Genomic DNA, 144179 nt, shown 5'->3' with positions numbered 1-144179 from the left:
TATTAAACTGGGGCAATGTGATTAAATTGCTTGCCGCACATGCAGAACTTTCATATTTGAACACCAAACATATAGTATCAATTGAATGTCATTACCTACCACATTAGTTCCCTGCGTTACAACAAACAATTGATGGACGGAATGCTGACAATGCAGACATTCTCCCCCAGTCAAGAGATCTGGGTTAAATCCATCGTTCTTTTGCCCACTACACCACTCCAGTTTAGACATGGCCATATGCAAATCAGTCTTGACCCTGTGCCTCATGGGAACAGTCCAGCCCGAACTGCCAAGCCATGTCTTCCCTGGACCGGAATCAAGCATCCTAGGACCGGTTTCTGGCTATCAGCCGTCATCAGCCAGGATAGCTTGACTCCAGTGGCGTAGTGAGCACGGGTCCAACGTCTGGGAATACCCATCCCACTTAGGGCGAAAAGCGTTACAACAAACAATTGATGGACGGAATGCTGACAATGCAGACATTCTCCCCCAGTCAAGAGATCTGGGTTAAATCCATCGTTCTTTTGCCCACTACACCACTCCAGTTTAGACATGGCCATATGCAAATCAGTCTTGACCCTGTGCCTCATGGGAACAGTCCAGCCCGAACTGCCAAGCCATGTCTTCCCTGGACCGGAATCAAGCATCCTAGGACCGGTTTCTGGCTATCAGTCGTCATCAGCCAGGATAGCTTGACTCCAGTGGCGTAGTGAGCACGGGTCCCACGTCTGGGAATACCCATCCCACTTAGGGCGAAAAGCGTTACAACAAACAATTGATGGACGGAATGCTGACAATGCAGACATTCTCCCCCAGTCAAGAGATCTGGGTTAAATCCATCGTTCTTTTGCCCACTACACCACTCCAGTTTAGACATGGCCATATGCAAATCAGTCTTGACCCTGTGCCTCATGGGAACAGTCCAGCCCGAACTGCCAAGCCATGTCTTCCCTGGACCGGAATCAAGCATCCTAGGACCGGTTTCTGGCTATCAGCCGTCATCAGCCAGGATAGCTTGACTCCAGTGGCGTAGTGAGCACGGGTCCCACGTCTGGGAATACCCATCCCACTTAGGGCGAAAAGCGTTACAACAAACAATTGATGGACGGAATGCTGACAATGCAGACATTCTCCCCCAGTCAAGAGATCTGGGTTAAATCCATCGTTCTTTTGCCCACTACACCACTCCAGTATTGGCAGTTCGGGCTGGACTGTTCCCATGAGGCACAGGGTCAAGACTGATTTGCATATGGCCATGTCTGAACTGGGGTGGCGTAGTGGGCAAAAGAACGATGGATTTAACCCAGATCTCTTGACTGGGGGAGAATGTCTGCATTGTCAGCATTCCGTCCATCATTTGTTTGTTGTAACGCTTTTCGCCCTAAGTGGGATGGGTATTCCCAGACGTGGGACCCGTGCTCACTACGCCACTGGAGTCAAGCTATCCTGGCTGATGACGGCTGATAGCCAGAAACCGGTCCTAGGATGCTTGATTCCGGTCCAGGGAAGACATGGCTTGGCAGTTCGGGCTGGACTGTTCCCATGAGGCACAGGGTCAAGACTGATTTGCATATGGCCATGTCTGAACTGGGGTGGCGTAGTGGGCAAAAGAACGATGGATTTAACCCAGATCTCTTGACTGGGGGAGAATGTCTGCATTGTCAGCATTCCGTCCATCATTTGTTTGTTGTAACGCTTTTCGCCCTAAGTGGGATGGGTATTCCCAGACGTGGGACCCGTGCTCACTACGCCACTGGAGTCAAGCTATCCTGGCTGATGACGGCTGATAGCCAGAAACCGGTCCTAGGATGCTTGATTCCGGTCCAGGGAAGACATGGCTTGGCAGTTCGGGCTGGACTGTTCCCATGAGGCACAGGGTCAAGACTGATTTGCATATGGCCATGTCTGAACTGGGGTGGCGTAGTGGGCAAAAGAACGATGGATTTAACCCAGATCTCTTGACTGGGGGAGAATGTCTGCATTGTCAGCATTCCGTCCATCATTTGTTTGTTGTAACGCTTTTCGCCCTAAGTGGGATGGGTATTCCCAGACGTGGGACCCGTGCTCACTACGCCACTGGAGTCAAGCTATCCTGGCTGATGACGGCTGATAGCCAGAAACCGGTCCTAGGATGCTTGATTCCGGTCCAGGGAAGACATGGCTTGGCAGTTCGGGCTGGACTGTTCCCATGAGGCACAGGGTCAAGACTGATTTGCATATGGCCATGTCTGAACTGGGGTGGCGTAGTGGGCAAAAGAACGATGGATTTAACCCAGATCTCTTGACTGGGGGAGAATGTCTGCATTGTCAGCATTCCGTCCATCATTTGTTTGTTGTAACACATTAGTTCCCTGGACATCAACTGGAATTACTAATTATGTGATCCTGAGGAAGGATATACTTAGGGTTGGGGGATTACAATATCAGGTGACCTTTACATTTATAATCCGATTTCCTCATTCCTGTTCGTGATTCAATGATTCCTCAAAGGAGGCTTTCTAAAGCTGATTTTGTTGACTCTTTAGTAACATTGGTATCTCAAACTCCATCTTCAAGATCAGATAATGGCATGCAAAACATCATACCACATCTCATGGTTCGGTGTGACCTTAAAACGTATCAAAAACAAAATGGACATTGAAATAAAGCAGTAGATAGCCCTTGGTGCTACCCGGAAAACACATGCAGGATTATAACTAGGACATCTCAGAGCGCTCAATCAGGTAAGTATGGTGAAGAGTAACTATGTGTCACTATGGCAAAACGCCTGGAATCACAAATGACATGTAAAACTGTAATTTTCTCATGAATACATTGCAACAATGAGGCATGGTGAAAGACAGCGAAAACAATCAAAGTCAGAGATAATGGACCCATTGTAATACGGGCGCTCGAGGGGGCTTTGAGGCTGATGCTTTGTCAGGGATGCTGCTAGGAATCTGATGACAAGTGTTGCTGTAGCAAGAAGTTTTGAGTTCACATGAATGCCCTCCGGTTGCAGCTGTAATTGACTCATCGTTTGATCTTAGGCGTTCAGACTTTTGTTTGTTTAAAAAGCTACCCTATATTTCCATTTGACGGGAGTTGGGGAGCACATGAAAAGAAAGCATTTTCTTGTATTTTATAATTCCCTCTTCCCTATTACACGCAGATATTGCCCTGAAGAAGCCGATAAAGTCCGCGAAACACGTGTTGGCAATTTCAATACTTGTATAACCTTGAGGTCCTTGGCAACTTCTTTTTCTGGTCCTTGGAATTACTTCTGTCGATTTCCACATCTTGGTTGTCTAATTATCATGATATGTAGTTGTGCTGCGCTACATTCAATGCTACATTCAATGCTACATTCAATGCTGTATCTAACTATCTGACTCCTAGACAGGGTGTTGAAAGGAGTGTATGATCGAGAACCAGAGAATAGTGGATAAGGTGGTGAACTGGAGAGTTTTGTAGGCCTGGGTGAGGAGATAGGGCTATGAAGTGTCCGAATAGCCGAGACTCAATACTATTCTAAAATGGAATGGGAAGAGTTCCAACGGGAGGTCAGGGAGTAAAATAATTTTGCCTGAAAATGTGTCTCCAGAGATTAAACGTGATGGTAGGTGCAAGTTATAAGCTTAACTAAAAAGATGGTATTTTGGAATTTTTCTTAATTTGAAGAAGTCACTTCCCAGCCTTTAGGGAGATGGGAAGGAGTTCCACAGAGATGAGCTGAGGGAGTAAAGTGTTCAGCTTCCAAAGTTCTTTAGCTGGAATGGGCGGACTGAGAGTAGGTTCTAGTACAGGCTGGTGTGGGGGCGAAGTGGCAGAGCGGGGGGGCCGGGACGACGACGACGGGGAGGTGGGGGAGGGTAAAACAAACAGTGCACAGTAAAAATAACAAAATACAAAGAACTTACCTGCCGCCCAACGCTCTTTTCTGTGTCCTGACTCGCACTGCATGCAGTCTCCATCCTCCCGGCACTCTCCTCGGCTGACTTGGGCGGAAAGGGAAGGACTTCCACCCTAGTAGGACATGAAACCAACCAATCCTGGCTGGAGCAGGCTAACCCAGTGCTCATTATGAGGCTGGGGGCCTGTGGCTGCAATTACTCACCTGTTTCTCAGCCTTGCGATTGCAGGCTCTGAAGTGCGTAGGTCAGAATGGTCGGCAGTAGGCAGCCGGCCAATCTGACCAGCGCACTGGCAGGGGGCTGCATTACTAGTTTAATCGCACTGATCAGCCAACCCCCTGCCATCGCACTATAACAGCGCGAGCCTGGGACACATTAATAAAATGGTCTTTATTACCATTTTATTAATGTGTGTGCCTTCTGCACTCGCAGCAAGCGGGCGACCCTCCTCTGCCATAATGGAGGAGCCGCCGCTGCTGGGTTCTGGTTCATGGATCTTAAATGTCTGCTGGGCTGGTATGTGACAAACGTGTTGATCAAATGGACAGGTGCCCTTTGATGTCATCAAAAACAAAAAGGAGCTTCAGAAGGATCTAGAACAGGTCGCCCTCCACTCAAATTATACAATCACAAAAAATGACCTGCTCTAATATGGGACAATCTTCGTGAGCATCCCCAAAGCCATATCTTGGCTCTAGTATTTTAGTACCAGCTTGTATATTGCTGTCCAATCTAGGTGCTCCTATCCCTAGTTTAAAAATTGTTTAGTGTCATTCCCCAGTATACGACCAAACATATATATTTCACAACAAAAGTCAATGTGCATATCACAACAAAGAAAAAATGTGTGAGAGTTTTGAAGGTACCTCACGGAAACACCACCATGGGAGCTGCTGGTAGGTTCTGACCAGTGTGCTCCAGTTCTCATCATTGGCAACCTCCAAAACCAAAAAGAAATAGTGTGAAAAAAGTGCACAAATAATTTGAAAGTGTGAAAAAGGTAAAACACGCACTTGAAAAGACTTCCGTGTGCAACCCAATTCTGATCCCCTAGTATCGAAGCAAAAATTCCACAGTTTTTTGCTTTTACAAACTAAAACGAGCTAAACGGCCACTGGCAAAACCATCAATATTTAATCACTACCGTGCGTCTGCTCAATTTAAAACCAAGACCTACTGTCGTACTCCATCAGTTGTTATGGAAAGCCAACATGTTTCATTGCCTTTTTAACATTTCCGGCAATTTCTTCAGGGCTAGGGGTCAGTCCTCGCCACACTGTCAGTTCAGTAATATACCTGGGGAAAATTGACACAGACAACACGTAAGACAGAGTTAGGGACAGCACACGATTTAAAACCACTACACGCAACGCGTGTTTGTGTTTGAATTTAATGCTCACACATATGGAATATTTACCAGGTGGTTGCCCCCACCATGCATACCGGCAACCCCCTTTCCTGGCGATGTGTATACATCCACACCACCCACACGTATTACTACGGTTGCTATCTGTCAACCTGTTGAGTGAATAACCTTCGTTATTGGTGGAGTGTTGCTAAAGTTTTCCCACCTTCATTTCCATCAAAGCGATATGGGATTTACTCCCCAGCCCGCCTTCACATATGTCCCATGCTGACATCTCAAACAAGACTGTAAAGATCAACTATATGTATATGCCTGCTTCATCTAAACAGATCATTTTCCAATAGCGCCATGAGCATGTCTGAAAGCCATAGCATTCGTCCCCCCTCCCCTCAGCCGAACCCTGCCCTAACTTTCACCAACTGCCATGAACATAATCTGTTTCCGCCTTAGCGATACTTTTCTGGCGTCTGGCATCAAACTTCACTCACACCAGTTCTTTTTCCTGTGCGTCTATTTAAACGTATTGTATCAGGCGCGAACCTGAGTACATGCCTACCCTTTTCCGGTATCTCTCGGTCACATGACCCTTTCTGTAGGTGCCATCTTTGAATGGGAAGCATATCGATGTGTGTATATAAACCAAACTACTAATCAAGGGGTGAGTATGTGTATATATCTTCCTTAGCGGTCGGATGTCAGTGAACCTGAACTATTATAAGGACAGCTTGGGATCGATTCTATCAGTGACTTCCCAACTAGTTTACAATCTGTATGTACTTATTATTTTCCCATTTCTCCATCCTAGAAGGCACCCTCTTCGTTTTCACAGGGTGTTTTCTATTTCAAGTGTGCTATTCTTCACAGTGTCGACAACGACACTCCAAGGTTGACTCTACTATTGTTCCACACAGAAAGGAAGAGAGTAATAACCCAGTTGGTGCATGTATCATGCTTTTTTAACAATGCTGACTAGTGCAGTTACTCAAAACAAGGGGCATAGTATACCCTAGGTGTATGTCCCCACCTTGTTCCATTCAATAACACCATTCAGACCCCGTTGGTCCACCCCCCCTGATAAATCCAGCGTGCCTCCTTAGTGGTGAGTCTGCTCTCAATATTGTACGTGTCCCCCACCACTCTTTCCAGTACAACCCATGTGATGTCTTTATAATTGTGTTTCTGCTCCTGGAAATGACCCACTAAATGTGTGGTCATCTTTCCTGCCTTCAACGTGCTCAGATGTTCTTGGATTCTAATTTTGATTTTACATGATGTCAATCCAATATAATGCAGCCCAGATGGGCATGTCAATCTGTAGACAACGTTTGGCGTATCGCAATTGGTAAGTTTATTCAGATAACAGGTTCTACCATTTGCCAGTTGCACGCTTTTAGTCACTTCCGTGAGTTCACAAACAGAACAACCCCCACACGGGTAATGTCCAGATGGAAGACACGAGGTTTTGATCTCTTGGGTCGGGCGGGTTTTTACCAATTGGTCACGCAGATTTCTCGATCTTTTAAACGCAAATCTCGGTAGGGGCATTTTAAAGCAACTTGTACTCAACAAAGGCCAATGCTTCCTGATTATCTGCTGTATCCTAGTTGATAAAGGTTCAAACGTAGTGACTACCGGTAGGCAGTCCCCTTTCTCCTTTACATTCCTCTCCAATAGAGCCGCTCTAGGTGTATTCAGCGCCCTTTTTCTGGCTCTTTTGATCGCCTTTTCGGGATAGGCCCGGTTCTCTAGTTTTACTGCTACCTCAGCTGAATGTTCAGCAAATTTCTGAGTGGTGGTGCAATTTCTGCGTAACGCAGGAACTGGCCCACGGGTAGATTATCCCGAAGGGCTCGTGGGTGAAATGATCTATAATGTAGGAGAGAATTCTTATCTGTGGGTTTTTGATGGACATTGGTCCGGAGCTGATTTTCTACTGAACAAATGTCCAAGTCCAAATAGGTAGCTGTACTCCTACTGATGTCCCATGTGAATTTAAGGCATTCCTCTAGCCCGTTAAGCCAATCCAAAAACTCCTTAAGGCTCACTTCTGTCCCTGTCCAGATGCAAAGCACATCATCTATAAATCTCTTCCAGAGACAGATGTTATTCTGGCAGGGATTAGATGAGTTATTGATGTAGTTAGCTTCAAATTGGCCCATATAACTGCAGGCCAGACTGGGGGCAAAATTTACCCCAATCAAAGTACCAGACACTTGGAGGTACCACTGATCTTTATAGGCAAAAAGGTTTCTAGCAAGGGCTATCTCCACGCATTGTAGGACAAACGATTGTGGAGTGCCATCAAACCACTCACATTCCCCCAGTGCCCGTCTCGCTGCCACCAGCGTGGCGTCCTGGGGTACGCTTGTGCACAATGACTCAATATCAATTGTGCCCAAAAATTGTTGATCAGGGTCATACTCCAGTGTAACCAGGATATTCAAGACATCCGTAATGTCTTGAATATCTGAGGGTTGGGTGACAACACATTCCCTCAGAAAGAAATCTTCAAATTGCGACAGCGGCTCCAACACGGAGCGTATGCCCAAAACAATCAGGTGTCCCGGTGGAGGCCACTGCGCCTTGTGTATTTTAAGCAGAATATAAAATGCCGGTGTTCTGGGTTTTAGATTTATTAAAAACTCTGCCTCTTTGAAGGTTATCCATTTCCTTTCTTTGGCATCCGTTACTAGTTTGCTGATCAATTCCTGGAGTTCCCTGGTAGGGTCTCATGTTAGAGGTTTATAGTTTTGACGTATTCCAAGTAACCTCAATATTTCTGCCTCATAATCACTGGTGTTCATTACCTTTATCAGCCGGTTTGATGGTTTTGCCAGTAGTCATTTAGCTCGTTTTTAGTTTGTAGAAGCAAAAAACTGTGGAATTTTTGCTTTGATAGTAGAGGGTCAGAATTGGGTTGCACGCGGAAGTCTTTGCAAGTGCTTGTTTTACCTTTTTCACACTTTCAAATTATTTATGCACTTTTTTCACACTATTCCTTTATGGTTTTGGAGGTTGCCAATGATGAGAACCGGAGCACACTGGTGAGAACCTACCAGCAGCTCCCCTGGTGGTGTTTCCGTGAGCCAAGATATGGCTTTGGGTATGCTCATGAAGATTGTCCTATATTAGAGCGGGTCATTTTTTGTGATTGCCCTTTGATGTAAGGCAGTAGAACATAATTATATAAATTGACATGTATCACTATTATTACTACATAGAAAACAAGCATCAAGTATTTCAAGCTTAAAAAAGGGATTGAAATAGTGTACTAATAAACTTTCTGGGTCTGTTTTTACTAATATTCACACATTTTTCAGTGCCTGTTTTTACACGTTTTCACTGTTTTTTGGGATGGTTTTCTCTTTAATCCTTGAGTACCTTTCTGCTCTTCTCACTCGTTTTTGTGCCTCTTTAACCCGGTTTCAGGCATTCTGTCCCTTCGGTCTTTCTCCCCACAGCCCCCAACTCTCTACCACGCATTTCTCATCTCCTGCATCTCCTTACCTGCTCTTCCTATTGCTTTTATTTCCTGCCTCTTTTTTCCTATGTCTCTGCCTTTCTGCTTACCACCCCGTGCTCCTCCCCTGTCATAGGACCTTCTTAATGGCGGCTGCTGAATGATCCCTTTGAGCAGGTGCATAGGCCCGGTCCTCACTTACCTGTGACCAGTCCTCTGACCAGTCATGGCCCTTGCAGACCCGGCTACCTCTTCTCAAGAATCCTGCCTCTCTCCTTCTGCTCTCTCTTCTGTTCTCTTCCTTTCTCCCGGATTACACCTGTTTTTGTGTCTGTTTTCTCCTTCACCCCTTAGTGCCTTTCTGCTGTGTCTGTTTTAGGTCTTCTGCCCCCTCCATTGTGCTCTCTGTAGCCCCCTCATGCTTCTCTCATGCCTCTTCCCACCTCCAGCCTACCCCCGCTCAATAGCTGCTCTTTCTGCCCTGTCTCCTTCCCACCTCTTCTTTCTGTGTCTCTGCATCCCACACACCGCACTCATACTTCACCCGCCTCCCCGAACGTACTTAATGGTGGCTGCTGCATGTCTGCTCCAAGCCACTGATGTGACTAAAGCAAATCCGTCTGCCACTGACTGTGCCATGAACCCTGGTCCAGCCGCCCCTTGTGATACCCAGCAGCGTTCCTTCGATCGCTCGACCTGGGATGTCTCTTCTCCCACTGATGTCATGTAACACAACACAGTAGGAGCCACCCACTAACAATTCACCTGCAGCAGCCTACCCACAGATCCCACACAAACACTAGCAACACCATCAACTCCCCCACCTAAAACCACACGCTACAGGAAACCAGCACCTAACACACATTTGGATGTATGCTACTCAACACATGATGCTATTCAACACATGCAACCAAAATCTGGGACCTGCTGAGCAGCAACACACTGGACCTCATCTTGCACATGGAAATCTGGCTCAGCTTCAAATCAGCACTCAACATCACTGCAGAAATCTCAGCGGACTACATGATTGCATGACAGGACCACCCTCACAAGTCAGGGTGAGGACTCATAGTCATCTACAAAGACTCCATCAAATGCTCAATGTCCTCGGTGAGCACCACCCCATTCATTGAGCACCTGCACTTCAAGTTGCAAGTCTCCAACAACTTCACCCTAAATAAAACTCTAGTCTATCGTCCATCCGAACGGCAAACTACCTTCACCAACCTCATCACTGATTTCATCACCCTTCTCACCATCGACTCCAGAGCCTTCATACTCCTCAGCGGCTTCAACTCCCACCTAGAAGACAAAATCGACCATTGGTCCACAGCACTCCTCGAAAGCCTGAGCAACATTGAACTAACCGACCACGTCATAGGACCAACACACATTGCAGAACTCACACTGGACCCCATCTTCACCACCAACAACAGCATCAAATACAACTCCACTTCACCACTCAATCATCCACATCCAAATCAACACACCGCATGCCAATGCATCCACCAGCATCAGCCTACCCAGCCACAACTGGGGCAAAATCACAGAAGCAGGCTGGCTCAATGCCTTCAGCACAGACCAACCGAACCCCACGGATAACCTCAGTGAGGACATTGTCAACTTCAACAACCGGATCAAGAACTGTGCAGACTCCCTTACACACATCAAGCATCCAACAAGCAAAGAAAAACCAGAAAGCAGGCCAGCTGGTACACAGAGGATCTTTACGATTCCAAACTACACTGCAAAGAGCCAGAAACTAAATGTAACCAGCCACAAAACCATTGATTGAACCACCTACAAGACTGCACTCAGACTCTACAACCAGCAACGAGTGACACCAAGAAAAAGAATGCTAGCTGAATGCATTGAAGGCAGCTTCAACAGCTGCAGGAAGATTAGGAATTCACCACATCCTCGGCCTTTGTCAGCAACATCACCCCCTCCCAAGAACTCTGCGGCAACCTATCAAACTTCTTCCAGGTCAAAATCACAAACATCTATAGGAACTTCACACACCATCCAGACCCTAGTAATCTCATCTCCAACCCGCCGATCATTAACCAAGGCGGCCATCTGGCTGAATAAAAAACTTTCACCCAAAAAGTCTCAGTGAAGAACATGAGGAATATCCACTCACGGGCCCCAGCAGACTTATGCCCCCACCACGTCTACAACCTTGGAGCATCTCCAATCAGCACAAACCTCACACACATCATCCACGCCTCCATCACATCCGCCACAATTCCAGAAGACTGGATGCATGCAGGGTCAACACACTCCTAATGAAGCCCTCAGTTGACTAGAGCTAACTGAGAAACATTTGTTCATTCTCCCTGCTCCCCTACACCACCAATGTGATAGAGAAGGTCATCAACAAGCAACTCACAAGCCACCTCGAACTACACCACATACTGGATAACACTCAATCAGGATTCAGAAAAAACACAGCACCTAAACAGCACTCACAGCAGCCACCAGCATCATCTGGACCATCCTAGACTGAGGAGAAACAGCAATACTCATCCTCCTTGTCCTCTCCACGGCATTCAACACAATCTCCTACAACGCACTCAGCAGAAGACTCCATTAGAGCAGAATCCAAGGACGTGCACTCAACTGGATCTGCTTCTTCCTCATGGGAAGGAAACAAAAGGTCAGCCTGACACCCTTCACAATGGCGACCAAGAACCGGATCTGTGCAGTCCCCCAGAGATTGTCTGTCAGACTTACTCTGTTCAACGTCTACATAACACAGCTTGCCAACATCATCCAATCCCAAGGCATCACCATCATGTGCTACGCCGATGACTCCTAACTCGTCTTCTCCCTGACAGACAAGACATGCATGACCATAGTAGCAGAGTTGATGAAAGCCACCTGCTTGAAACTGAACTCCGACAAGATAGAAGTACTGGTCTTCAGAAACAGGACCTGGATGACAAGCTTGCTATTACGGCATAAGATAATGCAGTGAGAGCGGCCTGCTTCCATATCTTTTGTATGCAACAAAAAGATTTTCAAATTGTGGCCACACCACACCAAACGAGCTGTCACGCAGACAATTATCACAAGCAGGCTTAACTACGGCAACATAATCTATGCTGTAGTGTCCAATATCCAAGCACCTACACAGGCTTTGGACCATGCAGAACACCAGCGCAAGACTCATACTCAACCTCCCATTCAGCACCCACACCTCACCCCACCTCAGACAACTCCACTGGCTCCCCATCGACAAACGTAGTCCATTCAAACACCTCACACATACATAAAAAGCTCTGCACAACACTCGGTCACCATTCCTGAACAGCTGCATACACTTTCACCAGCTTGCCAGACACCTATGTTCAGCCTCATGCTCAATCACACCCCCCCACATTCACAAAATAGTGCAGGAGGTCACTACTTATCATGTACCTTACCCTAAGCATGGAACAACCTGCCACAACACAACAAAGCCTCCTCCTAACTTCTTGATTTCACAAGAGGCTAAAGACTTGGCACTTTGAATAACGCTGCGGGGCCGCGCACCTACACTCCTGCTCAAGTTGCTGGATAATCTCACTGGTGAGTAATGTGTTATGCAAATTGACATAATGTAGTTTGGAGCTGAATATCAGTGTACAACTAGATATAGTGTGTCATATATAATTAGGCATATAAAATGAAACTAAATTAAGCTTATAAGAACAATTTAAGGTGGCATAGGAACATCAAAAGCTATACATGTAAGGGAGTTTCTTTCACAAACATTGTTGGAAAAATTAGTAAATGGTGACCCCCAAAATGATTCTTGATTATAAGTTGAATTTGGGAAGTATGGACACTATCAATTCTGTGGTTACCATATACTCGTCTATAGTCTACAAAGACTAGAAAGTTAGTTTGAGGTCACTTTTAACAACTCTAACAAAGAGAATCACTTACTAACAGCCCCCAGTAACAGAGACCAGTGTCTTAAACAAAGACACACAGACTTTCATAGCTCTAATTGCCTGAGAGTCGCTCACCAAGGTGAGAAACTAACTCATTCATGTTGATCAATTCAACTGTGGAGGCAGTAAAATGACTAAAGAATAAACCCTATGTTGATTTGAAGAAGTCACCCGATCTAGCCACATCTGCAGCATTCCTCATTAAAAGCAATCCAATCCTTCCAACCAACTTGCATCCTGCAGCCTCATCGAATGGGGTCTACATAGTTCAGTGGTGGAAATCTGTGATTACGGCTGGCAAATTCCTCCAGGTAGGAGGGATTGGGACTACTAAACATTGCTAAAGTGCTTGTGATCTTTTCCTAAAACATGGTACAATTGGCTAACACCCAGTTGGCACATTTTGTTTACTTATATGTCTGCAGTAAAGTGGTACTACACGTATCAAGAGCCTGTAAATTGAATGCAACCGGTGGGCCTGTAGCCAATATTGTGGCACCCACTTAAGTAGCCTATTTAAACTTGACCCAGGCCTGCCATTGCAGCCTGTGTGCAGCTGTAAATTGCCATTTCTAACTGGCAAAAGAAACCTTTTGCCCGGCCCAAACCTTCCTTCTTTTATACACATAATTCATTCCTAGGGTAGGCCCTAAACAGCCCATAGGGCTGTCTGCAGTATATTTTAAAAGTTGAACATTTACTTTTAAGTTTACCTGCCCTGGGAATGAAAAACTCTTAAATTCATTTTCACTATTGCAAGGCCTACCTCTCCCATGGGATAACATTGGGTTACCTTATTACATTCAATAAGTAATAACGTTTGATTAGGAGCGGGAAGTGGTCTCAAGTTTGGTTTTAAATTAATTGTAATGGAAATGTTAATGGTAATGTTAGAATGTAAGTCACAATTCTGAAAATGCCACTTTTAGAAATTTGGCATTTTCTTGTCTTAACTATTTGTTGCCTGCAGCCTGTATCCTGGGTCACAAGACTTGGTGTAGCTGGCAGTTGGCCTTTTTGTATTCCTCGCAGACAACATCACAAAGGGGGGACTGGGTATTGGCAGGATTGGCCATCCTGATCTAATGGGAAAGGTGGAGCTGTCATCTACCACACTTGCACTTCAAAGGGGCCTCAGCACACTCATAAAGGAGTTCATGCTAGTCTATTGACAACCCAAACACCTCGGAGCATCCAGAACAGAGGAATGAAGGAAATTCCAGACTCAGACATGGGTGGAAGTCTAGAAGTTTCTCACATTTCAAAGCTGGCACCAGTTATAAATATTGGACCCTAAGACCAACTCTTCATATTACTTCTAGACATGTAGAAGACTCAGAAGAAGGACTGCTTTGCAGCCCTGCTGCTAGAAGGACTGTCCTGCAGCAAGAAGGACTGCATTTTGCCGATCCTCATTGGCGGCCCCATCGGAACCGGTGCAACTCAACGCAGTGCAGCGCAGGACCTCGAAACTCTGTCCTAGTGCAACCAGGTAAATTACCCCACAGGCCAAAGTCTGCACTGTATCCAGCATGCACTCATTCTCAATTTGCTATTTTTGATTCAACTTTTTCCTAAGATCTGAAATTGCATATCTATTCTACTAATTCGAATTTTGTTGTTCTGGGGTCATTTTATTTATTACAATTTACTCTATTTTTCTAGATTGTAAGGGATTTTTCTTTTGTTGTGTTTTGACTTTGTTACTGATTGAGTTCTGCATAAATACTGCACACAATGACTCTAAGTTAATCCTGACTACTTTTTTGCCAAGTTACCACCGGGTTAAGCATAGGTTAATTTTGTTACTTTTTCTGCTTCACCCTGACAATGATTGTGGTTGTTGCTTGAGTAAGGTTGTACCCCCCTCAAACAATCACCTTATTCCTCACACTAGACAATATTCAACTGAAAACTGTTTTATGCATGAAGAAATTGCATTTAGGATTTACTGAAAAAATGAGTAGCATTCATCACTTAATAAAGTAGAGAAAAAAAACTTGATTATGAAACCCTTTTATTCTGAAGTCATAATATTGTTGACACAGATCATTAATATGCATGTTCCAGCCAAGCAAGTCTCTACTTGCAAGTCATTAGTTCAGTACTATGAATGATGTCATATATTGTGTTTAAAATGGCTTGGAATCATCATTCTTCATCCATCTAATTAGATCCATTAGATTAGTGTCATAATTCACTGAGCTCTCCCTTCCATGTCCATTATAATGCAGGATGCCACCTGCACTGAATAGAATGATTGGCCACATCCCAGAATTGGCCTGCAGAAGCTTGCTGTTGTGCACCACCCAACCTGTCACTTCCTCACACTCATTAGATTCCATTTCTCAAGGATAGGAACATTCCCATGATATTCCACTTACATCATTGGATTGTATAGTCAACTCAATTACACTTAGTACATTGACAACGCTTTACCACCAATAAATAGTAAGTTCATTGCGTGAAATACTTGTTAACTTGGAAGAGAGACAGAAATAGAAAAATGGCAAAAAAAAGTGAAATGAAAAAAGAACTTCGTATACCCTAGCAAAATACTACAGAAGTGGTTTCATTTATTGGATGGTCGTGCGTTTAAAGAGAACCATTTACTGTAATTTCCAAAGTCTATTTATATATTTGTTGTGCTGCACAAGTATACGTCAAAAAGTTTAGCACAATTTGATATTAGGATTTTGAGCAAATCTGATTTTGAAAACTTTAGCACAAATTGTGCAATAAAAACCAGCAAAACGTATCTTTATTTGGAAAGCTCTCACCCCCCCAAAATTAGCTGTAAAAATGTCCCTCATACGTGTAAGACATTTGACAGGTTCTAGTCTCACAAAGTAGTTTATTACAACATAAACCACATTACTTACTCAAACGTGTGTATACGATTGAAGTGCGGTGACCCACTGCAAGAACTCACTTCCAAAATCAGGTGAAACAATAGTGAAAAATTACAAAGTGGTGTTTTTAAAGTACAAACAACTATAACAAGCATTGGCAAAGCCATTAGATCTCGCCTATAGAAGAGCTATTGGATTTGGCAATGTATTTTTGCCATGCTGTACACCAATGTGGCTGCTGTTCAGCATGGCTAAAAGTTAGTGGCGTGCAATCCCCTGGCTTGGATTAGAGTAGCGTGGTTTGGAGTGAGGTGAACTAGAGTGAAGTGGCAAGGGGTGGATTGGACTGGAATGGAGGGGTGGATTGGATTGGAGTGGGATGGATTGAAATAGAGTGGGGTGGACTGGATTCCAGAGGGGTGGGCTGGATGGATTGGGTGGACTGAACTGGGGTGGGGTCAATTGAATTGAGGTAGAGTAGGGTGGATTGGATGGATTGGACTGGAGAGGGTGGAGTGGAGTGGGGTAGAGTGCAGATGGGTGGGTTGGAGTGGGGTAGATTGGATTGGACTGGAGTAGATGGACTGGAGTGGGGTGGAATGGAGTGGGGTGGTTTGGAGTGGGATGGATTAGATTGGCATGGGGTGGGGTGGATTAGAGTGGAGTAGATTGGATTGCAGTGGGGTAGATTGGATTGGAGTGAGGTGGATTGGATTGAGCGCGGCGGATTGGAGAGGGTATATTGGATTGAGATGGATTGGGTTGGGGTGGGTTGTAATGGATTGGGATGGGGTGGATTGGATTGGGTGGGGTGAATTGCAGTGGAGTAGATTGGATTTGGATGGATTGGGGTGGATTTGACTAGTTGGGGTGATTGGATTGGAGTGAGGTGGATCGGAGTAGGGCGGATTGGAGTGGAGCAGATTGTTTTGGATTGGAGTGGGGTAGATTGTTTTGGATAGGAATGGGTCACATTGGAGTGGGGCAGATTGTTTTGGATGGGAGTGTGGCAGATTGGAGTGGGGCAGATTGTTTTGGATAGGAATGGGTCATATTGGAGTGGGGCAGATTGTCTTGGATTGGAGTGGGGCAGATTGGAGTTAGGTGGGTTGGGAGTATTGAGTGTAGTGGCGGCTGCTTCCAATGTGACCTGCTAGGGTGGCAGCATGGGGGGATTACAAAGTGCAAATACAAACACAAAAAGAAAACATTAAAAAATAAATTTTCACTTACCTGATGCTGGGTCTGCCGTCTTGCTCCTCTACCAATCCTCAACTGGTGCACACTACGCAGGCTCCTAGATGCCAATCCCAATGCTACTGTCATGCTGGGAATGCTATTACCCAGCATGAGAGAAGTGCTGGGATTAGTATGAGTGGCCTGGTTTGCCACTCAGACAGGGCATGGGAGCTTATATGTTCTCCACCGAGCTGTGCAACACAGCTTGGGTTGGAAAAATGCTAACCCCGCATGTCGGTTTGGCCGTCCTAAGACAGCCGACCAAACTGACATGTGCTCTTAGCAGTGCCCAGCACTCCTCCCCGACGGAACACTGGCCCCGCCCTGTGACTGTTGGGCTACCAAGCAGAGGCAACAGTGAAAAATAGAATAATTATAAAAATTGTTATTATTATTTTATTTTTCACTGTTGCCTCTTCTGGGTAGCAGCTGTGGGGCAATGCTCCTGATGGATTGGAGTGAGTGGTTTGAATTGGATGGGACTGTGGTGGATTGGATTGAGTGGGGCGGATTGGTGTGGGGTGAGGTGGGGTGGAATGGTGTGGACTGAAATGGGGCAGATTGGAGTGGGGTGATTGGGGTGTACTGCACAATTATGTGTTAAAGCATCATTTCAGAAATTACATATATGAAACAATGTCGCTTTGCAATAAGATAATATTTATCTATTGAGAACAGCACCCACGAGCACAAAGAAACGAAAACATGACTGAAAAGTGAGAAAAGAAGACTTGGCAAAATAAAAGAAAGCTGACCATAGAAAAAAAAACTTTTCAATTTTGTTTGTCCTGCTGGGTGCGTTTTCGCCAGTCACATGCCATCTGTTTGCAGGGCAGTGGAAGTTAAAAAGAACAAAATGGCACCTCAATTACGGAGCAGCGGACGAGCACTGATTAAGTTGAATCAATCAGTGCTTGGTCCCTGCTCCACAGAGAGGAACAGAAATGATGCTAGGCCTGCAGTGACAAATTACTAGGCTTTAAAGAAGAGTGGCATGCAAGCCAACAAATGGGTAAGAAACGGACAGGCTCCAAGCCCTTTTTGGATACAAGAGTGTCTCGCAAGCAAGGCGCATGAGCTAGCACATGCTCTCACAGGCTCAACCCTAAAAAGAGAGTGTGAGAGAAAAATAAAAGACAGAGTGAAAAAGGATCAAGTATGAAAATCTATGAGAAAGTAAGAGCCAGTCAGTGCCGGTCGCTCCACCCGCCGTGTGGCCCACCTGCGTGTGCCTAGTCCCCGTTTACCGCTGCTACTGCCGCCACTGCCAGTAACTGTTTCTTGGATTGTTATTGTATTTTATTTTATTGTGCCAGTACTCTGTTTCTCCCGCTGTTGTGCCCCTGACTGTTTGCCTGCTATCGCCGTTTTCCTCCCCCTGTTTGTCACTGTCGTGCCCCTGATTGCATTTCTGTTCTCTCCGTTCTCCCGCTGATCCACCCTGCTCCCCGCTCCCTGCCGCTGCTCCCCCGCGGCCCCACCCCCGTTCCTTCAGCCTCACCTCGCATCGCTCCCCTCCCCACTTGCCACCCCGCTCCCGCCTCCCAGCTGCTCCTCCCTCGCTCCGCCCCCTCCACTCTGCATTTATGGCAGAGTCCGCACGTACGTGCAGCGTTCACGCGCAGCGGGTGCGCCAATGGTGCGCCGAAGGCGTGCCAAAGGCAAGCCCGTCTGCGCCCGTCCGCACCTGGACCGTGCCCAGCGCCAGACCCCCTGACCCCCGCAGATGCCATCCCACCCGCCAGACGTACGACGCTGCCACCCTCAGCGCACTCAACACCGGACGCCTCCCCGGCTGCCACCAAGCCACCCCAGGACGCACTAACGGACCCTTCACCTGCCAATCCTGCAAGTTCCCCTGCATCCAGACCTGCAACCGACCCGCACCCGCCAAGCCAAGCACCAACAGCAACCACCTGAAGTGTATCCTGCTCAACACCCGCTCCGTCCACAGACACGCCGGGGAACTATGGAACCTGCTCGACACCACATCTCCGGACGTCGCCTTCCTCACGGAGACCTGGATGAACGCCTCCTCAGCACCCGACATCGCCATAGCCATCCCGGACGGATACAAGATCACCCGGAGGGACCGCATCAACCAGACAGGAGGAGGCATCGCCATCGTCCACAAGAACACCATCCGCATCACGACCAACTGCGAAGACACCCTCACAGCCGCCGAACATCTTCACTTCCAGATACACACCGACCCCAAGACCACACTCAGAGGCACCCTCATCTACAGACCCCCAGGACCCCGCACACAATTCAGCGAAGACACCGCAGACTTCATCAGCCCACACGCCCTCCCCTCCGCTGACTACATCCTCCTAGGGGACCTCAACTTCCACCTGGAGAACAACAACGACAACAACACCACCACCCTACTGGACAACCTCGCCAACCTCGGACTCAAGCAACTGGTGAACACCCCCACCCACTACGCCGGACACACGCTCGACCTAATCTTCTCCTCCAGCAAGTACATCTCCTTCAGCCACTCCACCGGACTCCACTGGACAGACCACAGCTGCGTCCACTTCAGCTTCAGAAAGACCACCACTCACCACCTGCCGCAACAGGTCCCCCGCAGAAACTGGAACAAGATCACCACCGACCAGCTCACCACACCTCTGAACCACAACCCTCCCGCCAGATCAACGGACCCCAACCAAGCAGCCCACAACCTCGCGCAGTGGATCACCAACTGCGCCGACGACCTCGCACCCCTGAAAACCCATCCCAGCAGGCCCAGAAGCAAGAAAGCCCCGTGGTTCAACGGTGACCTCAAGAACTCCAAGAAGAACTGCCGCACCCTCGAGAAAGCCTGGCGAAAGAACCCGACCACAGACAACATGACCGCCCTCAAGCACGCCACCCGCAAACACCACCAGCTGATCCACACCACCAAGAAGACAGCATTCAAGGAACGACTAGACAACAACGCACACAACAGCAAGGAGCTCTTCAGTATCGTCAAAGAGCTCTCCAACCCCAGCGCCGGAAACAACGACATCACTCCCTCACAAGACCTCTGCGACTCACTCGCCACGTTCTTCCACAGCAAGATCGCAGACATACACAACAGCTTCGGCGAACAGACCATGCACCCCACCACTGAACCAACACCCCCCACCACCACCCTCCGCGACTGGACCCCAGTCAACACCGAAGACACCATCCGCACAATGAACACCATCCACTCCGGATCGCCAACTGACCCATGCCCTCACCACGTCTTCAACAAGGCCAACTCCGTCATCGCGCCCCATCTCCGGGACATCATCAACTGCTCCTTCAACGCCGCCACCTTCCCGGAGAGCTGGAAACACGCCGAACTCAGCGCCCTCCTGAAGAAACCATCAGCAGACCCCACCGACCTCAAGAACTATCGCCCCATCTCGCTCCTCCCGTTTCCTGCCAAAGTCATCGAGAAGACCGTCAACAGACAGCTGGCCGCCTTCCTCGAGACGAACGGATCCCTCGACCACTCACAGTCCGGCTTCCGAGCCAATCACAGCACCGAGACCGCCCTCATCGCAGCCACCGACGATATCCGAACCCTGCTCGACAACGGAGAAACAGGCGGCCCTCATCCTCCTGGACCTCTCCGCAGCGTTTGATACTGTCTGCCACCGCACCCTAGTACAACGCCTCAGCAATGTCGGAATCAAAGAGAAGGCACTGGAGTGGATCATCTCGTTCCTCGCCGGAAGAACCCAGAGAGACCGCCTCCCCCATTCAGATCTGAGGCCACCGAAGTCATCTGCGGCGTACCACAAGGATCATCACTCAGCACCACCCTCTTCAACGTGTACATGAGCCCCCTCGCAGCCATCGCACGCCAACACAGCCTCAACATCATCTCCTACGCCGACGACACCCAGCTGATCCTCTCCCTCACCAACGACCCCGCCACCGCCAGAACCAACCTACACGAAGGGATGAGAAAAGTAGCCGAGTGGATGAAGAACAGCCGCCTGAAACTGAACTCAGACAAGACGGAAGTCCTCATCCTCGGATCATCACCATCTGCGTGGGACGACTCCTGGTGGCCCCCGACCCTAGGCAGCGCACCCAAACCAACGGACCACGCACACAACCTGGGCTTCATCCTGGACTCCTCCCTGTCAATGACCAGACAAGTCAACGCCGTCTCGTCTTCATGTTTCAACATCCTTCGCATGCTCCAAAAGATCTTCCGATGGATCCCCACCGAAACCAGGAAGACGGTCACACAGGCACTTGTCACCAGCCGACTGGACTACGGAAACACCCTCTACACCGGAACCACAGCCAAACTGCAAAAAAGACTCCAACGCATCCAGAACGCCTCCGCACGACTCATCCTGGACATCCCCCGCCACAGCCACATCTCCGGACACCTGAAAGACCTGCACTGGCTCCCCGTCAGCAAAAGAATCACGTTCCACCTCCTCACCTGCGCACACAAAGCCCTCCACGACCTGGGCCCCAGGTACCTCAACAACCGCCTGACCTTCTACACTCCCACCCGCCAACTACGATCGACCAGCCACGTCCTCGCCGCCGTCCCACGCATCCGAAGAGCCACCATGGGAGGAAGATCCGTCTCCTACCTGGCAGCCAAGACCTGGAATTCCCTCCCCATCCACCTCCGGATCACCCAAGACCACCTCGCCTTCAGGAAACAACTCAAGACCTGGCTGTTCGAGCAGTAGCGGACCCCCCCCCCTCCAAGCGCCTTGAGACCCCCGGGTGAGTAGCGCGCTATACAAATTTCTTGATTGATTGATTGATTGAGTAAAGCAAGAGAGGTGCATAACTGTTGAAACGTTGTTGTCATGATACAAACAAACTGATTGCCTTCCTTGGAACTACATGCACACAAGCAATTGTGGGTCTGTGGTGTGGTGATGAACTGAAAGACGTTTTGTAGGTGTTTGTACTTTGAAAACATCACTTTGTACTTTTGCCTCAAACTTTGGCAGTGGATTCTTGCACAGAGTCACCGCACTTCACTGCTATACACACTTATGAATCTTTATGGTGGTTTATGTTGTAATAAACTACTTTGTGAGACTAGAACCTCTGAGATGTCTTATACAATACAAACCATTTACAGCAACTTTGCTGTCTGTTCTATATACTTAACTTTTCTTTTGAACGAGTTCTGTGTGAACACTGTTCTCTACATATTAAATATCAATCAATCAATCAAGAAACTTGTAAAGCGCACTACATACCCGTGAGGGTCTAAAGGCGCTGAGGGGGGGCGCTGCTACTGATTGAAGAGCCAGGTCTTGAGGAGTCTTCTGAAGACCAGTAGGTCTTGGGTCTGCCGTAGGTTGGTGGGGAGGGTGTTCCAGGTCTTGGCGGCAAGGTGGGAGAAGCATCTGCCGCCGGCAGTCGTTCTTCGGATGCGGGGGACTGTGGCGAGTGTGAGGCCGGTGGAACGGAGCTGGCGGGTGGGGGTGTAGAAGCTGAGTCGTCTGTTGAGGTATGCTGGGCCGGAGTTGTGGAGAGCTTTGTGTGCGTGGATGAGGAGCTTGAAGGTTATCCTCTTTTTGATGGGAAGCCAGTGCAGGTCTCTCAGGTGGGGTGAGATGTGGCTGTGGGGGGGGATGTCGAGGATCAGATGTGCCAAGGCGTTCTGGATGCGTTGCAGGTGTCTCAGGAGCTTGGCCGACGTTCCTGCATAGTGGGCGTTTTCGTAGTCCAGCCTGCTGGTGACGAGGGCCTGGGTGACCGTTCTTCTCATTTCGGTGGGGATCCACTTGAAGATCCTGCGGAGCATTTGGAGGGTGTTGAAGCAGGATGAGGAGACAGCGTTGACCTGCTTACTCATGGAGAGGGTGGAGTTGAGAATGACCCCTAGGTTGCGTGTGTGGTCGGTGGGTGTTGGGGCTGTTCCTAGTGCTGTCGGCCACCAGGAGTCATCCCAGGCTGAAGGGGTGGGGCCGAGGATGAGGACCTCCGTCTTGTCCGAGTTCAGCTTCAGTTGGCTGGTCCAGGAGAGCAGGCGGTTGGTGCAGGTGGTGGTCGTGGGGATGGTGGTTGTCGGGGTGGTCGTGGCGTTGAGGCTGTCGTGGATGTCGGCGATTTTGCGGTGGAAGAAGGTGGCCAGCAGGTTGCACAGGTCTTGCGAGGTCGGGATGTTGTTGGTGTTAGAGCTGGGGTTGGAGAGTTCCTTCACGATGTTGAAGAGCTCTTTGCTGCTGTGTGCGTTGTTATCTAGGTGGTCTTTGAATGAGGTCCTCTTGGCGGCTCTGATGAGTTGATGGTACTGCGGGTGGCGTTCTTGTGGGCTGCGTAGGTGTCCGGTGTTCGTTCGCGGAGCCAGTTCTCCTCCAGTTTTCGGCATGTTCGTTTGGTCGTTCGTCGATCCATTGTCTGAGGTTGCGGGCGGCAGTGTCATGGTCGGTGGAGTCGGTGGGAGGGTTCTGGGCGAGGGTGGTGGTTAGCTGGTCTTCGGTGACTCTGCTCCAGCAGCGTCGAGGCATCTGTTGGGTGCGGTGGTGCGTGGTGGGCTTCCTGAAGGTGAAGTGGATGCAGTGGTGGTCGGTCCAGTGGGGTTCGGTGGTGTGGTTGACGTGGGGGCTTGCGGTGAAAATGGGGTCGAGCGTGTGGCCTGTGGCATGGGTGGGTGTTGTCACGAGCTGTCTGAGTCCGAGGTTGGCGAGGTTGTCGATCAGGGTGGTGTAGTTGGTGTTGTTGTTGTTCTCGAGGTGGAAGTTCAGGTCCCCGAGGAGGATATAGTCCATGAAGGTGAGGGCGTGTGTGCTGATGAAGTCGGCGATGGAGTCGCTGAACTGTGGTCAGGGTCCAGGGGTCTGTAGACGAGGATTCCTCTGAGGGTGGTGTTGGGGTCGGTGTGGATCTGGAAGTGAATGTGTTCGGCGGTGCTGAGGGTGTCGTCGGTGTTGGTCGAGACTCTGAGGGTGTTCCTGTGGACAATGGTGATTCCTCCTCCTACATCGTTGGTACGGTCCCTGCGGGTACCATAATGAACATGAGTCAGAGAAGAACATAGCCAGCCATGGTCTCTGGAAGCTCAGAGTTGGACACTATGAGGCATATTTACGAGTTCAGTAGCGCAGCAAATCACCCTGCTGCACTTCTCTGCGTCACAGGGAAAGGGCAGGAATGCCCCTTATTTATCCAGTACGGCACATTCCTGTCCTTTACCCTTGTGCTGGTGTCATTTTGGAAGCCTAGCGCCAGCACTGGCACTCTTGCAACATGGTGCAAGTGTACCTCAGTTGTATGCAGGATTGTTTTTGTGCAGGAAAGGTCCCCTCTTTCTATATGTGCTGCAAAAGGCAACACATGTAGAAAGAGGAAAAAACAAGAAGAAATAAAGATATTTCTCCTTGTTACGCCACACCTGGGGAGGCATGCGATTTTAGTGCATTCCCAGATTTGCAGGTCCTTGTACATCTGTGAGTGCGTGCAAAAGCATGGGAGTTGCGTGGGTACACCCACTGCAACGTTTATGGAACGGCTTCCTTGCGCAGAGTAAGGCAACGCAGCGCTATGTTCTGTGTTGGCTGCACATCCCGCACCCGGACCCGGTGGCAAGAGGCTCTAGGTTCCGAACGGGTGCCGAGCAGCGAGGGCGGTGTGCCATATTGCTCCCAACACTTCCCCCCGGGATCCCAGAGGCCTCAATCGGATATGCCTCTTAAATAAACTCGTTTCTCTCCACCACTATACTACTTGGCGGATTTTTCACTGTAAATACAGATTTTTCACACAATAGTCCACGGGAGGGTGAACCTTAGCGCGTTCATACCACCGGGACTTTTGCACCCCCACTCTGGTCCTGATTAAAGCCTGTTGAACATTCACTTTAGGCAGAAACATGTTGACCGCCATGGAGTGAAACAGGTCTTCTATTTTTTGACCCTCACTCCTTTTTAACATTTCCAATTAGCAAAATTATTAAATTCACTTTTTTGACTCTATTGGAAATGTTAAATTCACTGTCACTTCACATGAACCCCGCTCCGCAGTAACCTGGCGTTACAGCACACTGGGATGGCATTCGGCCATACCCAGTGGAGCCCGATGATGAAGCATGTCACCAACCAGGTTGGTGAGTGAGGGCTTTATACATATCGTGTATTATCTTCATAAGTCTGCGTTCCTCACAACAACATACTGGTTTGTTCCGAGCTTGTAGACCCATGCCCTTTTGATGTAAAGTGCCTTGTTTACATTACACTGACTTCGTTGTTTCATACTGTGTTGGCTGCCTCCAGATTTTTTAAACCATTCAAAGCCGCGCAGAGTGGCTTTGCATGGCTTTATAAACCTGACTTAGAGGCTTGCGTGGTGCAAACTTGACGCAAGCCTCCCATATATATGCCCCCAGATTTTGATCCGAATCCCATCTCTGAATAGAAAGGAGGAAATAGACATAACATGAAATAACCCCGGGTTGCCCTGTTCCACAACTGCCTCAACTCTTTCCTCATCAGCACCCTCTTCTCCCTGAGTGCTTTAACTGCATTTCATGACTTTGGATTTTTAGATCTGTTGAAGCTTCTTCACTCCATCCCTCGTAGGCATTTGTCTTCCACAAATCAGAACATTTGGCGTTTGAGAATTTTAGTCTTCCAGCAAAACAGAAAACTAAAGTGCAAAGATATTACATTTGCCCAGAGAGCCTGCCTCCTAATTGTCCATAAAGCTGGCTCCCCCAGGGCCACTTACTCACCATTGCACAAGTCCTTGGAGTTGGCTGTCGAGATAGACGCAATACGTGGCGAAGAGCAAAGGCCTCTTACTGTATCTGAAACTTGGCTGGCTCTCTGAGAGCTCTTGAATTAATTATCTGCCATTTGTGAACAAACATCTGCTGCTAAATAATCAAATAAAGAACAAAGCCAGCTGTGTTTTTGTTCCTCGGGCTGCCTTAAAGATGCAGTGCCCCCTCCTAATAAAGTAAACACTATTGCTTCAGCCAAAATTAAATTCTCAATTATATCCTTTCAAAAAAGTTTCATCCTATTCTATAGGATTAGATAATTCACATTTGAATTTATGGAAATTTGAGTTTTTAAAATGAAGCAGAGTTGAATTACTTTCTGCTTTCCCTGCATTCGATATCATACCTTTTAACTTGCTGTTTTTCATATGAGTTAGGATAAAATTAATCTGTGTTTTTTAGAACTCGCCTGCTAAGCGTATGCACTGTTGCTGCAAGACGTATTGTTTACTGAAAGGGGCCTGGAACCCCCCCCATTGCTTACCATTGGTTGGATTCATTGTCACTCCTATATGCTGCCACATAATTGGTCAGTGTTTGCCAAAGTCACTTCCTGTTCTTACCTGTGGAGCATGGACCAAGTACTGATTGATTTAGGTTGATTAGTGTCCTTTCGCTGCCTCGTTGTTCGAGTGCATATGTGGGTTATGTACCTGCATGCATTTATGTGTCCACACAGAGGTTACTTTAAGTGTCAATGTGCGTTTACGTGTGTACATGTGCATTGCCTTCACATGTCTAACGGAAGGAAAGGTGCCCCACTTGGGGTGTACTTTTACAAGATCCAGAGGAAGACCATAGTGGTTAGTTTGAATTCCCCGGCCTAACTGATGTGTTGCACTCCCTCAACAAGGCTAGCTCTTGTGTATGTCTTCAATGAACCCTCTGTCTGCTCCCTTCCTTGCCCCTGTATCACACGGTTTGGGCATCTGGCCGCTCATCCTCCCACACTTATATGGAGAGGTCAGCCTCCACATTCTCATACACACAGCACAATAATTCAAGTCGCTTGTCATCATCCAACTCACTTGGAATGTTTGCAGCATCATAACTCTTTCTTGTACCGTTCCCTCATAAACTCCCATTGTCCATGTTGGATGGTCCTACCCTCTCTCCCCATTCCTGTGTTTCTCAACCACCATAAGAAAAAGTGCTAGGACAGAGCATTTTTTTAACCTTTAGTTCTTGCCATGCTGCACAGCCATGCTGCTCTATAACATGGCTAAAACACATTGGCAAAGACAATAGCTTTCGCAGTGGCAAGATCTATTGCCTTTGCCAAAGCTTGTTTTATTTATTTAGTACTTCACACTTTTTCTGTGTCATAGAGAGGAGGCCTAGCAACATGTTTGGTTAGTGCAGATGGCATTCTTTCCTCAGGCACTGTGGATAGTCCACCCTCCAAGATCTCACCAACACTTTTTATGAGATACTGAAGCTTGGGTGAGTGGCGACGAACACAAATTAGCAGATCCTAAAGAATATAGAATGGCTCTGCACCTGACCCCAATCCCCAAAACACTCAGGCCCAGATTTGCTAATAATTTGCTTTGTGGTTGCACCAATGTTTTGCAGCACCACAACACAAAGTGTTAGTTTGCATTCACTAAACAATGGAAGGTCCGACTTGCGTTGGCTTGCTTGACTTGGTAAAGATAATGTTACACAACGCAGCCCCTTGTGCTGCACTGTGTTACACTGCATCTGGAAGGCATTACATGGGTGGAGCATGGGTGTTCTCACGAATCCACCCATGGATTTTGGCGCATTCCCAGAGTCATTAAAGCTAGAATAATTCAAAACGTTAGGCCTTCCCCTGGGAGGTGTAATGAGGAGAAATATCTTCATTTCGTCATTGTTACTTCCTCCTTTTTTCTATGCGTGCTGCATTCTGCACCACACATAGAAAGAGGAAATTGCCTCACAAGATTCTTTCTGTTCTTTATTCCTTTCTGCACAAAAACAACCCTGCCCATAACACAGGTAGCTTTGCAGGATGGCACAAGGGGGCTTCAAACGGCACTAGACAGCCGTAAATGCGCTATCACTAGGAGGGAGCTGATCATATCTTAGTACATATGGAGTTTTTCAGCTCTCTCCCGTTCATGCAATGCAGAACAGCATCTGTGCTTGCTGCCCTGCGTTGTGTGAACTTTTGACAAACATGCCTCTCAGTCTGGGTGCCAGATGTGATAGACAGCTGAGAGTTTGAGCCAAAGATATTGAGGGCCTTGAACTATTGACCAAACTCGTTTCATTCAAGTCACTGTCATTGTTTTGAGGATGGCAACAAAAGAACAAGAGGAGACATCTTTTCTGGCACCAGTCACCACTGGAAGGAGATAATAGTGAACAAAACTATTGAAAGAAAGCTTGGTACTGCCCGCTCTCCTCTCCCAGATACCAGACAATTATCTGCTTCATTTGCACATCCCATGGAAAACTTGCTGTTTTTCCACATTGTGTATATTTTGAGGTAAAAATATCAGCATAATCTATGGCATAATGGGACAGTACCCATTTTCTTACATAATTATACATTGAGGTGTGTCCCAGAATTCCCGAGCGACTAGAAAGGATGACAAAGAGGACAAGAAATACGTCATTTCTGTGTGACTCATCTGAATCTCCACTTACAGAGTCCTTTGACTAACCCTGGGCGTAGTTTGCGTAGTAGCGCTACACATAGCTACGTGAAGTGCACTTCTCACTACGCACGCTATGCCCACTGATTGCACAGTGCCGAATGCTTGTCCGCACTGTGCAATCATTGCAAACGGCATCTTGCACAGTGCAAGCGGTCTTTTTCTGCCGCTCGAGTAGATTTGTACTCGAGCGGCAGCTTTCTCAACACGGACTGGTAGTTTCTCATCGCGAGCGGTCGCGAGCATACGCGACCACTTGCAATGAGAAACCTGACCTCCCCGCATTGAGAATCTCGCCGGAAGGTTTACTTACCACGCTCGCGATTGGCAACTTGATTTTGCTGATCGCGAACGAGGTAAAAGTCTCGCCGGGATGTTGATTTTGCTCGCTCGCGGTCGCCACCTTGAAATTGAGGACCGCGAGCAAGTAAAAAATGCCCGCTATGCATTTTTGCACTGTGCTATGTGTAATTTGCGTAGTGCGTAGTAGCGCAAACTACGCACGCTCCGCGAGCGTAGCATAGTACTACGCCCAGGGTTACCTTTCACTCAATAGAAACATAAATTCGGCAGAAAAACACCAAAACCATTTTTGTGCTGAGTTCTCCTAGTATGTGTGCACCTGGTTCACAGGTGGAGGGAAATTATGGAAAACAATACGTACAGGTGGGATTTTCAATTTACCTACAGATTAAGTGCATGTGCTAAAACAAGAGCCTGTGCAATTTGTGGGCAACTCCTGGTTGTAGCTAATGCTAAACTGAGCATATACCGCCCGTGCCGCTGTTTTAATAACAGTGCATGGGCCCAACAGTCCTTTTTGTGTTGCCCTTTTTTAGAACACTACATCTTGTATATAACATTTCTTTGCAACTACTGCCTAAGAAAACAAATCTAATGAGATGTTTTTATTTTCCCTTTGCAGACCTGGTCATAAATTATGCGTTTTCCTTCCTATATTTAAACATTCTGCTTAGTCGGTTGATAAAACAAACAACCTGTTTGATATTTCAAAAGACTGCCCTTGTATACTAAGTGCTGGCAAAGTCCTGGGGAAACTTTCTTTGAAGTTATTTTGCAGAGAAAAGAGAACAGAGATGTTAAGTCTACAGTTCTCTTACATTAGAACCAGTGCTGACTTTGAGCAGCAATAAAATAGTTGAACTTCTATATTGTGATATTTTGATCCGTGTCAGAAATGGTGTACCGGTTGAAGTGGAGTGAATCCCTACTCAAGCACGAACCACAATCCTTGTCAGGATGAAGTCACAAGCAATCTCTAAATTAACTTGTGCTCAACCCTCGGGTTGCTTGGCCTGGAGAAGTCAGGCTTGACTCAGAGGCAATGTGTAAAGTAGTTGTGCAACACCTCAAACAGTAATAAAGTGAAAACACACCACGAACGGGATCCCACACCAGGTTAGAACAATGGGGTAACTTTTAATAAATAGAACAGGACAAAAACGACAATTTTAATCAGTGGAACCAGAGATATGCAATTTTTAAAGATTTAAGTAAAAATAGCTCCAAAAAGTATAAAGCTCTGACTGTGGGTATCTGGTCATGCCAGACTGGGACAAAGTCACAAGTTCATGCCAATGGAGCCCGGTGGAGTGCGGGCTGGCTACAGGGAGCCAGTTAGGCCAGCTGAACAAAGTACCTTCATCCTTGTTTTGGAGCGTTGTGCGGTCCGTGTCTAGGATGCGTCACACAGACGAAGCGATGCATCGGTTCTTAGGAGCAGCAATGCGGCAATGTAAGGTCCTGCATCATCATCAAGCAAGCTGTTAATGAAGGAATGTTGTGATATGAAGTGATAGTTGACAGCGCGCCTGCTCGGCAAGGTCACCACTGTTCTTTTTAGCCCTTAACTACTATTGTGCTGCTACGTGCTTTTAACTGTGTTTATAAACTTGCAAAGTATTTTCTTTTACTCTTTTAAATTTAAACTTACTGCATATTTGTACTTCTTCCCCCGCCGGTCCCCGGTCCACCGCAGCTTGTGCTGTCTTGAGTGGAGGGACGTGGCTCCGCCCTTACTACCTCACTTCCGCTGCCGGGGGTTTATTTAAACAGCATGACAGCCCGGCCGCGTGCAGCAGGGCGCGCGAAAGGCAAGCCCATCTGCGCCCGGCCGCGGCCGGATCGCGGCCAGCGCCAGCCATGCTGCCCGTTTGCAGAAAAACAAGGTAACCCAATGGTCTAGAGCGTATCTCTTGGCCCTTAATGTTACTACCTGTCCCAAGCCTCACGGCTGTGACCTGATGACAGACACACCTCTCAGCTTGTGTACCGATTGCAACTGGGCGCTAGGAGTCCCAGGCTTAAGGGATGGTAAAAGGGAGCAGAGTGAGTCGATTGATCAGATTAGGGTATGCCTAATAAATTATAGATCCTTATCAAAGCATGCAGAGGACCTGTGGCTGTTATTGGCAGGAAATGAGTTGGAGGTCATGTTTTTAACTGAAACGTGGCTGAAGGATGATACCCTGGCAGAAGTGGCATTAGCTATGCCTTCTGGGTTTAAAATATGTTGTGCTAATAGGGCGGGAGACAAAAGAGGAGGGGGGTAGCGATCATGTTCAAGGACTCCTGGGACATAGCCTCCTCAGCATTAGTGAATATGGGCATGGTCGAGGGCCTACATTTTTGCATCAAGACTGTCCCCACAACCTCTTTCTCAGGCCTTTTGTTATATAGGCCTCCTGACTGTCTACCCAACATACACCTGGAATCATGCAATTTATATTGCACAAAAACCCCTCTTATCCTTCACTGCATTAGGGGATTTTAATCTGCATGTAAACGATCCCACTTGTGTTCAGGCAATGTAGATGGTCTCCTTGCTGGAAGGCGTGCATTTGCCCCAACTTGTGAAATTCCCTACCCATAAAGCAGGGCACACCCATGACCTGATATTTTCTAATATCTCGTCCATGAGAACCGAAGTGCCAAACCAGGTGGTTTGGTCAGACCATTTTTTCATTCCTTTCTCTTTCAACCTTGCAAAACCCAACTTGCCTGAGAGTGCCAGATACTTTCTAAAGAGAAACTGGAAGAAGCTGACAGCCGAATGCTTAAGCCCAATTTTGTTAGCGAGCCATCCGTCTCTATCTCTAGACCCTAATGTAGACACTCTGGCCCTACACAATTGGATTGCCGCCGCAGTAAAATCTACGGCACCAGCAAGAGTTACAAAATCTATGAGGAAATGTCCCTCAGCCCCATGGTTCTCCGAGTCGCTTAGGGCTATAAAAAGCAAGTGCAAGCGCTTGGAACGACAATGGAGGGTGGATTATGATGCTTCTGCCAAAATGACATACAAGAAATCCTTGAAGGTAATGCATAAACTCATGAAGGAGGCAAGGAGAGAATACATTGCCATGTGTATTGATAACTCCGATAGACCGGGTAAGGCTATTCTCAAGGTGGTCAACTCCTTCCTGAAACTCCGCGAGCTGGTTATCGACACCCAGCCGTCTCTGGCACTGTGTGAGAGAATCTCAATTTTTTTCTATGATAAAATCAGCAAGGTCTACAATTCTTTTACTGCCACAACTACTACGGTTAAATCCGACGTGATAGCTAGGAAAACACCCATGCCTCTTCTCTCTGAATTTACCCCTACCTCTCAGACGGAAGCATTGACTGTGATCCAGGGCTGCAAGTCTGGCTTGCCGTAAGATCCGTGCCCCCCCAAACTGTGGAAAGAGTTGGCGAATTCCACGAGTGATGTGTTGTCCAAAATCTGGAACACTTCCCTTTCCTCTGGCACTTTCCCTGATCTATGGAAGCATGCCACTCTACTTACCCTTAAAAAGAAACCCAATATGGATTCAGGGGAACTAAACAATTACAGGCCAATTTCCCTGCTGCCAGCTCCAGTAAAAATGCTGGAAAAGGTAGTGCAGCGGCAATTGGCCAATTTTATTGAAAGCCACAATATCCTGCACGAAACCCTATCTGGTTTCCGAGCTGGGCTCAGCACAGAGACAGCGCTATTAGAGGTAGCAGGTTCAATTAGAATGGCATTGGATTCAGGGGCATCTGCCATGCTGGTGCTCCTGGATCTCTCTGCAGCATTCGATACTGTGGACCACTCTATATTGACGCAATGTCTTCCTGACAGCGGGGTTAACGGCACAGCCCTGGCCTGGCTGAAATCTTTCCTCCACTTGCACACTCAAAGGGTGGCCCTACAACCGCATCAGTCCACCCGCAAGCATTTATGGTGCGGAGTTCCACAGGGGTCGGCCCTAAGTCCGCTGCTGTTCAGCATATATCTGGCCCCTCTATTTACTCTGATAGCCAACTGGGGAGTGAAGGCGATTTCCTACGCCGACGACACCCAGCTGGTCTTCCCGTTCAAGGATCAGACCGAAGACTCTTTTAAGTGCTTTAAAGTCTGCTTAAAATATATTGCAGGCTGGATGAACAACAACAAACTTAAATTGAATGCCGATAAAACTGAAGTGGTGATCTTTGGCAATACCCAGCCTCCGGCCGCATACCTGTGGTGGCCTGAGGAAATGGGCTCGCCACCTGTACCAGTGGGCTCTGCCAAAAATCTGGGAGTAAAATGGCAGGCAGGTTTATCCTTCTCTGCCCACATTTAGCAGGTCACAGCTGCCTGCTTCAGTAGCTTGAGAAACCTGCGCAAATGTATACACCTGCTGCCTGAGAGCTATCGCCGGACAGTAGTCCATGCCACAGTAACTGCTCGCCTGGACTACGCGAACGGCCTTTATATTGGCTTACCGGCCTACCTTGTTAAGAAACTCCAAATGGTCCAAATTGCGGTTGCGAGATTAATCAAACTTGTCCCTTTTCAGCAACACATTTCCCCACATATTAGAGAAATACATTGGCTTCCGGTAGCTAAGAGAATCAAATTTAAGGCCTTGACCCTTGCCTTTTGGGCATTTCACGGATCGTGCCCATCGTATCTGAAACAGAGGTTGGGTGTCTACACGCAGTCGTGTGCTCTGAGATCCAGCTCCCAGAAACTACTTTGCACTCCTCGAGTGCATAAAACCCGGCTAGGTGGCAGATCTTTTATGTTAGGGGCGTCCAAACTATGGAATTCCCTTCCGAATTCCTTGAATCAGATCTCGTATGAAACACAATTTAGGAAGGAAGTTAAAACATGGCTTTTAAACTTGGCTTAATTTGATGTGTCTTGATCATTGCCTGTCTCCCGTGTGTCACTTATCGCTCTAGCGCCGGGACACCTCCTTGAAGGTAGCTGTTCGCGCTCAATAAATGGCTGTATTATTCTTATTATTATTAAGTGAGGTGTCACGCCCGGCTGGTTCTGAAGAGACTGCAGCACTTGCAATGCGAAGTCTTGCGTCATCTAGGAGACTGCGGTTGATGAGAGGCTTGTGATGTGAGGGCGTGTGTTGCAGATGCACCACAGAGAGGAAGTTCTGATGTGGTTGCAGGGTGCAAGGTTGATGCAGAGTCCTTGCTCCAAAAGAACCCTCGCACCTGAGACAATGTGATGGTTCTGCTCGGGCTTACTCAGCACAGCGGAGTCGATGCTTTGGTTCTACTGGATCCACAGATGAGCTAGCAGAGCACCTTCAGGCCCACCTCCAAAGGTCCAGGACTGGGGTGGCACCACTTGGCAAGAAAGGGCTCACAGTTGCAGAATCCAGGCATTGATTACAAGAGACAAGATCTTGGAGTGACTTGGTGGTCCTGGTTTCACACTACAGGTCCAGTCTGTCCCATCCAGGCAAGAGGGCAGTAGGTTAGCACAGCAGGCAGCTGTCTTTCAGGACAGCAGTCCATCAGAGTGGCAGTCCTTTCAGCAGCACAGCAGACCCTCTTCCTGACAGTCTTCTACAGGTACAGAAGTGTACTAAAGAGTTGGTGTTTGTCAGGAATCCCCTCCCGCACATGGATTCCCTCCCACGATGCCACTGCCGTGAACCTGGTGCGCTGGGAGGAGAGCGAACTACAACTCCCAGAATGCCCTCCGGCAACAGTGCCTTATGCAACTCAAGAGTTCTGGTTACATAACACCAAGGGTAACGCCTAGTTTTCGTGTTATGCAACTCAAGAGTCATGGTTATACAACGCCGAGAGTACTACTTAAGGAGAAGAGCACTGGGACTCGGCGTCGGATATTCTGATCTTTACCGGAGTACCTGGTTGAGGTACACGGACCCGTTGGAGAGTTGAGCGGCGGAAGGAACATTCTAAGGAGCGGAGGAGAGGTGCTGCGTGTGCTTCCTGCCCGTGTCCTGTCCCGTTTTGAGAGCCGTATTCAACGTCATTGGGCACAGGTACCGTTGGTAGAGCCGAAGCTCCCAACGGCCTGACAATTGGAGAAAACGAGGTGGGTGCGAGCCGAAGCTCCCCACCCTCGTTACTTGGGTAAACACACGCCTAGAGCTAAGACGCTATCCAGGAGGTGTTTCCGCGTCTTAGCCATCGACACTCGTAGGAGAACTGGGATAGGTAGAGCGGCTACTCCCATCCATTCTCTGCACCACCTTGGGTATCATCACTTATACCCGGATACAAGAGACACACACTAGGAAGTGTTCCCAGCGTCTTTGTGTTGTGGCAGTACTCTGGGGGATACTGGTAGAGCGGCTGTTCCCAGGTGGTAGAGAGCCCGGCCGGGTGACTCCCACGTGCCCCCCCCCCCGAAGATTCCACAACCTAGGAACTACCCTTCACAGCGGTCGAGTGGCATTGTCGGCCACTGCTTAGCACTGTGCCCTCCGTTGGAGCATATCGGGTCCGGTGTGCATGCGGAGGACGGTTAGAAGAGCTGCGAATGGGTACTTTAACTGGTGATTCCAGTACCGGTATTCTTTGTTGTCTGTAGTTGTTTATCTGTTTATTAAATCATCCTTAAACTCCATTTCTCTGGTCCGTCGTCTGTTGGTCCCAACCCCGAGAAAGCCAGGACGTTACATAATATCCGACCTCTTCCATAACAGTCTCCTGGTTGGGCGCACGACATGGCCACGATTGAGGATGTGTTGGCCGTCTTAGCCGCGATGCAAATCGAGCTCACCGCTTCCAGACAGGAAACAGCAGACGTTAAGGCTAGACTGGACGCACTGCAGAACGATCCGCTACAGGCGGGTGCCTCTCACACGGCCACGGCCCCTGCGGTTGTGGTAGAGATGCCCGTAGCCGGTCCTTTGGCGACACCAGAGAGGTACAGCGGAGACCCCAACACAGTGCAGGTATTCCTCACTCAAGTAGCACTGCATCTGTCCTGCAAACCAAAGGCCTTTCCTACCAGCCAAGCCAGAGTGGCCTTTCTGATCTCGTATCTTGCTGGGAACGCGGCGCAATGGGCAGTCCCACTGGTGAGCAGGGACGACTCTATCCTATGTGATTGGGGAGCCTTCCGCGAGGAATTCTTGAAGGTGTTTGATCGACGGGCGGACTCGTATACTGCCGATCGAGAGATGTTGGAGCTGAGGCAAGGCAACAATGATCTGGTGCAGTACCTTAATGCTTTTCGAAGGTTAGTGGCCGAAACCAAGTGGCCCATATCCAAACAAACCGCGCTGTTTCACCAGGGCTTGAGCGAAGAGCTCAAAGATGTGGTAGCACAAATCCACCCCCAACCCAAGACATGTGAGGGCTTGATCAACCTGGTGCTACGACTGGACCATAGATTGAATGAAAGAAAGGGCGATCACAAGAGGAAAGGGAAAGCGCTGCCATCGTATCTGTTTTGATGGGTGGCCCTGAGACCAATTCCTCCACCAGGACGGAACCCATGGACATAGGAGCTATAAGGGCGAGCCTTACAGCCACTGAAAAAGAATCACACCGCAAGCAAGGCCTTTGCCTTTACTGCGGAAAAAGGGGGCACTATGTACGCGAGTGTCCAGCCAAGCCAAAAACCTCACGATACCGAGCGAACAAAACGGTGACAGCAGTGGTGGACGCACCGGCGGAAAACTGAGGGACTCCGGGTCTAGGGAAGGGGCATCTTGGAGTCACACCCACATCCCTTCCATGTTGAGCCCGAATCAAGGAGGGCGAAGACATTTGTTTATTACCTTACACGTAGGAGTGCAGGACCAGTGGATACCTGTGGTAGCCATGATTGATTCAGGAGCCACGGGCATGTTCATGGACTACAATGAAGCACGGAGACTGGGTCTCACTCTCCTTCCCAAACAGATACCAGAGGAGGTGTATGCCGTGGATGGGAGAAGTCTGGTGACCGGACCTATCGGACAGCACACAGGAGAAGTACTGGTGAGGTTCGGAAAACAGCATAACAAACGTATCGATTTTAGCATAATCAGAGCCCCGCAGTACGGGGTCATATTGGGCCTACCCTGGCTCCAAAAACATAACCCAACGGTGGATTGGCCTACGCATCACATTGAGATGACTTCCCCGTTTTGTGAACAATGGTGCGGCATGCGGCAGGACCCCCACGAAGGTGAGGTAGGCGAAGGTCACACGGTCGCCACGGCAGCAGAAAAGGCCGTAAAGCTGCCCAGAGTGTATCACGGTTTCGGGGACGTCTTCGATGAATTCCGAGCGGAGGTGCTCCCTCCACATAGACCGTTCGACTGCCAAATCGACCTGGTTCCGGGGGCTAGCGTTCCCAGCGGCAGACTGTATGTGCTCACAGAACCCGAAAACGTACATCTACGGGGATATTTGGATAAGTTACTAGGGCTGGGGTTCATCAGGCCGTCGAAATCCCCTGCCGCATCGCCTCTCTTTTTCATCCCGAAAGCGAATGGCGAATTGAGGGCCTGCGTGGACTTTAGGGCTTTGAACGCGATAACCATAAAAAACCGGTACCCCCTGCCTCTCATAAGCGTCCTTGTGGAACAGGTAAAAAAGGCCCAAATATACACAAAGCTTGATCTCAAGGGGGGCATACCATCTTGTGCGCATGAGGGACGGCGACGTATGGAAAACCGCCTTTAAGACCAGGTTCGGGCTCTTTGAGTACCTCGTCATGCCGTTCGGACTATGCAATGCCCCTGCCGCCTTCCAATACTTCCTCAATGAGGTGTTCCGGGAGGTATTAGATATTTACGTGGTCGTTTACATAAACGACATACTCATCTACTCCAACTCAGAGGAAGAACACGTACTGCACGTATCCGCGGTTCTCAACAAACTGAGGGAAAACATGCTATACTGCAAACTCAGCAAATGTGACTTCCACGTCACATCAGTGGAATTCCTTGGGGTGATGCTGAGCCCCAACGGACAGGAGATGGCGGAACGCAAGATCAGAGCGGTGGAGGAATGGCCGGTGCCCCGAGGAGTAAAGGAAGTCCAGAGCTTCATAGGCTTCGCCAACTTTTATAGGCGTTTTATTGAGGGTTTTTCTGGCGTGGTTGCCCTGATCACGAAACTACTAAGGAAGTCTCAGGAGTTCGTGTGGGGACCGGAAGCACAAAAAGCATTTGTGGCTCTCAAGAAGGCCTTCAGAACCGCCCCGGTGCTAGCTCACTCGAATCCGGAATTACCCTATGTGGTAGAAGCGGACGCCTCTGATGTGGCGATGGGTGCCATTCTATCTCAGAGGAATGAGGTGTCGGGGTTGCTCCATCCTGTGGCGTACATGTCTCGTAAATTGAACGACGCGGAACGCAATTACCATATTGCGGAGAAGGAACTACTCGCGATAAAGGACGCATTTGCTGAGTGGAGGCATTTGTTAATGGGGGCCAGACACGTGGTTACAGTATATACGGACCACAGAAACCTCCAGTTTCTGATGGCGGCGCGGCACTTGTCTCCCCGTCAAATGAGGTGGATGCTCTTTTTCTCCGGTTTCAATTTCCACATCACATACCGACCCGGTATGGAGAACAGGAAAGTGGACACGCTTTCGAGGCAATCGAATGCCAGGGATCTGCAGCCGGTTGCCGAACATTCCATCATCCCTCCAGGAGTTGTGATAGGGGCGATTCAACCACAGACATTCCTCAGGGGGGTTCAGAAGGGGACCTATACCTTCATGTGGCGGAGGTGGCTTCACAGTCACAAGGAGTGGCAGATGAAGGATGGGATTCCGGTGAAAGGACGATGTATGTTGTTACCCACGCCTAGGCTTCGAAAACAGGCCTTCACCTGGTGCCACGTGTCTCCCTGTGCCGGCCATCTGGGTGTCGAAAAGACGGGAGCAAGCCTAGGACGGCAGTTCTGGTGGCCTGCCATGAGAACAGATGTCCGGAATTGGTGTTCATCATGTACCGTTTGCGCATCCATGAAATCGGACCACAGAAGATCGCAAGGACTCCTCCAACCCCTTCCTACACCAACAAAACCCTGGGAAAACATATCCTTAGACTTCATTGTCGGGCTACCAAAGGATCAAGGAAAGACGGCCATACTGGTGGTGGTGGACTATCTCACGAAGATGGGGCACTTCCTCGCTTGCAATCAGGTACCTTCGGCAGGAGAGCTGGCGTCGTTGTTATTGAGGAATGTAGTGAGACTACATGGCCTACCCAACGTGATCGTGTCGGACAGGGGATCTCAGTTCACGTCGCACTTCTGGAAAACTTGGTGTTCGGCGTTACACGTCAAGTCTGCCATGTCCACGAGTTATCACCCGCAGACGGACGGCCAGACGGAGCGCCTGAACCAGTCGCTCAAACAATATCTACGTTGTTTTGTAGAGCAAGGGAAGGATGAGTGGGTGGACCTCCTTTGGATCGCGGAAATCGCGTACAACAACGCCACACATTGTTCCACCAAGGCCTCCCCTTTCTATTGTAACTACGGCCATCACCCCCGGTTCTTTCCGTTTCTGCACCCGGTCAGGGAAGACAGATTGCCGACAACAGCCAAGCGGGTGGCCCGCATCAAGGAGGCCTTGCTGAGTTCTCGAGTTGCCCTGGAGGGGGCTAAAGCCTCGTATAAAGCCTTTTCTGATAGGAGGAGAAGGCCTGGACCGGTCTACAAACCTGGGGAATACGTCTGGGTCTCTACACGGCACATGTGATTCAAGAAAAGTAGCGTGTTCCATCCCCGCTTCATGGGCCCATATAGGATCCTTCGATGCATCAGCCCGGTGAACGTGAAATTGTGCCTGCCCCAGTCCCTGCGGATCCATCCCGTGTTCCACGTTTCCCTCTTGAAACCCGCGAACGCGGTGAGGCCTCGTGCGCCGGTGTCGGTGAATGTGGATTCGGAGGTGGAGTACGAGGTGGCTGGTATCTTGGATTCCACGTGGCGCAGGGGCAAACTATGGTGTCTGGTGTCATGGAAGGGGTACGGACCCGAGGAGCAGTCATGGGAACCTGCGGCGGGGGTTCACGCTCCTCGTCTGGTGTCGTCGTTCCATCGTCGATTTCCTTCCTGTGCTGGTCCTGATGGGGGGCGCTGATGGGAGGGGGATGTACTGTCAGGAATCCCCTCCCGCACATGGATTCCCTCCCACGATGCCACTGCCGTGAACCCGGTGCGCTGGGAGGAGAGCGGACTACAACTCCCAGAATGCCCTCCGGCAACAGTGCCTTATGCAACTCAAGAGTTCTGGTTACATAACACCAAGGGTAACGCCTAGTTTTCGTGTTATGCAACTCAAGAGTCATGGTTATACAACGCCGAGAGTACTACTTAAGGAGAAGAGCACTGGGACTCGGCGTCGGATATTCTGATCTTTACCGGAGTACCTGGTTGAGGTACACGGACCCGTTGGAGAGTTGAGCGGCGGAAGGAACATTCTAAGGAGCGGAGGAGAGGTGCTGCGTGTGCTTCCTGCCCGTGTCCTGTCCCGTTTTGAGAGCCGTATTCAACGTCATTGGGCACAGGTACCGTTGGTAGAGCCGAAGCTCCCAACGGCCTGACAATTGGAGAAAACGAGGTGGGTGCGAGCCGAAGCTCCCCACCCTCGTTACTTGGGTAAACACACGCCTAGAGCTAAGACGCTATCCAGGAGGTGTTTCCGCGTCTTAGCCATCGACACTCGTAGGAGAACTGGGATAGGTAGAGCGGCTGCTCCCATCCATTCTCTGCACCACCTTGGGTATCATCACTTAAACCCGGATACAAGAGACACACACTAGGAAGTGTTCCCAGCGTCTTTGTGTTGTGGCAGTACTCTGGGGGATACTGGTAGAGCGGCTGTTCCCAGGTGGTAGAGAGCCCGGCCGGGTGACTCCCACGTGCCCCCCCCCCCGAAGATTCGACAACCTTGGAACTACCCTTCACAGCGGTCGAGTGGCATTGTCGGCCACTGCTTAGCACTGTGCCCTCCGTTGGAGCATATCGGGTCCGGTGTGCATGCGGAGGACGGTTAGAAGAGCTGTGAATGGGTATCGTACTTTAACTGGTGATTCCAGTACCGGTATTCTTTGTTGTCTGTAGTTGTTTATCTGTTTATTAAATCATCCTTAAACTCCATTTCTCTGGTCCGTCGTCTGTTGGTCCCAACCCCGAGAAAGCCAGGACGTTACAGTGTTTGAGGTCCAATATTTATTATTCAGGTGTTAGTAAGGCTGTGACAATCTCGGGCCTCCCTTCCTGCCAGTGTTGTCCATTCAGGGACACCTAAGCTCCCCATTGTGTGTGGCTGTCTAGGAGGAATACACAAAGCCCAACTGTCAGCTACAACCAGTTATGTGACCCTGAGACAGGCTTCATGCACTAAATGGTTAAGGCAGGAACTGGCAACTTTCTAATAGTGGCAATTTCAAAATTGTATTTAAAAATTCAACTACACCATAAAGGAGGATTTTTCATTACAATTCCAAAGACACCAAACATGAACTGGTTACCTGTTCCCATTTTGAAGTTACAGTTTAATAATGTAATACGGTAACTCCAGAGTTATCCTATAGGAGAGGTAGGTCTTTCAATAGTGACAAACAAATGTAAGAGTTTTTCACTATCAGGACATGTAAAACATAAAAGTACTTGTCCTACTTTGTAAATACATTCCACTCTGCCCTCTAGGCTGTTCAGGGCCTATCCTAGTGGTGACTTACATGTATTAAAAAGGAAGGTCTGGGCATGGCATCAGGTTTATTTTGCCAGGTCAGAATGGCAGTTTAAAACTGCACACACAGACTGCAGTGCAGGCATGAGACATGTTTAAAGGGCTACTTTAGTGGGTGGCTAAATCAGTGCTGCAGGCCAACGTTCTAACTGTCCCACTAAGAGTTTGGATTGTGTAGTTCTCCTGAATACCATCTGTTTTGCTTGTGCTCATGTCAGTTTTATGAGTAGGGAGTAGATTAACTACAGAAAATGCTCATAAAGCTGTTTTAAGTTGGAGCGAATGGTGAGAGTTAATGGGCTCTGTACACTCAGATGTTTGAATAACTTGAATAACTTGAATATCATTGAACACTTAGCATATAAAGCGGGTGTGCTGTGTTTTAATTAAAAGGATTCCAGCTTCCCTCGTTTAGAGGATTGTTAATACTTGTAGATGTCATTGTTTTATGTGTATTCCAATGAAAATCGTATGCTTAAGTGATCTGACTAGGTAAGTGCATGGATGTGAGAAAGCTAACAGAGGTAGAGGTTGGGTCTAATAAATGGCTAGCTTGGAACTTTTGGGTTCATTGCTGACTAAGTGGGGATTGAAGTGTCCAAGTTAATTTTTAGATCTTTAGTTAGCCAAGAACTTTTTATTTTAATAAAAGTATATGTATTACATTATTACTTTTTGGGGCATCCTGCCAGCCGTCTTCATCCATTAGTATGTTATTGTGTCACTAACATTTCTCTTCTGTCAACAACAATATAGAGAATGGGGTATTGTGTCAGCCCTCTTCAGCAATTGGCTGACTTCATTGTGAGTGACAGCATGCTGCCCTTTCACAAGAGCACATCCACACACAAAGAAGTTCCCTTCTGTGCCAGGGCCTACTATGGCAATGCATGCTTTTTGAGACAAAAAACTACTATCGCTTTTAGCCACTTTTTTTTTTTTTAATTGACGAGGGCCAGAAGATTACTCATCCATAAAAGTTTGATAAAAACAAAACAAAGAAAGCACTGCCTAAGCCAAAAGGCTGATAGCCAACGCCAAATATATTGGCTTTCCCAATGCTTCTTGAAAACTTGGCCAGTGCTAAAGAGGCTTCTAGCCAAAGATTGAAATCATTTTTCTTTCTCAGGAGTAACGTAGCCTGTCTGTTCTAATTTTGTCAGTTTGGAATTTGGTGCATGCAGATGGCGTTATATTAGCAAAAATCCTTTTGGTGTTTCAAACTTATGTTTGAAAGGTAATACCTCCTGCCCTCCTTTTTGTTTGCTGCCACCCCCGTCCTCCCCCTGTGGCCCGGTAGATTGTACTTTGCTTGGACTGGACAGGACACGTTCCTCCTCGCTTCTCCCCCTCCCCCATGGGTTGTATAGCTGGATTGGGCCACAAAGGATAACTTGCTAGGGGGTGATTGCACCCTATGGCGACAGGGTGATGGCATGGTTCCCCTTCTCTGTTGTGCGAAATACCCATCACAGAGAAGTGGCTGGGGGTACCTATACCTGTGCAGAGACTCGGTGGCCCCCAGTGCGGGAGTTTTGAGATTCCAGGGATTAAGGGAGTACTGGGCACTATTGCTCCGGACGTACAATCCATCCCCTGCCGGCATGTGCAGCTGCGACATCTGATAGTATGGTGAAAGATTTACATATTTTTTTCACAAAGCAAGATTGATAGATATACCGAGGCAGTTGAATCTCCCTCGGATGACTCTGCTGCCCCCTCATTGCCTGATAATGCAGCTCTTTTAGTGGTGATTCAAACCTCTAGGACGGCCCTGGAAACCAGGATTGGCGAAGTTCAGTCTGGTGTATCCCATTTGAGGTAAGATCTTAGCAATGCTGCGGATCATGTGACAGCCGCGGAGGATAGAGTGTCTGAACTTGAAGATACTGGTACAAAAAGGGGTGGTGATGGACGGAGCATCAGAACCAATCAAACACTCACACCCAGTCAACAGATCTGGGTTTGATCCATCACCGTTCTTTAGCCCACTCTGCCACCCCAGTACAGACATGGCCATATGCAAATCAGTCTGACCCTGTGCCTCATGGGAACAGTCCAGCCCGAACTGCCAAGCCATGCCTTCCCTGGACCGGAAACAAGCTTCCTAGGACCGGTTTCTGGCATTTCAGCCGTCTTCAGCCAGGCTTGCTTGAATCCAGTGGCAAAGTGAGCAAGGGACTCATGTCTGAGCATACCCTGCCAACTTATTGCGAACAAAGTGGTACAAAACTTGAAGATACGACACATTTCTTTGGAAAAGACCTGGCAGAGGTGAAGGCAAACCCCAAGGACCTGGTTTGGAAGGTGGAACACTCTGAAAACTGGGCGCAGCACAATCATTTGAGACTGGTGGGATTCCCGGAGGGGGTCGAGGTGACCAATATGAATGACTTTCTAGGGCAGTGGATCTGTTCCACCTTCATGGCTGATAACTTCTCCACCTGCTTTGTAGTCGAACGGGTGCATGGAATGCTCTCTGGTTGGCTGCCCCCATGCACCCACGTGTCTCATAATTGCACGCTTCTTGAACTTTCAGAATCGGGCTGTGATTAGGGGTGGGCGGAATTTGCATAGTCTCGCTACGCAAAGCTCAGCGAAACTGTAAAAAATCTCCGCGAGCATGCAGAAATTCCGCGAACACGTGGAATTGCTTGTTCGCGTTGCTTTTTTCCTGTTCGCAAATGCTTTTTGCATGCTCGGGGGGAAATATCTTGCGAACACGTATTTTGAGAACGAGAACAAGCAAAAAATTCCGCAAAGGCGCAGAACGCAGAATTTTGGGCATTTCCGCGTTCACCGCGGAACGCGAAAATACCCAAATTCCGCAAATTCCGCCAGCGGAACGGAATTTACTGCCCAGGCCTAGCTGTGATCCTTAGAAATGCAAGACAGAAAGGGGTCATCAGGTATGATACAGCCACCATTATTTTGTTCCCAGATTATTCTAGGAAGGTGCAGAAGAGAGGAAGGCGTTTGACACAGTGCAGACCACGTTGAGGTCCATGCAGTTGCAGTACATGTTGCTTTTCTTTGCCAAACTGAAAGTCATGTTTAAGGACAAGGCCCATTTATTTCTAACTCCTCAGAAAGCTTAGGACTGGCTCGAGGAGATGGCCCAGCATTGGCCTTCACTGGACAGCCACGTGAGACTCCTGGCCGCGGAGGGGTCGGGCATTGCCAGAATGTTGGTCCTCAATACAGAGAAGGAGAGCCAGGTTTAGGAAAGGTGGGGGTTGAGTCACACAAGCTAATGTTTGTGGCTGAGTTGGGGGTGGGAGGTCAATGGACTCAGAGGGAGAGGTTCTTCTTCGGGGGAGCTAACCTTCTTTGCTATGGGTAGATGATCCGTCGGCCCGGCAAACAACTGAGGACAATCTGGGTCGTGGCTCTGATGGTGCAGCATCTAACCCTGAACTTATGCGCAGAGAAACCATTGATTCTGTGGACTCTTGATTTTGTGAGGATCTGGCAGGGTCCCTGGGGGCGCAATGTTGTGGGCTAATGGAAACATGTTTGGTCTATGGTTGCAGTTTGCTGAGAGGATTCCTCCCCCGTCCCCGTTTGAAGTGTTTGAGATGTGTGGTGAGAGCTGGGAGTGCTTGGAATGTGATTGTGGAATATAAGTAAAATCTGTAGTGTTTGATGGTGGGAGGGTGTGCAGGCAAAAGACCATTTTGTATTTGTCTGCAAGTAGTTATGTTTGGTTTACAGGGGGTAGATGCTCACGATGATTAGTGGGAGGTTGGGAAGAGGGGGTTATGTGTTTGCTGCATTGTTTGTTGGGAGCAACAGTAATAGTAGTGTAGCGTGTGGTCAGAGAACGTGACATCCATCAGGTTGCAGATATCATGACCTTCACAATGCAGGATAGGCCCTTGGGTGACACACACTGTTCTGTATTGTCCTGGAATGTCATTGGTCTGGGCAGCAGGGTGAAGTGGGGATTAGTGACATAGTGCGTACGTAGACTTAGACCGGATGTGGTCCTGCTCCAAGAAAGACATCTGAGAGGGACTCACTGCCCATTCCTTAGTAGGGGTCATACACCATATTGGCACATACAGGATTTACTTCTGGGTCCTGGGGGTGGCTGCATTGATACGGAAGTCCCCACATTTCAGGTTACCCAGACATGGATTGATCCGAATGTCGGTGTTTAAGGGCTGTGGGGAAGGACAGACATCACTCTAGTTATTGTTTATGTGCCCCCCAAACTGCAAGCCCCCACAATGGACAAGGTGGCTAACATACTTATGGAGGCCTCCTCCTCTGTGCATAATGTAGGATGGGACTTTAGTGACGTTATAGCACCAACTTGGAATATGCCCTCGGCTTGCTTTGTGGCTGTGTTGGTGCTCTCTGATCTTTGGCGAAGTTGCCACCCGGGCGTGAGAGGTTATTCATACTTTTCTGGGGTACATGTGGTCTTTTCTCAGCTATATTATGTTTTTGCCCTGGCAGGGGAAGTACAGGTGGTACCCAGAGCAGAATATTTAGCAGGAAGACTTTCGGACCATTCCCAGCTCTGGGTTTCAGTGGGAAAGAAGAAGCAAGTTGGATCCGTGGGATGGAAGTTGAACACCTGGGATCTGAAAGATACAGACATGGCTAGAGAGATACAAATTGACATGGAGCTGTACTTTGCTGAAAGCTAGGGCTCTGTGGAGTCTGCCCTGGCACGAGGCACGAGGTGGAACAGATTGAAGGGCTTGAGCTCCAGCTCCAGCTCCAGCTGCAAACCCTGGAAGCGACTCACAGAGGTCATCCTACTCCGAAGACTCTTCAACAACTTGAGTTGCTGTGAATGGAATACCGCGATTTGTCCCAGGAAGAGGGAAGGTGGAGTCAGCTGGCAACCCATCACTTTCTCTGCGATACTGGTGATAAGGTGGACAAACTGCCGGAGTGACTCAGCAAGAAAGAGGTGGAGGCACACTGGACCATCACAGCTTCCACAGGGAAGTCCTGGACGACTGACACCCAAATAGTACGGGAATTTGCCCAATAGTATATGGAGTTCTACAGGGCACATTAGCTCCCAGGACCTGACCAAATCCAGGATTTTCTCAAAACTGTGACAACCCTGGTTTACTCTGTGAAGGACCATATAGATCTTGAGGGATACATAGACCTCTTCGAGGTACAGGCAGCCATTGTGAGGCTTAAACCTGGGAAGACTCCGGGGCCTAATGGTCTCCCAGCTGAATTTTTCAATAGGTATGCATGAACACTGGGTACTCATCTCCTGAACCTGTTTCACGAAGCAAGAACCCAGGGCCCGCTGCCACTAGCCCTACAGTATGTCACCATAACCGCTATACACAAAGAGGCCAATCCTAGGACCAGCTGTGACTCATTTTTTTTAACCATATTTTATTGGCATTTATACATTGACAGTGCATACAATAGTACATATCCTGGTTCAGTCTACCAGCTGTGACACATATCGCCCAATTTCACTTCAAAATGTAGAGGTTAAGGTGTTGGCCATGATCATGGTGACTAGGCTGTTAAAAGTCATAAGCCCACTGATACACGGAGACAAATCAGGCTTCCTGCCAGGCTGATCCTCTCGTCGTACTTTAGGATGATTGTACAACTGGCTGGTGGACGCACCCTGTCTTTGTTTCACTGGATGCAGAGAAAGCATTAGATGTTATTTATTGGCCCTATCTACAGCAAACACTGGTAAAATGTGGTTTTGGTACTAAATATAGGCAGTGAGTGGTATCACTATACCATGCCCTGATGGCCATGATGCAAGTGAATGGGGTCCTGTTAGAGAAATTCACAATTGCACGGGGCACACAGCAGAGATGCCCGCTATACCCTCTTGTTTTTGCTCTCATGTTGGAACCACGGGCATGCATGATCCACGCTCACCCTGCTGAGCGGGGATTCCGGTCCTTGAAATCCAGCCCGCTGGAAGAGAAAATCTCACTCTACGTGGACGATGTACATCTTTATATTACAGAGCCTCATTCTACGATCCCAGTAGGCTTCTAAACCATAGAATTGTTTGGTGGCTACTCGGGATACAAAATTAACTGGGGGAAAATTGTGCTGTTCCACCCTTATGGCACCTTTGATTCCGCCACCATGACAGGCCGACTGGGTGTTGAAAGAGCACGTTTTAAATACCTGGGTATTCATGTAATGCCTGATAGGGACCTATGTCCAGCTGCCGGCCTTGGGAAGGTATATACTACCTTTCAAGGACATGCAGCACATTGTCGTGGACTACCCCTAACCATCCTGGGGAGACCTGCCTTCTTCAAGATGATTACACTCCCCAAACTGCTATATAGCTTCCAAACTATCATCCTAACCTGGAGGAGATGTTCAACAAAATTGATAGAGAGGTGAGGATTTTACTGTGGAGTGGGAATCACCCCAGGGTGGCATTACAGAAGCTCCTGTGGAACTCCTATAATGGGGGTATATCCCTTCCCGACATATTGGCCTATTATTGGGCTCCACACCTGATACCTATTAATGATTGGATGTTTGCACCACAGGATCACCCAGCTTACATGTTGGAGAGGGCACGGATACAGTTGCACTCCCCTTTACATTACATATATGATGGGGTTGGTTCGGGCAGGTTGCTACCGGCGATGCAGGTGACGTTTGGTGTGTGGCAGCGAGCCTTCAAGACTATGGGCTGGGCATCTAAGGTCACCAGGAAAACACCACTGTGGGAAGGGGGTATGATGAGGAAACTGAGGAAATGGCGTGGGTTTGAGCCCTGGGACTTGATAGGCATTTCCAAAGTAGATGATGTCCTGGAAGACGGGGACTTATTGCCCTTCCCCTCCCTGAGGCGGGAATATCACCTTCATCTAAATCAATATTTGAAATTTGCACAGTTCCACCATGCCTGGCTGGCTGAGGGATCAGACGCGGTTGACATACCTGAATACGCCTCGCTTGAGGGTAGGTTGTTTTTTAGAAGAGCTAGGGAGCAAGGACATCTCGCACACTTATAAAACTATTAATAATAATATACCAGATACATTAGGAACACTGCGAGGGAGATGGGCGACTGATGTTGGGAGATTGATGATATGATTGGGTGACGGCCTTGATGCATCCTTGGGAAGTTGCAATAAAGTCAGGACTCTTGCTAATCCAGTTTAAGGTCCTCCATGAGATTATGACCGAGTTAGGCTGCATGGGATGGCAAGGGCAGCTTCCCTGGATCGTTTTAAATGTATGGGGGTCAGAAGCGACATCCCGCACACACTTTGGAGTTGCCCTAACATCCAGACTTAATGGACTGAGGTTGTACAAGAACTCCAGGCTATCCTAGAGTTCGACATCCAACTTGATCAGAAATATATCCTCCTTGGGATACCAACAGAGATGGATGTCCAGAGGGCCCAACTCCTGCCAGATAGTGCAGGAGGTCCCCACTCTGCGTGAATGGAAGGCGGGTATGGATATATACATGGCTGCTGAGCGAGTCGCAGATAAAAGCAGTGGGTGTCCCTGCAAATTTAGCAAAGTCTGGGGACCCTGGCTGTGTTACTATGACGGGGGCTCGAGACTTCGAGGTGGGTAACTTGGGTATGGGAATTGCAGATGCTGAGTCTGGGGTGTCTGGATAGAATGGCACTTGTAGTTTGAATTCCCTGTGGTGCTTGGTTTGCCCTGCTGCAGGGCACTCTGAGTTGTGGTTATTGCTGGGATGGGTGTCGCGGGTGAGTTTTCTCCCCCTTTTGGTGTTACATTGCATTTCATGTGCTGGACACTGCACGCTGGATACTTTACCATGTGCATCCTTTGGAAACATTGCTCTGGATGCTCTATGATGTTTGATTATTTTGTTGTTTCAAAAATCAAATAAAGATATTAAAAAATAAAATAAAATTACCACTACCATGGCGTCCCTTGAGGAACATTTCAGCCTGAGCTAGTGCAACACATGCATAACCTTCCAGCAACATTGATGTGGGGAAGGTAAGTCCTACACTAAGCGGTATACGATTGTTACAAACACACAAGAAGGGAAATCATGGCGCAAGATGTGCTCTTTTCAGCAGGGGTGGCCGGCACAGCTCACGAGTGGTAGGGCGGGCGGTGGGGGTGTGTTTGTAGGAGGGTGGTGGGGGAGCTCAGGTCACAGCAATTTTTTTTTTAAAAACACTTACCTTCCCGCCGGGTCCCGTAAGTCTCTGCTGCTGCTCTCATCTTCTAGAAACAGGAAGCAGGTAGCCAGACTCCCTCCCCAATCACAATGCTGTAATGCAGCGTTGTGATGGCCTGAGCGCCGTGACACGGCGCTCAGCCAGCGGCTGTAGGAGTGGGCATATTCTCCATGCAGGCTGTAGTGCAGCCTGCATGAAGAACAGAGAAAGTGCGCATATCTGGTTCAGGCGGCCCGAGAGGGCCGACCAAACAGTCATTGCGCACTTAGGAGGATTGTACCACTCCTCCCCGGCTCTGCAGCCCCGCTCGCACTCCCGCTGCAGGAGGAAAAAATGAACTGATAATACCATTACGTTATTAACATTTTATTTTTTCCTTTCTGTTCCTGCTTGAAGGCAGTGAGTCGACGCTCCTCCGCCTTAGTGGAGGAGCCGCCACTGCTTTTCAGCTTGGCACTGTCGAGGCAATTAACTAGGTGACTGAAGTGCAGATAATCGATTTATGTGCAAGTCAGTCTTCGGGTAAGATACCTTTTAAATGGCAGAATTTAGTGTAAAGTAGCTGAATTTACTAAAGGGCGTGATTATTATAGCGCTTCAATGCCTCATCAGGGGTAGTAAGCGCTATATTTATTTTTTTATGAAGTTTTATATAGCGCAAACAGGATATATAAATGCAATTGCAGTTATTCTCAACATATCCCAGTGGTAAATTTGTAAATATGTAAGTGCCTGGCGCCAGTAATTCGCAGGATTCTGCCTCCGCTGGAAACAACAGCTCCTGCCACTGTTGCTGAATGCCAGGGCCAGCATTACATACTAACCATCACACTCGTGCAAGTGTGACATTCAAACTATTCCAGATCATCTCAATCTAAATGGTAGCTTGGAAGGGATACTGCTATCATATTTTTAAAGTACTCTGGGCCCGATTCACAGAAGTAACTTAAGACAAAATCCTAAACTTACTACATTTGGTATTCACAGAAGTCATTTAGTAGTAGTAAAGTTAGGATTTTGTCTTAAGTCTGTTTTAAGTCTGTCTTAAGTCTGTCTTAAGTCTGTTCTAAGTCTGTCCTGAGTTTGTCTTAAGTTTGCCTTAAGACTGCTTTAAGTCTGTCTTAAGTCTATCATAAGTCTGACTTAAGTCAAACTTAAGACAAAATCCTAAATTTACTACTACTAAATGCCTTCTGTGAATACCAAAAGTAGTAGGACAGACTTAAGACAGACTTAAGACAGACTTAAGACAAACTTAAGACAGACTTAAGACAAACTCTGGACAGATTTAAGACAGACTTAAGACAGACTTAGACAAACTTAAGACAAACTTAGGACAGACTTAAGACAGACTTAAGACAGACTTAAGACAAAATCCTAACTTTACTACTACTAAATGCCTTCTGTGAATTCCAAAAGTAGTAAGTTTAGGATTTTGTCTTAAGTTAGTTCTGTGAATCGGGCCCATTGATTTATATGTAATACTCTACTGATGTGCTCTGCTAAACAAGCATTTGCAATGCAATAGGTCTCGCATTTACACGAGTTTGAGCTATTGACATTGCAAATGACAATGCCTTTTATTTTTGTTTTTTTAACATAAATAAAAGGCATTGTCATTTACAATGCCAATAGCTTAAACTCGTGTAAATGAGAGACATATTGCATTGCAAATGCTTGTTATTACTGTTTTAAACAGTCTGTTTACTTTGGGACTTGGAGGGAACTGTATTAATATAATGGTGTTCCTGTGCTTCCTTGTAAGATGATAATATAATTATTTGTCTTAATGTGTGTTCAATAAAATAGCAAGACGCCCCAGAATGTGGCACATGTTTTGTCGTCTTGTTTTCTGCTTGATGTAATCAGTCCTGACGCATAACTTGGGCCTCCGTTGCCACATAATTCTAGTGACCCTGCTTGTAAACAGTAACGCAGTGTGTTCTGTGAGACGCTCCATTCGTGTCTGTCTCTATGCTCTTTTCACTTGGGTTCACTAGATCTGTGAGCCGAATGCATACCTTCCTCACCGCACCCTACCTCACACCTACTTGTTTGCATTAATTGTGGCTCCGTAAGAGGAATTCGTGCCACTCTTCTAGGAAACATCTCACTGAGTATTTGTTACTGTGAGTACAACATGTACTTTTCGAGTTGATTTAGGGTGTAACAAGTTTACACCATTTGTGTCATTCTTACAAGGGGGTGAGTGATGAGAGACTTCAACCGACAAAAGTTTGTCTTTGAGTGAAAATGGTATTCGACGGTTCATGACCCTCGTGACGCTTTACTTTCGGTTCTTGTTTGTACTGACAATCGTATGGCCTATGGGCGCTGAGAGCAGCCTCTCTGCACTGAGCATTCAATCAATCAAACATTTCTAGAGCGCAGCAAATCACCAGTGAGGGTCTCGAGGCGCTGCATTGACGCGTGGTTGGGAATCCTGCAGTCCATTGGTTGGAAGCGGTTGGTTTGACATGGGTGAAAGCAGTGGCGCAATACAACGTGAGGGGGGTGGGGCTGCAAAGCATATGCAGAGGGCGCCACATGCTCCAGTTCGCACCTAGTCTGGAGCTTTCGTGCTAGGGGCCTGCAGCCCGTGCCGGAGGGGGGCCCCCTGGGGCTTGGCGCCACCGTAGCCACAAGGTAGCGGCTGTTACTCCACTGGGTGAGAGAGATGACACTATTCTTGTTGCATGGACTTCGCGTGCTTTATTTGTATGTGCTTGTGTGCGTGGCCCACAAAATAGGGCCTGGACTGGCACCCAGAGTAACGGTAAAGTATTGGTGCGCACGCAGATGGTCTGTGTGGTCACCGAGTGCACTGCGTGGACGGGTACTTGTAACGCTTTGTGTTTGGGGGAAAAAAATCCACAAATATTAAAGCAGACACATGGACTTGGGTCATCTGCACACAATATGTCAGTATCCAAGCGGTGCTGGGGCTGGAGTAGTAAACACAGGTAGCACTGCTCCCATTGGTCAACGTCACAGGCTTAAGTCTCGGCAGCAGTGCAACTTGACGGGTTGATCTGAGACTCGAGCCTGTGAGAGGAGTATACCTGAGCAAGAAGAGCAGTGTCAGTTACCTACTGATGTTAAGGAATACACTTGTACATAAATGAGGCTTGCTGGGAACTGACCGATGGGGGCCACCCCTCCCAGCCCTTACTTGCAGTTTTCCAATTGTTCAATAAGAGACTCAGGGCTTGATTCCGAGTTTGGTGGACTCAGAGGGGTGTTGTAAATTTATGGTCCTGCAGGCTTGTGAAACTAGTGTCTTCCCCGCCCCCTTACTATTTAAAGTTGGGGAGACTCTAAATTGACACCGCTGAAGCTTCCGTTTAAAAAAAAAGCCGCGAAAATGAAAGTGATCGCGATCAAACATCAAAGCGGCCGTGCGGCCGCGAACCTGAAAGCAAATGGTGTGCAGGCTGCCAAATGGTGCGTGCGCCCGGGGCACATGCACTGTATTTGGAGGCCTGAAAGCACTCGTTTGCACTTCCAGATCCCCCATTTACAAAAGCTCTCGCGAGAGCAGCGCTAAAGCGCTGTCTCAGGCGAGACCTAAAAAGGACAGACGTCACCACCAAGTGGTATACTCTGATTAATAAGTATGGGTGTTTAGATATAAGTTCGGTGCCCAGCACCAGCAAACACGGGCAGAAATTAAGCACTGACATAGCCCACCGTAAAGGGTCATTGTGATGCTGAGTATGTTACTAACCTACAGGTTACCACTGTCCCACAGGAACTTCCCTTCTGCTTTCAAGCAGCTTCTATGCAACACCAGCAGAGTTTAAAAACAATAAATGAGTAACACTCCTGGACTCCTTTGGATATATTGACATCCTCTGCTTCCTGGGAGTGCCTTTGATAATGCTGGGTCTGGTGGCTTAGTAGACTAATGCGCCCACTGTGTGGATCCTTGTTCAACCTCATGGTCACAGGTTCAAATCCTGGTGGGCCCATTCAGCCTTTCATCCTTCTGAGGTTGATAAAAAGAATACCATTGAGTTGAGTAACAATAAACATCTGTTATTCAGCGCCAAGATACTGTTGAATGAACGTGGGCTTTACAAGTACACATTGTTTTATAAATGGCCTTGCCTTAAGAGTGAGGGATGCCAGAAAGGATCCATCGAGAGCCACGAGCAGGCCTGCAAGAATCCAACCAAAGTGTCTCTTAGGGAAATGCTGGGCTCGGCGCATCTCTGCAGGCTACAACCGCCCAGAAACAGGAAATGCTGCTCCAAAAAAGAATCCCATCTGTTCCTAAGCTGCCTGTTACTGCAGTTAAAGCAAAGAGCAGCGTTTATGTCTGTGATTTATGCTGTTTTTCTTCTGCAGCTTGAGAGTGAACATTATGATGAAGAACACATTTAAATAAAAAATGCTCTTCTAAAACTGTAGACTGCTCTTCTAAAAATGTGAGGCCCTGTCTGGAAAGTAGAGTTTAGGTTTTTGATCACATTGTTGTCATTTTTTTGGGAATCTAGTTCACAGATTGACAGTACAATGTTTCATTCTTACAAGGTCGTTGAGATCCGAGTAGTAAAAACCGGCACGAACAAAATGTGCCCTCTCTGGTTTAGAACTAATGCTGATTAGAGTCCGGCGCAAAGGGCGTTCACTCCTGTGCTGCACAATCCCTTTCCAGGGGCTTCTACAACGAGGGGATTGCCCATGTCAGCCAATGCCCCGGGAAAAATAACGCAAACAAAATGGGAGTAAATATAATTTCCACACGTTATTCCCCATTTCGTGTTATTCCTCATTGTATGCCAATCATCAGGCACAGAACTCCGCTACAATTACATGTCACTCACTCACACTTGATGTGTCTTTACACCCGATATTGTTGTGTGGTTTCAAATGGTCCAGTTCCCTGGGATACTACAAGCCCGAACTAGCACAATACGAAGTTGGCGTTGAGCAAGCATGGTCAGATCAAATGTTTGGCCGGATTTATAATGTACTGTGTTGAATCTGTGACCTTCACAATGGGTGTGTCTGTATCAAAATGAAGAGACACGGGGGTAGGGGTGTCGTGTAGTAATAGCAAGCCACACCCACTAAAGGGTGGGTCTGTATCAGTGCTTAATTTGTAAAATAAGAAGTCCAGGTGCTCAAATGTTTGTCGGAGGCCAAACCCACTTCTGACAGCTCCGCCCACTTACTCTATTGGCCCCACCCACATCCCTTAACTGGCACTGCTGAATTTCAGCAAGGGAGCCTTCTGACTGATGCAAATATAACATCTGCGCCTAGACAATTCACTTCATATAGTGTTATGGTTTAAATATTAGAACCATAAAACGTGATAACTTGTTTTATAGTGCTTGCTAACTGTGGACTTTGTCACTTTAAAGCGCTGTAAATACTAAGTGTTACTATTCAGTGGATCTACTCCAGAAGGATGAATGACTAAGTGTGACACTTGTAGATTATACACACTCATATATGCACCCATCTCGACAGGAAGAGCATATCTCACTGAGCTATCTTCACACGGAAGGGGTCTCAGTCACAGTTCAGGCATGTAACTTATGTTTCACTAGTTAAACACTGCGTCACACCGTGACCTACGTTCCGTGAACGTGATGATGTAGGAAAGAGAGGAGGAGAAGGAGGTGTGCGTTTAGAAAGAAAAAGAAGCAGTCTTAGAGACACCTGTGTAGACAACAGGAGTTTTTAACAATAAATTGATACACAAAAAAGGAAATATGTAAGTGAAATGGTAGGAGAGGGAATGCCGAAAGATCAAAGTTTTGAGGAAAATGACAAGGCGAATGCAAGCTAAGGAATTAGAAAAAAGTGATGACACCTTTACTCTGTCCTTTCCCCTTAAGTATGTTTAACTGAGCATGCGTAAAACCCAGAAAGGAGCACTTCTATTTCCAACATAAGAACCGTTCCTCTACCTTTTTTTCAATAATAAATACAATGTTCCATGACACTTCTACTAGCAGGAAAAGTACAGACTGTCAGGAAGCCACGGGACTTCATAGGGTTATATTATCCTCATGTTCCATCAAGCACACAAAGCAATATCTGGATTTGCATCAGTAGTTAATTGTCGCAGGAGGGGCGAAGGGCCAGCTTTCTGTCCCCGCCCCCATTTTTGACACAGGTAAGGTGACCAGATAGTCAAGACTACATTCATCAACATGGAAAAGAGCATTTAACGAGGCTTGCAAACCTAAGATCTGCATTTTTCTGGTAATAACACGGGAAGTTAATGCATATTTTACACACAGTCATCTGTGTAGCATAAACTGCTTAGTAATAGAGTTGTTCGTCCCTCTGAGTTGTGTCCAGGCATTACAAGGGCGCAGGCCCACTGTTCAAAAAGGACCCTTAAGCAGTGCATCCTGGGCTGGAAACAAAAACAATATACACCTTAAATGAAGATAAACTGTGTCAGAACACCAGGACAATCTGGGCCATATGACTACAGCATCAGAAGGACTCGCAGGCAAAGGCAATCAGGTGACTCTATCCAGTGCTTAATTTGTAAAACAAATGAGTGAGAGTGCCCCCAGCTGTGCTACAAAGGCCTCCAGTGGTGCTATTAAATGTCTACGCACTGAACGCCAAGGCTGCGCAGTCCGGAATTCATCTCGGGCTTCTTTAATCTAGTCCCAGACACTACTTGCTTCTTTAGCTTACTGTTGTTGGTACCCGCATTCTCCCTTGGTTACTTTTTACATATTTATTTTACTTCTCCTTTCCGGTTTGTGTGTTTTTCACCGCCCCCCACCCCCCCTTAGAACAGATCATATTTATCAGGGTATGTTGGAAACCTAGTTCAAGTGCACTGCCTACATCTCCCAGAATACATTAATTTGCTAAACAAGAGAGAAGACTGGAACAGGAATTGAGATTTCACGGTGCCATGCAGTCAATGGGGACCCAAGCTTCCAGGTCACATAACAAATTGAAGGTTTCAATATTCTATATTCTTTATCAAGCTCTTCGAGACTACAGAATATGCCCCAAGAAACTTGAGAATGTGCTCTAGATAACTCAAGGGCACTGTTAGCACTAACTGCATGAAAAAGCAAAATTGAACTAAAACCAAATGTTAGAAACAGAAAACACATGTAACACCAACACTATCATGTACGTAAAGAACTTCAAATAGGTCTATGGGTATTAGTTTTTTTTCCTCTGCGGGCAACAGAAAAATGGGTGACAGAGAAGATGTACCCTGCAAATTCTTGGGGCGCCACTGCAGTGCGTGGTTAAACAACAGAACTGCTTTACTGGGGACGTTGAAGGGAGGGCAATATTACTGATTTCCTATCCCGCCCTGCAGTTTTATCAAGCAACTAAAGCAAATGTTCTTCTTTTCCGTTTCCATGCTGCCCACTTGCCCAGGGTCACTATGAATCCTGCTTGTAGCTTTGGCACACACTCTCCCCTTCCCGGGACCAAGCGCTCCACTACGCGAGAGCGGCCAGTCTGTGCTATGGTCTCACCATCCCACCAGCCATGCGGGGGGCGGGGGGGGGGGGGGGGCTCGATGCTTACTTTGTGGGACCACCCCAAGGAGGAGAGGAGGCTGCCAGCGAAGCAAAGCAGGCAGTGACAGACGACCAGTGACATGCCAGCTCCCGAGGGCCACTGGGGAGAACAGATATTAAAATACCGAAATATATCCGAAAGAGATAAAACATGGCACGAAACACCACTTCAAATTCAGGTCAAAGAATACAGACAGAAAGGGGTTAAGGCAGTGCCCTTCCAGTCTTCTGACCCAGGGGATTGCACACTGTGCGCGGCGCAGGCGGCATGATTGCTCCTCAGACTCGTAGTCGGTTTATACCAAGTACCACGGTGACCACACTAAATTAAAGAAAAAAAGGAGCACTGGTTTGGGTTATTTACAGGTTACTGCCTTTAATACGAAGAGGCCTGCTGCTGTACACTGATTGCATGACACGCTGGCTACTTCAAATAATACTGCAGTTGACGTTGTGCTGAAGTGCTGGTGCGTCGTGACTCATGTGTGCGCCAGAGCGTAGAATTTTAAAAAAGGTTACGCACGCTGCCACGGCTGCCACAGCCTAACAGAACCAAATGTAGCCCAATCAGTGGCCCACCCACGGTAACTCTGACTTCACTGAAGTCAAATTGGCATGGATTTATTATCAGCTCAGCAGCACTCTTCACCGGGGGACTGGATGGATTGTGAACAGTGCATTCAATTCTATTTTTGTGACGCATGACGTGCAGTCATTGATATGTGTTGGCACTCAGGTGTAGACCCGGCCCTGATAAATAAGTGCCGGTGCTAAGCACCGGAAAGCACCAGCACAAATTAAGCACTGGTCTGTATACAAATGGAAAGACCCGCCCACAAAGAGAAGTAAGTGTCTATGAAAATGAATGACCCTTCTACAAAAGGGTGTGACTGTGTAGAAATGAAGCAGCCCACGCACAAAGGGAGATAAAGAAAGGAGAATTTGTAAGTTAAGTTTGGTCGAGTAAAGCTGTTTTATTCATTTACCTATTCAAAGGTTAATTAACCAAAGGAAGGTCTGATGCCAAAAAAGATGACGTGGACAATAGGCGACCAACAATGATGTCGGTCGCTTTTCGATCAACATCTCTGGTTTCAGTTCCGACTGCCTAATAACAATGTAGGCGGTCGGAATTGAAACCGACCGGTCATTCTGACTGAATTCCAATTGGATCAATGAGCCCGTCGGCCGGTTGGAGGCCCCAACGTAATCCCTGAGGACGGCGTTTGCGCCGTTGGTATTACGATGTTGGTTTCTGACAGGCTTTCCATTTTCCCACTTTCTGACATGGAAAGCCTGTTGGAAAGCAACTTTGGGTGCCCCTAGCAGGGACCCCATTCCTCCAAGGTCTCCTGTTGGGGCCAAGTGACCCCCGTTAATCCCTGCACCACACGGTGCAGGGATTAACAGAATCTCCCATTTCTCCATGGGAGCTTGTGCTATGGCCAGTTTACGGCCACAGTGCGAGCTCCCATAGAGAAATGGGAGTATGTGACTGCACCATGTCCGGTCGCATTGTAATGACTGTCGGGACCACCGACTGGAGGACGGTCGGTACCGAGAACGCGGTGCCCGCCTGACATCGTGATCAGGCCCATAGTATTCTACAGTGCATTGTTTACATTATGTTCAATAGTGACGTCTTTGTTCATCATGCAGTGAAACAGACTACACATCATAAAGCCTAGGTGTAAACAGGCAAAACTATACAAGTTAAAATGCTCTGTACAGTCTGGCTTGACACAATTTCTTCTTCTTTACACAAGAGGTGAATATGTAATAAGCAACATGGAGATCTAAAGGATTCAGGTCGACATGACCTCAGACACGTTTCTGAGAGTGTCAGGCCCCACCTTCTTGTTTGTAAACTATTGTATCCCACAGTAGAATGAGACCAGATCTTATGACTTTCAATTTGAAGCTAGAGGTAGCACTAGTATTGCTCCTAAATGTAAGCAAATGATGTGGACGATCCAGTGGAGTTGCACACAGGCTCATCTGCACTGGCTCCAGCACAGGAGCGCTCACAATAATATAACCTAATGGCACGCAGGCCAAAACGGTGTTCTGCTACTCATACCACTCAATGGATGACACTGATTGACTAACATCAGCAGTGCTCGCGAGCTGGTGCTGCGGCCATCTCATGGCTTTGTTTTGCTTGGCTGTGTGTTCTTATTTTTCTGGAATTGCTACATACAGCCTCAGCTGTCTGCCGCAGACAGCATAGTATACGATATTACATAAAGTGTGGTTTGAGTCAACACCTTGCTTATAATTGGATGAGTGTTTTTTTATCAATCTCAGTATCCTGCCCTTGACTGGATGCCTTTTCCCCATTCTTATGTTTGTTCTGTGTTGTAGCATTTGTAATTTGCCACACATTTGATTGGATGAGTTGTATTCTTCCACTGCTGCTGTCTAGAAACAATTTTTCTTTTTTTCCCTTTAATTTCTCAATAAGCACCTCATTGAAGGGCATGTTGTGATTCTTCTAGCTACTTCTGCAGTCTTGCACTCTGTCTCTGGCCTCCTCCATCTCTCTATCCTCTATTTCACCTCTCTTCCCTCTCTTGGCTTTCTCTTTCTCCTTAACTGCTTTCCCCTGGTCCCACTCTCACTCTTCTCTGGCTTCCGCTAATAGTTTCCCCTATGTCATATTCTTTTAAAATTGTGCTGGCTTTGGCAGCGACCAGCCTATGTACCCTTCTTTCAAAATGGCCACCGCCTGTGGTATGACATAATGTGGCAGCCATCTTGAAAGTATACAAATATTGCTTTCAGTGTTTTAATGTTTTTTTTCGAGCCATGATGTGGGTCTACATTTCGTAATAATCCTTTATTAGTTTGAATAATTTGCCAAAGAGCCACTTGGTCGTTTTTTTCCTTCACGAGGTTAAGTTATATAGCATGGCTTTGGTAGGTTTGAGGTGAAAGTCATTTAATCTTTCAGTGTGGTCCATATATAGTGTTTGGTGATCTTTATATCCATGTAGGATGAGTGTTTTTGATTGTTTTGTATGTTGAATTTTGAACAAGGGTATGCTCGGACGTGAGTCCCTTGCTCACTTTGCCACTGGATTCAAGCAAGCCTGGCTGAAGACGGCTGAAATGCCAGAAACCGGTCCTAGGAAGCTTGTTTCCGGTCCAGGGAAGACATGGCTTGGCAGTTCGGGCTGCACTGTTCCCATGAGGCACAGGGTCAGACTGATTTGCATATGGCCATGTCTGAACTGGGGTGGCAGAGTGGGCTAAAGAATGGTGATGGATTAAACCCAGATCAGTTGACTGGGGGTGAGTGCTTGCAATGTTCAACACTCCGTCCATCATTCTCTTTGGTTTTTGCTAAGTCAGTCCTGAAGCAGGTGTTAGGAAAGTAGCGATAACAGGTGTTATCGCTACCTTTCCTGACGCTATGCTTCATAGCGTAGGGCTTGATGATAGGAGAAATGTTGCTTAGCGACATTTCTCCTATCATGTCAGGTCAGGAACGCCCACTTTGCATCTCATTAGAGATGCAAAGCTGGGCGTTAGAAATCCCCACGCTAAAGCAAGGTTTCACGCGTTAGCGTGACCTTGCTAATATAGCGATACAATTATCGCCGCTTTTCGGCCGTAAACGGCCGCTAAAGCGGCGATAATTTATTATCGCCTTGTTGTAAATATGCCCCCAGATCTCTTCTTCCCAGTGCCACAAAGTAATAATTGGACAAATATTTTACCTTAACTCTTTTCTATCTCACAGATTTATGAATATAGTAACCTGGACCACTTTGTCCATCATGATGTAAGCAGAGATCGGTCATAGCCTAGAGTGATGGTTAGGCTAAGGCAATCTCAGCCATTTCTGTATATGTTCTTTTCAATCCCTTCACCTTTGTTCAAGATTTTGAAAGGACTCAATTTACTAATTGTCTTTCGGAGTCAGAAATATCAAAATTGATTCAATTTAAAGATTGCTTTTTGCCAATTTCTATTACGTCTATGAAAAGCGTAGAAAACCAGAGGTTGATTCTCCAAAATACCAGCGGTAGTGGAAGTGATGTCACATATACTTTGGCCTTAACGACATCATATGACCTTTGACCCTGAATCTTTCCAAGAAGTGATGTCTTAAGAGGCTAATCCTGATGACATTGAGAATTCCAATAGAAGCCTATGTTCTGGTGTGAACATGGGCTTCTATTGGAATTCTCACGGGTATATTATCAAGCCCATTATCGCTGTTTTAGCGGCAGTTTTCTGCTGCTAAAGCGGCGATAATTTTAACGCCGTGCTTGATAATATGCCCCCAAGTCTTTTCCTGGTGTACTAAGCTAATGAAACTTGACGGTCCCCATGATTTGACCCAGTGATGTTTTTGAAATGTCGTATGGGTGCCCCCTCATGTTAAAAACTACCTCGATTGCTAGGGCAAATAATTTCGCCATGGGTGCCACTTTTGGTCAAACACTACAAACAATGTGCCAGTGCCAGAATTTTGCTAACTCTGCTTTCCATGTACTATGGGGGACCTTAATGTTAAATGTTATGTCTAATATGTAGAGGAGCACATTTTCTCCTGGATGGTCCCATGACATTGACATGTTGTCCTCCCTTATCCAAGAATTTCCTCCAATGTGCCAGCACCAGCAACTAGTCACAGGTGCCACCTATGCCAATATTTTCCTTCTGTATGCCAACGCTGGCATTTTTTCACGGGCCTATGCCAAAATTTACTACAGTGTGCCAACATTAGCATTTTGCCGGGGATATTCCATATGCAAGTATTGCCTCCAACATGCCAGTGCCAACATTTTGCCAAGGGTGCTTCTATAAGTCACCATGAATGCCAAGTTCAACAGTAGATCTGCAAGCAAAACAACACATTCTCACTCATGCTCACTGACATTCACTTACTCACACTCATTCTCATTCATTCATTAGCACTCACTTGCACTCATTGAGTTTCACTGAGGGGCTTATTTAGGAGAGATTTGGGCCACTGGAACATCACTTTTTTTGACGCTCCAGCGGCGAAAGCCTCTCATTCATACCTATGAGGCGTCGCAAAGCCATTCTGTGTGGCTTTGCATGAGCTCACAAATTTGGAGTAAGACTAAGTAGTGCAAGTCGCTGTCTTGCCTTACTCTGCATTAAGTAGGCATTCCATGGGCATTGCAGTGGGTTTTTCTACTCAGCACCCATGTCCCAGATTTACTTAATCACGTAAACACGTGTCAGCACCAAAACCTCCTTGCTGTTTCCTCTTTCCGTGTGTGTTTCATTCTGCAGCGCACATAAAAAGAGAAAAAATGTCTCTTGCCACAGAGGCAGTTTTGCACCATGGTGCAAGGGTGCCCACATTGGCGCTAGTCTGCAAATTGTGCATCAACGCAAGGGGAAAGGACAGGAATGCATTGTATTTCATAAATACCGTGCAGTCCTGCTCCTATAGATTGGTGTAGGGCAGCTCAGCAAGAAGGCTTGCGATGCTGCCGTACCCCAATTCCTCATAAATGAGGTCCACAGTCTCTTGCACTCAGTCTCACCCTGAGTCACTCATTCGCACTCTCTTTCATTCACTCTTACACTGAGTGACTTTCATTTACTCACTAACTTTCACACACACACACACACACAATCCCACGTACAAACATACATGCTCACACATACAAATGCTCTGTCACACAAATTCACCCTCACCCACATGCACACACACAACATACATTTAAAACCATTTTATTTTTCTTAGCTAAGATGTTAGTGACGGTCCAGTTCCATAACTTGATGCTCCACTTTTTATTTACACTAATAGTAAATAATAGGCTATTATTTACTATCAATGTAATACATTGAACAGAAAACGAAGTTGGAGCCTGATTCTAATAATGTGAGTCACTCCTGTGTTCCTGGCACTGATTTTATTATCTCTGAAGCTAGGGGTCGCAAAGAAAGTGTCAGGGGTTGCAAGGGGCAAGCAAGAGGTCGCAGCTGTGACCCCTGGCAACCCCTAAATGATGTCTATAGCATCTTCCATTCTTCTATTACATTTATGAAAAGCATAGGAAACCGAAGGCTTGCAGTGCAAGACCTTCAACTTTGGAACTCAATACTTCTGTAAATGAGTTATTTCCTTCAGTTCCCAAATGCACTAAATCCTTTCCCTTTTCCTGACACCTATAATAACTGGATTACCCAGATTTTATTTATCACATCCATATACGGCACAGCAAGTGATTCCTTGAAATAAAAGCAAGAACTGGATAAATATATAAATAAATACATGTGGTTTTGGATCTTTGCCATTTTTAAAGTGTTGGATGCTTTTAAAACCGGCTCTTTTGCAGGTAGAAATTAGATGCCACAGACCCTCGTTGTTTCAATCAATTCTATTCAGTTCAATTCTTTATTCGAATTTATAAACAAATCCATAAAAGAGCAGCAATAAAATGAATCATAATTTCACAAATTTAAAACATTCAATAAAAATATAAAATACACATTATTTATTTAAAAACTTACTTAAAAACACAAAAAAACGAATCAGAGAATGTATGTTAGCAAAGCAACAATTCAGAATAAATAAATACACTCATATGTCCATCTCACTTTTATAAAATTCTACAAAAATGTCCAAGGATCCTATTGATTTCAACCTGAAACTTTTTGGTTGTAAAAAGACAATGTAAAAAGTTCTTAGAGATCTCATAGAACTTCCTCAAAATGAAAATTATCCAAATGGGACAAAGAGTGTCATCTGCGAAGGGCCTTTTTGCTGTAATCAAGAATAGCACAACATTTGTGTAGGTATGAGAGGTTTATCAAAAAAAGCAAAGTGCCACCTAATGATAAAGAATTTTGAGATTATCAGAGGAGGCGCAATGTCAATGACTTAATACCCTTATAAAATCTACAAAACAATAAAAAATGCGTAGTTGCCTTTCTTGCCTGACCATTACACGGGCTTGAAGGTCAATTCTAGTGCCACGAATGTGACTTGGGAAAAACCACAAAGTGGTGGATCATCTCTAGGCAAAGTCTTGTCAACAAGACTCTGTCATAAGTATTCTTAGCCTCGATCAAATAACCCTGTATCCCCTCTTGACTTGTATCCACACAGTATCTAGCCACTGCGACTTTCTTTTTCTCTTCAAGTCACCCAAGGGCTACCCTTTTTTCCAACAAAATTAATTACATTTCTCTATTACTAAATTGGAGAATAGTGTTGGGTACTAGGGGGTTATCATTTATACCCAACTCTAATAACAATGATCTTATATATTGAAGCCAAGATATTTTTCCAGAGTTGTGCAGTCCCAAACAATCCTTGACAATATCCCTTGTGAACTTAACACCCTGTTTTGACCAGATAGTGTACAATTTTGTTAGTGGCCTTTGTTATTTAAATCGAAATATTATCTATACCTCAGACGTCCCTGTTTTTTGAGAAATTTGGCTACAAACAAGATGACATTTTGGATACCATTATGGCTTCCATGACTTCATACTTCCAGTGCATTTTAATTAAATGTGTTATAATCAAACTGGATTGGTTACATGCTCTTTATCAGAAATGTCTAAAAGTGCAATCTTTTGTTTAAAAGAGCTAACCATACATTTTTTAGCCTATGCTGCACAGTTTTCCATTATGTATTTCTTGAAGATTGTGGATGCTTTATTGATATCACCAGGTCTGCTTTCATAGTAATAGCCATGTGGGGTCATTTTATATAGCAGTGGCTGCATGGAGGCTATTGTCTTTTTATGCGAGTCACATGCGGATATTGTTTTCTTTTGTGGGACTAGCATGGGTGTGGAATTTAATTTTGGGGACTCAGAGGGTTTTATTACCTTCTTAGAGGCTGCATGTGGGATTGTTGTATAGGTGAGATGTTATGTTATGTTATGTTATTTATTTGTTAAAGCGCAAACAGCTGCCCCAGCAACGGAGCGTCCCGGCGCTGACCTAACCAGTACCTGAGGGGAGGGGGGACCAACAGAGGAATTAGATGACAGAGAAGAGATGGGTTTTGAGTTCCTTTCGGAAAGCGATCAGATTGGTTTGGGTACGGATGTGCAGAGGTAGGGAGTTCCATAGCTTAGCCCCTAAGACTTTGAAGGAACGTCCACCCTGTCTGCAGAGCTTAGTTCGGGGGACCATCACGAGGTGTTGTCCCAGTGAGCGCAAGTTGCGCTGGGGCGTGTATGGTACCAGAAGCGGGCGCAGGAGTTCAGGACAATCAGAGTTGAGAATTTTAAATGCCATGGTCAGGGTTTTAAAGTGGATCCGAGATTCAATTGGCAGCCAGTGCAAATTACGGATGGTGGCTCTGGCAGAGCACCTACGTGGGAGACCAACCACTGCTCTGGCGGCCGAGTTCTGGATACGTTGCAGTCTTGCTAGTTCAGCTTTGTTTGCCCCCAAGAGTAAGACATTGGCATAATCCAGCCGGGGAAGAATCATAGATTGTATGATGAGTTGGCGGGTTTTGGAGTCAAAGAATCCAAGTATGGGGTTGAGGCTCCTCATGAGACGCACACACGTAGCTGCCACTTTCTTCGTGTGGGACTGAAAGCTAAGTGAGGGGTCGAGCCAGACACCTAGGTTTTTGACGACATCTTTTGGCACGGGGGTGGGGCCAAGCACAGAGGGCCACCAATGATGGTTCCAAAGGGTAGGGTTTTTTCCCAGGAGGAGGACCTCCGTTTTCCCGGCATTTAGCTGCAAGCAGTTGAGTGTCATCCACCTAGCGACTGCTGCGAGGCCATCTCTGAATTTGGTTGCCGAAGGTGATGGGCCTTCTGAGAGTGTGATGACCAGCTGTGTGTCGTCAGCGTACGACACCAGCGTAAGGTCCCACTCTTTTGCCACCACTGCGAGAGGCTGAACGTATAGATTAAATAGGGATGGGCTAAGCGCCGACCCCTGGGGGACCCCTTGCCCGATGGAGTGGGGTTGAGAGATGTAGGGTGGGGCTGAAACTTGAAAGGACCTGTCTTTTAAGAAGGACTGGAACCATTCAAGGGCTAATTCGCCAATCCCAATGGCCTCAAGTCGCTTCAGCAAGATGTTGTGTGAGACCGTGTCAAAGGCCGCGCTGAGATCCAACAGGATCAGCGCGGCACTTTGACCGGCGTCTAGGATACCTCGAAGGTGCTCCGTAGTGGTCAGCAGAGCTGACTCAGTGCTGTGGCCTGGCCTGAAGCCGTTTTGGGAAGGGTCCAGGACATGGTTTTGCTGCATGTGATGGGATAGTATTTTGTTGACATGAGCTTCAGCCAGTTTTGACGTCCAGGGGAGCAGTGAAATAGGCCGGAAATTTTCTGGTTTATTGGGGTCCAATGTGGGTTTTTTGATGATGGGTGAAACCCAAGCAGATTTCCAACAGGTGGGGACCACCACTGAGGAAAAGGAGAGATTGAGTAGTTTGGCAAGCGGGGGGAGGAAGAAGTCAAGTGATTCCAAGAATTTGGACGGTCGCATGGGGTCTGCTGGGGAGCCAGACTTGACCTGTCTACATAGTTTAGAAAGGTCGTCGAGGGATATGTCGGGTATTCTTAGCAGTTTTGATGTCTCTGCCGTCGGATGGGGGGTGTTAGTGGGCGTAGCATCGTCTTGTGGAAAGGACGCGTAGATCTTCCTCACCTTTTCAGTAAAAAAGGTGGCAAGGTCCTCGCATTGTTTCAGGGAGGTGATGCAAGAGCCTGGATTGGGGATTTTCTGGAGATTTTGGACTAAGTTGAAGATGGTTTTGGTGGGATTGGAGCTGCGTTCGATTTCCTTTGCGTAGAAGGAGGCTCGGGTAGTGCGAATCGCCTTGTGGTAGGTGCGAAGTTTAGATAGGTAAAGGGTTTTGTTAGAGTCTAAGTAGTCTTTCCTCCACTCGCGTTCGGCTTTTTTGCACTTTTTCCGTAATGTTTTGAGTGAGTCATTGTACCATGGGTTAGAGGGGGAACTGCGGGTTTTAGTCCATTTGGGCGGAATTAAGGCGTCAAGCCCTGTGACTATCCATTCGTGGAAGGCGGCGTATACTGTATTAATATCCCTATTCTCATCGGGGAGGTGGAATTCTCCTAGGTGGTTGATGAGGTCTCCGGAGACGAGTTTGTGCCATGGTCGTTTGTGGCTGGAGTTGGCCGCAACTTTGGGGGGCGTTTTTTTTGCCATAATGGTTAATTTAACAAGAAAGTGATCAGTCCAGCCCATAGGTTCAGGGGGATCAGCCGTGACTTCCGATAAATTAGAGAAAACGGGATCCAGTATGTGTCCAGCAATGTGGGTGGGGGAATGAACCAAGGAGTTTAACTGCAAGGCCGTGATGTCGGCTAGCAGGTTTTTGATAATGGGGTCAGTGGTGGAGTCGAAGTGGAGATTGAGATCACCCAAGATGGTGAAGTTGGGGGAAGAGACTGCCAAGGTGTGAGCAAGTTCCAAGAGTTCCTCAATGAATCTGGCGGAGGGGCCAGGAGGCCGATAGATGTAAAGGCCAGAGAGAGTAAATTGCGGGCAATTGGCAATCTTGAAGCGTGCGCATTCGCAGCCCCAGATTTCTTCTTTGATGAAGGAGCAGTTGTATGTGGTTCGGTATACAACGGCTATTCCACCGCCCCTAGAGTCTCTGTTAACCAGTTTCATGGAGAAACCGTTAGGCAGCGTGAGATTTAGAATGCTGGTTTGGTCGTTATGGAGCCAGGTTTCACATATGAACAGAATATCTGGGTTTTCGTCCGTAATGAGAGTGTTGACTTCTGCATGGTGCTTTACGAGAGATCTGACATTCAATTGCAGAACCCGGAGGGAAGGCAGCTCAGGTATTGCTGCTGTACCACTTACCAGGCTGGGCAGGGGCGTAGCAAAATTGCAGGACTCACAATGAAGTGCAGTTTGTCCGAGGCGACCTTCGAGCTTGTTGCATCTAGTTTTGTCCTTTAATGAAAGGAGATGGTCTCTGTCATAGCTGAAACCAAGTGGGGGATTTTGTGCAGGGGGACTGGCGAGAGGCGATGTCTTGGCGATGACGGGCGCAGACGGGCTTGCCTTCGGCGCGCAAACGGCGCTCCCGCTGCGCTCGTCCGCTGCGCTTTCTGTACGTGCACATTTATCCCTGAAAAGAGTGGGTGTGGCCTCACCGGGGGCGTGGTCAGCGCGCACGCCTGCCCAGATGGCGGCCGCTTTGTTTGTAGAATTGCGTGGGAGTAACAGCGCGACTACAGCTATATCGCCAGCTGTGCGCTCAAGGTCAGGTGACTGGTAGGATGCCAGCCGTGTTTAAAAACACAGTACGTGACACCACACCACACAAATAATCGGTCGTTTTTAAAAGCTTCTAGAGTAGTACCGCCAGCCCCGGCTTCCGCCTCAGGACTGGGAAAGGAATTGTGTTGACACCGTAAGGTCGGTGTTTTATGTCGTCAGGAAGTGGGCGTGGCCTCACCGGGGGCGTGTTGTTAGAAAAGGCTTTTTTTTCTTTCTTGGGGTCAGCAATCTGTCTCTTTCTTATTCAAAGAAGGTGTGTGGTGCATGGGCAAGTACATGTATGTATGTATGTCAGAATACCGAGTACCAAAATATTCTCTTTCAAAGAAGTCATAGCCAGGACATGGACTACCCTAATATTTGTATGTGTAGATTTAGTGTTACCTCAACGTCTACATACAGTGAAGTTGTATATTTCACCTAGGTATATATCTGTAGTTAAGAATAGTAAACTTATATTTATACTTACAGTTAGTTATATATACTTACCTTCTCGATATTGTAGTAGTCAATATTCTGGTAATTAATTACATTTTTGTATGACAATATTGAAAACACAACATCCTGCTACATTAGGGGATTGAAGTAGGCTTGGAGGTCATAGGTGGGCCTGTGAACTTGATGAGGCCATATGCACCTCTCAGACGCTCGAGACCTGTTTGCAAAAACGTAATCTGATTATACAAAGTTAAAAACATGTTTGTGAGACCACAAATTATTCATAAATGCAAATGTACAGTTCTTCCCAAGGACGCAAGGACATGAATCAAACCTTGGTGCAAATGCCCGTGGTCTTGAGCATGCGCAGAAGGTCCATACTATTCTGTGTGAAGTCATGATGTACAAGACGCGCCAGTGTTGCCATTATGCTATGTTATGTTAAAGGAAATTTCTAAAGCGCACGTACACTAACAGGTCTCTTGGCGCTGGGTTAGGAAGCCACTAGTGATGAGGGTCCATGTCTAACTATATGCTTGGGTGAAAAGCCATGTTTTCAGCTTTTTTCTGAAACACATGTGGTCTGTTACTTGTATAAATGTAATGGGAAAAAAAAACCAAAATGGGGGTCTTTTTATGGAAAAACGTGACCCCCCCTGTCCGTTTACGTCTGAATCTAGGGACCACCAATAGATTCATATGCGCCGATCTAAGTGTGCGCTTTGGGGAGTGTCTATGAATCCTTGAGGATATGTATACGGGGCCTATGCCGTGGATAGCTTTACAAATGATGCAGCCCTTCTTGAACATGGATCGCTGCTCCTCTAGCAGCCACTGAAGCTTCTTCATCAGAGGCCTAACATGGCAGCACCTGGGTTGTTGATGGATGATTCTGGCAGCTTGGTTTTGTATCAACCGTAGTCGATAGTTTAGGTTGCTCGGGAGGCCTAGATAGATTGCATTGGCATAGTCAATTTTTGACAGGATCAGGGCGATAATGATTTGAATATTGGCCTCTCTGCTGAAGAATCTTCTAATTTTCCTACATTTCTGTAATTGGGAAAAGCAGGAGGAAGTGACCGAACTGAGATCTCATGGATAGGTCTGCATCAATTTGTATGCCAAGACCTTTTATCGTGCTCTTAGGAATAGGTGCAGGACCACGCTCCAGAGGCCAATGAGCGGGAGTCCAGTGGATGAGTGTATTATTGGGGATAATAATCTTGTTTTTTTCAGAGTTGAGCTTGTCACTTATGACAGTGTGCCTCAGAGGGAACCCTCTGTGGTGTTTGCATCGGGTGCGTTTTGGCCTGGCTTTGCTCTGTCTGAAGAGGACTTGCATAGTCAGTCCAGCTCCTTTTAAATTCTGGATGCTGTGTGGGGGTCACGCTTTGCAAGTGGAGCAAGTGGGAAGGGCCGACAGCTTCGCTCAACTCCAACCCTGACCTTGCCATGTCCATGATGTTGTACTATAAGTAGTTGGGCGCATCATGTTCTTTTAAAGCCTTATGGGGCCACTAAAGTGACTAGATAGTGCAGGTGATCATCACTAGCAGATCAGAGCAGCTATGGCATGACAAGGGGTCCCTAGAGATCCTATTGGAGTTTGTGAGATACACATAGGTGTGGTAGTCCTGTGGGGCTGATTGTCATCTGTGCTTGTGGCAGGTTAGTGGCAAACCTGATGGACATGGTAGATGAGGCTGTCAGGTATATGAGCAACTTCTGTGTTTTCAGGGGGTCTATGGCTCTTTGATCTTGAGAGAATGCATTGCCAGTCTGTTGAGGACTTTGTGAGCTCTTATTTGTGTGTTTTTAGGCCATACTGAACACATGTTGATGTGTGAAAAGGCTGCTGGTGGATGTTTGTGTGCCCTTGTTGGAGCCTGGCTCATTGATCTAGTGGGTGGCTTCATGCTAGGGTCTCTGTGCAAGGATTTTCTATGAGTATTGTGGTAGGGACACCAGTGGCGTAACGATAATAGAGGGGGCCCCCCTGCTAGGTACGTGAAGGGGCCCCCTCTGGACTCTATAAGGAGCTCCCCGGCCGAAGTGCAGTGCAGAGGGAGCCCCCTGGAGATGGGCCCCCCCCCCGCACTGTGGGGGATGCGGGGGCCTGTGTTACGCCCCTGGGGCACACCTGGGGGCAGATTTACAAGCCCCTTGCGCCTCTTTTGCGTCACTTTTCCCATGTTAAAGGTGATGCAAAAGTGGCGTAAGGGGCTTGTAAATCTGCCCCCTGGGCTACTTCATTTGAAGGAAGATGTGGCGAAGGCCACATCTTGGGACTTCTGATGTAACTATGGTGGAGTGCTTAATTTGTACCAGTATTTTCCAGTGCTCAGCACCAGCACTTATTTCTTAACACTGGTACTTATTTCTGACTGTTCACCACAAGGTGGTACTGTGTGTGTAATTTAAAGAAGAGCACATCAGCAACAGTGCATAGCAATTCATGATACCTTAAAAAATGTTTATGACAGCCTGCCCCAGACCACACTCACAAATTTGGGTGACATAGAATCGTCCGAATTGTCACATTTGTTGGAGTCTGATGAGTAGTAGGTATGGTTGCCACTGGCATGTGGAAGTGGGTGGTGCAAGCTGCAACCTTGAGCCCCGGGCACCTATTCTTTTATAAATTAAACACAGTCACAATGGTTGATTTCCAAGATTTTCCTGCAGTATGAGATTGTTTGTTTTCCAGGTCTTGCAGCCGACAGCACAGAATCAGGAGCAGTGAAAGGACTACTGGCAAACCCAAGGGCTGGTGCTGGCCTTTGAATGGCCACCATTGCACTGTGGGAACAGGGCCGTAGCCACGAGGGCATTGGGCGCTGGGTTAGCACATATTAATCTCCCCCCCCCCCCTCTCCCTCCCCCCTCAAATGTAGGAGACAGCTGCCACAGTATTTGTGAAAACCTCAGTTTAAAATCCGTTTATCTTAACGAATTGCATTCGCATTTGAGTGCATACAGTCTAGGTGGAAAAACAAAGCTGGAGTTCAGAAGCTGAATTAGCCATAAAATGCATTCTTATATCTTGATTCATCGAAAATGTCAGGCTATGTCTTCCGACAAATTGAGTCTTACTCTTAATGTGGAAATACTTTCTTTCCTTTCTCTGACTGCAAAGTGAAAGGATTTTCAATATGAACTATGTGACAATCTCGCTAGGGTACAGGTAGGGCAACTGGAATTATGTGGCAGGAGAGGCTCAGATTATAATTATATGGCAAGGCTGAATAAAGTATGTGGCAAGCAAAAATACAAAATATGCAGCTTAATGCAGCACATTTTGTGATAGTAGTAATTCATTATGTTTCCATTGTTACACCTTAGCACTGCCTGGGCAAAGGTTTCACTTCATTAGGACCAGTTCCACATCCAAGTACAGCTATCGGCAACTGAAAGGGCACCGGTCAACCTTTGCGAAGGACCTTTCACTGTGCAGCAGCACATGATAGAGGGCCACATGCAGAAGCGTTTGAAATACTGAGCTCCTAATTATGATTTCCTGCGAAATCGCAATTAAGAAATCACTATTTCAAATGCATGAAACTCTTTTGAGTTTCATTTGCGATTCCCAGTGGGTCGCAAATAAACCTACCTCATCAATATTAATGAAGTAGGTCTCGGTTTGACACCCACTGGGAATCGCTAAAATCACAGGAATGGTGGCTTGCTGGGGTCAGCAGACCACCATGTCTGTGATTGCTTTTAAATAAAGCCATCTTTGTTTTTTAAATGCAGCCCGTTTTCCTTAAAGAAAAACGGGATGTGTTTCAAAAACAAAAATGAAAAGTTTTCCTTTCTTTAGGTCTCGCTGAGCTAGCGCATGCGCTGCTCGGAGACATTTAGTAGGTGAGTTTTGAAAGTGCTACTGGCTGGCCTAGCGCTTGCGTTCACGCGAGCGTGCACGCGCGCAGCCGCAATCTGTCTTCTCCGTCACGGGTCATTAAGTTGCTTGCTTTTTAGATCTCGCCTGACCCAGCGCATGCGCTGGTCTGGCGAGACTTATTGAGAGGGCTCCAAAAAGTGCTACCAGGCCAGCCTAGAGCTACAGTGCATTTGCGCGAGCACGCGCGCCGCACTTTACCGCAATTACTTTCACTGTCGCAGCCGCTTTGATGTTTGATCGTGATCCCGATCGCGATCACTTTAACTTTCGCTTTGCATAGCCAATAGGTCTCGCTTTTGGGACCTTATAAGTATTTAGTTATGCAACTGTTGCATGGCTAAACACCTTATAAGGTCCTAAAGGCGAGACCTATTGGCTATGCCAAAGCTTTTTTTATTTTCTGTGCTTTCCCCTCTGCCTCCCTCCGATCACTTTCACTTTCGTGGCTTGGCTGAAATCAAACCAACACGAGTGCATACGGCCCAACAATATTGCCGAAAAGGTCCACAAAGGAGGGTTTTGGGCCTTTTATGGCCACCTTCATAATCATCTACTACATTTAAGGTTCCCCTTGTGGTTGTGAATCTTAATAGTTCTCCAGAGCGAGCCTCGCCATCTCACCTAATGCCCTTTGACCACCTGGGAATGCGCAGGGGGGTAACTAAAAATGCGAGAGTGAGCCTTCCTTGCAGTAAGTTAGCAAAAGCTTACTTTTTAAGCCAGAGAACAGAATAGCTGGGTCGTCTGGTTCAGCCCGCTCTGCGCCTGACTTTGGAGACAGCGTCTATCTTTGCATGGCTTGTCTTGTGTGACATAACACCCATTATAGTAACCTAGGCTAATTATGAACGCTATGCCATGGTATTGGCATGATGCTCTAATTCCTTGAGTAGATTTAGTATTTAATTGCACTATACCATTTTTAAACCGATAGCGGTGATTTGACCTGTGGGATACTGGTGACATTTGCATTAATCTCGCACATCTTTGTGTTTACCTACGTAGGACACTCTAATTGGCATGAATACTGCGTGTTGAATTAAGTTAATTAACACCTCATAAGAGATCCATAATAATAATATGCCTCATTTAAGGTTTTTATTTTTACATACTCAGTATTTTATATTTTCTCTTCTATGGACTGACACCGAGGGGTGAGCACAAATATTTGAGTTAGCTGCATGTATGGCCTTTTACAGTCTTGACATTGGTGTTGTATTCACTTTGTAATACTGCTATTTTAATGTGATTTCATCAGTCCTGTAATGCTTCTAGTCGTTTGTATGCGTCACTTGTGACCTGTGACTCACGGAACTGTTGGCTGTGTTAAGTGCATTACCGATGTATTCATGTTGATGTACAGAAACTAAAGTGTCAAGAAAATAATTTGTGGATCGAATAAAAGACTATGGACACCTCACGACTTCATGTTGGAAGTTGAATTTTTCTTGAACTCTGAGTGCTCAGTACAATTGTATTGTATTACTTTAACCCATGTGTTGTGGGTTATATTTGAGGCTGCCTGCTAGCCAACCCACGTTCTTGAGCACCATTTATTTGTAACTTTTCTTTCTTCTTTCCCCGGACTAGTTCAGTGAGTGTCCTGCTTTTGGCCTGGCTACTATATTCCTTCCATTTCTTTTTTTTTATAGCACACATTAAAATGTAAATGCCAGTAAGTGAACTGAACATTTATTTCAGATTATATTAAAATTCACAAACCACAAATGAAGCACATTTGTTTGTAATTCTGAAGTGTTGTGGAAACAAATGTAATATGATCAAAACAAATCAGTACACAAGGTGATGTTGATTTCCATAGTTTTAACAGTAAAACTATGTATCTGTGCAACATTAAGGGTCATTCCAATAGAAAATGTGTTTTCTGTATTGACAGTGCACTACTAAACCATGCATACTCCACTCTATGTCACTCCATCCTATTCCACTCTACGCAAATCTGCACAAATCCAATTGGTCGCACACTGCTCGTCCTATCAGCGTGTTACCCCAAAGCATTATGGTCCATGAACTGAGCATCAGCGAGTGCGTCTCTGCCAGAGTATTAAGCAAATTAAAGTCGCGTTGGCCATCCCCGGACACGTGTTTCGAGGTTATTACCTCTCGTCAGCAGGGAATAGGCATGTGTGTAGGGTTGCTGAGTAGGCTGCCAAAAATTGTTCTCAGGTCCAGTACCGCTTGTGGCACTCAGGTGCGTAACCATGAGCTCATCAGCCCCACCGGCTCAAGGGAGCCTGAATATTAACACAAATCCAATTGGTCGCACACTGCTCGTCCTATCAGCGTGTTACCCCAAAGCATTATGGTCCATGAAGTCAGCATCAGCGAGTGCGCCTCTGCCAGAGTATTAAGCAAATTAAAGTTGCGTTGGCCATCCCTGGACACGTGTTTCGAGGTTATTACCTCTCGTCAGCAGGGAATAGGGATGTGTGTAGGGTTGCTGCGTAGGCTGCCAAAAATTGTTCTCAGGTCCAGTACCGCTCGTGGCACTCAGGTGCGTAACCATGAGCTCATCAGCCCCACCGGCTCAAGGGAGCCTGAATATTAACACAAATCCAATTGGTCGCACACTGCTCGTCCTATCAGCGTGTTACCCCAAAGCATTATGGTCCATGAAGTCAGCATCAGCGAGTGCGCCTCTGCCAGAGTATTAAGCAAATTAAAGTCACGTTGGCCATCCCTGGACAAGTGTTTCGAGGTTATTACCTCTCGTCAGCAGGGAATAGGCATGTGTGTAGGGTTGCTGCGTAGGCTGACAAAAATTGTTCTCAGGTCCAGTACCGCTCGTGGCACTCAGGTGCGTAACCATGAGCTTGTCAGCCCCACCGGCTCAAGGGAGCCTGAATATTAACACAAATCCAATTGGTCGCACACTGCTCGTCCTATCAGCGTGTTACCCCAAAGCATTATGGTCCATGAAGTCAGCATCAGCGAGTGCGCCTCTGCCAGAGTATTAAGCAAGTTAAAGTTGCGTTGGCCATCCCTGGACACGTGTTTCGAGGTTATTACCTCTCGTCAGCAGGGAATAGGCATGTGTGTAGGGTTGCTGCGTAGGCTGCCAAAAACTGTTCTCAGGTCCAGTAACGCTCGTGGCACTCAGGTGCGTAACCATGAGCTCGTCAGCCCCACCGGCTCAAGGGAGCCTGAATATTAACACAAATCCAATTGGTCGCACACTGCTCGTCCTATCAGCGTGTTACCCCAAAGCATTATGGTCCATGAAGTCAGCATCAGCGAGTGTGCCTCTGCCAGAGTATTAAGCAAATTAAAGTTGCATTGGCCATCCCTGGACACGTGTTTCGAGGTTATTACCTCTCGTCAGCAGGGAATAGGCATGTGTGTAGGGTTGCTGTGTAGGCTGCCAAAATTTGTTCTCAGGTCCAGTACCGCTCGTGGCACTCAGGTGCGTAACCATGAGCTCGTCAGCCCCATCGGCTCAAGGGAGCCTGAATATTAACACAAATCCAATTGGTCGCACACTGCTCATCCTATCAGCGTGTTACCCCAAAGCATTATGGTCCATGAAGTCAGCATCAGCGAGTGCGCCTCTGCCAGAGTATTAAGCAAATTAAAGTCGCGTTGGCCATCCCTGGACACGTGTTTCGAGGTTATTACCTCTCGTCAGCAGGGAATAGGCATGTGTGTAGGGTTGCTGCGTAGGCTGCCAAACATTGTTCTCAGGTCCAGTACCGCTCGTGGCACTCAGGTGCGTAACCATGAGCTCGTCAGCCCCACCGGCTCAAGGGAGCCTGAATATTAACACAAATCCAATTGGTCGCACACTGCTCGTCCTATCAGCGTGTTACCCCAAAGCATTATGGTCCATGAAGTCAGCATCAGCGAGTGCGCCTCTGCCAGAGTATTAAGCAAATTAAAGTCGCGTTGGCCATCCCTGGACACGTGTTTCGAGGTTATTACCTCTCGTCAGCAGGGAATAGGCATGTGTGTAGGGTTGCTGCGTAGGCTGCCAAAAATTGTTCTCAGGTCCAGTACCGCTCGTGGCACTCAGGTGCGTAACCATGAGCTCGTCAGCCCCACCGGCTCAAGGGAGCCTGAATATTAACACAAATCCAATTGGTCGCACACTGCTGGTCCTATCAGCGTGTTACCCCAAAGCATTATGGTCCATGAAGTCAGCATCAGCGAGTGCGCCTCTGCCAGAGTATCAAGCAAATTAAAGTCGCGTTGGCCATCCCTGGACACGTGTTTCGAGGTTATTACCTCTCGTCAGCAGGGAATAGGCATGTGTGTAGGGTTGCTGCGTAGGCTGCCAAAAACTGTTCTCAGGTCCAGTACCGCTCGTGGCACTCAGGTGCGTAACCATGAGCTCATCAGCCCCACCGGCTCAAGGGAGCCTGAATATTAACACAAATCCAATTGGTCGCACACTGCTCGTCCTATCAGCGTGTTACCCCAAAGCATTATGGTCCATGAAGTCAGCATCAGCGAGTGTGTCTCTGCCAGAGTATTAAGCAAATTAAAGTCGCATTGGCCATCCCTGGACACGTGTTTCGAGGTTATTACCTCTCGTCAGCAGGGAATAGGCATGTGTGTAGGGTTGCTGTGTAGGCTGCCAAAAATTGTTCTCAGGTCCAGTACCGCTTGTGGCACTCAGGTGCGTAACCATGAGCTCGTCAGCCCCACCGGCTCAAGTGAGCCTGAATATTAACACAAATCCAATTGGTCGCACACTGCTCGTCCTATCAGCGTGTTACCCCAAAGCATTATGGTCCATGAAGTCAGCATCAGCGAGTGCGCCTCTGCCAGAGTATTAAGCAAATTAAAGTCGCGTTGGCCATCCCTGGACACGTGTTTCGAGGTTATTACCTCTCGTCAGCAGGGAATAGGCATGTGTGTAGGGTTGCTGCGTAGGCTGCCAAAAATTGTTCTCAGGTCCAGTACCGCTCGTGGCACTAAGGTGCGTAACCATGAGCTCGTCAGCCCCACCGGCTCAAGGGAGCCTGAATATTAACACAAATCCAATTGGTCGCACACTGCTCGTCCTATCAGCGTGTTACCCCAAAGCATTATGGTCCATGAAGTCAGCATCAGCGAGTGCGCCTCTGCCAGAGTATTAAGCAAATTAAAGTCGCGTTGGCCATCCCTGGACACGTGTTTCAAGGTTATTACCTCTCGTCAGCAGGGAATAGGCATGTGTGTAGGGTTGCTGCGTAGGCTGCCAAAAATTGTTCTCAGGTCAAGTACCGCTCGTGGCACTCAGGTGCGTAACCATGAGCTCGTCAGCCCCACCGGCTCAAGGGAGCCTGAATATTAACGCAAATCCAATTGGTCGCACACTGCTCGTTCTATCAGCGTGTTACCCCAAAGCATTATGGTCCATGAAGTCAGCATCAGCGAGTGCGCCTCTGCCAGAGTATTAAGCAAATTAAAGTCACGTTGGCCATCCCTGGACACGCAAATCTGCGCCTATCCACTCTGACACTCTACTCCAGTCTTCGCCACTTCCACATTATGCCATTCTACTCTGCCATTCCACACTACGCCACTCTACTCCACACTATGCCACTCTATACACCTCTACTCCACAACACTTTACTCCAACGAATGCCACTCCACTCTTACTAGTCCAATCTATTCTACGATGCTATACTCCACTCTGACACTCTATGCTACTCTACTTCACTCTATGCCACTCTACTTCACTCTACACTACGACACTCCACTCAGCTCCGCTCTACGGCACAGCACTCCACGCCACTTTACTCCACGCCACTTTACTCCACACTGTGCCACTCCACTTTATGCCACTCTAATCCATTCTAACCCACTCCACTATACACTTCTGCACTCTGACACTCTACAACACTTCTGTCTACGCCACTTTACAAAATTCCACTCATGACACTCCACACCTCTTTACTCCATTCTATGCCACTCTACAACACTTTCCTCCTCTCAGTGCCACTCCACTCTAGAACACTACTCTACGAAACTTCACTCTACTCCACTTCACTCTACGAAACTCTATTCTACGCCACAACACTTTACACCTTCCACTCTGACACTAATCAACTCTATGATGAATATGTGTTCTTTTTTCGAAATGTGTTTACCACGCATGCCACAACAACGCGGTTGTTACAACAAACGCGTTGTTATTTCGCATACTGTTTCAACGCAAGTCGTAACAATGACTTGCGTTAGGGGAAGCTGGATGTTGGAATAGTATAAATTACTATTCCAACTCCAGTCTGTGCGGACACTAGGGAAGGTGTTGGATTTTATATCCAACACATTCTGCCCCTCAACGCAAGTCGTTGTTACGACATGCGTTGTAACGGTATGCGAAATAACAATGCGGTCGTTGTAACGACTGCGTTGTTATGGCATTCGTTGTCTACTCCCTCCACTCTACCCTACGCCACTCCAAGCCACTTTCATCCCCTGTACACTACTCCACTCTATACCATTTGCCTCTTCTCCATTCCACATCACTCTTCTCCACTCCACATCACTCCATGCCACTCCACCCTACGCTACTCCACTCTACCTCCACAACATGCAGCACTCTACTCTACAGCACTCTACTCCACTCTGTGGCACTCCACGACACTCCAATCTGCTACACTCTTTGCCACTCCACTTTACGCTACTCCAGTCTATGCCCCTCCACTCTCCCTCTCTCTCTACCTCTCTCTCTACCTCTCTACCTCTACCTATCTACCTCTTTACCTCTCTCTCTCTCTACCGCTCTACCTCTCTTCCTCAACCTCTTTACCGCTCACTCTCTACCGCTCTACCTCTCTCTACACCTCTCTCTCTACCTCTCTCTCTACCGCTCTCTCTCTACCTCTCTCTACTTCTCTCTCTACCTCTCTCTCTACCTCTCTACTTCTCTCTCTCTACCTCTCTCTACCTCTACCTCTATCTACCGCTCTCTATCTCTACCCCTGTCTCTCTACCTCTCTCTACCTCTCTACCTCTCTATCTCTCGCTACACCCCTCTCTCTACACCCCTCTCTCTACACCCCTCTCTCTACACCCCTCTCTTTACACCCCTCTCTTTACACCCCTCTCTCTACCCCTCTCTCTCTAACCCTCTCTCTCAATCCCTCTCTACCCACCTCTCTACACACCTCTCTCTACACACCTCTCTACACACCTGTCTCTACCCACCTCTCTCTACACACCTCTCTCTCTCTACACACCTCTCTCTCTCTCTCTCTCTCTCTCTCTCTACACACCTCTCTCTCTCTCTCTCTCTCTCTCTCTCTCTCTCTCTCTCTACACACCTCTCTCTCTCTACCTCTATGTGGCAGCCGGAGCCTGATAGCACTGCTTGTCCTTTAAAAAAACAAAACAAGCATTGGCATAGCCAATAGGTCTCTCCATTGGGGCCTTATAAGTGTTTAACCATGCAACAGTTAATGTTGCTGCACCAAGGATATTGTGCTGCATAACTAAATACTTATAAGGTCCAAAAAGCGAGACCTATTGGCTATGCCAATGCTTGTTTCCCTTGTTACTGGGACCCCTAAAAAGACACTTGATGCCTTTCATTTTTACAGTTAAGTGTGGCCTGGTACCCTTTTTAGATAAAGCTTAAGGGCAGCGCGCATGCGCTGCTCACTCTGCAAGGCATGCTGTAATAGAGTATGCAATGGAAGCGCCACCCACTCTCTGGTCATATTTTTAATTGCCTTTTGTCATTGTCTTTGCTAAGCGATGGCTTCCGGTTCATTATGAGGTTCGTTAGTCCCTCCTGGTTCCCGCCTTTTCGCCATTGGTTACCGCCCATAAGGACTGGACCTTTTACTTGGCTCGTTACACGGTATGCTTTATCTAGTGGGTGAGCACTATTTTCTTTATTCACTAATGGGGACAATGGTTTTTTATCAGCATGCGCCCCCACAGGACAATGGCGAGTGCTTTTTCTATAGAGCGCTGTGCCGCTCTAACTTTTAAAGTGTCTGCCCCTTACCTCTACAGCACTCACGGCACAATGGCTTTGTTATTTCACCTTTTTTTAAAATTATAATAAATTAGCATGCTGAGTGCAGCGCCCGCTTTAAGGACACCGCGCTCAGTTTAATTTTTTTGTTTTAACTATAATGTGGAGCGCGGCGCCCTATTCAGGGACACTGCGCTGTTTTTTTTTCTTCTTCACTTTATTGGTGAGCGCCAATGCAATAGGTCTTACTTTTGCCAAAGTTTGACCTATTGGTATTGTAAATGACAGTGACTTTCAATATTATAAAAGGCATTGCCGTTTACAATGCCAATAGCTCAAAATCTTGCAATTGCGAGACCTCTTGCATTGCAAATGCTTGTAATCCAGATGCTTTTATGACAGAAAGCAACCAGCAGGGAGAGGCTTCTGCTTCATGGGGTAGAAAGAACACTCTTGTCGTAACTGAGGGTGGTTTGTTTTTGCCAGTTTTTGGTTCTTGTTTTTATAGGACTGGAGCACACGGACTGTGTTCCAGCTGTGTATTGTACATTATTGCAAATTGTCAGAGAATGTGTGTCGCCGAGTGACACGCCCATGCTGCTAGTGTCATGATTACATTTCGTACACCCAGAGCTTCTGCTTGAAATGTGTGTTGATCAATGACAAATTAGGTGGTGGAGAGGCTGGGGGGTGTATTTGCTGTGGAGATCATCCCAGAGAATACAGATTTTCTGTCTCATATTGCTGTGGATGGTTTGCCTCATGTTTCTTTACTCGCCATACCATTTAATGGGCATATTATCAAGAGAGGTGATAAAATTATTGCCGCTTTAGCGGCAGAAAACTGCTGCTAAAACAGCGATAATGGGCTTGATAATATGCTCTATCGAATTCCAATTGAAGCTCATGTTAGATGTCCTTCACATCTAACATGGGCATCAATTGGAATTCCATAGAGCATATTATCAAGCTCATTATCACTATTTTAGCGGCAGTTTTCTGCCGCTAAAGCGGCGATAATTTTATCGCCCGTCTTGATAATATGCCCCTAAGTTACTTGATATTCAATGCACCAATAATTAGGGGAATTCAAAAAGCCTGTTTGGAATAGGCTCCGCTCCCTTTCCCTCTGATGACGGAGTTGGGGCTCTCCTGTTGGGCCTGAGCTAGTGAAGGCGGGGCGCTGCTGTAGGGCTGCTCCAATAGCACAGTGATTTATAAGATGCCCCTGGGCCCACTCTGGTGTGCCAGTAAGTCCATTTGGCTGTTTGCATGGCTCACCGTGTGCACATTTGTAGCTTCTATTAATTCAGGGCTTCGTAGGTCGTGACGTGTTTTATTCTAATACTTATGATACTAGAGGTGGATAAAGTACACAAATGAAGGCTCTAAAAGGTCATTCATTACGTCGAGCATAATGGATGCATTACTGCGGATAATGGTTTCGACCAGCCTTGCCTTCCAACGTCATCGGAATCGTAGCGTCAGCGCTGAGGGTCTTGTTTACAGAAATGCTGCAATACAGAGACTTTTTTGGGGAAAAGGGGTACTACTAGTGTGTGTTGTGCTGCAAGGTCCTGCCATAAAGGCAGACACTCAAACAGTAAAATGTGTTTGCTTAAAACCTAACAGCATATGACTTTCGTCTGTGGGCGTTTGTTGAACCCACAGTCTGTCAGCAGCAACATACTGTAAAATCAGTGCCCTGGTGTTTGTTCTGATGCCTAACTGTGCCTTGAAGGGGCATATTATATAACATACTGCAAAGTGCAACTGTGCACAGGTTATGTGTCCCGATACAAAAATACATCCTGGCTCTCGCATGGGCGCACTGTTTGTGTGCTCCTACCCATGACCGCAAGACATTCATCTGCTGCTCTTTCAACTTTGCCTGTGGCTTCCCTGACCCGTGAGGGGAGACCTGACTGCCCTGCAAAAGTTACTTCAAGCTAAGATTGCATCTAAGCTCGCCAGGCCCCCCATAGGCGACGATGTAAGGGGCACAAGTGTACATGCCACACTGCCATGTTCACCAATGGCCAACCTTAGGGTTGGCGACAGAGTTCCCCATCACTTTATGCCTTCTATAACAAGCATTTGCAATGCAATAGGTCTCACAGTAGTGACAGTTTGAGCTACTGGCATTGTAAATGGCAATACCTTTTATTTAAGTGTTGGTTTTTAAAACATAAATAAAAGGCATTGTCATTTACAATGCCGATAGCCTAAACTCTCGCAAATGCGAGACCTATTGCATTGCAAATGCTTGTTTTTTAATACCAGGCAGTGGTCCCTAGGGCCACTGCCTGCTCTTAAAAATGCTTTTACAACCATTCACAAAGAGGAAGTGGTCCCTTGGGGACCCCTTCCCATTTGCGGATGGGTTACCACCTACTTGAAATAGGTGGTTAGGTGCGAATGTCTTGAAATATTCATGCTTACCATTAGGATTCGGAATTTGGAAGGGATGCCCTAAACACGCCTCTTCCAAATACCGAATCGCAAACCCATTTTGCGATTGAATTGAAAATTAGGGTTTGCTGCATCTCAAAAGCATTTTTTGCATTCGCAAACAGGCCGATTCGAAATGTTTGATGTATGTGCCCCATAGTGTTTTAGTAACTTTGGATCTGCTTCGAGCTAGAAACAATTTGTTTTTAGATTTGCAAATTATGCCTCAGATGGTGGATTGTGTGGCAAATGCGGCAAATTCATAATCATGTGGAAAACTACATGGCTGCAGAATGCCATGGTTCCAGTGGCCCAGCATGCAGGAAGTGTGAAAAGAAAGGCTGCAGGGTGTCAATTTGTTTCTAATACACAAAAAATGTAAATACCTGAACTTTGCAAATATTTAAAAATATATCAGCAATTATCAAATCAGAAATGAAGGACATTTTGTTTCAAATTCTGAAGTGTGATGGCAACATCAAAGATTTCAACAGGATCAAAACAAATCTTGGTGCTGCATACATGATAAATATTGTATTATATTGTATTGCAGCATTAATATAGTGCTTACAACCCCTATGTGTGGCACTGAAGTGCATACTTACATGGGCAGCAACCTACGTCATATGGAGTGGTGTGTGGCTGGAAGGGTGTTGTCTTTGTTTTATGATTCTGTGTGAGAAGTGCTTCCATGTCATGCATGATGATAACAAAGTGCGCTTAGCGTGTAATGGGACGCAGCATGTAGTGGTGTTGCAGATGATGAGGTGCGAGGGACACATGCACAGTTTACGGTTTTCAAAAATGTTGGCAGCTTTGAACAGCTGTGCAGGTCCCTTTATGGTATTTCCTATGACTATAGTCTGCTTAGATAGTTACAGCATTGGGGTGTTCAATCAGACAATGTGTGTAGATGTGGGCCTGACTGGCATGGCTGAAGGGAGAGAGAAGTGGAGAGTTCTGCTGGGATGTGCATTGTTACTGTCATACCATATGTGAATGTCATTGTGAGATGTAAAGAAGCAGCCATAGTGTATTTATTTTTGGGACCCGCTGTGCTGGGATAGATTAAATCCCTCTGATTGATCCAAAGTGTGTGACAGATCTTTTCAGTTGTTCTGAGCCTGTTCATTTAGTGATGGCTGGTTTATTGGCTGCACAGTATTGGTGATGGTCAATCCTCATTGCAGATATGTCTTATGTGAATATAAGATGGGTAAGTGACAGTTGGCGACTGACCAGCCACTGAGTTTGATGGTATTAGCATTAGTGCGGGCTAGAAATGTTATATATGAAGTTATATAACTATATATTACCCCAGCGAACAATAGGTCAGCCCTCCTGAACTTACCTGACTATCGAACGTCGATTGCTGGTTGGGTTGCTTCCAATCTGTGGAAAGTAAGCTGAAGATTGAATTTGAGGGTGTGACTGTCTTTCCGGGTTTAATTGCTGGAATGTGTGGATGTAGTTGTCTTGAAAATAGCCATGTTTTCAGCTGTCTTCTAAAGTATATATGCTCCTGGATGCTTCGAATGATGGCTGGTAGTGAGTTCCAGAGCTTGGCGGGTTTTACTGAAAAAGCAGGGCCTCCTACAGATTTCTTATGGTAAGGTGGTATGGTGATAGGTGGTGCAAGCCTGAAGTGCTTGAGATTAGTTTAAGGTGTAGCAGTCCTTTTCCTTGGAGACTCTGTGGAAAATGAAAAGTGCCTCAAAGATTGCCTTTCTTGCTATAGGTAGCCAGTGGAGTGATTGCAAAGCTGGAGTCTTGCGTTGTCGTGATTGAAGGCAGAGAAGACGTCTTGCAGCAGTATTTTGAATAAGTTGTATTTTGCACATGATGAACGCAGGTGCGCAAAAGTATAGACTATTGGCATAGCCAAGCTTGGAGAGTGCGAGTGTAAGTATAGCTTGCAGTTTCTGTTAGTATCCAAGGTATGGGAGGATGCAACATAATAGAAGGAACTCTGTTTGATATTAACATGTGGAATCAAATATTGGTCTGAATCCACTGTCACCCCAGGGTTTCTGACTGCTCTTGATATTGTTGGAGGTGCCTCATGTTACTTAGGCCATATGACGGTAGACTGGAATTTTTACCATTGTCTGCAGCTCATATTCTCTGTCTGTTGTATTTAGCTTTAGATTTTAGGTTAGGCATCATCCAGGTGTTTAAGGCCCGGAGGCAGCAGTCAAGTTTTAAATTGTAGAAGTCTTCCAGACAATCTATTTTTTAAATGATTTGGAACTCATCTGTATATTTGTAATGGGGGCGGTTAAAAGATTTAGTCAGGTTTGTAAGGGGGTTAGGTAGATGTTGAATAATAGAGGGGAGAAGATGGACCCCTGAGAAATGTCACAGCGGTGTGTGTGAGTATCTGATGTGAATGTTGGTATCAGCACTAGTTCACAATCACAGCTGAGGGACCAATAATCCAATGGGCATTTGCTGAACTCCCTTCTTACCTTTTACATATGGTATGTCAAGCAAGAATTTGCTGAGTGAAACGATTTCACAACTGTATGGGACATTGATGTTATTATGTTCTTCTTAAGGCAGCAAATTTCATGTTGTTTCCTGTTTCTGATACTTAAGTGTGTCACTACCTAAACCTACTAGCCATTTAGATGCAATTTCGAATCAGGAAGCTCCAAATTTCAATATGCAATATTGCTTTGATTAGCCTATTGTGCCCGGACAAAGTCATCAAAAGTCAGGTGCGACTTACATTTGACTGTCATTGCTCCACCTGTTGTGAAATATAGCCTGGTGAGAGAATGTATCTGCGCTACAGACTGTTATTTTGTTTGCAGGAGTCAGATAGTTTGTTATGTCAATGAGCCTGCTGCAGAGGGGTGCAAATACTCTAACTAGCAGTAGTGTGAATCCGCAATGACCCTGTATAGCCTGTCATGTCACAAAGGGCTGCTATAACTGACCATCTTTCAAAAGTGGTTTATTATCTAGATAACTGGATCAACACACTGAGGATTCTTTTTTTTACTGAGTTGTATATAGTGCGAACTTGACCCGAAGGTATCTGGTATCAGAGCGCTTTACACAAGCACCAGTTGTGTTACATGAGGACACATTCATTTTTGTTAGTTACGGGGAGATTAAGTGATTTGCCCAGAATCACAGGATGTTGCGCATCCTTGCCGAGACTCGAACCCGGTGCGCCAGATTTGAGGTCGACCGCCCTAGTTGTTAGGCCAACTCCTCTCCCCGGATTCATCTCTTGAACCAAATAATGTGAAAACCATAATCATGACATCTGAGGCAGAAAGCATTTGCAGGGCAATTGACCTGTCTAGACAACTCTGAAGATCAACTAATATTTTCTGATTTTTATATAGTATAATTTAAGATCTGTGTATTATGAATTTCCTTTTTAAAATGTATTAATACCTTTGAACTTCTACTTTATCTTTATCTAATTTATGGTCATAGCAAATAAATTGCTCTTATGAGGTCCTATGTAATAATATATTAAATACATAATACTTGGTAAACTCTTGGGATAGTGTTTTTAATGGGAGAAGGGTGGGAACGCTGGGTAGTAGGGATTTTATGGATCCTCACAGATTCCAGAATTTCACAGGAATATGAGGAAAATCTGTGATTTAGCTAAAGTTGGTTGTTTGCAGGACATTCTGGGTAAGAAAAGATATTGGGATCCATGCAAGCCACACCACCCCAGACAACCCAAGATGCCTTGTTTTCAGAAATGTCAGGGCGTGGCAGGATTTTCTCGGTGCAGACAGAGCCCTGGACTAAATACCACAGCTACCTATATATCCAGAATTGGTCCATTCACAAGGTAGAATCATAATGATTCCTTGTGTATTAGGGAGTTGAGGGAGCCTTTCTTTTCTCGGTTGATAGCCCAGTCATACAAGTGGAGTAGTATTGTTATCAGGAGAAGTGTAGGAACATATGTGGTGGACATTTGTGGATCCCCGCAGATTCCATTAGCACGGTCTGCTTTGACTTTTGTATCACTGTGTTACGTTAGCGTTCACAGTGTGATGCACAATGCAGCAAAATGAAAAATCAAACTCAGGACTCGTGGGAAGCATTACCATTGCGTACCGACTTTGATTCTGGAAAAGAAAATGTTTCAGTTTTTTTTTTACCGGAACTATTTTCTACTTCAATACTGTGGATCTTCTGATGAAGTCCACCACACCATGAAGGTAGTGTTGTGGGCATCAACGAGTCGTCATCTGCCCTAAAACAAATCTAAGCAGCCGTATGTTTTGTCCAACAAGAATTGACAACAAGCTGCAGGGATATGATGGCCACGTTGCACAAACTTCTTTGTTCAATGACCGCAGGTGAGTTCTCCAGTGCCGGGAGCCCCCCCAGGTTGGTAGGCTTCTGGGACTGGTTAACAGCAAAAAGCACAGTGTTCCAAGAAAGATGGCAGGTCATGTTAATGGCTATGCACAGTCAGGAGAAAGTTTCAGTTGCCATATATGGTCTATGGAAAAGAGGGCCAAAGAGAAAATAAAAAATATTGAAAAGTAGAAAGAAGATAGAGAGAAGTTGCCTAAGAAAAAGGAGAGAGTGTTTAGGGAACAAAAGGAGAGTAAATAGAAAAAGCAACAGAGAGAGCAGAAGCGATAGGACAGGATCATGCGGAAACGGTTGAGGAAGGAGTGGTGACAGAGATTAGGAGATGGGGAGAGTATATAGATAGTTGAAGAGAGCCCAAAGAATCAAAATGAGAGGCCGATAAATGTTTTGGCCAATACACCTGGACCAGTTGTTGAAAAGATGAATTGTAAGAAACTCCAAACGTAGCCTTGAGGTATATTTTAAGCAGGGGTTTATTAGTTGCTTACCAGATGGTACAAGGTAGATCAGTAGATGATAAGATAGTCCAGATGATGGCTCCACCAGGAGCAGCATGGTTGCTGCTCAGCCCACTCTCTCCAACTGTCACTCTCTCCACACAAGCAGGTACACAAACATTCCACTCTCTCTCTCATCAGGCATTCCAACATTCCACGCAGTCATCACATTCATTCTGGCTGAGCAGCTAAGAAGAGGATGCACTTGAGGGAATTAAGGTACAACACCAATGTGATTTCAATGCTCAATTCTGCACTTTATTTCTAAAAGGGATCCTAGTGTAAGATCCATGAATCACCTTTCATAGTGGTCTTTAAAGACCTAATACGGTCTAACCATTGTTACCTGATCCACATTGCATTTTGCTAATTGCTTAACAATGGCACCCCCTTGTTATTTGCTACTGTATGCCATTGGTGAGAAGTGCTGACACCTTATCTTTTACTGCCTATGAGCCATGTCTACATTTGCTGGAATAGTCACTGAAAAGTAAAACCTACTTTCTGAGAAGTCCAAGTTCTATTCAAGAGGTGATTTGGCTTCCTAGTGGTCATTTCAATACTGCAGTCTCTTAACTGTTTCATTAAACGAAGCCTGGCTTTTATCTGCACCTGTAGCAATGCTGAACAATCCCTCTGCAAGCAAATATTTTCCCTTTCTAGTACACATGACAGGCTTCCATGCTTTTTATATTCATCACTCAGAAAAGAGCATCCTCGTCCAAGCAATGTTAGCTGCATGGAGGTCGGCACCTTGACCATCCTATACCAGCAGTCTACTGCATGTGGAAGAGTTTACAATGTCAATAAGTCTCACAGTGGAGGACTCTATAGCATTCAAATGGGGGGTACCATGCAAACAGCATCAGCAGCAAAGAGAGATGTTATCATGGAGCAGGATCCTAGATGCAAAACATGAAGGCACCACTCACAGCCATTAGAGGCTGGGCTACTGCTTGCTCATCTGTGGCTCATCTAACTGGAGATGGAACTAGTGTCCTCAGCCAGGGCACAGACCACAAATGGACCCATCCTGGTAAATCACCTATCCCTCACCATGCCCACCTGACTTGCTGGTCGATGTCTAACAAAGGTCTCCTTTTGTACCACACCTTTCACACAACCTGCCTGTAAGTATGAGGGGTGTATGCCAATGTCTGTGTCTGCTTCATGTCCATGCAGTTTTGACTGGTGTTGATCAAATGTAATTTTTTTTATGGATATGCTCCACGCTCTCTGTAAAATTATTTTAAATTAGTGATGAGTTAAATTAAACCACATTTAGGAAGTCGGGCGTAATTAGGAAACTCCACACTTTATGTAGCAAATGAAGTTTTGTAACTTTATCTGTGTTAAAGGTTTATCCTTTTGGGCCTTCCTGATATGATAATTTCCTGATGTAGAATGTCCCAGGTGGGTGATCCTCCAGCAAAACAATGTTGATGGTGGAGGCTGGAAATGCATCAACTGAGGTAAGATTTGTCTGAGGAAAGGCCGAGATATGATTCTAGCCTATATATTTTAAAAAAGAACTTGGGGGTATATTAGCAAGGGCTGGCGATATAATTATCGCCGCTTTAGTATCCGTTTTCGGGCGATAAGCGCCGATAATTATATCGCAATATCATCAAGGACACGCTAGAGCGTGTTTCATTGATGTAGAGCCCGTTTTGTCACAGCCTCGCCTCGCATCGCTAATGAGATGCAAAGAAGGCGTGGCTGTGAAAACAACACATGAAAATATCACGAAGGCAGCTTCGCGATATTAACAAGGAGGTGCAGCGATAAAAGAAATCGCGCTACCTCGGCCTTAACGCTGGAATTTAACGTCTGTTAAATTCCAGACTAAGGTATACTAATAATGGTAGGTGGATTATGCTGATACGACCACAGGGTCGTATCAGCAATGTTATCGCTGTTTTCCATGGAACATCGCTGGAAAACCGGCGATGTTCCATGGTAATCACCGCTATCGCTGAAATATTATCGCCATAGCGCTATGTATTGTTAATATAGCGTTATCATGGCGATAATTTTCAGCGATAGCCGGCGATAATATTTCTACCGCTATGTGGGGCCAGCGATAATCATCGCTGGCCCTTGTTAATATGCCCCTTAGTAAGTTTTGCAATTCTTGAACAGCTTGGAAAATACGCAAAGCTGCAAGTCGGACTACTTTACAACTTTAAACCCCTCTACTTTAAATCCAATCTAATTGATAGGATTTAAAGTTAAATTGTGGTAAATTGATTGAGTGTACTTTAATTTGTTCCTTAACAAATTCACATATTCCTTACATAGAACCACACGGTGTGCTACCTGAATATCAAATCCAGAATATTGATACAACAGAATATTGATGACAGAAAATCGAATCCAAAATATTGACATTTAAGTATAGATTTTCTCTACTTTATTCCGTATATATGTACCTATGTGATATATGTATCTTCAATGTATGTAGATGTGTAGCTAGAAATAGTAAATCTATACTTCCCTATATGCACTAATCCTTCAATATTCTGTCATTGATAGTCTTGTAAACAAACAAGAATAAGGAGTATACCCAGTAGACAGAACCCTGTCTTAGTGGTATTTGTTAAAAAGGGAGCGCAGGAAAGGGAAATCTCCTTTCTTAAAAAGACCCCTCACTCACCAACCTAGTTGGTGACATGCTTCATCATTGGGGTCCCACCCGAATAGCCGAATGCCATCCGGGCGTGCTGCGACACCTGATTACAGTGGAGCTGGTTATTTTGTTGTGAGGGTGAGTGAAAAAAATGTTGATTAAAAATTGGCCAGAATCAACCCATTCAAAAAAATGTTTTATTCTAGGGCAACTGGACAATACTAAAAGGGTTGTTAAGATGCCGTACTTCGGTATCTTTCAGTGGATAAGAAGTGCAAAAAAGTGCAGAAAATACGGTCTACATGTTTCAACCATCAGTTGTTACTACCAGGTTTTCCTCAGGACCAGTGAACGTGACCCGGGAGGAATACACTCGCTAAGGTGTACCCTACCCGTGGTCACTGTAGCCTAACCATGTACTCACGGTTAGGTGTCCTTTCGTCCCATTCGTCGAAAGGAAAAAATTAAAAACGCGATGTTAGCGTGCCTCATGGGAGTCGCGGTACACGGTGATTCGCTCTTTACACGATTATGTGGAGCTGATCGCCAAATGTTGCACCTATCAACAGGACCAGCCGCATCACCCTGCAGGATCAGTTCACCGGAGCCGCAGCGGCTGGAACAAGGCTATGGCTGACTTCTATATAAGATGGATCCTTGTCTACAATGGAACAGACAAGCCAAAAAGGATGTAATGGAATGAACCCATAGTAGCTGATGGCAGTTCAGATTGAAATAAGCATTTGCTTCCATCTCTTTGCTTGCTGGCTGCTATGGAGTGTTGACATTTGTGGTGTTAGTGCCATGCATGCCATTGGGGAATGTGTGTTACCCACAACTATAAATGAAAGGCTGTGGCCTGGTGGGTGCAGATTACCACAGGGAATAGTTAAGGTACACACATGCCAACAGACCCAATTCAGACGGGAGACTTGCGATTTTTGAAGCCAAAAATGTCTTTGTTTTAGCAGACTGTGGCCCAGAATTGCTTCTACTTCAATATAAGTCAACTGGGAAAATACATTAAAAAATGTTTTAACTTCCAAGTTTTCTAAGTGTTGGCAGTCTGAGTATGTGCTTAAATGTGCAGGAAAATTCCCAACAGGAAGATCGCCTGTCACTGTCCAAAATCACACATGACCAGCAAAGTGAGCAAACATGAACGGAGCTCACTTGTGCAATGCCTGGTCCGACCGAGTTACTCATTACACTGGACCAGGCCCTCTGCAAAAGCCCTTTGCTCTCTGTCCTTGTTACGGTGACCCTCATATACCTCACTCCGTACTGTACGTTAGTGAGGTCTCTCTGACTTCAAATACTGTTTACTGATTGTTTTCTCCTAGGTAAAAAATGCTTGCTCGAAGTGACGCAGCTGAAATTGCACCTTTATCATGGGTAAACAAGAAATGTTGCCTGAACGTGTGGCTGGGACAGAGGTAACTGCAGGTTAGGTTGCTTGCACTGAAACAACAGGTTCAGCCACATTACCTCCACACCCTGGAAGCGAAGCAACAAAGTGTGTATGTGAAGGTTCACTCAAGTTTCCATCGGATCAGCAACCTATATCACCCCAGCGATAGCAGCTCTGGAGTAGAGGGCACAGCGGGAGCGGGGTTACGTCTAGGAGGGCTGGATCCATGCTAGAGTCTCATGATTTTCGTATGCGTTTGCTATGGTCCTCATTTACGGGATTTTGGCGTAGGGCAGTACAGCAAGTCACCGTGCTGTGCTTTCCTATGCCAAAGTGAAAGGGAAAGAATGCTCAGACTTTATGTAATATGGTGCATTCCTGTCCTTTCTCCCTGCACTGGTGCCATTTCTGCAGTCTAGCGCCACCGAGGCACCCTTGCACCATGGTGCAAGGGTGCCTCCAGTGAATGCAGGATTGTTTTTATGCAGGAAGGAGAACCTTCCTGCACAAAAGCAATCCTAAGGGGCATTTTCCTCTTTCTATGTGTGCTGCAGAATGATTGTGGAAGGCGAACATTTTGGCACTGCCCTTGATTTACATGATTTTGTAAATCTGGAGAAGCGTAAAAATCCATAGGTGTTGCGTGGAAACATCCACTGCAATGCACATGGAACACCTCCGGAGCGCAGAGTAAAACGACACAGCGATTTGCACTACATTGTCTTACTCAAGATTTTGAGGCCGCTCAAAGCCACGCAGGGTGGGTTTGCATGATTCCATAAATCTGATTCCGAGCCCTGCGTCACACATGTACCACGTTACGTGAGCAAAAGTGATGCAGGACTCTCATAAATTCCCCCTTATCGATCTGATTCATAAATGCATTTACCTCCCTACAGTTGATGTGGCTGGTGGTGTATATCATTGACTTAACGTTTGGATGACGTCACTTCCTCTATCCCTGGCATTTTGGTAATCAATCCCAATAAAGAGGTGCAGAATTTCCCCAACCATTATAATGGTCTTTAAAGTCCTGAACCAGGGGTGGAGCTTTTACCAGGGGTCTCCATCTTTTTGTGAAATGAGGACTACTTATGATGAATGAAAATCATCCGAGCTATTGATATTATTAATTAGTGTTGTAATAGTGACCACATGATACAAGATTGTATAGCCGCCCCACTAGCCCTGATTACCACAATGCATCGGACAGGCTAGCCAGCAGTACTGCAAAAAAGGCTTTGCCAGTATGGAATGCCTTTACATAAGTAATACATAATAGCTATACAGTGATTGCCCCTGACACCAGGCTAATGCTATTAGAAAGCTTTAAATATATTTCGGGAAATTCAACCATTTTTCTCCAAACATCAGCTTATGAGCTCTGAATATAATTTTTTAGTCCAGAATGCACACTTTTCAATTTTGGTATACATATAATAATTCATCCAAGCAAAAGCTTCCAATTTAGTAGGTTGGGCTTAACGCAGGAGATTTACTTACAGCAGCTGGACCGCTACCAGTAGCTCGAGAGCTACTCGTTGGAGACAGACAGGGGAGGAGCTTCAGGGGGTGTTTGGGGAATTACAACCCACTAATAAATATATTTTCTGGTGAACAGTTGGGTACAGATGCTTTCAGTCGGGTTTGGTGAGCTGTCTGTCGGATTTCACCAGGACTTTTACATGCACACAGACAAACACACTCTCTCTATCTCCCGGTTGGAAAGTCTTTAAAAATGTTAGTTATTTTACAAAATATTGGGGCATATCATCACGGCACCGCGATAAAATTATCGCCGCTTTAGCGTCCGTTTTCGGGCGAAAAGCGGCGATAATTTATCGCATGATCAGCAAGGTCACGGTATCGCGTGAATCCATGCCTCAGCGCCTGTTTCCTTAAGCCCAGCATCTCACCACTAATGAGATACATAGTAGGCGTTCCGCAGTAAAACAAATCGAAGAAATGTCGCTAACACAAGCTACTCTTATCAGCAAGCAGGGCTCACACCCGCGTAGCGCGGATAATAATATCGCTAACCGCGCTTATCGCAGCTTTGTTTACGCCTGCTTCAGAACTGACTTACCCATTACATCCAATGGGAGGTGGATTGTAGGGATGAGTCCGCCCTGCACTATCAACAAGGTTCTGATTATCACGGTCAAGTTATCTCTGCGATAATTGCACACTTTCGCCGCTATCGCTGGATTTCCTATCGCATTGGAGATAGGCATTGCTGATAGCGCGCTATCTCTGCGATAGAATCCAGCGATAGCCGGCGTAAGGTTGAAATGCGCTAAGAGCGCTTAGCAATGTTTATCGCTTCTTGTTGCTGATACTACCCACCGATCTGCAGTCCACTCCCTTTTCACTGCCCCCTTCTTGTGGATAAAATATTTTAATATGATACTTTTGGATAATCTGAACCTCCCCCTCCCCAATATTACTGAGCAAGCTCCACCCCTGGCTGGAGAGGCCTGTTTTAAACTGTATTCCACTGTCATAACTGCTGAAGTAAAATCAACCTCCACCTGGTCTGTTGACTTCAAACTGCTGACCTTGTCTGTCATTATTCCCACTTCAAAATAAAGTTTTCAAACCGCGAGAATCACTTGTCCTTTCTGTATGTTTGCACGCACTGGCATTCAATTTCAAACATGTTCCCATGTGCAAACAAGGGCGCTGGAACACGCCCCCGGCCTCCCAGATACTTTCATTCACTCGCTCAGCACGGCTGGCTGTCAGGAAGTCTCTGCCCCAGGCCAGAGCTTCGAAAGACATGCCGTACATTCCTCAAGCCCTCGGTCACAAATGAATACCGCACATAGATGCACGAGCACTTCACCAAAGGGGCGTCCATTGGCAGCCTTCTAGGCTCGCTCTGTTTCACCAGTTCCCGCGGGACTTCCTCACGTCTCGTGACGTCCTGTTTACCCTCGCTCACACTGAGGGGCCGATTCACAGAGAGCGTTTGAGGAACGTCAGAGGCCTGCTCCCCGCACCATTCATTCCTCCGATGTTTACAGCGCATTTCTCGCTTTATCGTAATTGATAACGAAATCAACCAGTGCCCAAGAACATCTAATATTATCAGTCACAACTTCCAAAGTTCATTCATATGGATTTTTCACCAGGTGGAAAATCCCAGGGGGGGGGGCAAATATGGTAGGGGCGAACGACCCGGTCTGTGCCTACAGCACATGATTAACGAGGTGTGCCTGACTCAGATTAGGGCAGTGGGACCTCTTACCTTCAACGTGATTTCCCCAGGGCCCCTGCAAACTCACATCTGCCCTTAGAGCAGAACATTGGAATAAGATGGAGACGGGGGTGAAAGCAGTCGCTCTGTTTTTCACTTACGGGCACTGTCAATAATGCGGCCCTAGTTGCGTAAATGTGGCGCACATGTACATCTACACATTTAAGTTATTTTTCTTTTCTAAATAGCAAAATTATAAATACAAGTAGAGAACCCACTTGCCCAAGATCCCCCATTAAGAATATGTAGGGGTTTGCGTGTCAGCACTCATCCTGGAAGGCCAGGGGTATATTTTTGAGCAGGTTTGCATTGCGTTTGCACCACACAACCTGGTACATGCACAATTAATGCAAACCTTAAGTACGATTTATGAAGCCACGCAAAGCAACTTTGTGTGGCCCTGAGTGGCTTCATAAATGTAGAGTAAAGCAGCGCAGCATAAATCGCTGTATTGCGTTACTCTGCCCTGGGAAGGTATTCCATGATTTCTGACCCATTGCCTGATTTAAAAGGAATGGTAAACTTTGGAATGCGCCAAAAAAGTTATGTCTTTCCAGGGGAGGAGTAACAAGGAGAAATGTCTCTATTTCTCCTTGTTTCTTCCTCTTTTTACGTGTGCTGCATTTTACAACACACATAAATAGAGGAATATGCCTCCCAGGATAGTTTCTATGCAGGAAAGTGTCCCTACCTGCACAAAAACAATTCTGCATGTAAAACAGGCACCCTTGCACCATAGTGAAGGGTTCCTGTGCTGGCGCTAGGCTGCCAAAAGATCGCCAGTGCATGGGAAAGGATAGGAATGAGCCGGGTTGCCTTAAATATGTCGCATTCATGCCCTTTCCATGTCCTGCACTGCAGAGCAGCAAGGTGACTTGCTGCACTGCACTGCATGACGTTTTCAAAGATGAACCCCCAAGTTACCTTAGACAGAAGCAAATGGGTATGAATTCAGGGTGGGAATTGATGTGTAAGTCGCATGAGAGTATCCACAAGTTTATACATTTTGGGATGTTCACTTACTCTTGTAGGGCGCTCCTCCTTCAGAAACACCCCCACTGGCGCCTAATTCATGCCTGAAGTTGTAGTGATTTTTGTACTTCTTCGCCCTTCCTCTAGCTTCATGACACTGAGACCAGGGTTAGCAAGTGCAGTGGCGCCGAAGCACAAGTCAGGGGTCGCAGCTGCTGGCCCTTGCTGTTCATATTGACGGACATGAGGTCATGGTACTGATCCAGCGCGAGACCGGAAAGAGAGGAAAGGAACGTAAGCAACTTTACAATTATCCCTTTTCAAGTCACAGACCCGTCATCATACACGCTCATTTACACATGCATTCATTGGTGGGGCCCATAACACCAACACTCACACTTCTCCATCTCACGAGTCTGCACACAGGAGGGATAATGATTTCGCGCTGGACATTTGGGGGGTACCTTATTACCTATAGGAAAGAAAAGTTATTTTACAGAATATAAATTAGCATTCACCACCTATAGATTCCTAATCCTAAACATCAAGGCACTCCACCACTTGGTCGACGGACCAATTAGTTGGATTGGTTGATGGTGATTTAGAACCAGCTAAAACACATTTGAGGCTCAGAATCCTTTACTCTTTTCATTGAATAACCACAAACTCGTAATTTATTTTAATCATATTTGTTTAACTAAATTTTATTTGCAATTATTGTTAACATTTTAGGTTGATCAAAGTTTAGAATGTGTTTAACCAACACAAATTGCATGACATTTATATTTACCTATTCTTGCTATTTGGAATTTTCTCCTAAATCATGTGGCTCTGCATAAGCGAATTTAGCCGTTAGATTGTCCAAAGTAAGCAGGCCAAAGCTCAAAGTCCAAAAGTTCTTTGCTCAGCACGTTACAGTTCCAAAGATCTCCAAAGGACCAGAAATCGTGCAAGCATCTGTCATCGCCTGTGGGGTCGATAGGGGTGTGTGGTCATCAAGAAAAGAAGGTAATGCCCGAACGTATATCAGGAAAAATGGGCAATGCGAACACCCCTCCCTATTCTACTACCCTTTTATAATAAATTTCAGGATAACATGAAACATTTTTAGGCTAAGAAAGACAGTGATTGGCTGATTGGAAAACGTCCGATTTTACATCAGTGGATGTTCTCATGGATTTTGCTGGTTCATTTCCTCTATTTTATGTTGCCGTTATGCAACAATGTTGAAGGTTTGCTTGTATGTCCCAATTGTTCATTTAGACCAGTTTATACTGACTGAAGTTTGGCAGTCCTCCATGTTTCTATCCTTGACCAGGAACAGTGTGAATTAGGGTCATCGGGAAGTTCACGGAGCCATCCGAGTCTGCTCAGTAGGCATCGCGCTCACTAGACGGTGGCCACTTCTGAACTCCATTTTGGATGCCATTTTAGGTAGTCCCAAAATGCAAACTTAAGCAAAACAAACACAAAAGAATAATTAATACAAAGAAATGAAGATTCTAATGTTGAACCCTCACTAATCCCTTTATGTATTAGTATTTTCCTAGCTTATAGCGACATCTAAAGCAATAATACTCACCTTTACGATCCAGACAGGAACACAAACATCACATAAGCAACATAAATCATGCGATATTCTATTACCACATGTACTACTATTAATATGCGTACATAATTTAGATATTAGTGTTATTCTGCCATGCAAATAGCAATAAGTCCCACGTGTAATTTGTGTATGCAAATGTTTGGTTTAGTTCAACAGAGCAAACCGTTAGTCAATTATAATAAGTAGGTTATATAATTAGTATTTTCATGCAAGATAGAGGAGGCATACAAAAGTTTGCTTTACCTGCTCCATCAATCCCCCCTTTGGTGATTTTTAACATCACCCCACTCTCTTAAATTCTTTTAAAATTTGTAAGTAGAAATGAATTCAGGTCTCTCCATATTTTGTTAGATCACATGACTGTTTCCCCTGTCTCTTCTTCTCTTGTCTTTATATACATATCCTCTTTCCACTCTTCTAATTCTACCTCTTCAAATTCTCTTTCTTTTCTTTCTTTCTCTCTTTTCTTTAGAATTTCTCTTTTTATGTTATTTCGTATTTTCCTTCTTTTACTACATAGACATCCTAATCTCAGAATTAATACTAGAATAATCACACATGTTACTGGAAATAATATCCTACCAATAAAGGTACTACCTAGTTTTAGTAAAAAGTCTTTAATAGTAGAAAACTTTTTTCCAATCTTTTCCCAAATACTTTCAACCTCCAGTGGAACAATCTCTTCATGCAAATCAGTTATATTCTTTGTGTGTGTCTTTAAATCTTGACTTTTGTTAGGATGTTGAACCTTCAGCATTCCACAGACTCCACACTCTTTTGCCAAAATTATATCAAGGGCAAGTCGATTTTGCATTACCATAGCTCGCATGGCAACCATTTCGGTATTTACCAATAAAAATCCTCCAGCAGTGCTTGTTGACCAGCTATCCACTACTGTTGATAATTTTCTAATTTGATGTGCATTCAGAGATATTCCAACTGCTGGCATCAATGCTCCAAAAATATCTCCTACAATTTCTGACCAACATTCTCTCCTCCTACGTGTTAGTTGTCTACCTATCTCATGTGCACCATCTTTTCCTCTTGCCACATGAAAAATGTTTGGGAAAACCAGGCCTAGATAACATGTGCCATACCAAAGGTCGGGTAATCGATAGTAAGCTTTGTTCCCGCAGATAAAATATAATCCAGGAAAAACTGGATCATTTCCTCCTTTAAATCCCCATCCGCCTATGATTCTATAAGTATCGTGGCAATCACTTGTGCCTACAAAATAGTTATCATATGCAGTTTGATTTCTTCTAATACACAACTTCCCTTTCCGAGGCCAATCTAGAGCCATTGTTGGACTAGCTTCTCCTTTCAAATGTTTTTCTCTTTGTTTTCATTTTCTCTTTCAACATCCCAAACTGTCTTTTCTTCTTTTCCCTCAGGTACCTTCTTTTGCATTTTTAGTCTCCTTTCTTCTACCATATTCAAGAAAGTCTTTTCCTCTCCTTTCAGACTACAAGTTAGATTATTTCTGAATATTGACTCTAATGTTAATTCTTTAGTACTTGTGAAAATATGTTATCTACATCTGAAAAATAATATTCTAGTTTCCCTATTTTGTAAAATAAACTTGCTAATACACTACATGTTAATCCATATGTCGCTGGAAGGTGATGGTAAGTCACTCCCTCAGACACTGATGCAGGCAACTGCATACATACGTAGCAGTCTCTCACATCCATTGTTTTAACATATTCATATCATAATTTTGAGAAAACATTGTTAGAAAAATCAGTTAAGGACCTATCTTGATGTAAGTAATTTTTTTTCATTTTAGCCGGATAAATCTTCGGAATCTTTTCTACATTAGTCTTATTCTCACTATGACCTTCAATTGTTTCTAATGTAACCTTAAATGAGACCATTAAAGCTAACGCACTCCACAAAAGCATTAGTAATCCTGTACAACAACAACACATTCTGCACCATCTTCTAAGGAACACGCATGTTGATGTTCTACTTTCTGTGTTTGCCATTTCGGAAAATGATCAGTGTCTTTTGACTTAGCCTCGTCTACTTCACAACTAGTTTTGTCGTGTCTAAACCCAAGGCTCTAAGCACCTACTTGGTTCTTTTTCTGTTATTTCTTTTATTTAGTAAGCACTTTTGTCCTCTTCAGTTTGGCATTTGATCGTCTTTCACTTTTCTTTCACAATCTTGATTCAGAATTTCCTGAACATCCGTCTCTTCCCCGATATCGGACAAGATAACTCTCAGGATTTCCGATTCTTCTTCGTCCTCAACCACTTCTGATATAGTCACTTTTAAGTCTCCTTGGCTATCTGCCTCTTCTCGTGCTTTAGGAAGTGCCACATACAACCATTCTGGTGACTTATACTTCTGGTTAGGTCTTCTCGTTCGCTTGCTTTCTTCTCATGGTGTCTGTTCAACGTCTTTTGTTTTCTCTTGGCTAGACACCTCCTTCACTTGTTCAGCTCTAGATGAATTTACTTGTGTCAATCTGTATCTCAATCTCTTAATCTTGTTTGGCCAAATCTCATCCTTTGCTGGCCTTTTTTGTTTACTTCCCTTTTCATTTTTCTCAATTCTTCATGCTCTTTTCCTCAGGACTCGACCTTCTGGTACTTTTCATCACTGTCCTCCGATTCAGTTTCAACTTGACTCTTACTTTCAGTAGTCTTTCTTTCCACCACTTTCTTCTTCTTATCTACTTCTGTCCCTCCTCGTGGTTCTTCCACACAATCTTCCTGCTGACTAACTGTCCCTTCTTCTACCTGGATGTATGGTTTCCCTACATCTCCTCGGGGGTCTTCCTCAACAATCATTCCCTCACTCTCTGTATCTGGTACCTTACCATCTATTTCTGTTATTTTAAGTGGAATTTCTCTTGATTTTTCACACGGAACTTCTTTATTAAGAATTTCTTTGACAGTCTTTGCACTATTTTTATTTTCGCTCTTATGTGCTTGTACTGGTTTAGTGTCTGATTTTGAGCTGGTGTCAGAAATCTGCAATTTTCTTCTTAATGGAAGATTCTCTGGTGCTTTAGCTGAACTTGGTTCTGTCTCCCCCCTTTCAGGAGTTGGTCTTGCTCTTATTTCTTGTATCAGACTCTTCAAAGTATTCTCCTTCTTTATTATCCACTGGATTTGGAATTCACAAGGTGTGACTAGCATGAATCCAGTTCTTTACTCCTGCACATTTTACAGCTGTCGTCGTGGTCAGGATCACCTGACGTGGTTTACCCCACCGTGGGACCAAACAATTTCTTCTTCCATGCACTTTCATTCTTACCCAATCACCTGGGCTCAGATCATGAGCTGGCTTCTTTTCAAGAGTGGTGGCATCTGATCCAACCTGATGAAACACAGAATTAACGGAATCAGCCAACCCCTTGCAATAATCCAACACCAAGTCATCAGATATAGGCAATAGTTTGTTGACTGGTATAAAAACATGTCGCATTGCTCTCCCCATCACAATTTCATGAGGACTCAAGCCTGTATTCCTATCTGGAATAGCTCTTATAGTCATGAGTACCAGAGGCAAGACATCAGGCCATTTGAATCCTGTGGCTAAACACATTTTTCCCAATCTGTTTTTAATGGTGCCATTTACTTGTTCCACCACACCAGAAGCCTCTGGGCGATAGGCACAATGTCGTTTCTGTTGTACATTCAATGCTTCACAAATTAATTTCATGATTTCATTATGAAAATGTTTTCCTCTATCTGACTCAATCGTGACTGGAAAACCAAATCTAGGAATGAATTCTCTCAATAGTAGCTTGGCTACTGTAATTCCATCACTCCTTCTAGTTAGGTATGCTTCCTCCCATCGAGAGAACAGACCATCACTAGAACATACCTCAACCTGTTGCAGGGGGGCATTTCAATGAAGTCAATCTGCATTCTTGTGAAAGGCCCTCCTTCTCGTCCTATCGTTCCCAGACTTACCACTGTTTTTCTTCCAGGATTTAATTGCTGACATATAAGGCATCTTTGACAAAGGCTTTCAGCTACAAGTCTAAATTTTGCATTATACCATGTCTGTTTGAAAAGTCTAATCATAGCATCTCTTCCTACATGTGCTTGTCCATGATACATCCGTGCCATGGTAGAAACCATGCTGTCAGGCATGACTGGTCTTTCATCCCGATAAACCCACACATGATCTGTTTCCCGTGGTGCACATCCTGCTTTTACCCACTGTCTCATTTCCTCATCTCCTGCTTCTTCCTGCAACCGCCTCACTTCTTCCCATGTATTCACAGTGTTAGTAAACAACAATGGACATGAATTTGTTTCTTTTTCTCTCCCACGATTCACTGAGTTCTGATTTCGTGCACAATACTGAGCCATGTCGTTGGCAAACCGGTTGCCCGCTTAAATCCAATCAGCGGACTTGGAATGCGCAGCACATTTCATCACTGCTAACTGCTTAGGCAGCTGTATCGCCTCAAGCAATTTTCCAACCACTTCAGCATTCTTTATAGGAGTTCCACTCGATGTCAAAGACCCTCTTTGGGACCAAATTTGCCCAAAGTCATGCACTACACCGAAGCCGTATTGACTATCGGTTATCACAGTCACTCTCACAGTCTTTCCCAACTTGCATGCTCTTGTTAAGGCAAAAAGTTCAGCAAACTGAGCTGATTTTACTCCTTTCAGACAGGATGCTTCCAGTACAGCTGCTACCGTACATACTGCATACGCTGCACTCAGAATTCCCTCATCTGTTCTCAAGCATTATCCATCCACGAACACCACATAGTCACTTTCTGTCAAAGGTTCATCTTTTATATCAGGACGTGGTTTGGTACAGAAATCAAGCACTTCCAAACAGTCATGATCCACATCATCACTGACTTCCACATTCTCAGCATCAGGTAACAATGTTGAAGGGTTCACATTCAGACATCTCACAAGGCTCACATTCGTTGCACCTAAAATGACTTTCTCGTATTTAGTCAGACGACTATGCGTCACGAACTGAGTGCGGCTCCTTGTTAAAAGGATTGCCACATCACGAGGTACAAACACTCTCACAGGATATCCCATCACAATTCCTTCACTCTGTTCCAAACTCTTACAAGTAGCTGCTACAGCTTTCAAACAACCAGGCAATGCTACAGCTACAGGGTCTAACATAGCTGAAAAATATACAATTGGTCTCCTCAATTTTCCGTGTTTCTGTATTAACACAGAAAGTGCACATCCATTTCTTTCGCTGCAATAGAGCTCAAATTCTTTCTCATAGTCAGGCATACCAAGAGATGGTGCTTCACACAACCCATCTTTCAATTGTTTAAAAGCCTTCAACTCTTCTTTATTTAATTCAATGGGATCTTTTACATCACTCCTTGTCAAGCGTACCAAAGGTTTTGCAATCAAGGAAAAATTACTAATCCACAGACGACAATATCCAACCATTCCAAGAAACATTCTCACTTCTCTTTGAGTCATTGGGGCCCTCATTCCTTTTATTATTCTGATTCTATCTGCAGTTACTTTTCTTATTCCTTTTTCAATTTTATGGCCTAAATATTGCACTTCTTTCTGACAGAATTGCAATTTCAATGGGGATACTTTAAGTCCTCCATCTGCCAAATGGTTCAACAATGCAATGGTATCCACTACACAAGCTTCTCGAGTTCTCGATGCCACAAGTAGATCATCGATATATTGGACCAATACTGAACTTTCGGGCATTTTTTAATCCTCTAAAGACTTTTTCAGAATCTGATTAAATATCGAGGACATCTCTGTATACCCCTGTGGGATTCGGCACCATGCCGAAATACGTTCGCCAAACCGGAACGTAAAAAATCTGTTGGCTGTCAGAGTGCAACGGAATGGAAAAGAAAGCATGACACAAATCAATCACTGTATACCATTCTGCATCGTGAGGAATCTGATATAAAATCACAGATGGATTTGGTACAATGGGACAACATGATACGATGATTTTATTTATTTTCTCATGTCTTGTACTATTTTAAAAGTTCCGTTAGGCTTTTTCAGACCCATAATTGGTGAATTAGATGGACTGCTCATTATTTCTCTCAAAATACCTTGCTCAATCATTCTGTCTATTATAGGAGTGACTCCTGCAATTATTTCAGGTGTCAATTTATACTGCGGAATATTTGAGTAACTTACTCCTTCCCTTACTGCAATTTTTCACGGGATCTACATTTTTCATTAATCCCACATCTTCTCCTGTGAAATCCCATACCTCCATTTTTATAGTTTTCTTAAATTCTTGAGGCAGTTCCTCGGGGTCAAATACAGCAAATGCCTCAGTGATTTGAGGTTCCATATTAGCTATAGTCATCTTGTACAGTACATCCTCATCAGGAGTCTCAAAAGCTATATCATCAGCAGTACAGAATATTGTGCAGTTCATTTTGCACAGCAAATCTCTCCCTAACAAATTTACAGGGCTTGAATCGCACACGACAAAACGGTGCATTTCAGAAGATTTCCCTATGTTAACTTCAACTGGTTCAGTGAGATACGTTTTTATCTGTCTGTTGGATACACCAACTACTTGGATCGTTTCAGCCGAGAGAGGAAGATTTTTGACATCAGCTGACCTAACAGTTGAACGAGTAGCACCAGTATCTACTAGGAAAGTAATGTTTTCTTCATTTACCTTTCCATCCACAAAAGGGCCTGTCTGGTATACTTCTAGAGTTGCGCCAAGTACGCACTCTTCTTCTTCCCATCGGCACCGTCAATAGCTTTCTTCTGACTCACTCTCATCACGTTGTAGCCAATACTGCGAAACAGCACTAGCGCGCGGCAGCTTAGTTACCTGTTCTTCGTTGTAGAATCCTGTCTCATTACTGTATTTCTGAGGATTTACGCACTGTTGGGCAACAACCTGCTGCTGTCACTGCGGTTGACAACTCACCTCATTCTGCACCTGCGGATTCAATGATGCATTATGACCATTAGCACTTGGGGGGAAATTTACACTCGGTTCTCCAATGCCCTATTCTTCCACAATTATGACATGGCCATTTCTTTTTAGCTTCTTCTAGACTAATCTGTCCTTTCCCTTTCCCAATATTGGGTTTTTGTCTCATGCTCGTACCATTTGTTTGTTCGATCAATTGAGCTTCCTGTCTCTCTGCCACTTTTACTTGAGCCCACATGGCTTTTTTCTTTTAATTTACGCTGCTTTGCTTCAATCTCATCACTAAAATATTTTGCATGTCTCAGTACTTTATCTATCTTTTTATTTTGCCAATCTACTGTATGCTGTTTAATCATTTCACTTACTTCAGGACGCAACCCATATACAAATCGATATACAAAATGACTCAAATCCTTCTCACTCAAATTCTCATCACCACTGTACTGCTTAAAGGCTAGTATCAATCTCTCATAGTATGCGTGTACAGACTCTTTCACTTCTTGATGAATTCTATCAATTTTTACCCAATCAGTTTCTTTAGGAGGCACTTTATTTTTCAAAAAGGTAACTACTTGTTCATATTTTCTCATTACTTCTGGATCAGGGGCACCTGATTTTGTATCTCTAGGGTATTCTTGAGTAGGCCAACCTATTGTAATTTTACATTCTGCCCTTAGGTCTGCTGGTACAATTATGTCAAATAAACTATTCAAATGAATCCATAGTACTTTTGATAATTTTACAAACCTGTCTACCTGCCTATACCATTCAACCGGCTTCTCGCGCAAGCGAGGAAAGTCATTGGTGAATGATAAAATATCTTGTCTGGTCCAGGGGACATGCACATAGCCTCCACCTGGAATCTCCCTCATGGGATATTCAGTTACCACCTTTTCCTTTTCTCTTACTGGATAAGCTGCAAACGTTTTGTCCGTTGCATCGTCTCGTTTTCGAAACCATCTACTTTTCCATTTGTCTACATCGCCCCATTTTCTCAGTAAAATATCTGAGTTGTTCTTCCTGCAGTATTCAAATTTTCAATATCTTTTTCAGAAAAGTCTACTCTCTATGGTTTTTGTAATGACTTTACCTTTTCAAAGTCGAAGCCCATCTCGCTTGCTACTTCTTCCAATCTTTCATGTAAATTTCTAGCTCTCCACGTTATACTTTTGCATAGAAACATTAATTCTTTATCCTGATAGGCTTTTAACTTTTCTGTGGGAATGGTTCCTACTATTAATTCTTCTAAAACTATTTTTAATTTGGACACATCTAAAGGTCGAGGTTCAGCATCTTTTTGCTGTAAACTCCTTAACCATTCGCTCAAATCATCAGAAGTAGGACCTACAGGAATCATTTCATTTCGTGTTTGTTCTAAACTTTTTAGTGACCTTGGTACTGATTCTGTCATCATTATTGCTCTATTTGCTAGACTCTGATTTATTGTCAGGAGTACTTTGTTCAGAAATTCCTACCTCTTGTCCCCATAGATTTTCTCTTGAACCTCTTCTTTGCATTTCATTTTCTTTAATATTTTTATAAGGAATCGTCAGACAATGCTCACTATCCTTTTGTTTTTCAAAAATAGGCATTACAGGTCCTATTGTTACAGGAACAGTTACAGCTTCCATGTTTTAGTCAATTCCCTAATCTTTTCAGTTAACTCTAAAGTAGTCCTTGCTAATTCAGCTGAATTTTCATTAGCCGTTTTACAAGGTTCTGTATTTTCTGTTTCTCTAAAGGGATTATTTCTTCCTAGCTCATGTGGTATTGTCTCAAATTTTATATTCTGTGGTGATTCTTTTACTGGGGCACTTGGTGTCAATAATGTGGAATTTTGTTGGTACGGGGGTGGATTTTTATAAAACATGTCCTCAAGAACATTATCCTCCGACTCATGCACACCATACTTATAACCTTCTGGTCCTGTATTATTTCTCTTCTCTGTACATTTTCTACTAATAGTCTCTTCAGCACTTCTCATAGGGAACATACCATCTGTCATATTTGCATTTTGCCATCTCCTCATTCTGTCTTATTGATTCTCCTGTCCTTACGCTCTACCAAACATATATTTATACCTTCCGCCACTCCGCTGTCGTTCTCTGTCATAAATCTCATCTTCCCATTCTGTTAATGCTTCAAACTGAGTAGGTCTAGGTCTCGGTTCTAATCTCATCATTTTCTCTCTTAAATTTCTCAATACCGCTAAATTGAATGAACCATGTTCTGGAAATGATAAAACTCCATCATCTTTTGTATACTTTACCCAATTGTCTAACTAAATACATGTATGATATCCATATTTCGCAACCATAAAGGATGCAGGTGATTTCGGTGGAGGAAGCAACTGTCCCTCTCTAGTCACAATCGGTTTGTCCCTTTTAAATAAACTCTTGATCTTTCCGAACCCGGACTTTTTCTCCTTTTCTGGTGGATCGTAATACATCATTTTCTCTTTTCAGTATTGCTAGATTTCTCCTACGACTATTCTGTTGTTTTATCCAATGGTAGTGCGACTCACACTAACGCATCAATTCGAAGCATCTATGTCACTACTGTAATCCTCCAATCCTAGCGCGACTCTCACCAGCGCACCAATCCGGAGCGTCTACGTCACCCTGTAATTTTCCACTCCTAGCGCGGCGTACACTAACGCACCAATCCGGAGCGTCAACGTCCCTCACTGACTGGCCAATCCCAGCGCGGTCTTTTTCTGACGTCAGCTTTCCTCGCTACTCCTGCTTCTGCTGACCCCTCATTTACAAAATTTATCGGCAAACTTTCTTAAGTTCTCTTTTACTCAAATTCTGTTAGTAACGACATAAAAACGCCACCATTATCTGTTTCGCTAATAAAAGGGATAGTTTTGACCTTTTTCACAAGAATTCCGTCTTTCCCGAGAGCAGCGCTTACCTCTGCCCTACTACGGAATTATTACATCCGTCGATAAAGTAGCACTTCCCTCTACCTTACAGCAAGCATTAACTAACCGTTTCTCTGGAAATAAGACACCTGTTGGAGACGCTCTGCTCCTGAGCAATAAAACCAGAGTTTCACAATTGAGTCGAATGCTATTTCATTTACGCATAATCATACAGAAAATGTAGTTCATTCACATCGAATCCTGTCTTTCCCGAGAGCAGCGCTTACCTCTGCCCTACTACAGAATTATTACCCTTGTTAATAAAGTAGCATCTACTTTATCCTTCTATCAAGCTTAGGGAACACCTATTACCTTTCCAATGATAAGCGTAATCAGAGTTCACATGGACTCCTGTTACTAAGACCAAAATTTCACAGGTGGCCTTCGCTACCCATGCACCTCTTTCACACATAAATGTCCCTAACGATAACACACGGCGATGTAAAGGAACGTAAGCAACTTTACAATTATCCCTTTTCAAGTCACAGACCCGTCATCATACACGCTCATTTACACACGCATTCATTTGTGGGGCCCATACCACCAACACTCACACTTCTCCAACTCACGAGTCTGCACACAGGAGGGATAATGAATTCGCGCTGGACATGTGGGGGTTACCTTATTACCTATAGGAAAGAAAAGTTATTTTACAGAATATACATTAGCATTCACCACCAATAGATTCCTAATCCTAAACATCAAGGCACTCCACCACTTGGTCGACGGACCAATTAGTTGGATTGGTTGATGGTGATTTAGAACCAGCTAAAACACATTTAAGACTCAGAAGCCTTTACTCTTTTCATTGAATAACCACAAACTCGTAATTTATTTTAATCATATTTGTTTATGTAAATATTATTTTGCAATTAATGTTAACATTTTAGGTTGATCAAAGTTTAGAAGTTGTTTAACCAACACAAATTGAATGACATTTATATTTACCTATTCTAGCTATTTGGAATTTTCTCCTAATTCATTCGGCTCTGCATAACCAAATTTAGCCGTTAAATTGTCCAAAATAAGCAGGCCAAAGCTCAAAGTCCAAAAGTTCTTTGCTCAGCACGTTACAGTTCCAAAGATCTCCAAAGGACCAGAAATCGTGCAAGCATCTGTCATCGCCTGTGGGGTCGATAGGGGTGTGCAGTCATCAAGAAAAGAAGGTAACGCCCGAACGTATATCAGGAAAAATGGGGAATGCGAACGCCCCTCCCTATTCTACTACTCTTTTATAATAAATTTCGGGATAACATGAAACATTTTTAGGCTAAGAAAGACGGTGATTGGCTGATTGGAAAAGGTCCGATTTTACATCAGTGGATGTTCTCATGGATTTTGCTGGTTCATTTCCTCTATCTTATGTTGCCGTTATGCAACAATGTTGAAGGTTTGCTTGTATGTCCCAATTGTTCATTTAAACCAGTTTTTACTGACTGAAGTTTGGCAGTCCTCCATGTTCCTATCCTTGACCAGGAACAGTGTGAATTAGGGTCATCGGGAAGTTCACGGAGCCATCCGAGTCTGTGCAGTAGGCATCCTGCTCACGAGACAGTGGCCACTTCTGAACTTCATTTCGGACGCCATTTTATGTAGGCCCAAAATGCCAACTTAAGAAAAACAAACACAAAAGAAGAATTAATACAAAGAAATGAAGATTCTAATGTTAAACCCTCACTAATCCCTTTATGTATTAGTATTTTCCTAGCTTATAGCGACATTAAAAGCAATAATACTCACCTTTACGATCCAGACAGGAACGCAAACATCACATAAGCAACATAAATCATGCGATATTCTATTACCACATGTACTACTATTAATATGCGTACATAATTTAGATATTAGTGTTATTCTGCCATTTAAATAGCAATAAGTCCCACGTGTCATTTGTGTATGAAAATGGTTGGTTTAGTTCAACACAGCAAACCGTTAGTCAATTATAATAAGTAGGTTATATAATTAGTATTTTCATGCAAGATAGCGGAGGCATAACAAATTTTGCTTTACCTGCTCTATCAGTACCATGAAGCAGGGTGCACTTCGTGGGGGGAAGCAGGAAACGGAATAATGGAATGTGGTGGCAGGTTGCCTTTCCTCGCCCCTTACTTTGCTTTGGAAAGCGTTATAACTTAGAGTTCACCTGCAAACATTTTTGCAAATTACTAATAATAAATAATCTATTTTACAAAGCTTTGAATGCTACTTCCACATAATCAACATTCTCCACTAAGGACCCCATGTACGCCCGCCAAGATTTGCGAGTCGCAAATTGCGATTTTTAGTGACTTGCAATTTGCGACTCGTGAAACTTGATGTACGACAGTGTCTTTAACACTGTTTGCAATTCCCAAATGGGTCGCAAGGGACCTGGCGCATTAATATTCATGAGGCAGGTTGTAATTTGCGACCCATTGGGAATGGCCATCACTCACAGGGATGATGGCCTGCTGGGGTCAGCAGACCACCATGTCTGTGACGGCCTTTTAAAAAAGCAGCTTTAAACAAACCAAAAAAATGTAGCCGATGGATTTACCCAAAAAAAATTAAAGGTTTTCTTTTCATCTTTTTTAAGAGTGGACAGTGGTCCATGAGACCACTGCCTACTCTGAGAAAAAGTTGGTGCCCCCATCCACCAAGGGGAAGGGATCCCTTACCACCAATTTGAAATTGGTGGTAATATGCAAATGTTTCGCAACCGCATTCCCGATTGCAAAACATTCACAGATACCAGTGCAACTCACGATTAGGAAGGGACGCCCCTTTGCCCACCCCTTCCTAATAGCGACTCTGAAACCTATTTTGCGAGTTGGTAATAGGATACAGACTTGCAAAATAGTGTTGGTACATAGGAAAATGTATTTTACCAGTCGCAAACGGCCCGATGGGCTGTTTGCAACCAGTAAAATGTGTCGTACATCTGGACCTAAATCACTAATACTTTGGACAGAACGGTGCAATATAACCTCATGCCCAGGTCGGGCATTGTTAAACCCTACATTTGTTTATAGAGAGGCCTGAACCTGTTGACTTAAATACTAGCTTAATCTCCGTAGATTGTACCCCGAAGGTATGTTTGCTGGGACTGCTCATATCCATTCAACCATGTAACCGCAGACTAGTAGCTATCACAGTGCTGCTGGCTAAAAGACTAGTAGCCAAGAACTGAGGCGGGAAGGCTGTACCTACTGAAACTGACTGGATGAAAGATGATGTGTACTGTAGAGAACAACTGGACATTTATGCTGAGGAGCTGCCGGCCAACTCCAGGCCAAGAGATATCTGGCGCCCTCTGACAATCTTCCTTTTGGAGCACCCGGATGTGTTGCAATGAGGTCAAGAACTATGGACTCTGGGGCCGGGAGGAGGGGCGCTTGACACCTACATGAGAAATGCGGGGGTGACCGTGGCCACTGATGAAGCACTTGACGTGGGCTAGACTGAACTAGATGTACTGCGCTGCATATTTAAGTTTTGTAATGTATGTTAAATACGTTGCACCAGTTGCATTACTTTTGTATGCCAAATGCATATGCATTATGCAAGGATGGAACAATAAAAAATAATAATAAAAAATAATACTAGCTTAATCTGGTAAACTACCACACTGAATGCTCTCATACAACCCCAATGACCAACACTGATTGTCCTCTCACATGTTCTTCTATTGGGCTTGTTAGACCTAATGGTCCTCCTTCCTCTTGGCCTATTGGTTCATCCTTGGAGTGGACTTGTCTGTATGACATTGCGCTTCGTACTTCTGCCTTTTTCATCTTTATTTCCCATCCGGCTGTCTAGGGGCCCTGAGCTCCTTGTACCCCATGGCATTGCCTCTCCTGGGTCCAATCATGGTCCCTTCTGAGGCCAAATGCTTCCAGCTCTACTTGGACATTGTAGTAATGCCGTTTACAATTTAACAGTTCGTCTGAAGCCTACATCTACAACCAAATAGTCCTGCCTAGTGCTAATGAACATCTTTTCTCCGGGCTAGTCTGCCCTCATTGTTTTTGGACAGAAGTATTTTTTTTGCTGCAATATCAGTCAACCTGGGTTGAACTGCGAAGAATGTCATAATGCTACCCATTTATGATGGAACGTTTTATCGTTATCACCCTCACAGGTATTTTTCAGGGAACACAAAGTGTCTTAATAATAACAAACATATTTAATTATAATAATAACTTATTCAGTGCAAGATACAATCACTGATCCAATATGCCCCCAAATTAGAGCTTGCCACCGAAGCTATTGCTTAGCCAAAAGGTTTATAAATATAGGAGTGTGGATGACATATATCTGCATTGAAGTAACTGTAAAGAGGCTATGAGGTCCCTGGGGTGCACTCAGTGGTTCCCCTTGATTGCCAGTGCACTTTCTACATATCCAATGAGTTTTGAGAAAACTCCAGGGATCAAGAAGGATAATGTTTCCCTTCCTGCTTGGAATCCCAGGTGCTAGCCATGAAAAGAATTTCCCAGTCACCAGAGAGTTCTCCCCTTGATGACCCACAACAAGCTCTCCCTCTTGGCTAGGCTCTTCCTGGTGGACTTGATGTCATGCTTGAGGCGCAGTGTGGCTAAGTAGCACCTACTAACCACCTGGAATACAATGATGACTGCATAGAGGCCTTCCTTATTTTCCTTCAATGGCACAACCAAATTGGCCTCTTGGGTCACTCAAGAGCTCTTAGAATTGAACTCTAATAAAAGCATCTTGTGCTCCAAAAGACATAATTGCATTTCCAGCATTTCCAGCTTTCAAAACATTAAGCAGTGTGGTAAAACTCGAGATGGCGTTTGACTTTTAAGCACCAAACCTCATCCCTTTTCAAATCCTTATTATATAAAGTGGGTCTAGTGTATTCTGACCACAGTACCATCACATGTCCTTTTATCTCTTTACAACCAGAGTAGCCATACTTTGGCTATACATGTGACTGTAACAGTCTCCTCTAATGATGGACAAACACAAAGGGGCTTATTTACAAGCCATTGAGCCGCTGGTGTGTCACATTTTTTGATGCACAGGCGCACTGGGTGCCTGCCCATATTTATAATGCTGCATCAAGCCACCCTGCCTGGCTTTTCATGGCTTTGTAAATATGGGCCCCTTTCATGCATTACTCTGTGTGAAAGGGTCATTTCATGGATGTTGCTGTGGGTGTTCCACGCAACATCCATGGAATTTGACGCATTCCCATATTTACAACGTTTTGTAAAGCTGGGAAAGAGTCAGAATCCTACACCTCCCCAGGAGAGTCAGAGGAGTGGCGCAATGGGGAGAAATAATTGTATTTCTCCTTGTTTTTTCCTCTTTCTATGCATGCCGCATTCTGCAGCACACATAGAAGGAGGAAAATGCCATCATTGGGCACAAAGTTGTTTCTTCCTGCATAGGCACCCTTTCACCATGTTGCAAGGGTGTCTGCATTGGCTCACGGCTGCTGTCTGTGCACTGGTGCAGGGGAGAAGTGCTGCATCTTGTAGATATGGTGCACTCCTACCCTTTTATTTTGACGCATGACAGCGCAGTAAGGAAGGCCTCCTGCGCTGCAGTTTGTCAAAATATAGTAAATGAGGTCCACAAATTATACAATGGAACTGGTGTTATTTTCAAAAATAAACCACTGTTAAGATGTTTGTGTAACACTATGTGCCATATTCTCAAGGAGCTATCAGCGAGTTATCAGCACCTAAACACAGCCAAATATGCTATAAACTTACCACCCCATTCAAAAGCTGGTGCAAACAGCCTATATCACCAGTTTTCCCACGATAGCATCCTCAAAAAACATCCCCAGTGATGACACCGGCAACTATCGCTAATGAGATGCAGAGTAGGCGTTCCCGAGCAAAAAGCCGCGACAACACCACCTCGCAACATTCTCAACGAGCAGCCACATCTGCGATAAGAGAACAAAACAGGCAATAAGGAATGTTAGCACCAGGAAACTAACACCTGCTTCGACCTGGTGTAAAGTCAGATGACAACCGGCACCAGACAAGGTGAGCACAGCCCAAAGCCAAACATGAAGAACAACAAATGAACATGCAGCCAGGAGCACCAATAGGGCAACAACACCCACCGTCACCACACCCAGGACCCCCCCTGCCCGGGACCCCCCCTCCAGACCACCACAGAGGCAGCATGGACAAAGACAGCGGACCCACAGGAAACACACCAGCCTCACAGACTCAACATCAGAGGATGCCATTGCCCTCTACAGGCTCAAAAGGACAAGCATCCTACGCATCCAGACCATCATCACCCAACAGGCCGACGGCACCAACACAGCGGACAACCAACATCCCACCCCACACAATGCTACTGGCTGTGATGCACCAGTTGGCCTCTGGTACCCCCAACCAACATCTGCCAGAGTCGTCGAAGTCTCACTGCCAGCCGCATCCAAGTCCCTCACACCTGTCCTTGATGCCATCATCAGTCTGGTACCCCAGTATCGTACGTCCACCACAATGCGCAGGATCCGCTGGAGACCAAGCAAGGACCATACACCATAGCTGGATGCACGCATGTGTTGGGGGCAATCCACAGCACACATGTCCTACTTGTGCCCCCTGGTGACACAGCACACAATCACCGCAACAGAAAGCACATGCATTCCATCAATGTGCAGGCAATAGTGGACCACCAGGGACTCTTCACCAATGTCCTCCCCAACTACCCAGACAGTGTGTATGATTCCTTCATCCTCCGACAGTCCATCATCAACCAGCGCTACCAGGATGGCACCAAGGGAAATGCACAGCCCCTTGGCAAGTTCCAAATGAATACCCCACACACCCCAACTCCACCACCATGCAGCTCACAACTCTGGCAATGCACACGTCACAAAATCACATACAACATGCAAAACAACATGCCCACCCACCAGGCACAACAGAACAACTTACAATGGTAACCTGGGCAAACCGTGAACATGAGCCATCAACGGCATGGCACCTCAGCCACACAATAGCGGAATGTGGGGAGAGGTGGGAACCAGGCATGTGTGAAGGAGGCAGGAGAACCATGATTGGGAAAGTACACAATGCCAAGAGTGGCAGCGATGTGCTGGACAGACCCAAGTATGCAGAACACATCCATGTCTATGGCGACATACACCGCTGGTGTATGGAGTGTGGTGGACAGTGGACGCAAGCTCCAACCTCTAGGCCCGCGACCCTGGCAGCCTCCTCAGACCATCACGGCCTCCACAACACAGGCCTGCTTTACTCCTTTCTCGTTGACGTACTTTACTGCTGCACCCGGCCTACACTACGGTCAAGTAGGTCACACATTTAGAACTGAGTCTTGATTACACCATGGTAGAGTACATATGTTCATTGCAGATCTTATGTCAGTGTACTCCCTTTGATGTGGTGCCACCAACTCTGTGCATGGCATTCCTACGACACATGTCTGTTGTCCCCTACTGACTACTGCCTTCGGCCTACACTACGGACAAGTAGGTCACACATTTGGAACTGAGTCTTGATTACACCATGGCAGTGAACACAATTTAAGGCAAAGTTTATGTCACTATACTCCCTTCGATGTGGTGCCACCAAGTCTGTGCATAGCAGTACAACCACACGTGTCTGTGGGCCTATGCAGACTACTCCCCTCGGCCTACGCTGTGCATGACTAGGTCACTGAATTGGAACTGGACATCGATCATTCAAAGGCAGAACACATATCATTGCACGCAAGGAGAGGCTTAAGAGGATGACGCGTTGCAGTCTGGAGGGAATAGGATCATCGTTACGCAAGTGATCGAACCCTACCAACAACAGCCTTGGTGTCACTAACTCTGTGCATCGTGAGCCAACTACACGTGGCTGTGGGCCACTGCTGACCACTGCCTCCGGCCTACACTGCGGTCCAGTAGGTCACAGAGTCCTGATTTAGCAATGGCGGAGTTAATCAGTTTACCGGCATCATCACAGACTGCATCCTCTCTCAGCACCGGTGCCACTAAGTCTGTTCCCCGACATTCATGGACACTCTCTGGTTGAACTTTGGTGGCATCTGAGTCCATGGACTAGGGGTTAGTTGTCAATGGCTGATGCCTAAATGGTGTTGGCAACGAGGCTGTCACTTTCCACTCCCCCATTTGCTGCTTCCGGATAACATAAAACCTTTGCATCATGCCGTGGAGGACACCTTCCACTGTCCCCCGCAACCCTCCGCCACATACACCTTGGACAATGGTGAGGACCCGCTCAGCTCGTGTGGCCCATCTGACTGACCCGCAAAACACCGTCCCGTGCCGGGGGGCCTGTGCCGGCCGCTGTGCATCTGGGGCCACTAACTCTGTGCTGGTCAGCTCCGGGACTTCTTCTTCTGAGATGGTGGATGGCCTCTGAGGTGATGGCCTTGGGGTCATCAACGCCATGTGTCTGTGGCCCTGCGCTGTCCACAGCCTTAACAGTGCCACACCAGGGCTCACACGTCAAATCGAGTTCTGACCGGTCCGGACATCGCATCACCGCAGGAGGCACACACCACCACCTCCAGGACAAACTCCAACCGCCAACTGCCATTGCCGAAATGGTCGCATTGGCAGACTGACAGAGTTGCTCGCACCTGTTGTGGATGCCATTTTCTGCCTGTTCCACTCCTCAGCACTCCAGGTGCCACTAGCTCAGTGCACCACGAATCATATTCCAATACTGTTTTGGTTATGTGCTGTGGAGAGCTCACGCAGCACTGTCACCTCAGACAGTGTGGGAGACCAGGGACGACGATGAGGAAGATGATGCAGGTGTGACCCCCCCGCCCTGCAGCAGGGACGGACTGGGAACAGAAACCGGCCCTGGCAAACTGCTCAGCTGGTCCCCCCTGGGGTGAGGGGGAGTGCATTATTCAAAAGAAGGGGGGTCCCTAGGGGTATGATGGGTAGACAGGGGAAATAGGGAACGACAAGAACCTTAACAGGAGAGCAAACCCCACTGTCTACAATAGATTGATTTCGTACGGCCCAACAATTGGGTCAACTTGATAAACAAAACCAAGGGCCAGGGCAGACAAACAAAATAAGTAAAAAACGTACTTTATTTAATTCACAATGTTCAAAATGATAATTTTTCCATGAACACCAAATGATAAACACTATTACATACAGATTATTTTTAAATCAATAAACAAAAGTCCCACAACAAAACGACAGACATACAAACATTCAGACAGGAAATTCATTTTCAGAGCAAATTAATACGAACGTACTCATGACATACATAAATTTGTCCATAGAGTTAAAAAGCGCATCAAAGGGTAGAAGTTCAAAACAAGTAACAATTCAGATTGGCTCGTGCATAAACAGTTCGTAGAGGTAGGTTGTTTCTTTCATTGAACACGAGAGTGCAGAAGCCAACGTACGTTTCGGTGTAAATTACACCTTCATCAGGGCAACGACGATGTAAGGCGTGTGGGACAAACACAGAAGAGGCCTATTGTGAGGTCATAGAGAGAGAAAAAACATATCAATGAATCAACATTGGAATTTGTTTTAATAAAAGCATTCTCCTCATAGTAGATTTTTTACATCAGGCTGTCTCCTTCAGTGTTTAATAGGGTAGATTAATAGATGAAGGGGATAAAATGTGAGTAAAGGAATAAAGATCTACAAAAATGTCACAAAGGCCCAAGGTTGCAAGTGGAAGTATAAATAGATTAAAACTAAACTGGTGAGTGGCTATAGGAAGAATGGAATAGAAGTGCACCCGAAAGAATAAATCGAGATAATTAGATTAGCAAGGCAAAAAGAAAAAGGAATAGTGAACGTACACCCGTGATGCAGAAAAGATGAAATCAAGGAAGTGCAAGCCCGACTGATAAGTAGTCCGGGAATAAAACAAACCAAAACAAAAGACAAAAGACAAGTCCAGGGATATTCAGGAGCGGGTAAATGTATTAGAGTGAAGACAATACCTTTCCATCAAACGGAGTTCTTTACACATCGATTCTTCAGTATGAAGTGGGGGAAACACTAAGCGAGCGTAAGATAGGGCACATACATTCTATAAAAAGAAGAGATACAGAACATACAGTGATGTAGGTAACCCTAAAGGTCAATAAAAATGGTGAGAATAGACAAAAAAGATATGCAAATGAGGGCAAAGAAATATATATATTAAGGCCAGCGAGTGAAGATGGGAATTCAGAGTAGATGAATCATACCAGATTTGAGCTCCTATCAGAGGTAGTCGGGGTTCTGTAGACTAAGAAGGTCCGTCCCGAGAGGGTAGCCTGGGGTCTGATAGGTAAGAATATCTTAGGCTGTCCGCGGGGTGTGCAGACGGTGTTTCTATGGGAGGATAGACAAAAACCCCAGAGATAGGTATACTGTAATGCAATTTAGGCACAGCTGCAAATGAGCCTATAGGTTGAAGGTAAAAGCGCTTACCAAATAACTAGTGGGCCGTTAGTGGAGAGCAGTACATTAGAGAATCAATTCAGGTAAATAATCATAGATGCGGTCAGGCTCAAAAGCGTTGGTTCATGGGATGAAGGATCTGGAAATAAAAACAAACGGGCAAACAGATGATCAGTATCGAGCAAACTAGAATGAAAACGGACAGGAGCATCCAAATCTGCATCCTGGTTACAGACGGTGGTTACGTTTGCAAAGGGGGCAGATACTAAATGTCATCTGCTGTCCCGGAAAAAGAAGAGCTACATATGGATACAGCTACCTGGGGTGAATGGATCAAATACCGGGGAGGATATCAGGGAGCCCACAGGACTCAGGACTCGAGGCGAGCTAAGGGTCCGGTTGGGCAGACATAATAAGGTCAGACTTACCATTGAGGAGCGTAGGGTTCAAGTGCAAGGATGGCACGAGTAATGGATTCGGTGGCCGCAAGGAACCTGGAGCCGCGTAATCCAGTGCTTTTAAATGAAGTCTGTGTCGTTGAGACACCAGGAAGGAGGGGAAGTCTCGCGTGACTTGCGAAAAGATCAGAAATTAGAAAAGGACTAACGGGACCTAGTTCAAAGAGCCGGTAGTCTAGGCGGCCATATTGGAATAGAGTAGAGTCACAGGGGTAGAGATATAATTAGAGTCATAATAGCAACCTCGTGAATAGTGACGAATGGACGAATAAGTAATGACAGGAAATGTAACAATAAAAAACAAAAATAGAGCAGTGTAGATCGAGATATGGAGTCAATTTTACTCTCCAGATTAAGATGGGGGAAGGGGTACAAATACTATTTGGAATAAGATTTCCGGAGGGGGGTATTAGGTAAAGGATATAAGGGTATAATGGGGAAAAGAAAAAATTAAAGATAAAGTTAGAAATAAAAGTTAAAAATTAAAGTTAAAAATAAACCTCAGATGAGATCAAGAAAGGCGGGAAATTACTAAATCGCAGTGTAGAGAAAGGTGGGACAATTTGAGACACTCTAAAAGGGACAAGGGGACAGAAGAAGAATTCCCAAGCATTAATTTAGGTTATGGCGTTTTCCCAGGGGCACGTCTCATTAAGGCCATGGGCAACAGAGTTCAGATAGAAAATCCAGAATACTTCCCTCTTCTTTCTGAGGGCAATGGGGTCTTTACCCTGGGGGGTATGTATTCTTTCCAGAATCACCCATTTAAGTTCATGTTCTGAATGGGCGCAGTCTGTCCAGTGGGAGACAAGGGGAGTCCCTGTTTTCTTAAGGCGGATATTAGATTTGTGTTCACCCATCCTGATGCGACATTCTCTGCCTGTTTCGCCAACGTAGGGAAGGTTACAAGGGCAAAAGATCGTGTAAATCACGTTGGCAGTGCGGCAGTTGGTCATTTCCCTTAGTTCGATGGTTCGTTTATTGATAATGAGATTTTGTTTGACCAAGGCGTTGGGGCAAGCTTGGCATGATCCACAGCGATGGTTACCCGTGATGGGAGGTAGTCCAGTAATGGATATTTGACGGATAGAAGGAGAAGGTTCTGGTAGTTTACCACGGACAAGATGGTTCCTAAGGTTATTATTCCTTCTAAATGCAAAAAGGGGTTTAGCCAATCGATCATTTTCTCCCATGTTAAGGAGATACCAATGGGAGTTGATGACTTGGCGGATTTTGTGATTAATGTTCGAATGCTGCGTGACGCAGACCAATCGGTCAGTGACTTTATCCTGTCGTTGTTGGAACACAGTATCGCGGTTATAGTACCTAGCTCTCTTGAGAGCGTTCTTTACCAATTTGGGAGGGTAGCCCCTATTAAGGAGCTTACTTTTTAGGATGTCAGCCCGGTGGAGGAAGTCCTTGATCTCAGTACAGTTTCTTCGAAGTCGGAGAAATTGGCTGAAAGGGATACCCTCCCTTTGGCAACGAGGGTGGTAACTGTCAAATTGGAGCAGTGTGTTTCTGGCGGAAGGCTTGGTGTATAGGGAGACAAGTAGATGATTGTCTTTGTGCTCAACCCATACATCAAGGAATTCTATCCTGTTGTTGCTGGATTGGATCGTGAATTTCAGATTGTCATCAGCTAAGTTTATCCATTGGACAAATTCCTCAAGGGAGGCCTGGTCCCCCTTCCAGATGAAAAATATGTCATCTATGAAACGAGACCAGGCGTGTACATTCTCGAAAAATGGGGCGATCTCATTGTAGATATTGGTTCTTTCAAACATCCCCATATATAGACATGCCACACTAGGGGCACATGCTGCCCCCATGCTAACTCCCTGGGTTTGTTGGTAGAATTTATTGTTGAATTCAAAATAGTTTTCACCCAAGATGATTTTCAAACATTGGAGAATGAAGGGGGCATTGGTGATGTTGGGTTCCGAATTTAGGATGTCTTGGATAGCTGTTAGAGCTCCTTCTTGGGGGATGTTGGTATATAAGGATTCTACATCCATGGTTACCAAGATTTCTCTGTCGCTGTAGTAGTCCAGGTTCTCAATCTTGGTGATGAAATGGCCTGTATCCTTAACGTAGGAGTCAAGGTTGGCAACCAGCGGTTTTAAGAACTGGTCGACATATTTGGACAGGGGTTCCGTAGCTGCCCCAATGGTGGAACCAATGGGTCTGAGGGGGGGATCAGACACGTTCTTGTGGGTCTTAGGTACCCCATAAATGATAGGCAGTCGGGTATGCAGGGGAGTAAGGAACTCAGCTTCCTTAGTGCACAGATATCCTTCATCTACAGCATTGCGTACCATGGTAAGGATACGGAGTTTAAGTGCTGGTTCAGGATTGCTTGTGATGTGCTTATAGTGTTTAACTACTGATAGAAGATTGTTCATTTTATCAATGTAGTTAGGGGTGTCGAAAATGACGATCCCGCCCCCTTTGTCACATGGTTTGATGGTAAGTAGTTTGTCTTCTCTAAGATTGTGAAGGGCATCGTTTCCTTCTTTATGAAGGTTATGAGGCGGTTTAGGGACATATTTTAAGGTTTGTTGAATTTTCATCAAGACAGCCTTTTCGAAAATTTGGACTTCGGGTCCCAGAGAGTCCAGAGATGGGGTGAATTCCGAGGGAGGTCTGAGGCCGGATAGATTTTCATTATTGTCAATAGGGGGCCTAGTCTGGAAGAATTTTTTTAGCCTTATTTTCCGAAAGAAGGAATGAAGGTCCTTGGTGAGTTCAAATTTATTGAAATTGGCAGATGGAACAAAGGACAATCCTCTGGATAGCAATTTGAATGTCTCAGGGTTGATGGTTTTTAATGAAAGATTGAATACAGGGATGTTATTTATGTTTTCCAATATTGTTGTTGCCTCGTTTGGATATACATCTGAGGTTGTATTGGATCCTGACGGAAGCCCCTCTGTCTGGGGTTCCGGTTCCTTGGACGAAAATTGCCTCTGCGATTCCCTAAAAAACGGTTCGACGGGGTGGTGTTGTCGTAGTTTTCTTGTCTAGATTGGTACATCGGGTTGTAGTTGGGGTTGTAGTTGGTGGGATCCTCGCTATCTGAGTCCGTGGTATCGGAGAATGTGACAACCCGTTTGTTGTTCCATCTGGTGTTGCTAGGGTTGTTGGGGTAGCTGGAATAGGTTCCGTCTGTGTTGGTATAGAAATTAGGAGTTAGATATGGGTAGGCTCGTTCCTGGGAGAAAAGTCTGATGTCTTTTTTGAACTTGTCAGTTTTTCTCTTAATGAGATACTCAGAGAATGAGTCAAGTTCACGGGAGATTTCTTCCAATTTATTTTTGCTTACCTCAACAGCGTTCTCGCGTTTGAGTTTTTCTTCCATTTCCTCAATTTCTTTATTGAGCATGGACAGAACTTCCCTAGCTGTTTCTACTATCAACATCATCCAATCTCTGGAACATCTATTAGAGATTAGGGCCCATTTTTCAAGGAACATTCTGAGTTCTACAAAGAGACCCGGGATGTTACGAACGCGTAGGCCTATGGGGATGGTACCCGCCTTTAGATATTTGCATGTGCCTCGGTGCGTTTAGATTTCTTTTTGAGGTTCAAGAGTTTAGTCCATTCCTCTTCAAGGCCCCAAGATAGCGTAAATTGTTTATTGCTATCAGCAGTGATCCCGATCATACGGGCAAAGTCTTCGTCTGAGAAACCAAAAGTTTTGATGCTTTCCATGATGTTTGGTGGAAAGGATACAGGTAAGGAGGAAAGAACTAGATATGTCAACCGGGAAATCTTTAAGAAAAAAAGTAAGACAAAGAAGAGTAGAGTATCTAGATTAATAAGGGGGATGAGAAAAAAGAGGGTGCACAACGTGGAGGGTAGCCAAGTTAACACCAATTAGAGAGAACTGACATGATCACAAATACAAAGCCCCCACAGCTCGAGGCTGTGAAGAAATTATTCAAAAGAAGGGGGGTCCCTAGGGGTATGATGGGTAGACAGGGGAAATAGGGAACGACAAGAACCTTAACAGGAGAGCAAACCCCACTGTCTACACTAGATTGATTTCATACGGCCCAACAATTGGGTCAACTTGATAAACAAAACCAAGGGCCAGGGCAGACAAACAAAATAAGTAAAAAACGTGCTTTATTTAATTCACAATGTTCAAAATGATAATTTTTCCATGAACACCAAATGATAAACACTATTACATACAGATTATTTTTAAATCAATAAACAAAAGTCCCACAACAAAACGACAGACATACAAACACTCATTCAGACAGGAAATTCATTTTCAGAGCAAATTAATACGAACGTACTCATGACATACATAAATTTGTCCATAGAGTTAAAAAGCGCATCAAAGGGTAGAAGTTCAAAACAAGTAACAATTCAGATTGGCTCGTGCATAAACAGTTCATAGAGGTAGGTTGTTTCTTTCATTGAACACGAGAGTGCAGAAGCCAACGTACGTTTCGGTGTAAATTACACCTTCATCAGGGCAACGACGATGTAAGGCGTGTGGGACAAACACAGAAGAGGCCTATTGTGAGGTCATAGAGAGAGAAAAAACATATCAATGAATCAACATTGGGATTTGTTTTAATAAAAGCATTCTCCTCATAGTAGATTTTTTACATCAGGCTGTCTCCTTCAGCGTTTAATAGGGTAGATTAATAGATGAAGGGGATAAAATGTGAGTAAAGGAATAAAGATCTACAAAAATGTCACAAAGGCCCAAGGTTGCAAGTGGAAGTATAAATAGATTAAAACTAAACTGGTGAGTGGCTATAGGAAGAATGGAATAGAAGTGCCCCCGAAAGAATAAATCGAGATAATTAGATTAGCAAGGCAAAAAGAAAAAGGAATAGTGAACGTACACCCGTGATGCAGAAAAGATGAAATCAAGGAAGTGCAAGCCCGACTGATAAGTAGTCCGGGAATAAAACAAACCAAAACAAAAGACAAAAGACAAGTCCAGGGATATTCAGGAGCGGGTAAATGTATTAGAGTGACGACAATACCTTTCCATCAAACGGAGTTCTTTACACATCGATTCTTCAGTATGAAGTGGGGGAAACACTAAACGAGCGTAAGATAGGGCACATACATTCTATAAAAAGAAGAGATACAGAACATACAGTGATGTAGGTAACCCTAAAGGTCAATAAAAATGGTGAGAATAGACAAAAGAGATATGCAAATGAGGGCAAAGAAATATATATATTAAGGCCAGCGAGTGAAGATGGGAATTCAGAGTAGAGGAATCATACCAGATTTGAGCTCCTATCAGAGGTAGTCGAGGTTCTGTAGACTAAGAAGGTCCGTCCCGAGAGGGTAGCCTGGGGTCTGATAGGTAAGAATATCTTAGGCTGTCTGCGGGGTGTGCAGACGGTGTTTCTATGGGAGGATAGACAAAAACCCCAGAGATAGGTATACTGGAATGCAATTTAGGCACAGCTGCAAATGAGCCTATAGGTTGAAGGTAAAAGCGCTTACCAAATAACTAGTGGGCCGTTAGTGGAGAGCAGTACATTAGAGAATCAATTCAGGTAAATAATCATAGATGCGGTCAGGCTCAAAAGCGTTGGTTCATGGGATGAAGGATCTGGAAATAAAAACAAACGGGCAAACAGATGATCAGTATCGAGCAAACTAGAATGAAAACGGACAGGAGCATCCAAATCTGCATCCTGGTTACAGACGGTGGTTACGTTTGCAAAGGGGGCAGATACTTAATGTTATCTGCTGTCCCGGAAAAAGAAGAGCTACATATGGATACGGCTACCTGGGGTGAATGGATAAAATACCGGGGAGGATATCAGGGAGCCCACAGGACTCATGACTCGAGGCGAGCTAAGGGTCCAGTTGGGCAGACATAATAAACGAGGTCAGACTTACCATTGAGGAGCGCAGGGTTCAAGTGCAAGGATGGCACGAGTAATGGATTCGGTGGCCGCAAGGAACCTGGAGCCGCGTAATCCAGTACTTTTAAATGAAGTCTGTGTCGTTGAGACACCAGGAAGGAGGGGAAGTCTCGCGTGACTTGCGAAAAGATCAGAAATTAGAAAAGGACTAACGGGACCTAGTTCAAAGAGCCGGTAATCTAGGCGGCCATATTGGAATAGAGTAGAGTCACAGGGGTAGAGATATAATTAGAGTCATAATAGCAACCTCGTGAATAGTGACGAATGGACGAATAAGTAATGACAGGAAATGTAACAATAAAAAACAAAAATAGAGCAGTGTAGATCGAGATATGGAGTCAATTTTATTCTCCAGATTAAGATGGGGGGAAGGGGTACAAATACTATTTGGAATAAGATTTCCAGAGGGGGGTATTAGGTAAAGGATATAAAGGTATAATGGCGAAAAGAAAAAATTAAAGATAAAAGTTAGAAATAAAAGTTAAGAATTAAAGTTAAAAATAAACCTCAGATGAGATCAAGAAAGGCGGGAAATTACTAAATCGCAGTGTAGAGAAAGGTGGGACAATTTGAGACACTCTAAAAGGGACAAGGGGACAGAAGAAGAATTCCCAAGCATTAATTTAGGTTATGGCGTTTTCCCAGGGGGAGGGAGGGGGAGTGCAGCCGAGCAGTTTGCGACGGCCTGTTTCAGCCGATTTTGTTACAGGGGCCAATATTGCCGACCCCCGGTAACAAAAATAGCCCCCAGGGGCCCAAAACCGGCCCCCACCCTAGCGGCCTACCAGGGAAACGCCCGGTGCCCGCTAAGGCCAGTCCGGCCCTGCCCTGCAGCTGCACCAGGACTAACCCGCTGGGACACAATCCTAGAAATTCCTTCACATGAGCGTGCTCATCTCTAGTGCCCTAACCTCAGTGCACTGTAACTCACGGACACTTCTGTTTGCATGTTGGGTGACCTCTGTCATTGCTCTGGCTCCCTCCATGTTGCTCAGCAGTTGACTCTTTTTATGCAGGTGTTTTCTGTTTACATTGCACTGTTGTCCACTGTTCAAGTTGTTGCCAGCCCCAAGCACTCCGTGCGAGCTGGCTTATGCTCACCCCACACACATCCAGTACAGGCGTCACTGCACATGTGGGCCTGCCAATAAAGGGGCCGGGCGCACGTGCCCGTAGCCAGTTCTACATGATATATGCGTGTGTCCCTGTGGTCTTGTTGTATGCATGAGGGCCCTACGACATTGCATTGTGCTGTCTACAGCGGACGCAGACATGTCACCGCAGGCAGCGGGTCTGAGCTTGGACATGTCACTTTGTAGTCAGCCACTCGATACAATAAGAGGGGTGTACTGGGCCGTCGTATGCAGAGCCAAAGTTGGTGTGTGACTGATATGTGCGTGCCCCTGGGAATGTCCATCTGCATGTGTCTCTGTCACAGTGTAGGTCTCCTTTGTGGGGTGTAGGTGGTCCCTGATGGGACTTAGACACCTACGTATGTGTTCCAGTTCAGCTTCCATGACCTCTGAGCCCACCCGCACCTGCTCAGCCACCTCCTTTTGGCATTCTGACACCTGGCATTGGAATGCGATGTGTGCCTCGGTAAAGTGTTGGGAGCAAGCCGTGGTGGCGGGTGCTTCTTGCTGTGTGGTCTGTGCAGGGGCTGGGGTCTTCTCTATGTAGGTTGGCTGCCCTGCTCCTGGGGGTGGTTTGCCTGTGATGTCCATGAGCTGTTGTAGGGCGTCGGTGTCAAAGGTGTGATGGTCATCTCCGGCATCACTGCTGGCTTGTCTGGTCTGACCTGCTGGAGGTGTTTTTTGTCCCTCTGCAATGTGAAGGGGAGATGCATGTTGACATGTATGTTGGCTCATTGTTCAAGTTTACATACGGACTGCATGACAATGTACATTGTGACTGTTTGGGTGGTGCTGGCAATTTGAGGGGGGACAGTGGACATTTGGACTATGTGACGGATGTGAGGTTGTACACGTACATATGCATCTGATAGTTTCCTGCTCTGTTCAATGTGAGTGACCTGTTTCTGCGCTGGTGTGGACCCAGTTGTGTCCCCTGTTTTGCAGTGTTGGTGTTGCACTTGGTGCCACATTGTCATGAGATGTGCTGTGATAGCTATGTGTGTGTGCTGCAGTGTGCCAATGGGTTCAGGGACATGATACAGGGTCATTATGGTTGTGCAGTGTGCTACACATCGTCGTGCATGTGTGCCATTGTGCCCATCTCCCCCCGTCCCCTCAGTACCTGGTCGTTACTGACTCTGTTATTGTTGTCAGGTCCTCTCAGTTGTGTCCGTACTCCCACCTCCTTGCACCGGCTCCACACTGATGACTGGACTCCATTTCCTCCAGATCCTCCTGTGGCGTAGGACTCTCCGTTGCATGCCAGCACCTCTTGGCCTCCTCGACACTCCGGCTGCATTCCAGGTAGTCTGATTGTGGGTCAGTTGCTGGTAGTGTTCTGTCACCTCCGTGACGCTGGTCTTGTTATCCTGCGGACTGCACCACGTCTTCCTCTCCCTCTTCTCCCTGGCCTTCCCCGGCCCCGTTGTACCTTGCTGGTGGTCTGTGGGGCTTGTGGGGTTCGCGTTGGCCTCTGCGCTGGGTCAGGGTGCATCCATGGTGCTGCGCACTTTGGATTGTTTCTGGTATGTTTTTCTTGTTCTGCTTTTTTAGTGCATTTTCCCACCAGACGCGTGGGATTTGCATGCCTGCCGCTGGTTTTCGCAGCTTTTGGTATCGCGCTTGGCCTCATTGCAGCTTTTTTTGCGTTTGTGTTTCGCATTTTTGCGGCATGGCGTTGATTTTAACGCACCCATTTGACACGTTATCTGGTGGCTATCGCATGGTACCGCCGTGTTGTGAATACTTGGTTAACACGGCGTAAATTTCACGCGATAGACTGCGATGTTGAGGGTTGCGTTAAGTAACTTTTGCAATGGTTATCACACGTTCTTGAGAATATGCCCCTATATTCTTTATTAAAGGTCAACAACTCATATCTCTTTGGTAGGTATGAGAATGATCTGCTTGATCATAATATATCTTTTCAATTTGTGCTTACATTCATAGTCGGTGTAGATAAGATTATACTTCTGCAACCTGTCGTTTCCAGTCTTATTGTTTTTAAGTGAAGTGTATGAGCATAAACCAATTCAAATAACAGCTATTGTGACTCAATGGTCAGTGCACTAGTAATGTGATGTGTAATATAAACTTTGTCTAAGTTTCTGTGAGAATACCTCACTTAAAATCATCTTTGCATTTCCTTTATCACTCTAGTAAACCAGCTCTGTGACTGAAACAAACATATTTTCTGATAAAACTGTACATTTTCCTACTTTATTTATTAGTTAGAATAAGTACCTTTCTGCTCCTGCAGAAACATCCTATGTACTGCAGTTTTTCTTCACTCTCTCTCTCAGTCCATCTGCATATCTTCTAGTTACTTCAGGAATGAATTCCATACATTAAGTCTGCCAAAAGGGGAACTCTGATAGTCTACACTTATGCGAATTACACATAGTCCATGAGGCCCATACAGACCAATTATTCCACCAGGCATTTCCCCAGTGGGCTGGAGCCCATGGAGGCCTTTTTTAAAGGCCCAGGACCACTCCAGGTGCCTCTGTCCCTTTCTTCTCTCCAGGTGCCTCAGTCACTTTCCCGCTCCGGGTGCCTCTGTCACTTTCCCGCTCCAGGTGCCTCTGTCCCTTTCTCCTCTCCAGGTGCCTCTGTCACTTTCCCTACTCCAGGTGCCTCTGTCGCTTTCCCCGCTCCAGGTGCCTCTGTCACTTTCCCCGCTCCTGGTGCCTCTGTTGCTTTCCCCACTCCAGGTGCCTCTGTCCCTTTCTCCTCTCCAGGTGCCTCTGTCACTTTCCCTACTCCAGGTGCATCTGTCGCTTTCCCCGCTCCAGGTGCCTCTGTCACTTTCCCCGCTCCAGGTGCCTCTGTCCCTTCCTCCTCTCCAGGTGCCTCTGTCACTTTCCTGGTCCAGGTGTCTCTGCCACATTCCCCACTCCATGTGTCTCTGTCACTTTCCCGCTCCAGGTGCCTCTGTCGCTTTCCCGTTCCAGGTGCCTCTGTCGCTTTCCCCGCTCCAGGTGCCTCTGTCCCTTTCTCCTCTCCAGGTGCATCTGTCACTTTCCCTACTCCAGGTGCTTCTGTCACTTTCCCCGCTCCAGGTGCCTCTGTCCCTTTCTCCTCTCCAGGTGTCTCTGTCACTTTCCCTGCTCCAGGTGCCTCTATAACATTCCACACTCCAAAGGCCTCTGTCACTTTCCCTTCTCCAGGTGCCTCCGTCACTTTCCCCACTCCAGGTGCCTCTGTCGCTTTTCCCAGCTTCCCGAGGATGATTGCAGCTGACACAACTGGAGGCTGCAAGAGAGACAGAAAGAGAGGGAGGGAGAAGGAAGGTGAAGAGAAAGTGAAGAGAAAGGAGGAAATGTGGGAGAGAGATTGTATGGATAGAAAGAGAGAGATTGTGTGAAGAGACAAAGGGAACAGGGCTGGTTTGAGCAATTCTGCAAGGGCTGCTTTTGATTTTAAGGTCACCTCTGGACCCCAATTCTCAACCTCCAGCTCTAAAATGGAGGAAAGGGGGTGGAATCAGCAAACATTGGGGCATATTTGCAAGGGGATTTCGCCACCAGAACGTCACTTTTAGCAACGTTCTGGTGGCGATATGCCCTTCTCCATAATTACAAAGTGGCGTTAAAACACCACCTTGTAAATAAGGAAGGCCCTGTTACACGCCTCACTTAGCGTGAAAGGGGCGTGCAATGGGTGTTGCTGTGGGCATTCCACCGCAGCACCCATTGCTTTTGACGTTGCTGCAGATTTACAAGGAGGTGTAAATCTGATGCAGTGCCAAAAACTAACACCATGCAAAAGCAGGCATTAGGAATGCCGAAACGAGGAGAAATACTTTTATTTCTCCTCATTTTTGCTGTTTCTGTGGGGACTGCATTGTGCAGCACCCAAAGAAATAGCAAAATGCCATTAATGATTGTATATGTTCAGGAAGGGACACCTTCCTGAACATAAACAATTATTCCCTGCAACGCAGGCACCCTTGCACTATGGGACAAGGGTGCCTGCAATGGCGCTAGGCAGCTAAATTTAGTGCAAGTACTAGGGAAAACACAGGGGTTCACCATATTCCTGTGAATACAGTGCATATCTGTGTTTTGAAAATGTCAGAGCGCGGCGCTGGCAAATTCAGCGCAGGTCTGCGCTCCAACATTTTCTCATAAATATGCCCCGTTGTCAATGGTTTTGGGACCTTGAGATCTTTTGAAGTGTCAAAACAAAGGGCCAGATCTATGAAGATTAGGTATAGTGATTTCGTAATTACAATTTCCTGTAAATCACAATCAATAAATCACTATTCCTAATGTATTAGACTCTTGAGTTTCATTAGCGATTTCTAGTGGGTCGCAAAAAGACCTACCCCATGCGTAATAATGAGGTAGTTCGCAATTTGCGACCAACTAGGATTCGCTGCTACTGCTGGGATGGTGGCCGGCTGGGGTCAGCAGAACACCATGTCTGTGACTGTTTATAAATAAAGCAATCCATTTTGTAATGCAGCTTCTTTTCCTTAATAGAAAACGGGATGCATTAAAAAGAAAAAAATGAAACGTTCAAGTTTCATTTGTAAGAGCAGGCAGTGGTCGGTGGGACACTGCCTGCTCTTAAAACATATTGCACCTCAGAAGAAGCATTTTTGTGAGCACAGGCTTCTGGCCCTAACGGAGGCCCTGGACAGTACTCTAAAGTTAAGAATCGCACTTGGGACAACTTCTACAAAGCCACCTATAATGACACTGAAAACTATGCAGCTGCTGGCCTGAACCAGTCTGTGCCTAGAGGCAGCTTCAATTCTCTTTCTCAACTTTCAACTGAATTCTTCAACTGCCAAGAATTCTTCTTCCATTCGGCACCCTCAGCATCCTTCCAGTGACGTCATTAAAGTAGATTTATTTCTGACTGGAGCTAGAACATTCTGCACAACAGGAACATTCATGTACCCATGCTTAACATATGAAAAACAGACACGCCCTGGTAAATACACTCTCATTAATTCAATAAACCAAAATGTCGCCTTGAACCCTGCTCAGACCACACAAACCAGAGACATTCTGGGCCATGTGCACCACTTTTCTAAACAGAAACCCTGGGCAGACATGGTCCATAAACACCATAAGGATGACAGTAGTTTGAGAGAGAAGGAATCTTCAGTTTATGTTTGTGGACATTTGAGCTGCTGCTCATAGACCGTGGTCCCACTTCCGCCTGCGCTCCTCGCCCTGCTGGGTTTATCCGGCTTCCTTTCATGTTTGCAGAACTTTACAATGTTTTCATCTCTGGTCATTTGGCATCCTGGCTGTCCTTCTGAATTCCCCGCTTGCAGGACTGACCTCCACGGTTCTGCTGCTGGCTCAGACAGTGGCATCTGTGTATGCCACCCGAGAACTAGCAGCAGTGTCTGTGGATGTTATGCTGATGTGTCAGCAGCCAGTACTCACACTGTTCTTTTAGTGCCTTGAGTCTGCTGATAGACTCGTTGTTGCTACTTATGATGGCTGGAATAATCAAGGACAAAATAATAGCAATAGAACATCTGGGCGTGGGAAGTCCCTGTTTAGACCCCGAACGCCATATTTTGCATGGGAAGTCCATGAGGCGGGTCCACATGATGCAGTGTGCATAGGGAGGCCTTAGAGACACCTACGAGATGCAGAATGTTAAGGAACCCTCAACAAGACCCTCACGATGCAGTATGCGTGGGGAGGCCTTAGAGAAGCTCACAAGATGCAGTATTTATAGGAAGGGTCAAGGAGACTGTCACAATGCAGTATGTATGGGGAAGCCTCTGAGAAACCACAAGATGCAGTAATTATGGGAAGGCTCCAGAAAATCCTCGCGATGCAGTATGCATGGGGGGGCCTTAGAGAAGCTCACAAGAAGCAGTATTAATAGGAAGGGTCAAGAAGACCCTCACAATGCAGTATGCGTGGGAAGGCATTAGAAAAGCCCACAAGGTGCAGTATTTGTTGGGAGCCTCAAGAAGAGCATTCACTATGCGGTAAGCATGGGGAGGCCTTAGAGAAGCTTCAAGATGCAGTATTTATAGGAAGGCTCCAGAAGACACTCATGATGCAGTATGCATAGGGAGGCCTTAGAGAAGGCCACGAGATGCAGTATTTATGGGAAGCCTCAAGAAGACCCACAAGATGCAGTGTGCATCGGGAGACCTTAGAGAAGCCCACAAGACCCAGTAATTATAGAAAGGCTCAAGAACACCCTCACGATGCAGTATGCATGGGGAGGCCTCAGAGAAACCACAAGATGGAGTCATTATAGGAAGCCTCAAGAAGACCCTCATGATGCAGTATGCATGGGGAGGATGTAGGGAAGCCCACAAGATGCAGTATTTATAGTAAGGGTCAAGAAGACACTCACGATGCAGTATGCATGCTGAGGCCTTAGAAAAGACCACTAGTTGCAGTATTTGATGGGAGCCTCAAGGAGACCCACATGATGCAGTGTGCATGGGGAATCTCCTAAATGCTCAGAAGATGCAATATGCATGGGGAGTCACCAGGAAGGAACACAAGATGCAATATTCATTGGAAATCCTATAGGAAGATGCGGAAGGCACATGGTGTCCCACTTGCTAGAAGCAGAATGCATAAGAAATCCCCGCAAGTTGAAGTATAAATGGAGAACCCCCCAGGAAGACCCCTAAAATGCAGCACACCATCGAATTCACCATGAAATCCCACAAGATGTTTTATGCATGTGGAATCCCAGAGGAAAGCTAGGATGATGATGTATACATAGAGAGGCCATAGAAAAGGCAGCAAGATACAGCATGTGGGGGGGCAGAAAGGAAAGTCTTTATAACACAGTAAGCGTGGGAAGTCTCCGTGTAGTCCTGCAAGATGCATTATGCATATTGTGCGGTTAGAAGGCTACAGAATGGCCACAAGATGCAGTCCCTAGGAAGCTAAACAGCATGCAATATACATGAGGAGTCACAAGAAAAATCTGCAACCAGATGTGTGAAAGGATAGTCCCCACAAAGGCCCATAACATGTAGTATGTGAGGGAGACCAGTAGTAAAACCCTCATGGTGTTGCATGTATGGGGATTCCCAGAGAAGCACCACAAATTGCCGTATACACTAGGGAACTGCATAAGAAGACACATACAAGATGTTGTATACATGTTGAGATTTGAAAGGCCCACAAGCTTCAGTAGGAAGGAGGTCTCCTATGAAGTTCCTAGATGTGCATTATGCATGAGGAGTACTACAGGAAGGCCAATTTGATGCAGTCCATATTGGGAGTTCCCAGGAAGTTCCACAAGAATTCCTGGGCATGGGGAGCCCCCATGGAAGGCCCAAAATATGAACATACATGGAGCGTCCAATATGAAAGTTCAAAAGGTGCCATTTAGATACAGAGTTCACAGGAAGGTCTACAGAATACAGAATCCATCAGCAGATCCCAAGATGGCCTGAAAGATGCTGTGGTTGTGCTACAAAATATCAACACCAACTATATCGTGGTACAAGAATATTGAGGACAGAGTATCGAGGGACAGAAAATCGAAAGGGAAGTGCATTTAGGGAAGTTTTGATTTACTATTTCTAACTGCAAATCTAAGTACCTTGAAGAAATATGTACCACAGAGGTATATATATGGAGTTAGGATTAGAAAATCCAGACTTACTTGTGTGTCAATATTTTGTTTCTATATTTTGTCCTCTATATTCGGTCCCACTGATATTCTGAGTTCGATAGTCAGGGTGCACACCAGAGGCTGAGTAAATGGGGAGTAAATAGAAAAGCCCATGTGATGTGGTATAAATTGGACGTCTTCAGATAGGACTCCAAGATGCAGTCTACACACAAGTAGCACTGAAGGTCTCGCAAGAAGCCATATGCATGTGAGCTGCCACATGAATGCCCACAGTATGTAGTGTGCCTAGAGAACCCAAAGAAGGCCCACATTATGCATTAAGCATAGAAAACCTAATAGGAAGGTCGACAAGATGTTGTATGCATAGCGAGCCCCACGAGAAAGCCTACATGATGCTTCAAAGCATGCCCAGAAGATACAGTGTGCATAGTAGCATCGCAGTAGGCCCACTAGATGCAGAATGCATGGTAAGTCCCAAAGGAGGGCCACTAGATGCAGTATGCACAGGAGTACCCATGGATGCCCTCAAGTGTGCCTAGGAAGGCTCCCAGTCATGCCCACAAGATGCAGTATGCATGGGGAATCTACAGAATGTCATATAATACACCATATGCATCATGACTCCAACAGGAAGGTACACACAAAGCAGTATACAATGAGTTGCCCAGGATAGACCACAGGATCAATATGCATGGTGAGTCTTGCAGAGTTGAGAAGCGCTGAATGGACAGTGGTCTGATGATTAGCCAATAAGTGGAAAGCAACCTATTTCAACAGACCCTGGTTCGTGAATGACTGAATGATTAGCCTCATGTGCATCTTCAGGTCTGCAGTTCAATGACATTTCTGATAAAAACTTACATTAAACAGCATTAGAAAGTGCTCTATGCTTTTGTGCAAAATATTTTATAAGTATCTCTGCACCCAAAGATAAGACAAAATGTAAATAATGGGGTGATAAGGAAAACATACACAATTTTGCAAAGTAGAAGGTATGTCCCAATCTTGTCCTACCTTGCGACTCAACAACTTTATGTTCCAAAGGTAACAGAGAAAATATTATGAGACTGATCAATTGTTCATAGGATCACACGCCTACTAGGCTCTCCTCCATTCCTCTGCTTCCAAAAAATATGTTATTGTCTTTCTATACACCCAAGACTGATGTTCAATAACAGACCTGTATGCACTCCTTCACAACATTCCAGCGGTTCTCCCCTAAAACATTTGTCAATTCAGACTGGGGATGTCAAGGAAGTACCTTTTTAAATCCACTATTTTTGTGTTTCACCCAAGATGCTGTGTCTAGTGAGCTTTCTTCCTCTGCACCAGTTTCACACCAAACATTAACCCATCAGTTCTCTCTCAGGCAAAACATATTTTCTCTACAATAGATTTCAACAAACATAGACAAGATTTGTGCTATTAATTCGCACTGAAGATGCAGCTGCAAAAGAAGTTACTCATCTAGCCTAATTTCTGGCAATTCCTCAGATTTTCTGACATTGGGTGGCATTTCCCTGAATGATTCAGGAGTGTGAAACAAAATTGTCATAAGGAATGGTGTCAAAACCATTGCCCTTCTCTCCCACCCTCACTCTTTCAAAAGACTAGGGGCACATGCATGAAGGTATGATTTTGCAAGTCCTTAATTGCGATTATTAAGGAATTGCAATAAAGGAATTGCAAAAGCCTATGCATGTAGGAAAAGCTAAAAAAATAGCGATTCCTAAACATTCCTTAATTGCGACTCGCAAATTGTGAGTTTCAATTAAGGAATGGCTTCCCATTCATTCCTATGGACCTACAGGCCATAAGAATGAAGGGGAAATTGCACATGCAATTTCAAGGGTGCAAGGGTGCCAACAGGACACCGTGTTGCACCCCTGAAATTGATATGTGCACCCATGTTGCGCACACACATGCTCCAAGGGCATGTGTGTGTGTGTAACCTGGAACTTTGAAAAATGCACTTTAGTGCATTTTTCAAGTTTTTAGCTAAACACCATCAGGTTTAATTTTTCGGTATTTAGCGGACCCTATTAGCAAAATCGCTATTTGAAATGCCATCTTGCATTTCATTCAAGGCATCGCAATTTGCAATTCCTTAAATGCAATCGCAATTTGCGATTTTTGCATTTGGGATGATGCATCCCAAATGCAAAAATACCGGTCGCAAAGGTGCAGATTCTGAGAATCTGTCCGTTTACGACCTTGCCACATTTAAAAGCAGAGAAAGTGCCAGGTTTGCATTAATGGAGCCCCTGCTGGTTCTGCCATTGAAATATTTGACCTGCTGGTCCATCTGCCACGGTACCGGTCAAAGTGACCAAGGCCTCTCTCTGCTCAGGGCAGGCCAACCGGCACTAGATTTCCCTGACTGAGACTGCTACGATAGGTTCTGGTCAGGGAAATCAAGTAATGGCCCCATGTCAAAGGAGAAAACTCCCTGCTCGCCAGGGCCATTGATAGTTGGTTTAACATTAACCAACTCCTGCTTTGGAAGTTTATGTTTAATAAACTGAAATACCAGTTCAGCAGCTCCACTGCAGGGATAGATATCCCCGCCAGGCAGGCAAGGATCTTGAAAAATGGCTGTCAGTTCTCTGCCAGGGGCATGGAGATCATAGGGTAGGCTGACCTGGCAGTCTTGTGACCACCCACCTTATTCTAAATGAATGCCTGAGATGCTTTGTCATTTTGACAGGCTCCCTCCATGTTTTAATCACTGTGCTTTAGCAGTTTGAAGTACTCCTGTTGACAACATATTCATATATACTGGGTTCCTTCTTAGGTTGTTAGATGTGGGTTAGAACACTGTGCCTTGTTCCACAAGTATCATACAAACCGGGCAGAAGGTGAAACATTGATTTCAGATTTTCCTTTCAAAATGGCCGACTTGGGCCTTATTTAGATCTCGGTGGAAGGAGAACTCTGTCACAAACATGATGCACATCCTGTATTACAATCTCCATTGGATATAATGGGATTTTAGTACGTCGGACAGGATCTCTGTCACGCTTCTGACAGAGTATTCCCCTCTGCCAATATCTAAATTAGGCCCCTAGATTTCAGCACGGTATGAAAGGATTCTTCCTTCTTCGTACTGCATGAGGTGCTTAATTACCACTGTTGGCAGTGGTGCATACTAGCACTCTTTTTTCATCATGCGAGGGGAAGAAAGTGAAAGATTGGAAAAAAGTGGCGAATGGTGAAAGTGGGAATGAAAGAGAACCCACTAGTGAGATAAAGAGATAGGAAATATAGGATTTTTTGTATAGTAGACTTATTTATATAGCAAATTCCATGCATCCTGTGACCTCCAATGTCAGTGCTTAATTTAAGCAGGTGGTATCCGGTGCTCGACACCCGCACTTTACTGTCAACTTCAGCACTTATGACAGCCTACCAGATGATGGCACTGTTTGTATAATTTCGCAATGAGCACAACCCCAGTTGTTTAATAATTCAATACGCATTACAAATGACTCATACCTGCCACCCAAAGTTATAAGAATAGGTTAGGCGACAGGTTGAATCATTTTTTAGATACATTAAAAGTCTGAATTGTGACATTTGTAGAAGTGTTATGGGAAGTAGTTATGTGGGTACCGTTATTGGCAGCACTTGCAGGGGCAATAGGTGGTGCAAGCCGCAGTGACCTCCTGAAAAGGGCGCTAAAACTAGGCAGCTCTGGTCTTCAACACCCCTGGCTTTCCCGGCTGCTGTACTTATTTCTTTATGTTTTCTTTATTCATAAAATATTTATCTCATCACTTGGCACAGGTTTATTCCAATCTCGGCATGTGCCTAATAAATACGCCCATGTGCAATCAACAACAACTAAAGTACGAAAGAGGGGTGTGGGAACTGGCAAAGACTGCAGGTACTGGAAACATCTTAATTCCCTAATTAGGGATTAGATTTGGCAAGCAAGCTTTGATATCAGATGTTACATAAAAGCGCCCTTCCTCACTGAGGAATGATTTAATGGCTTGCGGCGGAAACATTTCCCAGGGTGTAATTAAAGACTCCACTGTAATTATCACAGTAAGTTGCAAAGACCAAGGGGCTGATTCACAAAGGCATGTGAGAGTATGTAAAAGAATACTCCATTAGTAATATTTTATGTTCTCTTACACGCCTTTGTGAATTGGTCCCAAAACATGCAAAATAGGAATAAAAGGGAAATATTTAGGTCATAGTAACATACAATTAGTACAAATACAAAGGACTGGGCCTTGTTTGGGCTTTTACTAATAAGGATTAGGGGTGGGCAGAATTTGCAAAATTCACTATCGCGAAAATGTTAAAAATCTCCGCAAACACGCGGAAATATCGCGAAGATGCGGAAGTTTTTTTCCCGCCCGTTCGCAGTATTTTCTGCATGGTCGCGGCTCGCCAACTTACCCATGTGGTTGCTCGCGGGCGCGCCCATCTTGTTTTCACTTGTCTCGCGGTGCATGATCGCGAGAAGAAAGACGTGATCGCGTGACGAATGACATCACTGCGGGCGCGAACTGTCGCGAGACAGCGCAAATGGCTACCAACAATCCAACATCTCGTGGAGAACGCGACCGGATCGGGAAAACTTGTCGGCGAACGCGGGGATTCAGGTAAGGTGATTGCGCGCACGCGAGAATGTATTATTTTACAGCGCGAGCAAGCAAAAAATTTCCGTTAAAATGCGGATTGTGGAAATTTTTACATTTTCGCGCTCCCTGCGGAACGCGCAAATGTCAAATTATCGCAATTTCCGCGACCGGAATGGAATTTTAGCCCAGGCCTAATAAGGATTTGGATATGTTAGAATTGATTCATAAAGGTATGTAAGATTATGTAAAAGATTACTCCCATGGTTCTACTTCTGGTACTTATAAATGCATTTGTGAGTCAGTTCCATAACCTTTGTGATCAGTGAACCACCTTCTTTATTTCCAGTCACCACTTCTCCTGTTTCTCGGTATCTCTAGGGAGTTTTCAGATCATGAAACATTTTACTGCACAGGTAGATTGTCCTCTCAAGACATGTGGAGCAGTGCTGAATTTGTAAAAAATTATATGCCAGAGCCCTCGCCAGGAGGCCACTTCACCCATTGTCCCCACCAGTGCTGCCAATGACAGAACCAGCACTAAACATCACACCCTTCAAGTGTAACAATTCAGACTATTTGAGGCCCTCAAAGCTAAAAGAATGGCTTGGCCGGCAAGTGTTAGTCAATTCTAAGGTATAGTGAATTAATAAACTACTGTTGTTGTGTTCATCTCTAATTTAGACAAACAGTGCCATCATGTGGCAGACTGTCATAAGTGCCGGTGTTGACAATTAAGTGCAGGTGCCGAGCACCGGAAACCACCGGCGCAAACTAAGCACTGATGAGAAGATCTGATTCTAGGTGGGTCATGGCAATACTATTGTAACATGCCAGTCACTGCGTGTGTTTTATTCTTAGGAAGTATTTTGAATTGATGCACAACATTAACTAGGGACTTTCTGTGCAAAAGTGTTGCACTCTACTTATGCCCTCTTCTTCATCTTACACAAGAAAGGTTAGTGTCCCCAGAACCGACTCTATCCTAGTTCGGCACCAAAGTAACAGGAGTGCCTTATTTTGGTGTCAATCCAACAAGGGTAGTGATAGAGAGTCATTAAACAATGGGACCTTCATAAGCATCACATTTATATTGTATGCAGCACAATCATAACACTGGTTTTATCCACTGCGGAATCTTCATTTTCTTTTTTAAGGAAATAGCACATCAGTAGAGGTCGGCGAGCCACAAATTAACAGGAAGAGCCGAGGTTCTGGCTTGGATCTTAGAGCCTGTGCACAAGCTGAACCCTGAAATTGTTTGCTATGAAAATCACAGGCCAAACATCACGTGAACTATGATAATGACTCTTCAAAAGAGTTAATAGCTCATGGAAGCTATGATATTAATATGTCATATCATAGCAGTGGACTGAGAAGTACTTTATTACATTTGATCATTTTTGAACATGAACCTTTTGTGAACTAAGAGGCAAGACAATTGTCATATAACCCCTGTACTGGCCCAGATTATTAAAGAGAAACAGTCCTCATGTTAAGGCTTTGATTTTACTTCTTTGTGCACCTTTGACTGTTTTTATTTATACAGTGCTAACTCAACCCAAAAGTATTGGAACGCTTTACATAAAGCCCCCGTTATAATGCACAAGATCACTATTCATTGTTTATGGAGATGGGGAAATGAAGTGATTTGCCCAGAATCACAGGATATTGAACCAATGCCGAAACTTGAACCTGGAAACCGGGTTTCCCAGAACCAGTGTCGACAGCACCCTCAAGTGGATGACTTCATTCCTCACAAGACGCACAGAGAGTATCCAGCTGCATTCCTTCACCTCCTCACCCAAGGACATCATATGCAGCACACCCCAAGGATCATACCTCAGTCCCAACTTTGCTCAACACCTACATGACCCCTCTCACAGATGTCGTCAGATCCCACGGCCTCAACATAATCTCCTACGCAGATGACACAATCAACTTATCCTCTCGATCACCGAGGACCCCATCAACGCCAACACCAACTTCTCCAACATCATGACCAACGTAATGTACTGGATGAGAGACAAGTGCCTCCGACTCAACTCCGACAAGACAGAAGTACTGATCTTTGGGAACAACAACTCTGCCTGACACTACAGCTGGGGGTCAGCTGAACTCGGAGCAACTCCAACACCAAAAGACCACACACTATCCTAGGGATTATCCTCGACAACCAACTGACCATGAAAAGACAAATCAAATCAGTCGCCTCCTCCTGCTTCCGCACACTTCACTTGCTCCGCAGAATCTTCAGATAGATCCCAATCAACAACAGAAAGACCGCCACTCAGGCCCTCGTCACTAACCGCCTCGACTATGGCAATGCTCTCTACACCGGCATTCCCACCCACCTCCTCAGAAGGCTCCAGACCATAAAGAACACTGCAGCCAGACTTGTCTAGGACCTTCCCATATGTTCACACATCATCCTCCCACCTCAGAAACCTCCACTGGCTCCCCATCCAGAAGAGATGCCAGTTCAAGATCCTCATGCATGCCTACAAAGCCCTCCACGATCAAGGACCATCCTACATCAACCATCGACTGAACTTCCATCAACCCTCCAGACACCTGTGATCCTCCTCACTCGCCCAAGCCCACCCCACCCGTATCCATCACAGAAACAGCAGGGGTCTCTCCTTCTCCTACATCGCTGCCAAGACCAGGAATTACCTGCCCCTCCACCTCTGAACAGCACGATCCCTGGCGGACTTCAAGAAGAGACTCAAGACCTGGCTCTTGGCGGAGACATGGCCTCCTCAGTGCCCAGATACACCTAGGAGTGACAGTGCCACACTTTACAAATGCTGATTGATTGATTGACAGTTCTGGCTGTAACACCAAATCCAGAGTATGGGGAGGAAGACAGGCAGAAGCCACATGAAAGCTCAGCTCATTATGGGCTTGAGATTCCAACAGGACCTTGAGCTGAGCCAGAGCCAAGCTTCGGGCACGGTGCCTGGCTCGAGCTTTCAGGGGCTTGCCCACCTCTACTCATCACCATAAATGGGTTTGCAATAATTGCTTGCTAGGCCTGTCAAGACTGTCAAGTGAACCCACATTTGTGATTAATAACGAACGCATAAGCGGTTTAAGGCATGCAGCACCAGATAAAAAGCAGCCCTCACTACAACCGTTCTTGTCCTGCTTGCTCGTCGGCAGAATGGGGTTATGAGGGAATAACAAGCACAGTGACCATAAAGAGCCCAAGTACATCATTAGGCCCCATTTCTACCATGACCTGCGCTGCACACCATAATATTTTACATAGCTCGCCTAAAACGAGCAGTGAAGGAAAGAATGAAGGGCATATGTAGTACACCTGGAGTCTGAGACCTGCAGTGCATAGAGGTTGGAATGTGTTAACAATACCGCAGATGATTTCCACCAGATCTTTGAGTGGGTGGATACAGGGGATAAAGGGGTGTAGGTTAAACCTGTTTCACATGTTTATTGGTTGTTAAAAAAAGTGATTAAAAAAAGAAACAATTGCCATCCTTTGCAGTGCACTGTGTGAGGCCCCACACTGGTCTGAAGTACCACAGGTGAGCCAGACCTCTATGTTTTATGGCCAGTGATATGACCTGTATGTTTGTGGCCAGTGATATGACCTGCATATATATGGGGGCTGATATGACCTGTATGTTTGTGGCCAGTGATATGACCTGTATATATATGGGGGCTGATATGACCTGCATGTTTGGGGAGGGTGATATGACCTGTATGTTTCACACCACCGCATTTTGACAGAGGAACACAAGCTGATTCAGGCAGCACAGGTTGCATTGCACACAGCAGATTGGAGCTGACATTGCTATTTTGAAGTAATAATGTGATTATTTAGGGAGACTTTATTGCATGATAACGCACGTTAACGTGATAAACTACTTGATGAATTATATAACATCTTAGGTGAGATATTTTTCCTCCTCCCCACAAGCTAGACTTGTTTGTTAGAGTACCAACCACAAAAATATCGAACACATTATAAATCTTTGTTGAAGAGTAACTGTGCGCAGGTGACAGTTGACAACTTGTGATCAACATGCTACACGCAAGTTTTTTGTCTCTGCACAAAAAGTTTCCACAGGGCAAAGATTCTACATAGTAGATACTAAGTATTGTAAGCAGACTTGAGTTATTAGACAGAATCCACTCAGCATGACAATAGAAGACTGTGTGAACCAGGGACTAACCTATGTACTTGTGCTTGTTTAGCTTTAGAAGATGGTGCATCTGTAAAGTTTCAGCACTGTATGAAGGCTGCAGTTATTATTGCCTTTAGCTCCTTCAGACCTTGGTTATTTTATGCGACTAGAGTCTCTTTGGACAAGTTTTGCATAGAGTGTACACTGTTCTTAGTAGATATTTTAATACTCTTTGGTGTATTTCTGAATAGAGTTTCAGTGTCTGCAAGCAGTGTGGTACAGAGTAACCTCTCTCCATAGAGTGAACACTGTTTACAGTACCCACTTTTCTACTCATATCAAAGTCATTTCTTAATGTAGATTCGGTAACTGTGAGATGTTTGATACAGATAAAGGCTGTCCGTAGTAGTTTATTAATTTTGGAAGAGACGTTGATAATCTTGTAGAACTTGGCTTTCTCTGCATACTTGCATAAAGATTGAACACAGTGTGCAATAAGGGTTTCCTATATATCTGTGGTTGATTGTTAATGTGAACTAGGTTACCCGTGAAATTTATGGTGTAGGGTCAGTGTTGCACATAACTCATGCTTGTTACACCCAAGGGAGTTGTATCTGTGCGGCATTATTGAGGCTTCATATTTTTCTGAGCTATTTTGTACTTACTATCAGGCATCTAATGCCATACTAGTTTATATTTTAATGTAAAGTAAAATTTTATTACCATACATAAAGCCAACTCCACGCTGCGCACAGCCTCATCCGTGCACAGTATAAGGTTGCCCTTTGTGCCCCGGGGTCCGATCTGGGGCCAAATGCAAGAAAAAAGAGGAGGGGGCTGTGGTGCCCCTCTCCCAGAGCCTTATTTGGCCCCGGGGATCCCATCACCTGGGGCTATACCAATAAAAAAGGAGAGGGGGCATTGTGCCCCCCTGGGATATATATTGTTCAAGGAGAGGGGGGGCATGGTGGCCCCCTCCCTGCACCTAAAAAAGGCCCTGGGGACCCCATCCCCCAGTGCCCTACGTATTTTAAAGGGGAGGAGGACCATATGGCCCGCCTCCAGAGCCTCATTAAGGATGTTTTTTTAAAGTGGTGGGGTGCTGCACGGTCCCCCTACCTGAGCATATTATGGCCCTGGGGACTCTGGGGCTGAAACCTACAAAAATGGGAAGGGGGGCCATGTGCCCTCTCTCCCCAAGCCTTAAAAGGGCCCTGGGGACCCCGTCACCTAGGGCCTTTTTTTTATAAAGGGGAGGGGGCCGCATGGAGACCCCATCCCCCAGGGCAAGATTTTTTAAAGGGGATGGGGCAGCATGGCCCCCCTCCTTGATAATTTAAAAGTCCCTCAGAGCCATTAATTAAGTGGAAGGGGAGGGGGAACTCATGGCCACCCACCCAATGTATTTTTTGGCCCCGGGGACCCCATCTTCTGGGGCCTGCTTTTAATATCGGTGGGTGCCCTGTTACCCACCCATCCAGGGCACCCACAATACAGTGACTGGCAGCCATGAGGGAGCCTCAGGGCCCCTGTGGCCCCAGCCAGATTCCCAGGCATTGCTCCCACCCAGAGGCAGCGGCTATTTATGCTGCTCCTTCCGGGCAGGAGCAATCTCTTGATCTGTTTCACTGCCCGCATCAGTGGGGGCAGGGAAACGGATCAAAAGTCTGCTCCCAGCCAGCGGGAGCATAGTCAAAGCCCCCGCCCTCTGGGAGCAGATGTTATGTTTGCTCCCAATTGGCTGGAGTTTTGAAAATGCTCCTTGCCTGTGCCGGTGCAGGTAGAGAAACTGCTGTGTCCAGAAGCGGACACCCCAAGACACCACAGGTGAGCCGGCCCTAGGGGATGAGATCCCGGGGGCCATAAAAGGATCAGGGAGGTAAAAGTTTAGCGCCTCAGGGGAATGGGGTAATCGGGCCTTTAAAGGCTCTGGGAGTGAGGCTGCATCCTTTCATTTTATTAATCAGCACCAGGAGCGGCTCCCTGGGGCCTGTGATGGCTTGGGAGGGGGGCTGGGTGGCCCTCCCCACAATTAAATACATCGGCCCAAGGGTATGGTGTCCCCAGGGACTTTTAATGCTCGGGGAGGGTACCCGAGTGGGCCCTCTCCCCTTTTTTGGCATTTTGACCCCAGGGGTGGGCTCCCCAGGGCCTATAATGGCTCAGAGAAGGGACCTGTGCATCCCCCACCCTTAAAAATGACAATGTGGTCTCCTGGGTGGGCTCCCCGAGGCATCTAATTGAAGAATACAACCCTTGCTGCCATTTAGTTTTTCGCTTTTTCGATCCCATTTTTTTTTTACATTTTGTCCCGGGGTGGGGGGTGGTCTATGGAGGCAGGGTATCCCTAAAAGGCCTGAGTGAGGCTCGCGGAGTTCTGCTATGTGGATTTCCACGGATTGGAGGACCTGCTCGATTCGCCGGTTTGCGCTACATTTTTGATGTTCAGTAATGCTGCGCACATTCTCACACTGGCACCACGTGGTCCTCATGGGCGCCGTCATTTTGTTTTCGGTTCTGTGCATGGTGCCTATTTTTCAAGTGATCCTTAATGTTTTCTATCCTCCCCCTATCTGACTCATCTAGCCCTCATTTTCCTTTATATTATCAGTGTGTGTTTTTGTGTTTGTGTATTTTA

The sequence above is a fragment of the Triturus cristatus genome, chromosome 9 (genome assembly GCF_964204655.1).
Source record: "Triturus cristatus chromosome 9, aTriCri1.1, whole genome shotgun sequence".
NCBI classification, from domain to species: Eukaryota; Metazoa; Chordata; class Amphibia; order Caudata; family Salamandridae; genus Triturus; species Triturus cristatus.
This window is presented reverse-complemented; position numbering follows the sequence as displayed.